A 143,281-nucleotide genomic window follows, 5' to 3' on the forward strand; every position below is an offset into this window, starting at 1 on the left:
GATATATGAACCGCGAAGTAGCGAGGGAACACTGTACATGTGTTCATGTGTTTGTCTCTCCTCAAAGGTTTATTTTACTAAACACTCGACTATCTCAGAGTAAGATCCTGGATTTTATGTTTAGTGTCACATGCACCGTTCCTACATTTATGCCAATACGTTAGTGCTTGTTTATTTTCCTGTAATTGTAATGTATCTGACTACAACTCCAATTTTTATTGACTTTTCTTTTCAGTGTGAATATGTGAAAGACCACCTGAGTAAAAATCACTGATGATCTCGATCACGTTTCCATCACGTGCGTGATCAATGTCAATGTCATGCTCCGCGTCAATGTCGGCTAGTGACCTTGACTTGTTCTCCTGAGCACTTGACATCTGGGAATAAAGGAACGAGAGGCCCCTTATATACAAGTGAAGATATCATCATTAGATTAACAGGCTGCTGCAATGATGTCAGGACTAGAGACTACAAGCAAATAAAAGTCAAAATTTGAAAAAAAAAATGTGTGCTTTAGTGGCTTTGTTTGAAACTGCATATAATGGACTTATTATCACTGATGCTAATGAAATTTGTTCTTCGAAATCCTCCGTTGGGAGGCTATCAGGAGAACCAGTAATTCTTATGACAGTTTTGTCTTTTAAATACTATGTACTCCTTCACCCAGTTGCCGTTGAGAGGAATGCAAAGCTTCGTTATTCTTTATATTATCTTTGTGTCCCTTTCATACTGTGACAGACTCTGGCATTCACCTACACCCCTGGACATTTTCGCGTTCTTTTGACACAAAATAACTCTACTCTTTTGAAGCCCTGTTTATAATTAATTATTTTAACTAATACAAATACACAATAAGTATAAAAAAGGTGTTCCATATTGACTCTGAGCACAACCTAACATTATTTTACTTTTTAACGATAATAAGAGATAAAGTAAATAAGAATACAATCTTTTCATCTATCTGCAGGTTAAAATATCGGAAGGCGCCTATTACTGTAAATGTACAAAAGATAGGAATAGCTCCTAGTGGACCAGTCAACACCAGGATAATGTTATTGAAACTGCTTCTTTGCGAAGCAAGACAAGGAATAATGATACTATCTATCTTCTCTGAGAACTAACACCAAGCTTGGTCTGTGCATGGGTGATCTTTTTATATATCCAATACATACCTAGGAACCCATGCATGTTTAAATAATGTTTGTAAATCATTACACGAGTGAAATCCCCTTATGAGATTGTGTTATGCTAGAAGATCTTTATTATGTACTTCAAACACTTGGGAATAATTCCAGCTTTCTCTCGATAAAGGCTGTGGTCTTTACTCTGAGTCTCTGACCCTTATAAGTCCACTCATGATCTTTGGCTGATAGTTACGGGGTTATCGTCTGTTATCTTTGTTTACATACGTTCACTATACGTTCATTTTTTTGTTCCCTACTGCTGCTTCTTAAGAGGAAATAAGATCATAAAACCTATTTGAATTATTGTGGAAATTTATCAAACCCCTCCGAAATATCTTCACATGACAGTGTCTCGAAAAGATGTCCTCTAGAAATTATGTTGCTATTCATCCTAACCTTTTAATAGTGATGAAGCATTTAGGTAAATTTTTTAATGTGACTTTTTAAAGAGCTATGCTACATGTACTAACATGGCATTGTCAGCCTGTTTCTTTGCTTTAAGTGGCATTGCCAGGCAGCCGGCATTGTAAAAAAGCACGTATCAAAAATTGATGTACCTAACAAATACCTAACAAGAGATCTCTATACATCAAAAAAAAAAAAAATAAAAATAAAATAACGATATATAACAGCATTTAATAAGTACTACATCCATAATATGATCTACCTCATACGACAGTTAGGAACTAAGCACGAGGAGATCTAATGAACCAGCTTCTTTGATTACGTCAGTCTAATATCAGGACAAGACATACAACCGCGAATGCATTCTTGAAGTGGTTAATAGTGAAAGGGAAGTAATCTATAACTAAACAATTTCTAAAGACTCAGTAGTTGCCTCCCTTATTTATTTATTTACTTACGCACAAAGCGATGTGTTTTATAATTCTACCTGTGCGCATAGTAACCGGCGTTTACTTAATGTGTGCACAATATATTGGAAAACATATTTCTTCCGAAGCTAGTCTGTCATGTCTAGATGTAGGTAGCATACCAGGACAAAGATCATTTTCCGGAAGATTACCTGGAATTCGGGAAGTAATCATCCTTTGTTGATGATGATGATGATGATGTAGTTTTATAGCGCGCCAGTATCCGCATCACAAAGATGCGCTCAATGCGCGGTGATCCCAGCAGCCACCAAACTGCAGGTCAAATGAAAACTTCAAAGTTTAAACAAGTGAGTCTTCAGATTTTTCTTGAAAGATCCAATACAATCAGACTCCTTGGTCAAGAGGGGAAGCGAGTTCCACAAAAGCGGGGCTACATTGGAGAAGGATCTAAAACCCGCAGTCTTCTTGTTAGCATTCCCTGACTGAACACTCGGTCGTTCAAGTCTGAAGTGTGCTGCTGAACGAAGGTTCCGCTGGGGTTGGTAACAGCGAATGAGTTCTTGCAGATAGGCAGGCGCAAGGTCGTGAAGACAGCCATAGGTTAAGGTTAACAATTTATGCTCAATTCGCTTCTCCACAGGAAGCCAATGTAGGTCACGAAGTACAGGAGTAATATGGTCAGTTGTTTTCTTTCCTGCAACTATCCTCGCAGCTGTATTCTGCACTCGCTGTAGCCTCGACAACTCGCTCTTTGAAATCCCCCAGAGGCAGCTGTTGGCATAGTCTAATGTAGAACCGATGAGGGACACAGCAACTGCATTTGCAGTCTTCTTATTAAGACTGGGTCGGAGTCGTCCAAGAGTGCGGATATGGAAATAACATGCCTTGACTACAGAACTGACATGATCAGACATAGTTAGAAGATTGTCAACATAGAGTCCAAGGTTCCGTACGGAGCTGGAGAGAGGAATTCTAGCTTGACCCACTTGGATGGAGTCTAGAGAGACTTTGCTAAGGCTAAGCTTGGAACCACATAGCATCGCCTCTGTCTTCTCATCATTAAGCTTGAGTTTATTCCTCAGCATCCATGACTTGACCTCTAAGCAACAATCTTCTACAGCACAAACTGCCTCACGCACCGACTCACTGTCAGTACTACATGAAAAATAGAGTTCAGTGTCATCTGCAAACATCTTACGGTTCACATTATGCTTCTCAATGAGAGGACCAAGCTGAGATGTGTAAATAGAAAATAGAACCGGGCCCAAAAACAGAGCCCTGCGGGACACCGCACAGCAGTGGAACTGTCACTGAAGAAGCTTGATTGACCATCACCCTTTGTGTGCGATCACTGAGGTAGGAATGGAACCACTGCAAGGCGGAACCACCAATGCCCACCTCCATTTGGAGACGAGTCAGTAGAGTGGAGTGATCAATGACATCGAAGGCCGCACTCAGATCAAGGAGGACCACAAGAGTCACTTTCCCTGCATCCGCACTGCACAGAAGATCGTTCATAAGACGCAGAAGGGCTGTCTCACAGCTGTGCTTGGGTCTATACGCCGACTGGAATTTATCCAATAAGCTGTAGCGGTCCAGGTGGAATGTCAACTGCTGAGCAACGACACGCTCCACAAGTTTCGAAACAAAAGGCAAATTCGAAACAGGTCTATAGTTTTTACACAAGCTAGGGTCCAAGTTGTGCTTCTTTAAGATAGGCTTTTAGATTGTTTAGATTACTTCATCCGTAGCCCACCCAAAAAGACTCTTCCTCGGCGTGTGCAATCGCCAGTTACTAGGCGCTCACAAGTAGAGGTAGCATCAGAAAAACAGGCCCCCCTGTGAGGAAATGAACGAATACATAAGGGAGGCTACTACTCAATCCTTTAAAAAATTTTTCCATTATGAGTTATTTCCCATTAACCGCTAATGAGAAGGACTAGAAGGCGAAGAAGGGGGAAAAGTCAACCGATCAGGCATTTTGTTGTTTGACAGGTTCAGTTGAACAAGTGTCATTTTAAAGTGCGTTGCCAATTACTCATTTGTTTATAAATGCCCTTTGAAATGGTGTTTCTCAGATAGTTGTCTGTGTTGTAGGTTAATAGATATAATTTTTAAAAATATAGGTCAAAATTTCACTTACGAGCATCTGCCGCCACGTCAAGAATGAAACCACAAATGCAAGAGAAATATATGAGTGGGCGCATGTTTATAAAAGATAGTATGCATGTATATACACGCACGTCAGCACGCATGTTTATACAAGCATTCTCCCCCTCATTCTCTATCTTTTACAGATATATAGATATCAGTCGACAGCTGGTCCAGTGCTTCAACTAGCCTTTCCTTTGCTTTCACGGCGTCGACAACCTTCAAAGTACCATTCAAAGACTGTTTTCAGCAAAGAGGTATATTAGACGACATGGATAAACCAAGAAAATTCTGCATCTTGACGTTAGCGAGCAAATGTTCCTGGTGACCCTAACAAGTAGGTGGCTAGGATGTCAGCTTCTAAATGCCCATACGTGTAGATAAAAGATAAAAGATGGATTAGCGGGGTACATCTGTACAAAAAATATATGCCAGCTCTTTCTCTTCTAAAGAAAATAAAATCATATCGACTACTTAGTCGAGTAATTAGTTTTGCGGAAGGCTTTATTGTAATTTACAAGTCACTGAGAGAGGATCTGCCCGCTGTGTAAGAGATCTTCCTACTTGACTATCGTGGTCTGGGTCGGGTTGAACACTGTCTTATGGTTAACAACTTGCATGATGAAATCACGTTAAAACCCAGAAACTTGCACCCATCATAAGAAGAAAAAGAAAGAAAAATTGGTTTGATTTCTTTAACAGCATCTTAAAATTTCCTTAACATCACAACAGGTTACAAAAACCTATGCTGAAGTTTTTACAACGGGTTCATGTACAGGGCTCATATTTTGCGTTTGTCTTTTTCAAACTTACTTTTGGAACGCTGAGATGTGCTTCACAAAAATGTTGCGTTTGTGTAAATTTAAAGACAAAGAAATTAGAAGGTGTTTTGTGACTATAACAAGCTAACATCGTGTATAGACGGGACGGACACACTAAGCGGATTATTTTCTCAACCTCATGTCATCGCCTGCAGCAGCTAAAGGTCGAGTTGATGTTCACTGTAGCAAGCAAATCTTATGTAACATCACACAACCTTTGACATTGCTGTCACATCCTGTTTGTTAAGTTTACCCTGCTATTTAAACACATGTGGTTTGACTAGTGATCTAATCTTATTCACCATTTCAAACAATCATGACAGTTGCTAACAATTCATTGCGTTTAAAACGAGTTATCTTCCTTTACAGTTTTTGTACACGACTTCTTGACTTTCTGTGCCACTTTCAGTAGGAAAGACGCAGAGTCTCTTCAAAGTTCATATTCTCTTTTCCTTCTTTTAATGCAGCAGATTCTTCAAGCTAAGAATAAAAAAAATTCTGTCAAAGAACAAAACAATTATATAACTCCTGAAAAAGCGCTATTTAAACGAATACATGCGTTAGAGAAAAAAACAACCCAGCAATATTCTCAAAAATTCTAATAATAATAAAACTAATAATAGTATAAAAGGAAAGAAAAACATTATGACATAAAGTTTCAAAAATAATATATATATAAATAACATAATATATATATATATAACATTCTGATGTAAATGAAATGACAGAATAAGATTTAATAAAAATATGAATACTTTGTAGATTTCTTTGATAAAGATATTATGCCCGCTCAGACTTACATTTTACCATTTAATAGAAACCCAAGAAAATATCTTATAGAGGCTAATGGTGTGTACAAATGTATTACTAGATAACGAGCAACATAGTGTTACAAATTGTTCCAGAAATTCTGCCATCAGTCTTGCTTCTGACGATGTCCCTGACGTGCTCATCCGTTCTGGTGTTCGTTGATGTCAAGATACTTTCTGTCCACTTCTTGAACTGTGATCATCACCCTACAAAAGGTTTTCGACAGAAAACTAAAACAGACTTTTAAAACACTGCAAAAGATGAACATTTTCTTCATAAACAGGACTCATGTTCAGGGAACATGTTTGTATGACAAGGATTTCATGCAAAGAAAATGCTTTGGGAAATTATTCACTTAACCAAGACACAGAATGAGCTTGATTTCAGTAACTGCAAATAAAAGACTACAAAAAATACGAAGATGCAAATACTGTTTGTAGGTAAACATAGACATGAAAGACTGATTAACAAACATTATTTAAGCATGCATGAGCTCCAAGATATGTATTGGATATATAAAAAGATAACCCACGCAGAGACTAAGCTTGATGTTAGTTCTGAGAGCAGATATATAGTAGCATCATGACTTGTGTAGCTATGCAAAGAAGCAGTTTCAATAACATTATCCTGGTGTTGACTGGTCCACTAGGAGCTATTCCCATCTTTGGTACATTTACAGTAATAGGCGCCTTCAGACATTTTAACCTGCAGATAGATGAAAAAGATTGTATTCTTATTTAATCTGTCTCTTATTATCGTTAAAAAATAAAATATTGCTAGCTGATTAACTTTATAGGTACAGGAATGTAAAAAAGGAGATAAAAAACCACAACAAAAGCATTATGGCACAAAATGTCTCGCTCAGATCTTAGAGTTTACATATGTTGCTATATATATATATTTTAAATCTTACAGCTATCAGTCACTTACCTCTTCAAGAATTCTGTTACTTTTGGTAACTCCAGGAAAAAATCACAAATCCTCCGACGATTACGACTGTTACAAAGTCAAAGATCTGGCGGAAGCTAACACGAGAAATAGCAAAGACTTGAAGGAAGCCCCGAGTGTGTACTAAGATGTCGATGTTTATCAGCTTGTGGCATTTTACTAGGATGTTTGTTTATCAACATGTAATAATCTATTTCCAGCATTTACTAACGTGTTGCGCAGCACTAACTGCTTGCGTACCTTCAGTGATGACCGTAATGCCAACAGTTAGGTTTCCATGGTCGTTGCTAAACTCCAGGTGGTAAAACCCTCTGTCAGCTTGTGTCACACTTATGTTACATGTAACTGAGGCAGGTGAAAGAGGGTTGGCAAAACAAGTTGTATGTATTGGGTTTTTAGCTAAGGGTATTCGGAGCCTCTCAATGGAATTTGGCCTCTGATAGGTCACTGCTGTAACCTGCGGGGTCGGCAATGCTGTCATTTCAATGAGGAGGTTTCTGTTATCGCTTTGCCTATCAATAAACAGGAGCTCTCCTCCAGAACTCTTCCTTTTTGGAGCACCTGGAAAATTTACGTTTTACAATTTTATACATTAGGTATTACACATTACACATTATGTATCTTTACTCTCTTTCGAAAATCAAATGCAGAATTTCCTATGCTCACCTCGGAACTTCGTAACTAATTTTATGAAAGTCTCCTGCAAGATATTCTGCAATCAGTATTTTAGCCACGTTACTAACAAAAACGTCAATTAAAAAATTAAAACAAAATTTTAAAATAGGTTATTAAATATAGACATTTAAATACTTAAAATCTCAAATGGACAATAAAGTGTTGACTAACTCTCATAAAGCAAATGTTAATAGCTCGAAATTCCTGCAAACTTTGTCAAACTCTACAGATTTTACAGACGTGTAATTGTCATTGTAGACAACCCCTACACATACTCACACGTGACAAGCAGCAAGACGGACTGAGTGACATTGTCTACTCCATTGTCCACCTCACACGTGTAGTCACCAGAATCTTCGCACTGAGCTTTGCACATGAAGAAGTTTAACTCTCGGCTTTTCTCGTGAGACTCGATGTCGCCCTCAGCTCGTGACATCAGCTCGTGACGGTTTGACCCCCCGACAAGCCGCATGCGAGGTGCTGGACGTCCACTTGCTACACACGTCATGATGACATTGGAGTTCTCAGACACATTCACAGTCTTGTTGTCTTCGGCATTTAGCTTGAAGCTCAGCACAGATGGCGGGTCTGATATTAGAGCAAAGTATGGTTATTGTGTTTCTTATTTAAGTACAGCTGTTTGTCATCAGGCTACTTCTTGAGCATTTACTACCAGTGCTGTCAAATGTTAAGTATTTAATAGTAAGGTATGTCACCTGTAAAATTCTTGAATTATATTAACTATAATTAATTTTTTTTAAACCATTCTTTTCCTATGGAAATCAGCTGTTGAAAATCTCTAAGATCATGTAAAACAGCATAATAAAATTCTTTAGTAAAACATCAGTAAGAATTTCAAACGAACATGTCACTGTGATAACATAGATGATTACTGTCTTTATTAATTACAATTATTACTCTGTTAGCTTAGCGATGACATATATGTATAAACTGTATTGTAGAATGATGCTAAACTTGTAATTTGATTCAATAGTTAAATGTAAGTACACCATTGACTTCTCAATAAAGTAGTCTATTAAAATTATATATGAATACCCCTTGTTATAGTATTAATATCTTACCCTATACATAGAAGACAATTGCATGACATATTACTTATTCATGAGAAAATATAACTTTACATTGTACAATGAGGGTGAGTTGGTAATCTGATGACAGAGGGAGACGTTGATCATTAGTCACTCGACCAGTTTCTACAAGGCACGTGTATTGACCATCGTCTGCTGTGGGTTCTGCTGCGATAATATTTAACTTTTTGGTGTTACTCCTGGTTTTCCCAAACCATTTAAAAGAAGCAGGAGGTGGGTTGCTCTTGGCTTTGCAGAGAAGTGTAACATTGTGACCCCGGGTCACTACACACACATGTGGTGCCGTCTGTGGACTACACGTGGCGACATCGGAGATGATCGTGATGACCGGTGGGTCTGCAAAATAAATCAAGTACTTTAATATGTATTTCAATTATAAAAATTTTCTCGCTGCTTAGTCTTGTCCTTTTGTAAGAACATTGTTTTGAAAATAATACTAATCAGATTTAAGGCGTCAATTAATTCAAGAAATAATTTTACACATTCAAATAGTTATTTTTTAGCCTGGTGCAAACCTAGGTCTCGTATTCAACAACACTTTGTCCTATAACTCCCATCTTTCTGGCATTTTTATTTTTGCTTACACTTACCTATCAACCGACTTAATAGTAAACATTGTAGCCATAAAGCAAAAGAGGATCATGTCAAAGCAATGGCACTCTTGTCATGTACAAGTTAATTACACGAATATCTACTTCTTGAGTCTAAATAGACATGATATTTTGTCAATCTTGATTACTAATTGTACGTGTGTACATTATTGACTTACAATAAATTTCCAGTAGAAAACTGTCGCTATGACCATGTTGCAGGTCGTTGCCATATTCGACTGAGCAGCGGACATTCTTTCTATGATTCGTTCTCCTCACATTGTCAAAGATCAGGTACTCGCCTACAGGACGACCACCTGCGGTCTCTGGCCAGGTGTAGTTATCTGCACTTTCATCTGCGAGTGCATTCTCACACTTTAAAGTCACATTTGTACCCGCTAACAGTGGGTAAGTCGTAGATGTCACAGTAACAATATACAGAGATACGTTTACTGCAAACAAAAAAGAAAAAATGTTACATATTAATTTTAGACATTTTGTAATATTTATGTCTATAAACTTGTTCATTTAAATATAGATTAGTCACAAAACAAAAAACAAAAAAAATATACATTAAAATTGTTAACTATTTTTTGACCCGTTTTTAAACATATTGCATTGTGAGGAGGATGTCACTAAACACAGATCACGGGGGTTGTCTGTCATCCCCATCTGGTGAAACTATCACAAAGTTCAAATCTTCGATTTAATCAGAGCATAGTGATTCAAAATGTTTGAGAACAATGGTGTGACAAAAGTAAATGTTAGAAGCAGATACAGAATTAAAAGAAAAAAGAATTCATGTCTCGATATGGCAATGGTTATTAAAAGCCAAACTTAAGGACGTCATTACCCACTAAATTAAAATCAATTGCAGTTACATTTGCTGAGAAGTGATATGAATATGGAATGTTGACAGATTGCTTTATTAACGATACACATCCATAGATATTATTAGCATATGATTAAGTTGTGTGAGTACAAATTCACACACAAAAAACCAATAAAAGAGAAAAGATGTAAGAAAACTTTGAGTAGAAAGAGCATAAATGATATTCAGGTATATTGTATGTAAACTTGTTGTTACTGTTACTGCAGACGACGCCCAGCTCCTCTGTATCACACTGTTCCCTAATACCAAGGATTCGGTGATCACATGCGAAGATACTTGTCTCGCTCCCTGAACAGTTCAGGTCAATCATCACGAAGCCTGTTTCTTGCCTTGGACCAAAGGTGGACGCCCGAGTAATTAGTGCTGCGCCTCTGAGAGAACAAAATGAAAATTTCATGAGTTGCTTGTACTTACAGAACATTTATTTTCATGTAAGTACTAAATGTGGACTTTACATTGGTATTAGTGAACTATCTTTTGAGGACATTTCACGCGGACACTCACACACACGCGGCCGGCCGCACACACGTACGCACAGACAAATACAGAATAGCAAGCCTACTAGCAAATACTATGACAAACGGATTAGCACAAAACTTCTGTTCTGTTTGCTAAACATTTTTTTATCACAGTCCGGAGACTTGTGAGTTGTACCTTGAGTTATTAGTTTTTGTCTAAGTGCAAGCAATCATTAAAGTTATTATTTACAAATCTTACTAAAGTATCTTACGATTCAAGCCTCAGTTGACTGCAGATGACGTCAGCAGAGCCTGTGGAGGCTTTGCCACACAAACTACTCGTTCTTCCCCCGACATTGATGTTCACACGACCCATGTCATCCTTGATGCGATGTGTGCCAGCCAGACTAAGGTGGTCATCTTGCGCCATAATAATATCATTTTTGTCATCATCCCATTAGCGATACTTATACTTTTGTAAACTTTTGTAACGCAAATATTGACGTTAGCTAAATGTGAATCATTTAATCATTCAAAAAACTGTCAAACATTTTTAACAAGCAATCTTAAAATAATAACGATTATGTTAAAGGCACATTTTCAATGTTTGCTTAACAATAAAATTATTATTAGACAAAAATCATTGGTGCTCGTTGAAGTAAACTTAAGAATACAAATATTTTTAGCTAGCCATATTTGTATTCAGTGAAGTTTAAAATATTTTTATATGTTTTTAATTCACTCCTTTTGCAGGCAGTAAAACTTCCCAATGAATGTACCTTGGAGTTTTTTGTTTACTGAGGCCACCAAGGGTATAATCGTTTTTTTAATATCTTACAGGGGGCATATTTAAATTTGCACCACACTATCGAACCCTGGTGTGTATTTAATGTCATCCACAAATCGACTTCCAGGTAATCACCTTCTGCAGCCACTTTTATAATGTAAATGAACAGAAGCGAGATATGTACTGGTTACAAACACGTTTCGCAGCTTTGCCCATGAGCGGCTTTAAAAGAGCAGCAAATAGCGAATAATTAAAAATTAAGTGCTTACACATCACTATAGAATCCTCGTTTCCTTGGGAAGGATATGAGGATGACAACAGGTTAGAAACCATTTTGATTTTTTTTAAATATCTTATTTCAGATTAACATGTGTCTCATCTTTGTGGTTAAAATTATACGGCTAATAACTTCTACTTATTTTAGTACTTACAATGTTACGTGTCTCTAGTATCAAATGAAAACAATATTTCTTACCGAGTCTACAAATCACACCAACGTCGTTTCTATGACTACAGTTGTGTTTGAAGACACCGCTGTGGTTACAATTGGCCAGACTTCTTTCTGTCCCCCCACACACGAAGTTGTCAAGCAGAATGTTGGCCTCATCGCCACCAGGACCAAACATGAATGACCCCACAGGGAAAGCTCTGGAGCTGTAAAAGGTTCCTGAGAGTGTTCTTACGAAAAGTCGTTTTAACTTACAAAACTACGTAAATAAATCACTTCTACTTAAAAATATTTTGCTAAACAGACAAAATTTATATAAAATCAAGAGAAAATGCATTTTAATTGTATAACGGACTACCTTCAAGCAAGCATACAACAGACTATTGAAAGCATGTGAATTTCAACCTTTATAAATATTGACCAAGTAGTAGACTATTAGTAGACTATACAAGTAGTAGACTATACTGATCTGCGAGTGAATTTTCTCCGAGTGTGGTGCCTGCAGGCGGTGGTTGTGGCTATGTGGTCTTATTTTACTTTATCAACATTTATTTTTGTCTGTGCTCCAGTACTCAGTCCGCTGCGTTTCTACGTCATAGTACATTGTCGTCACTGCTGACATCACCGCGTGACGGAGTAAAGACCGAACTATAACACTGAACCACTTCATGCTGAGCTTTTGAACTGTGTATATCCAACACCAGGTTACTGGCAATTGTTGCCCTTTCCGTCCATCCGACCATAATTACTATAATTAATAACCACCGTATGCGTCACAGATACGTCCCCGGAGGATCATTACCTTATCGAGGTCGAGGGGCTAATGTGTGTCTATGTCCCTGAGAGCTATACGTACGGACAGGGTCACCCAAGCCGGGCAGGTCAAAGGGTAGATACCAGACGAAATATGATCTCTGATCCTCCAGGTTGGGGGTTGGGCACAGGGCTAACAACCCTGTCCCGTAAAAAACACTCTTGTTACGGAAACAGTGACGAAGAAAACCACCACCAATTTGTGCGATGGGCTCCCAGAGGTATCGCAAGATCCTTGTATGACTGTCAGTAGCGAAAGCCGAAAGGAAACTACTGGCACGAAGATGGAAGTCTTGAGCGCCAAATGCAAGACCAGAATAGGCTTCTGGAATGTGCGCACCATGTATGAAACAGGCAAGTTAGCACAAGTTACAGCCGAGATGAGGCGTTACAACTTGCACATCCTCGGAGTAAGTGAAAGCAGATGGACAGGTTCTGGAAGAGTAAAGACCCAGACCGGAGAGACAGTGCTGTATTCTGGCAGAGAGGAAAACCAACACCATGAGGGAGTAGCCATAATCCTGAGGAAAGGAACGGATAAGTGCCTAATAGAGTGGAAGCCGATCAACAGCAGATTGATTACAGCCAGAGTGAGAGGGAGGCATGGCAACATGACCTTGATCCAGTGCTACGCACCAACCAACGATGGCGATGATGAGGCGAAGGACAACTTTTACGATCAATTGCAAGCAGAAGTAAGTGCAGCACCCCATCATGACCTGTTGATTGTGATGGGCGAAATGAATGCCAAAGTTGGGAACGACAACACCCATGTAGAGAGAACTATGGCAGACATGTTGTGGCTGCATGAACGAGAACGGAGAGAGACTAGTGGAGCTATGCACTATGTACAACCTGGTGATTGGAGGACACTATTCCCTCACCGTAACGTCCACAAGCTAACATGGTGCTCACCCAATGGTAGGGACAGTAACCAGATCGACCACCTAATGATCAACGGCTCCTGGAGACGTTCCCTGCTCGACGTCAGGGTAAGAGGAGGAGATGTTGGAAGTGACCATCACCTTGTTGTAGCAAACATAAAAATGAAACTGCGAAGTACAGGACGCAAGTCAGCAGCACACAGACGCTTTGATGTGGAAAGATTGCAGGACCCCAAGCTGAAAAATGCCTTCACTCTTCAAGTAAAAAACAGGTTTCAGGCACTTTCAGACATGACAGACAATTGCGAGGCAGACGCAGAAAGCATAAACCAGAGATGGGACCTTGTGAGAACAGTGTATCAGAAAAGCAGCGAGACTAGTCTTGGACTGAGAGGAACTAAGAAGAAGGAATGGATAACACCAGAGACGTGGAAGGCGATAGAGGAAAGAAGAGACCTTAAAAAGAAGGTGGCTAGCACCAGATCTGAAAGAATGCAAGAGAAGTTCAAATTACAGTACAGAGAGATGAACCGGAAAGTGAAGCGCTCGGCGAGATCAGACAAGCGTGCCTACTTGAACAACCTAGCAAGTGAGGCCGAAGAAGCAGCAAGAAAAGGAGAACAAGGAAAGCTGTACAAGATCACCAAGACGATTAGCAGCAAATTCCACAGCACCAACAATGCCCCAGTCAAGGACAAGGGAGGGAAGCTGCTAACGACAGAGAGAGAACAAGAAGCACGCTGGGCTGAACACTTCAGAGAGATCCTGAACAGACCACCACCTTCCGAAGAAGCCGACATACAAGAAGCCATTGAGGACCTAGACGTTAACATCGCCCCACCAGAGAAGCAGGAAATCATCACAGCAATTCAGTCCTTGAAGAACAGAAAGGCACCAGGTCAGGACAATCTGAATGCTGAATTATTCAAGGCGGACACAGAACTGGCAGCCAATATCCTGCAACCCCTATTTACCGCAGTATGGGAAGGGAAGCAAGTCCCAGATGACTGGACCAGAGGAGTGATCGTCAAAATCCCAAAGAAAGGATCCCTTAGCGACTGCAACAACTGGCGAGGAATAACTCTCCTGTCCATCCCGAGCAAGATCATGACAAAGATCATCATCCAACGAATCTCAGAGGCAGTAGACACACAACTTAGAGAAGAACAGGCTGGTTTTCTTAGAGGAAGAGGATGCACCGACCAGATATTCGCACTACGCAACATCATAGAACAATGCACAGAGTGGCAGAGCAGCTCTATATTAACTTCGTAGATTTCCAGAAGCTTTGACAGCATCCCATAGAGAGAGCCTTTGGCGCATCCTGAGAGCATACGGAATACCAATGGAAATTGTACTGCTGATCAAAAGCTTCTATGCGAACTTTTCATGCTGTGTTGGAAACAGTGACATCTACTTTGAGGTCGGACCGGAGTGAGACAGGCTGCGTGATGTCTTCCCTGCTCTTTAACCTTGTCATTGACTGGGTAACGCGCCATACAACGGAAGATGAACCAAGGGCATACGATGGACACTCTCACGAACTTAGAAGACCTAGACTTTGCCGACGACCTGGCCCTGCTGTCACACACCACCGGCACATGCAGGAGAAGACGACTCGCCTGCACACTTTTGCGCAGCAGGTCGGACTGCACATCAGCCGGACAAAGACAGAAGTGATGACCCTGAACACCACCAATACAACACCGATCAGCATAGAGGGAGAAGACCTGCCGATGGTTGAAAGCTTCACCACTTGGGCAGCGTGGTCACGCAAGATGAGGAGCAGCCGTGACATCCAGAGCAGACTGAGCAAAAGCCAGGGCATCTTTGTAGCCTACGCAACATCTGTAAGTCGACACAGTACAGCATCAATACCAAGCTGAGACTTACCAGAGTCTGTCATGTCCACTCTACTGTATGGCTCGGAGTGCTGGCGAATGACTGACAGCGACCTCAACAAACTGTCAGTCTTCCACACCAAATGCCTGCGAAGAATCCTGGGCATCTTCTGGCCAAGAACAATCTCCAACGAAGAACTACTTGCCCAGTGTGGGCAGGAGAATATGGCCACCATCCTGTTGAAGAAGCGAAGGCGCTGGATTGGTCACGTCCTCCGAGGCGGGAGCAACTCCATCATAAAAACTGCCTTACACTGGACGCCAGAAGGAAAACGCAAGCGAGGCCGGCCCAAGATCACCTGGCGCCGAACTGTGGAGGCAGACATGAAGACCCTAAACCTCAGCTGGGGTACTGTGGGGAGTCTAGCCCAGGACAGGCAAAAGTGAAGGACCTTTGTCGCTGCCCTACGTGCCGACCGGAATAACGGGCAATAATCTAATCTAATCTAAAAGTAGTAGACTGATAGTATTGTAATTACACACCTGTCGAAAGTAAGCATTTTGCAGGCCACTTGCGCCTCTTTTACTCCAAAACCACTGTCACACACTGTGCTCCATGTTTGTTTAAAAAAAATCTCTAGACGTCCTGCTCTGTCTCCTCCATTAGCTTGTCGTACACTCCAGTCCGGCGTCACTCTTGTGTCCTTTCTAGTTCCCTTGTCTTCAAACAATATGAGAAAAAAAATGAATTTAAACAAAAAATCTTTTTGCGCCAAAGTTCAACCTTAAGTTTTAATATCGTGCAGAACTAGGGAATTATACAAGAAATCTCAATCTGTTTTTTCTCTTGGGTTTGGTTTTGTGTGGTTAAATCAAAGGGTATAAAGTGTACTTTTATTTGTAAACAAATTAAAGGAATGAAAAGTTTTGCGTACATGACAGAAGTAAAAAACTTGCATAACAGTAGTAAAAGGTTTAATTTTTATACTAAAGATAAAATCTTAAGAGGTATTAAAATATTTGCATATGGACTTAGAGTATTATCGTGTGAAATGTGCTCAATGTAGAGTAGTTGTGTACAACATTGTAGCGCATTATTTGCGGTATAGAAGCCACACTATACATGAAGTGCTGTGTCCATTAAACAAAACCAATAAAAAAGACGAAGTTTACTTTGTTTTCTGTTGTAAAGCTCTACAGCACTTTAAAGTAAGATTATTATAAAAAATGGCAAATAAATCCAAACAAATTTAAGATGAGTTTGTTATTGGCCTCATCAAATGAATTTTTTTTTTTAATTTTGGCATTGTATTTGTTTCAATTCAGAAAGTCTACAGTAGAAGATTAATGCATGTAGCTAAGTAATTTTTGTAGGGCACTGTTTGCAATTGTAGCTTTCATATCCATATATTAATGATGTAATATTGTTTTATCTTTATTTGCTCCCCATTTTAAAGGGATAGTGAGAGCTATATAAACGATTCAATTCAGTATGTCTAAATCAAGTTGACGGTAATAAACTCACCCCCATCATCACGGTATATTGCCCAGGAAAATTTTCACATCAAAACTCTTGCACAGACCTGGGCAAAGGCCGGCCCGCGGGCCGCATCCGGCCCGCCTCCTGTCTCTGACCAGCCCGCCTACTTACCCGCCCGCCAGTACATATATTATAATATACAGTATTGGGTAAAATTGAGTTAACTATATTAGTCCGGCCCTCTAAAACCATCCCAATTTCTCATGCGGCCCCTTGGGAAAATTAATTCTTGCACGCTGTTGATTATACAGCGGTTTACATGTTTTGTGCATGTATGGTAGTATACGCAGTAACATTTAAGATATTTTAAAGCATCAAGATTTGGTATTGACAAGAACTTTATATGGAGGCGCTAAGAGAGGAGTGGGAAAAGTTTTCTTTTTATGTGCGAGTCTCAAGATTCTAAACTATGTGGCGAGCAGGTAAAGTGAATCTGTTTAAATTCGTTCACAATAAAAGTTTTAAACCAACCTTTCCTTTGAAAGCAGCCGCCCTCGCTGCTCTCTAACGACTACATAAGACATTTCAGCTGCGTTATTTATTATATTTTACTTTGTCTGACTTATATATTATTATGGACTGCTATTTTCTGACGCTAATGTACATGATAGATTGAATTCAAATCAGAAGGTGGAATAAAAAATATGAGAACAAGTCCACTTCACATTTTGGCAGACGGACCGGCCCAAAAACGTTTGCGGGCCGTAGTTTGCCCACCCAGCACTAAGGTGATGAAAAGACAAAAGCTGGTGACAACTGGTGCTTTCACAAAATGTGCAGCTCATGTTTTTAAGCAAATAAGACTATTTAGATTATGGTAAAGCCCTGATAATATAAATGAGCCCATATACAGTCCTGACGTCTGTCTCGTCTTCTGTCTGTACTTGCTTATGTTTAGAGACTTGTATCAGGAAGGAAAGATGGATGAGAGTGGTACCCAAAAATAATCCCAGGCGATAATATTTCGTACTGAGCACTGCAAAGGGATTTAAAATGTTACATTTTTGTAGTCTTTTTATAACTTGTTTACATGTGACCCATGCAGCTATGATTTATAGCATGCAAAGTGCATTTGCTGTTTGAACTTACCATATCGAGAACTGCCGCAGTTAAAGCGACACGCGTCTGCAAGAGATATTGTACAGTATGTATTTAATTACCATTTTCTATATCAGCAAACAAGGGCTATTGCCGCGTACACGTCTCATAAAGACAACTTTGTAAATTCATTCTTATCACAGTCTTGCTATTTCAGTCACTCACACACTCATTTACGGTAACACTCTTTCTCTTTCCTTTTCTGACAAGGTAAAAGCAGTCATCATTCTTGCAGACAAGAGTCACGGTCAAAGAGAGTTATGGAGGGTCTGAGATACACAACAATGGCACCCTGATCACACGGACTTAAAGCCACTACACTATTAAACACATTTCATATCACACATTAACTACACTTGCAAACCATTTTTTCTAAGAATAAATCTCATATAAGTTGGACCTGTCTTTAATTGTTTTTGAAAGAACATTCTCTAGATGGAAATAGGAAAGAGTAAGTCCAGACCAATTGGATCCTGTGTCGAAATCGTGGTATTTATAATTGCTTAAATCAAAAATGCAAAAAGTTGTAAGCTTTTTGTAAGTATTACTATACAAGTTAAAATTGCTACTCACAAAACACTACAGATGCCTATACATGTTATTTGCATATCAAGTTCAACTGTAACTTACTAAAACGAAATGAAAAGCCCGCCTCGATGGACATGAGATGGAAAAACAATATACAAGCGGCTGCTTTCTGGAGATACACCATCGTTTATTATTCCTAGATGCGAATCAACTGCTGTCATAAAACAATAGGTATATATAAATACTATAAAACTTTCTTGATCTTGACAGCCAACGTTTGCTGTAATTACTACACAACTGACTGTTCCCTATACACAGCCAGCTCCTAAGCTCTGGACCAGGAAGCACTTTAGCTCCTAAGCCACGTGACTCACTGGTGAATTTACCTACATGTACTCTCTGCGTTACTCATGTCATCCAAAGTAAGCTCGGTAAGTTAAGAAGAGGGAGTGAATGCTCTCAGGATCACGTGGTTAAAGGGATAGTGTTGGATGTAAAGAGCAAAGTACGGAATCCAGAAACTTAATGTTTAAGTGTCAGAATGCACGTGCTTATTGACACTTATTTGTGAACTTGAAAGGAAATGTTTTCCCTAAACCTGCACTAAAATATTTGGTGGACAAGTTACTTGCATGTGTCTTGGACAACAAAAATCACCTTGCTCCGTTTCACTCAGCTGTAGTTTTCCACAATTTTCTAACACTTGTACAATACCAACCTGCATGGCACTACTGTTCTTGGAGTCACAACAATCCGTTTTCTCGTAGTCAGGGCTTGTAACGAACGAGGCAGGGAGGAGGATGGCCTAACTCACCCGATGGGAAATGGGGGTCACTTCAGCTGGCTCGCTCACCCAATTCTCAGACGTCAGCAACATCGGGGGGCCCTCCATGTGGCAAGAAACTTTATTTGTGACGAGATAAGTGGCGAGTGTGCATCACGTGAAGTAGTGTGCTGTGTGTGTTAGTTTGATTAGTGTTAGATAATTAGTGGCTTATATTTCAGTCCTATTGTGGAAAAAAGGAATCTTTCTCTTAAACTATTTCTCTTACTAACGGTCGCCTAATTATAATAAATTACAGGATTCAAAATTTCCACAATTTTTTTTGGCCTAATCACTATCACGCAAAAACCATGAGTCCTGCAGCATTACTAGTACAGCAATCAAGGACCACTTTTAATTCATTTAAACGATAAGTACAGCAAAAACAGTTGATAAAGTAAAAATACCTTCCAGATCTTTAACGTCTTAGCACACACCTGGCAAAGGCCGGCCCGCGGGCAGCATCCGGCCCTCCTCCTGTCTCTGACCGGCCCGCCCGCTGGCCGGCCCGCCAGTATATATACTTTATATAAGGTATTGGGTAAAACTGAGTTGTGTTGACAATGGGCAGAAAATGAATGTGCATTGAATGTTTTCTTCTGCTCAATTCTGCCTTGTCATATAGATATGTTGCAATTTCTAGCATATTTTGTTGGTTCTGTGACCTTTTTGATGAATGCTTCACTAAGCACGCAGAAGAGCAGGGTGGTCTGTCAACAAATTCACCTTGACTGTTCACAGATTCAACAGATTTATTAAAAATAACGTTAAATGAATTGCTAACTAAGATACTAATAGTATTAACAAAAATAAAAAACATATGAAGATGGCCTTTCCATGGGTTTCAGCACTGAAAGGTCGCAAACACACACACACACAGAAAAGCTCCTGCGGCGTATAAGCCTCGCTCTTAGCGATTTGGGTATGGTAGTTCGATCAGTCACAACACCATATTTAATACCGTATTATACCGAGGTTAAGGCCATTAGAAAAAATACCGGCATGAAGACGTAAAGGTATGGACCACCACGCCATTGTCTTGATTGGATTTATTGCTGCTCAGTAAAATCCTGCTCACATGAGGCCTCTTAAAAATTGGTTTAAACAGGAAAATTGAAGTCTTGAAATTAGCAACGGGTTTACAGTCAGGACATTATTTAAGAAACAAATTCAGGAAGACGGCCTGTAATAGCCAGAGGAAGGCAAGACTATCTGGCGGCGGGACCTCAGCGCATGTGAACGTCGTGTAGGATATACCTGTCGCCCACGTGACCAGTGAATGTATCGCGGTGGAGATGAAAATGCATTTAACATTGTACATTGTACAAACGGTGCGTACAATGCCCACAGTCTATCGCTGATGTTTATTATTAATCCATGATTATGTCTGGGTGTGATTTAGTTTGTGAGATCCGGCTCAAAGATTGACAACAAATTTTAACTATGAATTTCACTATCAACATCCCCTCAGGAGCAAGGGAGTGGTTCTGACTTCCGACTACGAGAGCAGGATGAGTGTCGACATCAGCCATCAAGCATTAGTGTAGTTGCAACATTTTATCATTGATCAATTTTTTATTTTCTTATTATTAAACAATACATACACAAAAAATAATATGACACCACATAAGACAACTTGCACGAATAAATCAACAAACACATTTCTGGCAATGTACACAAATCTTTTCTCAACCTCATCATACCCTACCCTATGAAAGGAGCAGCTGAAAATAGAAACAGAGTTGAAACTTACACAAATATAGATAAGTTTCAACACACGACAATAAATAACACATAATGCATAATTAAAAGAAGGTATTTAATTGTGCACTTGTATTTCAAAAGATTGAAATGTTATGCTCTGTAAGAAAAAAAGAGCAAAAAAGAAATAAAATATATTAAATGCGTTGGTTTTGTGCAAAATATGAAATGTATTTTTTAGACTTAAATAAAATCATTAAAAAAATTATGTACTTATTGACTGCATTCACTTCATTAGAGACCTACACTCATGGTGAACTTCTCTTATTTCTTTTTACTGAGAAAAGTTACAAATATAAAACCATAGCTAGTATTTGCATATGTTAAAATGTCTTTAAAATGTTTTGCATTGTAATTTTATAAGTGGGTAGAGAGGGAAACATGAGTACAAACCCCTTATTTCCCCCCCCCCCCCCATAAAAAAAAATACCCAGAGATCTGCGGAATGGTTTAATTTACAGATGAGATGGTTTTCCCAGACTAATGTCAGTAAACACAACTTTACAGAAACTCCACAGGAACACGTTATTTCGTTACTCTAGCGCCCCCTTTCTTCTCTCCTTCATCTTTTACCCGAACACAAGCAAATATTTACAGACATTAAAGTACTCATATACATGTAGTGTTGGGTGTAAAGGTCTAAGTAGAATCCCCTGTCCAAATGTATCCCCTGTCCAGTCCATGGCAACGAAAACAAACGCTGTTTTGCAGGGCTAAGAATACCGGTCTTCAAATTAACGGACGTACCCTGAACCGTAGATAACGGTCCTCTCTTACGTAAGCGGTCGTGATTCTCAGGGGAAGCAGAAAAAAGGAAAAAGGAAGAAAAGAAAGAATAAGAAATAAAAAAGAGGAAGAAACAAGAAACAAGAAAGAAGGAAGAAGGAAATAAAAAGAAAAAGAAAAAAAGAACAAGAAGAACAAAAGAAGAACATTAAGAACAAGAAAAACACGACAAATAGCCAGAAAAGAACAAGAAGAAAAGAACGAAAAAGAAAATGAAAATTAATACGAAGAAGGCCTGAAGAAGAACTTGAAGGAAACAAAAAAAGAAGAAAAAGAAGAGGAGGAGGAAGAGGAAGTAGAAGAGGACGAAAAAAAGGAAGAAGAAGAAATGCAAAAAAAAAAAGAACAAGAATAGAAAAAAAAAGAAGAAAAAGAAGAACAATTAAGGAGAACGTGAAGAAGAACAAAAGGAAGAAAATGAGAAAGAAAAAAAGAACAGGAACAAGAATATAAACAATAAGAACAACAAAAATAATAATACCAATAAAAAGAAGAATAATAAGAAGAAAAAAAATACCCCCCCCCCAAAAAAAAAAATAACAACAACAAGAAGGGAAATACGAATAAAAACACGAAAAAGAACACGAGGAATAACAAGAAGAACATGAAGAAGAACAAGAAGAACACGAAGAACATGAAGAGGAACAAAAAGAAGAACACGATGACGAACTCGAACAAGAATAAGAGGAAGAATATAAAGACGAAAATGAAGAAAAACATGAAGCAGAAACAGAAGAAGAAGAAGAAGAAGAAGAAGAAGAAGAAGAGGAACCACCACCACCACCACCACCGCCACCACCACCACCACTACCACCGCTGCCGTAATGTGAACGTCGTGTAGGGCATAACTGTCGCCCACGTGACCAGAGGATGTATCGCCGTGGACAAGAAAACGCATTTAACATTGTACATTGTACTTCACTCGAACGGCTCGTAACATGCCCACAATATTTTGCTGATATTTATTATTAATCCATGATTATGTCTGGGTGTGACTGAGTTTGTGAGATCCGGCACGAAGAATTCCAACAAATGTTTACTACGAATTTCACTATCAACATCCCACCACTAGCAAGGGAGTGGTTCTTACATCCGACTACGAGAGCAGGATGAGTGTCGACATCAGCCATCAAACATTAGTGTAGTTGCAACATTTTATGCTTTACCATCATCGTTGTCGTCGTCGCATAGAGACTATTAACGGTTTTCTTTGTATTCACAATTACAAGCATCTAATTTAAAAGTACATGATTATCTGGCAAAGTTGATTTTCGTTACAACGGGTTCTGTTTGTTATCGCAGTCACAGCAAGAAATTCTGTCACCCTGATAACTTTAATAACAAGAGGATAGCCAACAGTGCTACCTTGTACACAGCATGATCATACGTTAAAAGTTTAGAGACAGTTAACCGATTTTTACTTTTGTCAATGTAAAAGTGAAGACATTTGGTCTGAGAAGATAAACTAATGTTGAGGAATTTAAACTTGGAAATCATACAGTTATAGTCATAATCCTCAATGTATTCCAACTGTTTATCGCTGGCCAAGAAAAAGTCACTGCTACGTCTGTCAAAAGCAGGTTGCATGTGGGTTTCCAAAAACAAATGTCTTTTGTTTCTTTCTCCGAACAGATGCAAATCATCATAGAAAATGTATGCCATCTTCGACAGACACTTGCTGCTGAGTGAAAGAGTGAAATTGCTCTTAGTTTCTTAGCTGGTCATTTAATATTTCTGAACTCATGGTGTAGGGTGGGTGTTAGTTCTTTGTAAGTGATGTAACAATGATGCTACTCTTTATGCCATTCTTTGAGAAGCCACATCAACTAGAATCAAGTAAAGTTTGAAAGAATTCTTTAAAAGTCTTTTGGGGCAACTCAGCTAACTTAGGTTTAACACTTTCTTCTTTTTCTTCATAGAAAAATTTAAAACAGTCTTCATCAATACATAATATTTAATTAAACTAAATAAATGAGAATCATACAGAATGTTTTTTTATTTCTGCATTTAAGCTTAGTATGAATAATGCAGTCTTATTCTTCTGATATAATCAGTTAAACTAAATGAAAATGATGTATGATGTAATTTTCTGTTCAATATGTGCTGTTAAACATCTAAGCTAACCCTGAGTCTGATATATTCAGTTGAGTGTATTTTTTGCTACTTCTCGAGGAGCGTAGGGCCGCAACAGCACCTCGCCAGCGGACCTGGTATAGGGCAGCCCCCCTTCAGCTGAACCCAGGTGGTTCTCATGTCCTTTGCTTTGCTCTCTACTGTTCTTTTCCAACTTTACTTGGGTCTCCCAACTCTCCTCTTCCCTGAGGGTTTCAATCAAGGGCCTGATAACGCTGCTGGTGTCAGCTGGTTTGCGCAGGGTGTGTCCTGTCAGGCCCTTTTTTAGCTTTTTGATGTCTTGACGAGAGGCATTCTGGTTGGTTCTTTTCCACAGGCTTGCTGTTGGAGATCTTTTATTCCTAGAATATATCGTAGGCATAGGTCTGGAGCCTGTTGTTGATGTTGTTTGTAACTCTCCAGTTTTCAGAACCATACCATACAGTAGGACCGCCTTCACATTGGTATTGAAGATGCGAGTCTTACTGCGGAAAGATAATGGTCGGGAGTTCCAGATGAGACTTAGACTGTTGAAAGCATGCTGGACCTTGTTTTTTCAGCTTTTGATGTAATTGCTCGCCACACCGGCTTTGTTCACAATGCTACCCAGATACAGAAGTTTATTTTCTCCTTAAAGTTGGATTAAGAATGAATACTTGTTTTTTTATTCTTATTACTTTTGTCTTATTTCTGTTGCCTTTTTTAGCCAGACGTCTCTGCTTCCTCTGATAGCTTACTCAGTTTGGTTTGGTTTGTGCGTGATGCTGTCGGTGAGGTAAGAGTCTAATATCATCTGGAAATGTCAGGTGCTCTAGCTGTTTGGTGAAGTATACTAGATACTGGTGTTGTCTTGCTGATAATCCAGTGTGAGCTTCTATAACAGCAAGTAATGGCCTTGATTGCAAAGATAATAATATGTGTTTTAAATAAAGGTGTGTGTAAAAATATCATCTAACAAAGAAATATAAGGATTTCTTTACTTTGAAATAGTAGGTAAATAGAAAGGTCCAAATAAACTCGCCACAGTGATGCTATGGTTGGGTTCTTAGCTTTCTTATTTGCTCAGCTTTTTTCCTTTGTTGAAATCACATTACAACAGATTAAGAGGCTGATTCTATAAGGATCTTTTAACAATTTTAAAGAGACATGATCTTCGTAACTGCTCGTTATCACCTCTGCACTTCTTTCGTGATCCCATGCTTATGTTAATGAGCTAATTAGCTGGTTTGTAAAAGCCTTCGATATTATATTACACGATGCACCATGGATGGATAGCACATGGCAGTCACTAAAACCCTAATCAGATTAGGTTTTAATTCTCCCTTCCCGAAGAAAAACAGTTACAATGTATGAGTCAAGTATAATATTGCACTTATCAGTGATGTGGCCATAGAGAGAAAGAAGCAAAATGTCCAGCAAGCTACACAGTGGCGGTCTCTTTATTGCTTTGTATGTGCACGTATACATGTATCATATGAATTTATGAACTTATTATCAGGAAACGTTAATCCTCTTCACGATTGAGGGTTTTGTTATCATTAAACATTATAATTTTATTTATTCACAAAGATTTGCTGCAGATCCATAATATCACTTATGAAGAGGAAAAATATAAACAGACATTTGAAAAAACAAACCATTGTAATAAGGCCTTTAATATATCCGCTTACATCTTTATGCCAGAGCATTAAGATAATAACAGCATAGATTAATTTGTAATTATTCTCGCTAATTATAGCATGTTTTTAAGCTGTTGCTAGGCGGGATTTGGGGACCTGTCTGCGTGCAACGAGAAAAGCGAGGACAGTTGACACAACATTTACTTCGTGTTCCATGTGACAAGCCGAAGTAAGAGACCCAAACATAATGAGAGATAGGCAAACACAAATAATCAACAAGAGCAAGCTTGTCCATATCGATTTAAAATCTTTGTGAAATTTTCTGTTTACTTTTTTTAGACTTATTAGCAGTAAAAGAATTTATCTCACAAAGTTTAAACAGTGTGATAAAGTAGCGATTGTGGGGGTTTAAATAAGATTTGGTAAAATCGCTTGTGGTCAAACAGATCGAGACTCAGGATGTTACTTTTTCTAAGTGTTTGACTATGCAAGTACAAACCAGCGGTAGAAATCTTTTATGGATTCACATGCTTTGTCTGTCCACATTAAAAAAAAACGAACATCCCTTTTCGGTTCTTTTAACTCTTTTGTTTTTAAAAATGGATGGCTGTGGGTGATAATTAGGGGTTTGGTCATACCTATCCTTCTTTAAATTTTTCCTTTAAATTAAACAAATCAATCACAGTTTACCGTTTTCCAAGATTTATTAATAATCTTTGAAAGTCAAATACTTTTTTTAAGATTACGAATGGCAGGACGAGTTCCATCAGACTCAACCATTTACACTTTTCCCGCCATTTCGTGGCGTCGTCTGATAACAGTTACTGCAGCGTTGACATATGAACTGTGGTCTTTGAGTGTTTTGTCAGTGTAAGAAACTTTGTTAATATTCATCGCCGAAAACATAATAATGTGCAGGATCGTCAGTGTCTGGGGATTAAAAGTCTAGGGGATGAAGTGTCGGGGATGAAGTGTCGGGGATGAAGTGTCTGGGGATTAAGTGACTGGACACCCTATAGCTGGACTAGTTAAGAGAATGATTAAAATATCATATTATTATAGCTTTTACAACCTGAAATCGCCATTGATGTTCGAAGTGCTTGAATTTTACTTACAGAGAAGTTTTTTTGGCACGAATTTTCTGTCATACAAATAAGACTTTTTTGGTTCGCACCAATATTTCCAATTTCTTAAATATTTGTCTTTAATTGATTCTGCTCACTAAAGTAAAAAAAAAATCACTGTAAAAATTTTATCAATGTGACATTTGATTTGTATTCATTTTCCTTGTGTTTTACTACATTCTCTCTTCGTGCGCTATTGACATTCTCGGTGTTTGTCTTTCTCGGCTTGATTACTGCAGCTCTTTCCTCGTAGGCTAATTCTCATACCTCCTTCACACACACACACCCAAAAAATGCAAATCTTCGCTGCATGTCTGGTACTTAGAGCTGGTAAATGGAACCGTATCACTCTTCGTTTTTCGAATAGGCTACTCTCACATCCAGTAAAAAGTGCACGTGCTGTGTTTTAATTTAATTTTTGACTGTGCTGTTTTTATACAAATTTTATAAATTGGTATCGAAACACGCAAGAAAATTCAGAGTCAAAGATGTCAACGTTTTACCAAAAGTTTATTACACGATTATATGATTAACTGAAACATGTTGAGGTAGTAGTGCAGGGGAGACAATCACCAGTAGGAGAGAACTTTACAGATGTTATTTCCAGGTCCAAGTCCACTGAAGAGCAGAGAGCAGAACAACAGGGTAGCAGTGTTGTGTATCGGCAGTTTCCTGTGTAATGTTTAACAAGTCAAATTATTTTATATTGAAATGGGGATAATTAAAGGTAACAGTCCTTGAAAAAGCATTTTTTCAAAGCAATTTTTTTAGAAGTCTCTATTTGTGGGTGGGAAGAATTGTGTGTATGAGAGCCTCTCTCTGTGTGTGACTCTGTAAGTTAAGTAAGAACAGTTTTTTTGGTCGAAAAAATAAGCGTGATGTAGACTAAAGTGTGCTAAAGCTGACACGTACACGTGTTCAGTCAGTTATAGAACATTCCTCAATGTGTTTTATACACTTTTTGAATAAATTAGTAAATAAAAAGACTTTTCAACCGTTGTCCTTAGTGATTAATTAATTAAAGTGATTATTTCAAGAATGTAGGGAAAGAAACATTTAGTAACTGGATGTCTGTTAATATGTAATTGTTGCTGGCAATACAAAGCCTTTTTTTAAATTTCGTGTGGTCTGGTAAGATTGTCAAACATCTTGAGATATCTATCAGGCCAACCACCTGCATCTTCTGGACATGTAGTGGGATGCCGAATGACCTGGCTGTAACCTCTGGCATTTCAGACTGACATCATGCTGCTCCCATTTGAATGTCATCTGCTTCTTTGCTTGTCAGTGAGATATTTGGAAGAGATGGTGTGCTGAAACAGGATACTGTTATCAATTTGTGCACTGTAATTGATATATAAACTACGAAACAAAAGGTATTCATTTAGTGACTGACATTCTATGCTACAGCAGGACTTATTTGTGCAGTATTCCTTCTCTAAATAAAAAAAGAAGTGTTGGCGTAATTAATAAGTAAATAAGTTTACGTAATAAATAAGTAATAAACAAAGACTAAACCATGATTTGCAAGGGGCTGCTCACGTGCTTGTTGATCTCCATATTATTGGCTGGATGGATATGAGATCAAAGAGCTGAGCTGCCACCTAGCACTGACTGGATCATAAGAACGAGGTTATGCAAGTGATCTTTGACCCATTCTCACCTGAATGTAGGAATAAGCTGTATTTCCAAAGAACACACTGATAGGATTTCAATTACCTCACAAGATACAAGGTATTACAATGTATCAGCTCAATCAGGCTATTCCTTACAAAAATCTACTTTGAAACACATACAAAATACTAGTTACAAATCTTTTTCTTACAAACACACACACACACACAGTCTTAAAGACACACGTTCTAACCTGTTTGAACAAATCTTTGCCTAACAATGCAGGTCATGTGCATGGACCGCGTGTCAGATAAATTTACATTTATTAGATACTGCCATACGCATTCATATTTGCAGATAAGTTAAAATATCATGCAAAAAGGAAAATAAGAGACTGTATAAGGATCAAGAAAGAATTTTTAAAAAATATAATATATCAGTTTCATAAAGACTCTTTGAATGTGTAATTTTTAAACACTTACCTGTTACTGGTTTTTCTTCTGGCGGATAGTAAAATAGCGTTGAGAATTAATGAAAAACGGAAAGTTGCATTGCTGACGGCAACAAAACGCAAAACATTTGGCAACTGTTGTGTACATGTGTCAGGGTCAAAGTGTTACTTGCTTATTTGTGTAGACAGAGGAAAACGTGTTTGTAATGATATTATACAACTGAGTTTAAAAAAGAGTTTTGCATTAGCTTCTGGACAATGAGAGTAAATGTCAACCTTGAACACTGAGGGTGAGGTGGTAAGATGAGGTCAGCGGAAGTCTGTCGTCATCATCAGCGGTTTCAGTGACGACGGTACAGGTGTACACACCGCTGTGTGTCACGTGGTCTGCCGCTAGGATCCGTAACTCCCCAGTCGTGCTGTTCACTCTTCCTGACCACGTGATGGACGCGGGGGGAGGGTTACTGTCAGCCTCACACCACAGGGTCACGTTGTGTCCAGGGTTTAACTCAGAAAGACTTGACAAGGGCTGTTGTTCCCCGGTGTTATTAGTCCATGTTATTGTAATCAACGGCTTATCTGTAAATTAAAAAGTATGTAAGTAGCTGCTTACGTCGTAATTAGCAACATGTAATGGGAAATAGTCGGAGGAAGAAATAGAGCACATAACTTAGTAATAATAGCTTAATAAGTTTTAAAAATTGTTTCTTCGACCTAAATTTGTTTTTTTATAAAAGTATTTTTACTAGGTATCAAGTTAGAAATTTTTTTGTTGTTATTTTCTTATACAGTATGGCTGTATTTAATAGGATCAATGTGTTTCCATGTTTTGTGGAGTTCCATTGAATAACAAATAAAACAATATGCAAATAAAAATATAAAAACACTTTTTTTCTTTTTTCGGCTTTTTCTGTTTCATTTTATGTGACATTTTAGCTACTTTGTGAACAGTTTTTTCAAGGTAAATAACTTTATGTTTAAGTTAATCATTATTGGAGACTCTACAACAAGGATCACGCCCTGTCGGTAAGAAGACAACACTTGAGGTGCCATCAGAGGGTACTCACAGTAAACGTTTAACACAAGAATGCCACTCTGTAGATGTTCACTAAGATCAAAGGCACCGTCAGGATTAGAGGCTTGACAAAGTACTTGACGCCCATTGTAGTCTCTCGTCAGATTATCGTAGAACAGACGATTTCCTTGAGAACGACCATCACCTTTGCCTGACCATATGTATTCAAGTACCCGAATGTACTTTCGTGGTTTTACACACATTAGAACTTCCTTTGTTCCTTCCATAAAAGGGTACTTTTCGGCCTCCGAAACTATATAAAGTCTGTAATCTGTGACAACACACAATCCAGAAGCAGAAAATTTCCATTCTTAGGTACTGCTAACATTTTAATAATAAATGAATGTGTAATAAAAGACTATATATTTATGAAGAAACCGTAAAAATAACGTTTCAAAATTATTTATCAGGAAATGGTGTCTTTTGAATGAAAAAAAAAATGAAATGATGTTCCATTTGATTACGATTAACTGTAAACAAAGATAATGAAACAAGAAACAAGTTTTATTTTAATTGTAAAGCTACATTTTTACCATCAAACATGGGCTGAAAGCTCTCTAAACTAACAATAAATTATATTAGAAGATTGACAAGCACAAAACCAGACATATAATACCCTTCACTTGAAAACAAACACACACACACACACAGAATATAGGGCGCATACGTATAAGGCATAACACACGGACGGAAAAAAACTCTACGGGACCTTAGATGGTTTCAAGATAAGCAGTTACTAGCGGTGAGTTTTACTTTTATACTATGTGAATACAAATAATTAGGCTGGAAGGTTTCTTGAGCTTATGGGTGATAGGATTAATAAAATCTCATCATGTATACATTTACTATATGGGGCGGTAAAATAAATTGTAAAGAAAGTTTACACAAACTAGAATTTAACAAAAGTAACAAAATTTTACCTTTGCTGCAGACCACGCCAACGTCATCGGCATAACAGTCCTCCGTACTTTTATTCCGGCCACACTCAAAAAGACTGTTCTCATTACCATTACAAAAAAACCCAGCTTCAAGTAAAGGGCTTTTCTTTGCTCCAAACACCCAACCGTCTACCAGTGCTGCACCATTTCTAGTTGGGAAAGGTTATATTAACATAAACAGCTTTCAACTGTCAATGGGTTTTGCATAATATCTAAAATGAGATATAAAATTAATAGAAAGAGGTTTTTAGCAATAGCTTAGGTGAGTTTTTTAAATAATAAAATAATAATAATAAAATCACTAATATTAATAGTATATGTTACACTTTATCCTATATTTAATAAATATATATATAATAAAATAATGATCGTAAAATAACTAATCTTAAAAGTACATGTTACACTCTATGGTATATATATATAGTATCGTTGACAACTGCTTCAATTGGTTGTTTCGTTTGCGCCAAAACGAGAAAAAAAGTATCTTACGAAGTTAAATTGAGTTGTCTGCAGATGACTGCGGCAGTTTTCTCGTTGTTTACACACACTGTGCTAAAATGTTTACTTCCAATCTTCACTTCTACACGCCCCATGTTACTGTCTGTACGGTGAGGTCCTGTCAGTCGTAGACCTGTAACAATGAGGTGAAAGGTCATCACGTCCATGTCACCTGCTGCGTTGTTTTCTTCCTCGTCACACGTCTCGTGTAAGTCAGATAACAAATGTAATATTTTGAGATCTGCCATATTGTTAAACAAAATTAGGACCTTTATGATTATTTTATTTTTAGTTTTGATATATCAGTTCTTAAAACCATATTTTCAATTTCAAGAGCTTTGTCTTTGGATTTGGGAAATCAGATGTTCAAAGATTTGTGAGAGGTATACTGGAACATTGTAATAGGTCATGTTCTGAGAATGCGACCCTCTTTCTTGATATAGATAAAAACTGCTAAAGCAGGGACGCTTCCCTTCCCCACAGTCTATGGTTAATCCTCGTACGATTAGTATTCAATCTGAAGATAAAACATTCTTAATTCTTTAATTTATGTAAATCCTTTTATAGCTAAATTCTGTCTTTAGTATATATGTATATTAAAGACGCGTGGACACACAATGTTAAATGATAAAACAAGTCTGTGGACAATATAACAAATTCAAAATAAAAATATTTTTACTTACTAAAGGTTTTGATGTCACAGAGGAGACCGACATCAAAGCAGTGGATTTTGTGAAGTTTTCCAAACTCGCATTGTTCAAGATTGGTTTCCATTCCTTTACAATTTATATACGCAAATCGAAATTCTGAGCCCGCTCCAAATCTGACAGACCTAACAGCTGTTTGCCCAGTGCTGTCAGAAGACGGATGGTACATAAAATATCAGTCATAACTACACCGTATGTAGGTAAATAAAAAAAATACACTAGGGAGATTAAAATATTATCTATACCACCACCCTACTTTTTTTGTTTCTCGTTGTAATCATGTTGAAAGGAGGTAGGAGAAACATAATCTGCAAAATATTTTAACTTACTAGTCACTCGTACACAAGCAGAAGTTTAAAAAAATACATGAAATGTTTTTTTTAATAATTTAAAAATAATAATGCAGTGCATTCTTGATTGACTTGGTTGCATTGGATCGTGTGTTAACAAATAATGGGTCACTGACCTGTTAAATCCCAGCATCCTGCAGGCCAGCTCAATTTCGTTCTGCTCAAATCTTTCCGGACACACGGTAGTCCATTCTCCATTTACTGATATTTGAAGAAGCCCTGCTTCTGGCGTCCCGCCATATAAACGAGCTGTCATTGGTGTCGCTAACACAAATATGCTAATGTTATTGTAATTTGTAGTTGCTCACTTTTGCTATAATATTTCATGTAGATGGTTTCTTCGTTTACATCCTTTGATAACAATTTTGTTTCATTGGTGTCAATAAACGTATGAGGCTTTTGTTCATAAAATTAATAATTTTAGTCAAAATATCTACAGACAGATCATTTACTCAGTTACCTCTCACTACGACACAGTAATGTATGGACACCACCTGCTGGTTAATATCAAAGCTTCTGCGCTACCTACAAAGCGTGTTTTCAGAATAATGTGTTGTAGACATTAACAATATTTGCATAGTGTAAAAAAGCGTCAGGCTATACTAGCGAGTTCTTGTCTACACTAGTCATGTTGCATGCAGTTACTCACCTGTACTTGGTACTACGGGGCTATTTGAACAAAACTGAAGACTTCCCAACGTTTTTAAAGGTTTACTTACATCTGTTGTGCACAGTTAAATATTTTCTTTGAATCTGCTTTTCTATTGTATTTCAGCCTTATCCGCTGTGTTATAGTCCTTGTTGCTGATACAGTGTTAGACACGACTAACCATTTGATTTTCTTTCCCACTCTTTACAAGTACTTGTCTTCGAATAGTCGAGGAGTAAGAGTGCAAAAAAAGAACAACAATCACAAAACAAGATGTAAAGGACTATTTCTTGTTCTTACTGATATTACAGATGATACCAACGCCCTTTTCATGGTCACAGCTACGGGAATAAAAAAATTTGATCTTGCACTGCGCCAGACTGGATTCTGTTCCCTGACATTTCACATCTTCGAAGAGAATGGGACCTGCACCTGGACCGTATTTGACTGAACTGATGGCTAAAGCTCCAGTGCTGTTAGTAAACATAATTATACGACACACAAGAGTATTGTCATAATTCACATGTGATAAGATTGCATGCACAGACATACTTAAACATACACGTTTAATTTTTTAAAAATTAAATAAAAAAATCTATTAACCTACAATACAGACAGAACAATAAAGTTCATTTTTGAAATATTCATTTTAAGACATATAGGTTTTGTTTTCTTTTAGTAAAATCAAATCAAAGATCAAAACTAAACGGGTAAGAGAATTCGCAAGTAAGGAAGTAGGGAAAAGTGCATAACTTACAAAACAATATTAACACAAGATAAAGTGCAAAACAAACATACATTTATTAGAATATAAATTAAAATTTAAATATTACTTCTTCTTATTTTTGGTTGATTGAGTACAAATCCATGTTGATTTGAGCAACTCGCATTAAACTTCAACATAGTGCTTGATCGACTGAACCTTTGCCTTCTTTCAAATATAACAAAATACCTGATTGCTTGACTTGTTTTAGCTCTTAAGGGGAAGTGATTCATAGTGGAACAAATTCCTTAAGGATTCAGTAGTTTCCTCCCTTATATATTCATTTAAGCACAGACCGATGTGTTTTATGTTGCAACCCCTACTAGTGAGCTCCTAGTACCAGGCGTTACTTCTCAGGGAGGAAGAGAAAGTACTTTGAGGTTACTGAATTGAAAAAAATATATTACAAATAAAGAGTTAACTATGCGATATGGAGGACGTGAAGGCGACAACCAGCAAACGGATTTCAGTTATTTTTTGTCAAAAAATAAAACAAAGTCACAGACCTGTTAAATCCCAACATTCTACATGCCACTTCAGCTTCTCTTTTTTCAAATCCAACGCCACACACTGTGCCCCATTCTCCGTCGAAAAGTATTTCCAAACGCCCTGCCTCTGATGTCCCATCTGCCAGACGCGCTGCCAACTGCTCATCTGACACTTTTTAAGGATAAAAAAGGATTTTGCAAAATCTGACAATTATAGTGATTTGTCAAAACTGCAAAAAAGATTCATTTTCCTTAAAAAGCCCAACTGCAATAATGCGACATAATTTAAAGTATGTTGATGGACAGTTGCAAGTTGTTGATATAAGTCTGGCTTCTCGATCAGGAACTGTTGAGACAGGTAAAGGAACTGTTGATATCTAAAATGTGGACAGAACACTAGTCACTTACACTATTTTGTCAAACTGTAATACGATGTGAATTCCACGTTTTTTGCATTTACCATTGTTGCATAACTTGGTAATTAATGTAAGCAATAACCGGCAGCAATTTTAATTATTTCTCTCACTGTTATAAATTTTAGTTGTATAATAAACATGTTGGCAGACATTAAATAGGACAATAAGAAGAAGAACAATGGTTTAAAAGAAATAATGTTTCGTTCTTACTAATGTTACAGATGACACCAACGTCGTTCTCGTGGTCGCAGTTGCTAGAATACAGTTGGATCCCGCACTGTGCGAGACTAGATTCTGTTCCCTTACACCTCATGTGCTGTAGAAGAACAGGACCTGTACCTGGACCGTACTTGACTGTGTCAACAACTGCTGCTCCAGTGCTGTGGGTTAATAGGATTGCACATATAAGAGTATTCGCAAGTTTTTGTGATAAACTCTTCTTACTTTCAAATACGTAAATTGTTAGAACATACTTAGGATTATATGGTTATGTATTTAAATATTTTATAAGACAAGAATTTAGAAGCCAGGTGGCTTAAAACTAGAAAAATATTATTCTTGACCGCCAGCAAGTAAATCTTAGTCTTTTGGCGTAGAAGCACTGTTGTTGCCTTGTGATCCTTAAGTCATCATATTGTCATCTCAGATGAAGTATTTTCAAATGGTGACTATAAACTTTAATGGTTAAACTCGAAACGATTGGCTTATCTCTATGATCTCTCCTTTGATAGTAAGATATTACATAGGGTCTTTTCTTTCTAAGGAAACTTTTGTCAATATTTCACACCAAAGTTTCAAACGAACAGCAATTTCTTCAAAGATGCAGATCACGTTAGTTCTCACTCTACACTCTGTGCATTGTATTATTTTTTTAAAACAACACTAGACTGCTCACCTGTTAAATCCTAGCATCCTACAGGCTACCTGAGCCTCCTCATTTTGAAATCCGATTCCACTACAAACTGTTCCCCATTCTCCATTGAAGAATATCTCCAGACGTCCTGCCGCCGACGTCCCGTTGACTACACGTGCTCGCATCTGTTCAACTGACAGGTTTACAGCACTGATGTTTTATGGAAATGGTAAGCTTGAAAGTTATGTCCATAATATCAGGAAAATCAGTAACAAATAGTTATATCTTATCAGTAACAAAAGTCCAAGTACTAACTTCCATATTTTGTGGTGACTGGATAATTAATATTTACATAATCACATTTTTTCATAACCAATCTTAGGGACATGTAAACTTTGCTAAAGGGATTGCTTACAAAATAGCATTTCAGAATTGTCCACAATAGATCGCAATCGCGCACAAAACAGTCATATGTAGCTTACGTCCCTCCTTGGACATCCCACCAAGAAGACTTGGTATCATAAGATCAGTTTAACATTGGAAATGTTAAAATTTGTAGAAAACAAAAAAATCTTACTCACCAATCATCTTTTGATAGAACAATTGTTTAACAATATCAAGTTGAAGGAAAAAAACCATAACATCGCTAACATGTCCAATCAAAAGATCTATACTTACCTTTACTAAAATTCCCGGCACACAAACAAATAGGTTGTATTCCTCAATATTTTATCAGTTATCTACATATGCCAAAGCTCGTCAACCTTATGATCTTTAAGACCTGTCTGTGGTCTTTATTTTCTGAGTCATGTAGGTTACACAATAAACGCTTACTGTGCCTATCAGATGCTAATTTTTTTCTCAAAATGCCAGGTGCAAAAGGAAGTAAATGAAAATTTCATTCAGAGATCGTTGTAGCGCTGAGTCTGCTACAAATAAATAACTAACCATGCTATGGTAAGGAATGACAAAACGAAATTTGATTTCTGTCATTCTTTGCAATGGTCTGGGGGAGGTCTGACTATTTTCACATGTAAGTCAAAATGCAAGGATTCTGATCGACTTACTTTGGAATGTATTTGGTGTTTGTGATGATTTAACTAATCAAATAGATTTTTTCTTAACTTGAGTTCCAGTATAAAAGTTTTAGAAGTTATTGACCTATTCACTGCTGAACTAACCACATGGAAAAGAAACAGGTTTCAAACACCTGTATTAATGAATTTTATTGGATAATGAGTCAAAATCCTCCACAATTTTGGATAAAAGGTGTGTTGGTCCCGATTTCGCTATAGCAATTTCAGTTGATGGCGACTCTAAAGCTTGCAAGTTAAACCTATAAACTTCAACTCGACAAGAACATAAGAAGTTAGTCAGCTACTTGAGTTGTACGCCGAACCCACTATGGCTTTATCAAGGTGAGATATATTAATGATGCATTAAATTTTGGAAATTTCCAGCTGACTAGAATGTTATGCCGAAAAAACATGACAACTGAAAAAATAGTACCTGCATCTTTCTCTGATCACAAAAATCTTTATTCATTCTCAAACACCCAAACGTTTCTCGACGTTTTACCTAATAAAACATTTTATTACACTGTTGTTGTTTTATAAGCTAAAGTTTCTCATTTTTGCAACAGTTCTAACTGACCAGCAAATTGTTACAAAACATTGTCTTAGGTTGCTTGTCATTCTGATTTTCTATCTCACAAATAACACGGGCTTACACAAGACATCAAAGAATGTAGTCTCTAAAAACAAATGTTTTCTCATTCTTACTGATTTTGCAGATAATGCCTACATCCTGTAAGTGATCACAACGGTTGTTGTAAAAACCTGGATGGCTGCACTGCTCTAAGCTGGATTCTGTTCCACGACACATCAAGTCAGAGAGGAGGATGTCACCTGATCCTTGTCCGTATTTTGAGGACTTGGCAGTTGTTGCATTTGTTGCAGTGCTGTTTGCATGTAAGGGATATAAATCAGCAGAAAGTAAAACACATTAAACCAATAAGCTTGCAATATACAAATAAAAACTACATGGTATTTGACTTTTGCTGTTAGTATCATGTTCTTAACCGCATAAAGCATATTCTTTAGGAGTTAGAGTGCGCTTCACACATTATTATTATTATTATTATTATTATTATTATTATTATTATTATTATTATTATTATTATTATTATTATTATTATTATTATTATTATTATTATTATTATTATTATTATTATTATTATTATTATTGAGATATCTGAATATATTTTGAGTGTTCATGGATAAGAAATAATTTTTGTGCATAATATTATCTCCCTTAAATTTTTTTTATTTGTACGTAAGTCTGTATCGGTGACAAACCTGTGAAATCCTAGCATCCTGCAGGCAACCTGCGCATCGGTTTGGATAAATCCTTTGTCACACACTGTGCCCCATTCACCGTTAAAGAAAAGTTCCAGACGTCCCGCCTCAGAAGTTCCACCAACCAGCCTTGCTCTTATCGGTTCTTTTAACAATTACATTATAAAATCATTTATTATACATGTAGTGATCTTTCCCTGTGAATAATATGTACTGTGTAATGGACGGTCAACATATACCTACCCTGTTCTGTGAGAGAAATTTTTTGCACAAGTAGCCAACGTAGCGCGAGGATGAGAGAAAAAAAAACCCTCAAAAATAGGGTAAAGGTCGCATACCTTTGCTTATCTTGTTAAATTCTTTCATTCATATATGTCAAACAAAAACAGTTATAATTACACACAAGCACCATTACACAATCACACACACACACACGGAAGCTGTCTCATTTACATTATTCTTTTATTTTGTGTTCCATTTCCGCAATTTACTATTTACCTTGATTTGAGTACAGGGTTGTTTTTTTTTGTTTTTTGTGTTGTTTTTTTTTACATCTGTTGAGTTACTTTTATAAACCTCAGCTCAGAGATGTATTTGCATAGCGTCTTCCACTACGTCGTAGATAAAACCATTTAGCAAGTATTGTGTTAATTGAGCTAATAATAATTATAATCATAACAAAAATAATTGATATGAAAATAAATTGTTTACTAAGCCGTTAATTAGGTAAGAACACAAAAATAATTTATTGTCAACAACCTTCATTTCCCAATGAATGTTTTTTTCACACAACTAAAACATCCACACTTGTGTTGTTATCTCTGGGTTGTATCTGATGTCTTCGCGATAATAACCAAACACATTGCAGTCTACATCTTTGTAATCTACTAACTATAATCTTTAGTCATTGTGAAACACCATATCTTCTCTTTAGGTTTCTCTATGACAATCTTTTACATATTCATAATATAATTACTCCACGTTTGTAATTCTTGCAGTGTATTTGCGCAAAATATGGTTTTGTTATTGTATCATTCACAGCGTTCATTTGATTTTGTAAGTAAGCACAAAACGTGCTAAAGCTAAACAGTAAATGTGAATGTCCATAACTATCGACAATGAAATTTAAAAAAAATCCTCTTCTTACGGATGTTGCAGACGATGCCGACATCTTGTGAGTGATCACAGTAGTGGTAATAAAACCCAGTATGACTACACTGCTCCAAGCTGGTTTCCGATCCACGACACATCAAGTTAGAAAGGAAAATTTCACCTGATCCTTGTCCGTATTTTGAGGTTATAGCTGTCGCTGTCATTGCAGTACTGATTGCAAACGAGTGACAGAAACTCAACAATAAACAAAAGTAATAAAAAAATAATATATTAGCAAGCAATCTGCAACTATAAGATATTTTGCTTTGAGTCTTTGCTGTTAGAATTATAAAAGACTAAATGAAATTTTGAACATTTGTACTTGGACGAGGTAATTTTGAATTTGTGTTTTTGCTACATTTGTTGGTTACACGAAAATCAAAAAAGATGCCATACCTGTTAAATCCCAGCATCCTGCAGGCAACGATCGCATCTTCTCGATCAAATTCGTCATTGCACACTGTACCCCATTCTCCGTTAACAAACAGCTCTAGTCTTCCAGCCTCCGAAGTTCCATTAGCCAGCCTTGCGATTACTGGATCTTTTGACAATAGCACCACATAACTGTGTTTTGCAATTTGAAAATACATTATAAATATTTTTAACAGTAATACATATTCTTTATTTTTAGTTACTTAGACAATCTAATACCTTTACTATGTAAGTGGATGGTCATCATATTGCTATTTTTGTCCGTAAGACACTTTTTGTAAACAGAGCTACCGTATTGGCATATCGTACTTTTAGTCCATAATCTAAGTTATTAAATGAAATTTTAATGTATTTCTGATTATATTTTTATAAATTGATGTATTTTATCCTTACGTTTTATTTAGCTTTGTATTAGGACTATAAAAGTAATCTTCCTTTCATGCATTCCCATATTCATTTTATATTTTTTTCTACTGATGATAATATTTACTGTTTTGTCGCATTTTGTTACAGACGTGTTTTTACGACTGTGCTATTATCTTCATAAAAAGAAATCCTATTTTAACTATGTCACTACAAAGTTTTTTTCATTTCATTTTAGTTAAAAATCTTCTACTCCTAATTGTAATAATTAGAAGTAAACACAGTAATACAAATAAATTGTTTTACCTTCGGCAGAGGATACATTAAAATTATATTTCCTGTGCTAACTACATGCGTTTGATTACATTTTTTTTCAATTATTTACAGTGTTTTAAAAAAACTCTCGTACTTAAAGTTTACACTTTATTTGAAAAAAGTTAGGAAAGAAAATATAGATTTACACAAAGAACAACAGTTTTTTTCCAAGAACAAACACATTCATATTCGTGCTTTTAATTTCTTGCCTGTACAAAACGTCTTTCAGATAAAAGCAAGAAGTAGTCGATACCTTAAGAACTACATCTTTCTCTGATTACAATAATATTTAGTGATCGTCGAGCAACTAATCTTTTATCTAAATTTTTGTATAACACAGTTTTATCTTAACAGTTCTTGTCTGATTAGCAATTTAAACTCAGGTTTATAATTCTTTTTACAGTTCTAACTGATTTGCACACACAGTTATTAGATCATTTAAAGTAATCATCTGAATATGTGCTTAAGAACTAGCGGATGAAAACAACAGAGAGAAAACTGTGTTATGAGCTCTTCATATTTATACTAAAAAAAATCTAAAATTAATTTTTTAATTCTTACTGGCGTTGCAGATGATGCCGACATCCTGTGAGTGTTCGCACTGGTTGTTATAAAAGAGTGCATTGTTGCATTGCTCTAATCTGGTTTCAGTTCCATTACATTTCAAATCAGCGAGTAGAATGGCACCCGTTCCTTCTCTGTACTTAAATGAGCTTACAGCTGTTGCTGTTTTTTCAGAGCTGTTTGCATACACAGGCGACAGAAAATAACCAATAAGTAGAAATAAACATGTTAAAACATTCAATATGCTAACAAAGATTTCACAAACTGTCAGTCACACGTCGCTTAAGTTTTGTTGTTAAATATATTATATATTTTGTTGAGTTGTACGATAATCTTAATAGACGACAAACCTGTTAAATCCCATCATCCTGCAGGCAACCAGTGCATCTTCTTGTCCAAATCCTTTGTCACACACTGTGCCCCACTGACCGTTGACGAATAACTCTAGACGTCCCCCCGCATCCGAAGTCCCATCAACCAACTTTGCGATTATCGGAGCTTTCAACATTTGAAAAAACATTCCAGTTGTAATTTGTAACTAAATTCGAGAATTTATTTGATGTGATTGTACATTCAATGTTTTAGATCCACGGAATTAATTTTCCTAGTTCTTCTGTGGTTTTATCAACAGTTATATCGTTTCTACAGGTACAGACAATATATTAGAGACTGATTGCTTACCCATCTGGCAGCATAAGGGTACAGCCTACCGGATGTAATCAATGGCGCTACCTTATCCATGTGGTGTACACGACACACGTTTTATGTGTGACTTACCAAAGGTTCTTTTAGTCTACTTGTTCAAGTAGTTCCATGTGCCTAATGCACTGCCTGTCTCCCTTCCAACCAATACAGGCATTGCTTAAACAGTTCCTTGCTTAATAAATTCTCTATTTCACTTATTAGCTAATTTGATATTTGGTTTTCTACAAAACGATGTGCGAGATTCAGAAAAAAATTCAAAAGAACTCAAAACCCTTTTTTAATCAGGCAATCTAATTTATATGATACGTGTATATCGAAGATAATCGATAAATTGTATTTCCGAAAGCTTGAATAATAATTTAGATAAAACTTTCAATAGAATAGTATTTTCCCTTCACTTTGAGGGCGGCAGATCTCCGTAAAGAAGGAATGTTCTATTCCGGTTCAACTTTCTTGCAAAAAAAAGAGAGAACAATTATCGATCGAAATCCGTAGAATTACTTTCAATAACAGGTGGTCAAACGTGTCAATACATTTTAAAAATATAATAAATGTATAATAATACATTATATAAAATACCTGAGTACATAATGAATAGACATAATAATAAAAAACTAATCCAACTAGAGCTGTTTAATCATTGCTGGTGCACATACCGCTGTTGCAGATGACGCCGACATCCTCCGAGTGATAACAGCTGTGTATGTAAAATCCTGAATGGTTACACTGAGCCAGGCTGGTTTCATCTCCCTGACACTCCACCTTATCGAACAGAATGAGACCCGAGCCTTCGCCATACTTGTAAGACCCCACAGGGATCGCTGTTGTGCTGTTGGACATCAGAAACACAGGAGGATGCAGACTTATAATAAACAGATTGGCTTTTGAAAGTCCTGCAACCCATTTGTGCATGTCTTTCAAATGTAGAAACATGAAAACTGTCACTCATATCCAGTTTGATGATTATTTTTAAGATGTTTATCCTGCATGTTAAATGTTAATTGTGTCTGTGATACGTTTATTTCTTCTCACAATACCACGTGGGGAAGGAGATGAACCATGAATGTAATCTAAGGCACTTGTAGCGGCAACATTAAAGCAAAAGTTTCACTTATTTATGCTCTGTTGATCATGTTTTGAGAAAACAGAATTTTGAATTCAGAAGTTAATCTCTGTAATAATCAGGACTGGTGTGAACGTTTGCAAATGTAAGTAAACCGGTGATGCTTCGTTGTGATTAATGTACTTTGGTACGGTAGCGGTAGACATTTGTGGTTGTTGTTGTATTTTACTACAGTCCGTTTTGGGGGCATAAATGACAAGTTTGTACTAGCAAATACCTTAGCTACTCCATTGGGTGGTAGTGCATGGCTGTTCTTATTCAGTGAAGCGATGTCTGTTAGACTACATACCTGTTGAATCCTAGCATCCTGCAGGCTACCAAGACCTCTTCCTGTCCAAATCCATCGTCACACACTGTGCTCCAAGCTCCATCATAAAATATCTCAAGAAGACCTGCTGCTGCTGTGCCACCGACTACACGAGCTGACATCTGAGCTGCAATTAAACAAATTATGTGTTTCATTCTTTTTTATTTTATAACATAGTATTTAGAATTTTCAAAAAAAATTTCAATGTGAAATTGGTATGATTCTACTATTCTTTTGTAAATGAGGTGAGGAGACATAGAATTATCTATATTATTTCTAAAATAAGCATGTGTAAATATTTCTTACATGTTTATTTAGTAATTTTCACAATATTTGAAATATCCAATTCTAACATGTTATGAGTTCATTGGGAAAATGTGGTGGCCTTGTTCCATGGACCTTTTTAACTCATTGGTAACACTCAAAACCACACGACGATAACCTGTAAAATTTGTTCCTAATATAATCATTTTAAGAAATATATTTAATGTTTTAAAATGTAGGATACATAAAAGTATAAAGTAAGTAACAAAATATGGTAATTTTATTGTCTCTTTTTATGTACAGTTAGTACTTTATATGTTTGAATGTGCTAAATTAATAAAAACTCAGTTAATGTGTTTTAAGGTTCTTAGAGTGCTTGCTCTTTATTTGACTGCAGACCAAGAGTCAGGAAGGCAGAGATACTAGTCATGTGGAAGTTAGCTTCCAGCTACCTTAATGCATTAAAGCTGATAAACTGAAATTATCAAGAAGCAAATTTAAATATGGCTAGATAAAGTTATATAAACTGATATTCAAATTGACATATAATATACATATAGCATCGACTTGATTATCGATTGCAAATTGATACAGTCAGACTGGCGTATTATTAATTTCTGAGATTCCATTTTAATAAGTGTATCATTTTCCTGAATATTGTACCTTTTTTTTAGTTGTCGAAAACGACATTGATAATGCTGGTTGCGTTTTTTCTAATTAACATTTATGGGTAAAATGTTGTCCTCATGCTACATCGCATCAAGATATTGATTCAGAAAATATCTCCAGCGCATTGTTTATTTTACAACTTGCATCGTAGCCATATAGTATAAAAGACGCGTTTAGTGTTAAATTATTGTTAGTTTTTGTTTGCATTGCTTATCTATTCCCCTCTACACTTCTCAATGATAGCTTGATTATGACACAGGTCGAATAAAGGTATTCAATTGTCTCCCTTTCATTGTCACAGAAGGTACACGTGTTACTGACCTCTAGCCTCATATGTTCTCCCAAAAAGTTTCGTACCTAGAATTTTGTAAATAATTGCACTTTGTCCTGCCCACTGTTTCTGGTTTCTGGCAAACCCTCAACACTGGCCACGGGAAACGAGGCATGTGAGCGATAGTTAGATGTTTATATGTGTTTCCTTAACTATTAACATTAGACAGGTGGCGTCACTCTGGATGGAATGTTATCACCCAATAACAAATATAAAACAATAATTAAAAGTGATGGAAGAACAATTCAAACTGGTGATAAGATTAAAACGTGAAGAACAAAACCTTTCTTAACTAACTTTAATATCAACACTCATATTTCAAGTAAAAACATTAAGAACAAATAAAGTAAAAATATTTGGAAATTATCACACTCGTCTTATAGGGCTGGTAAGTTTTTTAAGAAAACCCTAACAATGTAGTATATGTAGTATATATACATACATAGGGAGACTTGCCACTATATATATTGGGCTGTTATCTTACAAATCGTATGGCTCCCAAGTGGTAAACGGAGATATGTAAGGGCGTGTGGCAGTGGTCTTGCTTGCATCTTGATCGACAGGGTTGGTAAAAATACTGTAGTCGAAACTTAATTTATTATTTTCTTTCTCGAAATTAAAGGCGTAACTTTTAAAACTTAGATATATATATATAAATAATTTAAGATACAAAAAGATCGAAAAATGATGGAACATATCAGCATGTTAAAAGTAAGTTATCTTACGATGTAACTTTTCATGAGACTATTCCCAATTGACTGTGTGACTGGAGCTGTTTACTCACGAGTGGGCCACGAGCTGAGGTTGCACATGACTCCGACAACTTCTGAGTTTTCACAGTCGTTTATGTAGAGCCCTGGGTGTTGACACTGTGCCAGGCTGGTTTCGTTCCCACACACTCCAGGTCATCGAACAGACTCGGACCAGAGCCTGCTCCGTACTTGGCTGACCCCACGGGAACTGCTATTTGGCTGTCCAACATTAGAAAAGTTAAGAAGATATTTAGAACAGTCGACTAGGCGTATAACATACACGCACGAAAATACATACATGAAATTTTCTCTTTGACACATTTGTTTTTCGATGGTTACGGTCAGACTTCCTGTGTTTTTCGTTTTCATAATAAAATGGTGCATTTTTTATTAGGAGCCTATTTACGTGATGTGTCCTTCGCTAACAAATATTCATGTCACAAAAATTACCACTTTAAACTATTAATCGATAATCATCAGTTAATCCAATTAGTTAAAAAATAAAACAGAAGATGTAAGAAGTTTGTGATTCAGCGTTTAAAGACACATACTGAACGGAAAATCTTTTCTATCACCGTGACTCTAATCCAATTGGGTATTACAATTGCTATTACTTCCCATAACATATCGAAACAAATTATATGCTGCAAGCGAGGCAATGTTTTTTCCAATAAAAAGATAGAAATTAAGTTTGAATAAAATACATTCTTGATAAGTCTCTTAATCAGACAGCTCATCAGGCATCTTTACCCTTCTAGTAAATTCTTTTAAAATATAACACTTAAATTATATGTTTGCCTTGGGAAATCAAATCAAATCAAACTTCATTGTCTGTCTGAGGGATTCCAAGACAGAACTGCTCTCCATTACTACTCAATTATGTTTATATACAAACATAATATGAACATATAATTATACATATCCAGAATATCAGACAGACATAATACTCACACACATTTTAACACACACACACACATACACCTACACCCTCTCATACATAAACGTAAACTTGCGAAGAAGGATGCAGGTAATATCGTAGACCTACGAGTCCTTGTTCCTTTTTTAAGGATGGTGAGGTCGTAGCACGAGGGACCTCTGGTAGACAGTTTTTGCGCACTTCATAGTGCCTGCCCGAGAGCAACAGATAACAGTTGGGATGGAGAGGGTGTGTTTGGTTTGAGGTGATGTTATGTGCCATCTTAATGACTGCATGAAAGTACTAGTCAGAAAGAGGCAGCTGCGATGTACTAGTTTTTTTTTTTGCCCTGTAGATGACTGTACGAGGAGGTGATTATACCAGGCAGCGATGTTAAATATAAGAATGCTCTCAACAATGAAATTGTAAAAAGCCTCCAGCTCCCCAAACTAGACGTTGAAGCTGAGGAATTTCATCGAAAGGTGAAAACTTTTCTGGGCCTACGTACCTGTTGTATCCTACCATCCTGCAGGCAACTAATGCCTCTTGGTGTCCAAACTCATCATCACACACTGTGCTCCAAGTTCTATTGTACAGAATTTCTAGACGTCCTTCGTTTGCTGTGCAGCCAACTAGACGAGCTGACATCTGCTGAGCTGCAATGATACAGTACAAATTAGTATAAAAAATACTAATGCAATAATACAATACTTTTCAAGGGGTTGACGCAATGGTGAACCCCATTACACACTCCATTTATTCTAGTTTCCCGACGAATAGTGCCAGGACTAGTTGGTCATCAGATAGTAACAGTCAATTAATGAATAAAGAAAAAGGCAAAAAGATTGGAAGCAAAAATTGTGCAAATTATATCTGACGTTGACCTGTACACAGCACCACATCATCACCACAGGCCAACAAAACACATTCCTCATATTTCTAGATATGGTTTGCTTTGTTTAGTGAGAGGATGACTTAACGGTTAGCATTTGAGTCAAAAGCAGTGTTGATCCAAATAAACCTGCAACTTCTGTCAATGCAACTGTTGTCGAATTTCTGTTGGAGTGCATGGCAGTAGAATGTGTTTATATATATATAATTAAAATAGTTTGTAAAATAGAAATTAAAGATTTAATATTTTAAATAACTTATTAGCCTGTGGTTTTAACTTTAAATGGGATGTTAGTAGTTTCTAAGGCCTTGCAACAGTGTCATGTTGTGCTATAAAAAGCAAGAAGGACCCAGAAGGTTTCTGTGATGTTATCTTGTTCATCTTTTTGCTTAAAACTTGTAACCGGATACACTGAAATACATGCAGCAGTCATCTTAGTCTTTTTTCTCTTCCTAAACACAATCAACAGAAGAATATATTAAACAAAACGCAAAGCTGTTACTAACGGATTATTTGTAGCAGCACGAGATGCTTTGCTTGTTCTTACACGTGACAGAAGTTGACAAGATCAGTTAAGTATTACTGAAAGATGTTCACACCAATCAAGATTAATACTTCCAAAACATAAATGCAAGGTATTCTACTACAGTAGTATGGCTTCCATACCCATGCTCATACAATGAAAACTAGCAGCTGTTCCATTATAGGTCAAAATTATAGAAGGAATGAAAAAGAGATACAATCTGAAATCATTGTGGTAAACAGATTTTGTTCTAATTTCTGTCCAAAGTGTCTTGCAACCATGACAAACAATTTTGAAAGTTCACCTTGCTTAGCAAATTAGCAAAAAGCATCCCATTGAAATGCGAGTAAACAATATTAAAAATGTCTTTGAAAGCTAGGAAGTAAGTATAGAGCCAGCCATCAAACACTGTCGTCAGCAACTTTTAACAAATGCAAATCGCAACAAAACAGTTCCATTTAATACTAACTAATATCGGGTGCGTATCTTACCCACACTTGGCCCCAGGAGAACACAGACGAGGTAAGCACTGAAAATTCTGTTCATCATGATGCTGTGTGTCGATATTCCAAGATGATTAAGTGTCTAACACAACAATGAACGGCGACCGCAGTGTAGCAGCTTCTTGCAAGTCGACGAGGAAGTAACTCCCAGGGAGCAGTCACACTTGCTAGCAGTCACGTGTGATTACTTGCTGCAAATGTTTTTGTCTTGCAGTATTAAAAACTGAAATTCATATTTTTGTTGTTTAAGGAAGTCAAGTGAGTTTTGAAAAGCATGCTGTATTTGTTTAGTAGTTGATGATCGATTAATAAGATTCAAAGCTAGTGAATAAATAACAGTTTTTCCGGTGACTCTAACAATTAAGTATATGAAAAGATGGGCCTATGTAATGTATTAAAACATCAGGTGTCGTGAATAAGCAATAAAAAAGGACCAAGAATGAGAATGTTATTAGCTTATGAGTTGTAGAATCTAACAAATGAATAAAACGATTGATAAAAGTCTTCTCTTGATATAACACGGAGTACGGGTGCTAGGCGTTTACAATGAGCCGATGCAAGTTTTTATATTTATAATGTTTTAGTCCCATTTGGGTTTTAAAAGAAACACTCTCTTTGAAAATTACCATTGAGTCAAAGATATGTTATATTCACTCTAATGTAGACATTGATTGCTTTATACATTTCTGTTTATGATACTTAATTGCATTATTACGTATAAGAGCATCTTACAGTTCATTTTCTATAAGCACGATCGAGACTGCTCAATGCCCTGTTTAAACTGCAACACTAGTTTTAGTAGTTTTAGTAGATTTAGGAAGTCAACAGGAAGTCAACAGGAAGTCAACAGGAAGTCAACAGGAAGTCTGATTGTGACTCCAGAGAGCCACATTAAATGTGAGACAGGCTTGGAAGTGGGTTCGGACATGACTCCTTTAATGATTTAGCGAGTACTTGTATTTAGGTTGTGTGCTTTATCTCTCCTATCTCTTACTTCCATCTCTGTTTGCAGGGCTGGCTGTGTTGGCATTATAGAGCCACAGTCGCTGGCTCTCGTAGAACACACCCTTCCGCCTGTGTGTGCGTGTTCTTGCAGGGAAGGGGAGGTGTGTATACAGATTGGAAAAAAGTAGTATACTGTACTAAGTTTTAACCAAACTGTAGATAAAAATCATGATAAAATCGACTAGGGCATTACTTGGTATCCGTGCTGTAGGGTGAGTAGTGGTGGCTCCCCGGCGATGTAACACTGGCGATGTAGCGTTGAGAGTTTGCGTTTTTTTGTTTGTTTTTTTTAACAACGACTACTCTGACAAGCTTTAAAAATATTAAACACTGCCTTTCAACCAAATGCTAGAAATAACGAGAAAGACCATGGAAGACTTTGTGCTGTTCTCTTTGATTATCTTTTGACATTAACAGTGTAAACGGATATTATGAAAGCCCTGTGGAAGTTGTATTGTATCGTGAATGCTCATTTGTTTTTCTTTCTAAACACAAACGAGCAGAAATATGTTGCTTGCTCATAGACAGATAGCTGGCTGTCGATCCATCGTTTCCTTTTGCTGACCACAAAACAATCAGAACCACTACTATATCCAACCACATCTTTATTATCATCACTACGTTTGTGACTCTGGAGGGTCTCTGGGTTGCGTGGAATAAATAGAAAGACTTCAAGCCTTCGAGAGGATGTTGCCCTAGACATGCCTCTTAAGTGGACGTCTCTAAGAAGGGAGAAGACCGCGAAAACTGTCTGCTAGCTTGATAAGGTTAAAGGTTAATGTGCTGAAACCAACACCCTTTAACACTTTACAAATCTTTTTAGAAAGGCTGGTTGACACCCCCGCTCTCTAGAAAATGATACACACACGGATGTAGCTTAAAGAGGTTGTGAAGTGTTACTTCCTTTGTGTGAAATTGGATGTGTCATTTTCTTTCTGCAGCAGTTTTTTTTCATGTTATTTGTTGATGATGATGATGATGATGATGATGATGATGATGATGATGATGATGATGATGATGATGATGATGATGATGATGATTAAGTGAGACGAGGTTTGCTGCGCTCCGTTCAGCAGAAGGATTTTGGTGGGGATGAGGTAAAAAATTGACTCAGGTCGGGATATATTTGGTTTTGTACTTAAATATCTGATTAGTCTCCTTAAAAAGTTTTCATCGGTGATGACGGTGCACTAGTTGCTTAATTTGGATATTTCATTAGTTAACTTCTCCATCAACAGACGAAGAAACAAGGAAGGTGTTCTGCAGAAATAATGAGTTCTGTCTGACATGAACTACGTGCGGAAACAATTGAAGTGAATTAATTTCACAGCCACATGATATTTCCTCATTTTGTGGCTTTACTAGTATAATTAGACTTAATGTAGTCAGCAAACCTTATTAACAGACAAACGTCGTCAGGCTAAACAGACTAACATGAAGAAAGCTGCAGCAACCGAGAACATTATCTCTCTCTCACGCTCGCACACACACACACACGCTGTAACATATGCATATCATAACACTTTGTTTTATTTATAACACAAATCCAAGACATGAACTTGTCTGGCGTCAGGGAACGTGCCCCATGTTTTTGTGTTGTTTATTGTTATCCTGTCAAACCTGGCATTGATAAAAAGATTTTGGTGTCACTGCATTCTTTTGTCATTTTACTTTTAACTTTTCCTCTTCACATCCTTCATCGTGGCTTGTTTCTTACTTTGTTGACGCCGCAAGGTAACTGCTACATCTGAAGACAAACAAATTAGAAGGTGTTTGTGACGATAACAAGCTAACATCAAGTATGGACGTGACCAACACACTAAGTGGATTATTGTCTCTGTGTCACGTGATCGCATGCAGCAGCTAAAGGTCGAGTTGATGTTTACTGTATCAAGCAATGTTTATGTAAGATTACACGACCTTTGACATCGCTGTCTAACCCTGGTTGTTACACAGCGCAGTTTAAATTTACCCTGCTATTTAAACACTGTCTTTCTCTCTCTCCCACACAGCATGCAGTCCCAGAGGACGGTACATTTCCACTTAAAAAAATTATGTGAGGAGTATGCGACAAACTCCTGACAAAGGAATTATATCTCTAATGGCAAGTGCTTATTGATGTTTGCTCAGAAAATCATCTCATTTAGACCAGTGTTGTGTGTGGTTAGTGTATGTAAGAATATGTGTACGAGAAGCTTTGTCAAAGCGAAAGAGAGAAACCATTTGGTAATAACATCGACACCTGTGTACGGCGAGTCCAGTGTGTCATCGGTGACATTGTGCCTGAAATTAGTAACGCCTTTGCAAGACGAGAGGGCAGTTGAACTGTGTTTGGCCAGAGAGCACTTGTAGCAGCTAAAATACAGTCGTTCCGTGTTAAAAAGTCAAAGAATTTTTTATCAAAAAGGGACGTAAATCATCGATAACTTCTTTGCAGGAAACAACAGTTTCTGTTCCTTTGTATTTATATTTTTATTGTGCGACCTGCTGTGTGTCACTTATAAGTTTGTTATTGCAAAATGAAGATTTTATTTTTATGTACTTTTTAAAATCGTTCTTCGCTGTTGAAGGAAGAGTTTGTGCTTTTAACTTGTCATACTGCAGTGCACGTAGATCCTCATAAAGTCCAACTACAGAGAGGTGCGTCTCGCTCCGATCACTGACTGTTTTAGGTGAACAACAGAAGAAGCACAACACACAGAGTTGATATCCTTTCACAACGAGGTGGGCTGATGTGTTTAGTAACCCACCTGCAGTAAGTTTTAGACTGCAGAATAAGGCACAAAGTCTAAATTGCGACACTAGAAGTACTAACAACAATATTTTAGGTACACTTCTGTTTCTGTTTGCATGATGCGTCTGTTGAGTATTAACAGCTTTAGTATTTTTTCGTTGCTTACTAAAAAAATTATAGAATCTATTTATACAACTAAATTTTAAATAATCATAGGGTCATGCTAAACAGATTTTTTACGCAGAGCAAAAAAAAAAAATGTTTGTCAGCTTGGTACTAAATACATAATATACTAATATATTAAATAACATTATTTATTGTTGTTAGTATCAATCTGTTAATAATATTATTACGATAGTAGTAATTTCTTAGTTTATGAACTACTACAATTTTGTAGTTTAAATTAATTCCAGTAGATATTTCGCTTCAAGGATATTTACGTGATTATTCCTGTAACAGTCATGTGTCCAGCAATTGTTAAATCTGAAACAAAAGAAAAAAAAATTTTAAACGCCCTTAAGAATGCGGCAAATAGTTTATTAAAGTAAGATTTGCGTGCAATTTTAACAGTTTTAGAATACAAATCAGAAGGAAAAATTACATTTAATTAATTAAATAGAATCTCTGGCTGTCTTGCTATATTGCTCCAATCAAATAGTGCTAACGGCTAAAATAGAAAATTGCCAAAACAAATTGTTATGTAGAGGTTAACACACATTCTAACCACTGTGGGACTCATTGACAGGAATTATATACTAGTTTGTCCTCCCAATGTGACAAATAGAGCTGATTGGTATCACCATTTTTTCATCTTTTTCTACAATAATACAGAAGATTAATAATATAATTTTACCGATTTTTTTCCATGTAACTGGTGTGCTATTAGTTTAACCTATGCTAAGACTACCGCACCATTAAACACAAAAGGGATCCTGGACTTCTAAGCAAACATGAAAGATGCTGTGTGGGGATAACAAGAGTTATGTGTAGCCTAATGTTGATCATCCGATTTCTGTTTAAGACTGAATCACCAGCTCAGATATTATTGTTGTAAATTCCAGGTAGGTATATGTGTTCTTTCATAAGTAAAATTAGCATACTCGTTTGCATACAAGGAGTGAATTATGATTGGTCAGATTTATCAGAGGTTACTGGTCCAAATATTTGTCCTCATGCTCTTTGTCTGGTGGATGTGAAGACAAAGAGTTGTTGCTTAGCAACGACTTGACAAAAATAGTTGAAATGACGTCAGCGACCTTTGACCCGCTTCAACCTCAGTAGGAAACAGATGCATCTTTAAAGAAAACGAAGTTTGATAAGACATTGAAAAAATGACAAGATACAAAGTACACGGACTTAACTGGTTTGATAAAGTAAGAAAAATTATTCAAAAAAAAAGCGTGCAAAAATAAATTTAAAGAAATTGGTAAAATTAAAAAGATTAAATTCTTGATCTCTTTTTTCTATCTCTCTTTTACTCACACGCACAAACGCACAAAATAACAACACAATTATATAGACACAAACTAACTGCTGCTTAAATTATACTTTTTTTCTAGTAGGACATAAGTCTGTCTTAGCAATACAGTTAATTTATGGCATAATAAATACTTATTACTTACTACCATACACATTCAAATCGACAAAGAGTTCCACATATCATGTAAAAGCAACACTCGATTGTATGATTATATCTTAGACAAAAATATCAGATTTAACGAATTTCTTGCAAACTGTGATTTTTAATCGCTTACCTTCTACTCGCCCTTTTGTATGTGTGTCGCAGCAGGTGTACACAACATCCGGGACACGAGTCAAGAAATGATAAGAAGCCGCAACTCGTACTGCTTGTAGTAGCACGCAAATCATGTAACACGTGTTGTGTCAATGTGTCATGGCTAGTGTTACATTCCCATGCCTTCGATAATTGCAATGTATGTTGATTTTGTTTATAAAGATTGTTTGTAAAGTTATTGTAAACTAAGAATAATAGAACTTAATGTTTGCATTAAATATTGAACAAAACAAAACAAAACAAAACAAAACAATGAGAGTAAATGTAAACCTTGAACACTAAGAGTCAGCCGGTAAGATGAGGTCAGCGGAAGTCTGTCGTCATCATCAACGGTTTCAGTGACGACTGTACAGGTGTACACACCGCTGTGTGTCACGTGGTCTGCCGCTATGATCCGTAACTCTCCAGTCGTGCTGTTCACTCTTCCTGACCACGTGATGGACGAGGGGCGAGGGTTGCTGTCAGCCTCACACCACAGGGTCACGTTGTGTCCAGGCTTTAACTCAGAAAGACTTGACAAGGGCTGTTGTTCCCCGGTGTTGTTAGTCCATGTTATTGTAATCAACGGCTTGTCTGTAAATAGCAAAAGATTTAAAGTCATTGCTCACGCCTAACCCTCTTACATGGATTGTGAAATGAACTGGTCTAAAATTAATTCAACGATAAAATAAGCCGAGTTTTAATATGCTTTGTTCAAAGGTTATGTTACCATGGACTGTGTATTATTTTTTTAAAAAAAGTTTAGGTGTGTTTTTTACGTTTTTCACAATTTGTCCTCAAAATGGAGTATTTTATTACTGTGTTTTTTTGGAGTTAAGTGAAGATAAAAAAATAATTAAATTAATTTTAATTATCTTTAGAAAGTATTTATTTCAGATTTTTGTTACCAGATTTTAAATTATTTTAGTTATTCAAAATACTTAAATTGCTTATATTTTAATATTATGTTTTTTAAAGTTACTGACAAGTGGAGACATCTATAGTAATAATTGCGAACGTGGTCACAAAAATCAACAACACCTAAACAGTTATAAAAGTGTACTCACAGTAGACCTTTAGCACATGATTATCACTCCAAATGATATCAGAATCAGAATCCCTCTCACGATAGCGGGTAGAGCACCACACTTGACGTCCATTGTACTCTTTAGTCAGATTGTCAAAGATTAGAAGATCGCTTGAACGACGACCACCAGCTGCGTCTACCCATGTGTACTCACCGTCTCGTTCATACGTTCGTGGTGTCACGCACCTCAGGGCTTTGTTTGCTCCTTCTATAAACGGGTACCTTTCGTCCCGAGAAACTATTAACAGCCGTTTGTCTGCAAAAAAGGGTCATGGACCCTACAAGAATCTAAACAAGCAGGAATAAAGCAACGTTTTCTGTTGATAAATATTATCAACATTTTACTAAGCAATGTATTAATGTATTAAAGAACTGTATTAAAGAAGCGATTGTTCATGAAAAACTGAAAATACTTTTCTTCAAAATCTTACATGTATTACAGCCCTCTATCTTTCACACCTACACACGTACGCACGCGACAAATAGGACTAATAGTGCGTGACATATGGACAGAAGAGTAGAACAATAATTCTTTGTTATATGAATCAAACTTGTTACACAAAGAGTTAAGTAGTCTCTGCTCATATTGAAGCTCAAGTCAGCAACTTTCTGCTATCAAGACAAGTACACTATACTTCACACACCGCTAAAACCTTACCTGGTGTTAAAATAAGTAATTATTAAAAGTGGGTTTCATGTTTCAACTAAGCACAACTGAATGTATGTTGTCAGGTCTCATAAACTTATGATACACAAAATTAATAAAATGTTATCATAATGTTCTTTACTGTATAGGACGAGAAACAAAAATGCCAAGGATGTTTACACAGAACACACATAAACAAATCTCACAAAAATCTTACAAGTGCTGCAATAGACGCCAACATCATTGGAATAACAGCCCTTCACAGTGTTATTCCGCCCACATTCATCCAGGCTGCTCTCTGTTCCCTCACAAGCAAATGTAGCTTGAAGTAAAGGCCTCGTGTCTTGTCCGAACAACAAACCGTCTATCAGTGCAGCATAATTTCTAATTGAAAAATGTCAAACAGCGCTTGTACAATTGTTTTAGTAATCTTCTTTTCTAAGGAACATATAAGTTTAAGTTAATCCAGAATTTAATTAATTGCTTGACTTAAAATGTTTTTATCAAAATAAATAGGTCTTTTGTTAAGTATTAAAGATCTTTTACATTTCACATCAAAATTACTCAAGCTAATGTCTTTTTTAAAGTATTTATTTTCATCTGCTATAAAGACAATACAAGGAAGAAGCTGCAACAAGTTATCCTGTTTTATATTTAGCTCTCTGCAGTCTTAAAGCTGCCTACCCTTCGTTGTAAAGTATTTTTAAAAAACTAAATCAGCGGATTAGTCTTTGTTTTTAAAAAAGTTTCTTCCTGTTGTTTTATTTTCAACAAAAGAAAGATAAACTATCTCACGGTGTTAAATTGAGTTGTCTGCAGATGACTGCGGCAGTTTTCTCGTTGTTTACACACACTGTGCCAGATTGTTTACTTCCAATCTCCACTTCTACACGCCCCATGTTACTGTATGTACGGCGAGGTCCTGTCAGTCGCAGACCTGTAACAATGAGGTGAAAGGTCATCACGTCCATGTCGTCTGCTGCGTAGTTATTTTCTGGTCCCAAACTCAAACAAGAAGAGTTTGAATATTTACAGGTCGTTTTGCTCATCGCTTCTCGTTAGGGTTATATTTCAATATTAGGCACATAATCTTGTAAGAAGATTTTAAAATATAATTTAATTCAGTTTAAAGCAATATTTTACTCTTATGTTTACATTAGTTTTTTTACGAAGTAATTAGTTTTAGTTTCAGTCTATGAAAAGCTTTATGTTTCCCCTAAATTAAAGAATATCAGTCTTTATGCATGTGCAATCTGTGGACTTGTATAAGAAGTCAATTGCAATTATGGTGGAAATGAATTTCTGTGAAAGATATTAACAAAAATCAGTTTTATTAGAATGTAATACTGTTCTTTAAAACAGACATTTAAAAGCATTTTTTCTAGTAAGGGCCAATTACGTGTCCTAAACGATGACACTTTTATTCACTTTTGATACCTGCAGCTGGAGCTTTGGCAGACTTACTTGGCTGAGAAAAGAATAAAAGGAATATTTGAAATTTCCTAATCCAGGGCAATCTTTTGAAACAAAATGTCTTCAAAAGTTCCTTGGAGCATGTACAAAAATCACTCTTAAATATGCATAATTTCAAAGAAAAGATACATAATGAATACATTAAAACTCTATTAAAAAATTAAAGTTGTGTTTACTTTTGAAGTCACAAATAAAACCGACATCCAGGCAGATGCTTTTGTTAAGTTGTCCAATTTCGCATTGTTGAAGATTTGTTTCCATTCCTTGACACTTCATATTCCAAAATTGAAATCTTGAGCCATCGTAAAATAGAGACTTCACAGCTCTTTGCCCAGTGCTGTCAGCAGACAGATAGTACACACACATTTATTTAAAACCTTATCGCATGCAGGTTGAAAGGTTAAGGCACACTACGGTCCTAGCGTTGCGATGTCTTATAACCTCTTTTAAACAAGGGGCCGGCATTTGCTTTACCTCCCCTTAACCACTACGAAATAGGTATCTCCACAGTAAAAAAAAATACAGTGATACAACACAGTTACAACGGTACAATCATTTACAAATAAATATCAAATTAAGTGTATTACAAGTTTTACTTTTTTTCTGTATCAGCTCTTTTAACGGTCATTTCGTGGTTGATTATTATTGTCAGTTACATTTAGTCAGCCATGTCATTCTGAAAGGCTATTTAAACACATGCATACAACACTTACACACTTTTATTGTCATTTGTTCCCTCTTCTAAGGGCAACAACACTTTAATGAATAAACAACAATTAATCAATGACTCTCATATATATATATATTTAATACATGGGTTTTTAATGCTCACCTCTTTTATATACGTTAGCACAAGAAAGTTCTTCTAAGTGCTAAGGTTCTCGATTGAGGTCTTTATTAACAACAACAACAACAACAACAACAACAACAAAATGTATCACGCTATTTTTAAACCTGTTTCTATAAGACAATCATGTCACAAAGCTACCAGTAACATAATAAGTACACTGCAAATTATAACTAAAAATTAGAAACCGTACGCAAAAGCAATCGAAAGTTAAAAGAGGAAGACACATCAAATAAAGCATTACTATTATGTTTTTTACAATATAGCAATAACGATAGACAAAAGTGCTTTTTACCAGTTTTCTAAATAAAAGAATCATACAGTGCATGCATGCTTGACATGTTGCTGTTGGATGGTGTGGGGTTAAAACAATGGGTAACTGACCTGTTGAGTCCAAGCATCCTTAAAGCGACTTCTACTTCGCTCTGTCCAAATTCATCCCCACACACTGTAGTCCATTGTCCGTTGACCGATATTTCTAGACGTCCTGCCTTAGACGTCCCGCCATGTAACCGGGCTGTCATCGGTGTGGCTGTCACAACACAGATGTGGTTATCTTGTTAAATCCTATCTTTTTCGGCTGTCTTTTGCTATTCAATGCATTAAATAGAACATACGCACATGTTATTTCGCTCTCAACATTGTTTGAAGTCAGTGTTAGAGGAAGCTAGATTATTTGTATCCTTTAAATGTGATGAATTTAACTTCCATAGCTTAAATCTTCTTTCTTCTTCTTTGTTGCTTAATGATAGAGTGATCAAAGAATGGTCAGTTTGATATCCTGGGGCACTATACACATCCATAATCAGGGGGAGAAATGTGTTGCAATAAAAACTGAACCACCGTCCTGTGGAAGGGATCCGCGTGGATCGACGGGAGTTATCTGTCTAGATAATGTCCTGTGTTGATGCTTCACCATACACTGACATTGAACAGCAGGCAGACCACAACTCTAAACTATTAGAAGGATAATTTGAAAAAAAGTCAAGCGTAGATACCTCAGAAATGCGTGGACGGACAACCAGAGATAAAACTGAGACAGATGGCGAGAAAGCAAGAACAAAGGAATTATCTACGGAGACAGAGCAAGACCATACAAAAATGGGATAGGTCCCAGGTCAGGAGAGTCGGCCAAGCTGTGGACTAGTTGAGAAGCACCATAGAGCTCCAGCATCACCTGGTGAAAGCGATGGCAAGTCAATGGGAGAGGTGGGGTGCGGGTGCCCCACGCCGCCAACATTGTGGTCCAATTGGAGAGCAGTGCGCTTGAGAAATTCAATGCGCAGATGGCAGCACTCACCGAGTGGCTCATGTTGTGAATCTGATTCCTACAGCTGTATGGCCCACGAATACATCATATCAAGGAACCTGGCGATTCGAGCGCTACACCTGAAAACCAGTGCCAACGCGCAGACCCAGACTAAACCTATAGACCATCCCCGTAAATTAGAGTCCAGCAAGGTGTGTGGTGTGTGGGTTAGGTTAGTCTCTAGATCAGACCTGGGCAAAGGCCGGCCCGCCTCCTGTCTCTGACCGGCCAGCCCGCTGGCCCGCCCGCCAGTATATATACTATATATACAGTATTGGGTAAAACTGAGTTAACTATATTAGTCCGGCCCTCTAAAACCATCCCAATTTCTCATGCGGCCCCTTGGGAAAATTAATTGCCTACCCCTGCTCTAGATTGAAGACCAACTGTGTATACAGTAAAGTATATTTTAATCGTCTATTAGTATGCCATGGATGTAGGTGAAGGTGTAAGTGAATTGATTAATGTTAAGTGTGACGGATAAATTTATCACTAATTATAATGTTTCTTCGAAAATTTGCTGAGTGATTAAAAGTGAATGTAAATTTGTGTTTGATCAGGGTGATGGTGTACTTTTATTAATTGTTGCTGCTTTAAACGAAGAAAAAAAAAACTACATTTCTGTCGTCAACAGTAAAAGACACTACAGAATTATGTATTGTATATTGTTGACGATATGCTCATTTACAAAAGTTTGTAAAGGTAAGATAACAACCTCTCGTGTCATATTTAATTTCTCCTCTGTCGATTAAACTTAAAGAAAAACGTGAAGTCAATGTGTTTGGCTTACATGTCATTGTTTTCTGTTTTATAATAATAATGGTATTACACACTTTAGAACGTACTTGATTTGTAAACTATTTTGTAGAAACAGTAATTTGGAAGTAATAACTCAATTATTGACAACTAGGTAATTAAATTGTTAACAAAGTAAATTACTTACTGGAGTAACAGTAAATGTTTAATTATTACTGGTCTACATACTGATATTGCACATGACGCCGACATCCTCCCAGTGTGTACATTCGTGTCTGTAGAACCCCCAGTGTTTACACTGCGCCAGGCTGGTTTCGTTCCCCACACACCGCAGTTCATCAAACAGAATAGGACCAGAGCCAACTCCGTACTTGACTGACCCCACGGCTACTGGTGTTGTGCTGTCCGACATCAGAAAAAAGAGCAAGAAAATATAGACATTGAAAACATACAGACTTTTGTAACTTAATGAATACATGTGTAAATATATACATATGCACACACACAATCATGCCCGCACATGTAAACAGTTACTTTGCGGAAGAGCTAAGCTTGATGGGTGGCCGGAGTGTTAATATTAAGAAAGTAAAGTGTTTAAAACATACTTGTCAGCCTGAAAAATAGTGCATGGAATAATATAAAAAATATGGCCTAAAAGTCTATAATGCTGGTTTTCAGATCACAGGATGATCATTGAACGTGACACGTGTAGTTAAACTATGCCAACACAAAATCTTCATCTGTGTCTTCTATCACTCTGTGGATAACCCATGGGAAACCAAAGTTTTAAGATTCGAAGGGAAGTATAGTTGCAAATTTTAAACTCAAAGAACTAACAAAATGGAACCAGCACGAGTGAAGCTATTTGGCGTAAACATAGACAACTCTATGTCGGAAAGAATTCACAGATTGATAGTACAATTTGTCTCGTTCGGGTGGCTCGTGCTGCATTGTTCTTCTTATTTGGTGAAACGATTTTCATTGTTAATTGCAAAGAAAGGAAAGAAAATGGGTTAAGGCAAACTCATTTGTTCAGAGTGAATTAAGAAGTTTTGTGTAAATGGATGTGTGACCTCAGTTCTAAAGTAAAAAAAAAAAATCTTCTGAATGAGGTTTAATTCGTATTTAAAGCACCTGAAAAAGATCCTGTAATTTATAATAGCACACGAGTTGCATGTTTTATCCAGGAAGTATTTTGATAACTTCCTTTACCCCTTTTGCGTAGGTTGCATGAATTAATACTGGGTGAAGAATGAACAATCTTAAAATGGACAACTCAGAAGTCCGAGCTATTATAACGTATAACAAAGAAAGAAAAAAAAACCCTTGAAATCGACTAGTTGGTACAGACATGGTACAGACATGGTACAGACATGATACAGACATGGTACAGACATGGTACAGACATGGTACAGACACTCGCTGTGGACTGCTTATCCTATGCAACTGTCAAGGAGTGGGAGGCTAAATTCATGTAGGGTAGGTCTGTCAGGAACGAGGGTTATTCCTGACTGTGTGGTAAGCGCAAATGGACCAGAGTTGTCTCCCTTGGAAGTAGCTACAGTCAGCTAAAAAAGGCCTTGACCTTTCACTGCGAACCAGATACAATTAGCCTGGAATATGACTTCACAAGTCGACTCTTGTTAGCCTTTCTATTACCGGTGCGTCCCAAGAACTAAGAGAAACACAAGCACAGAAAAATGTCTGGCACGCGAAAAGTATCATTCCATACCTGTTAAATCCCAGCATCCTGCAGGCTACCAAGGCCTCTCTCTGTCCAAATACAAAGCCACACACTGTGCCCCAAGTTCCATCGTACAATATCTCTAGACGTCCTGCGTCTGCTGTGCCATTAACTACACGAGCTGACATCTGCTGAGCTGAAACTGAACGAATTAATAATACTGTGAATTAATACATTGAGCTAAGCTATTTATTATTAGTCTAGTTAACAAGTTTTAGACAAAGATAAAGCTGTTGTATTCATTATTTTTAAGTTTACATGTTTTAAGTGCCTTGATACAACCATTAGGAGAGACAAAGTTAATGTTACCATCATATTTATTTTTAACAGCTGGATATGATAGAAAGTTTTCTCTATCATCTATGACGTGTTTAATTCAGAATATATCTTTCTCCACCTATCTCCTACATATGATTAATTTGTCTCCGATAATGATATAGTTATTTCTGAAGTCTGTGTGATGGAATCGCTAAAGCGGGTCAAGATCAAAATGTTGCAGGTGCCTGATGGGGTATGTGGGCGTGTCTGGCACTATTGTGCAGTTAGGTGCAGTGTTTCAAAATCTCTTACAACTCTCTCTCTCGACTCAAGGTACATTTTTGCACTCTGGAAACTTTCCAACATCGTGCCACTCCCGAAAACACCTAGCCCTACTCAACCGAATGATATGCGGCCAATAGCACTAACCTCCCTTGTAATGAAAATTCTCGATAAAATTGTCAAAAATCTCATATTAACATATGTAGAGAGTAGATTGGACCAACTTCAATTTGCTTATAGGCAGGCGTGTGGACGAAGCTAAGTTGTTCATTCTGAACACACTGTATAAACATTTCGATAAGCCCCAGACGGATGCCAGACTACTCTTCACTGATTTTAGTTCTGCGTTCAATAGAGTGCAAGATGGCCTTCTGTCTGATTTTGATCTTTCACATCAACGGGTTCTGTGGATAGTGGACTTTTCGACTTGCAGACAACAGACGGCGTATGTAAATAGTAACTATTCTGATAATGTTGTTACAAACACTTGGTCCCTACAAGGCTGCTATCACCTTTGTTGTTGATCATGTACACTGACAGCTGCAGAAGTACAGAGGTAAACAGCTTGCTCATTAAGTTCTCTGATGACACTGCCTCGTCAGCTCTTTTGCAGGAACAAAAGAAATATAACGGTAATCTCTCAACTAATTTTGTACAGTGGTGCAACGATGTTTTTCTGGAGTTAAATGTAGACAAAACAAAAGAAGTAAATCTGGATTTGAGGATAAACAAAGAGGATTTTGCTGCTCCCAGTGTGATACACTGTAAACCTGTTAAAATTGTTAACTCTTTCAGATATCTGGGAACTTTTTTGATTGACAGCTCAAATAGAATTTAAACACCGAGCACATTGTTAAACGTAGCCAACAAAGAATCTACCTTCTTTGTAAGCTCAATAGTTTTTCCGTTAGTCAAGCAGTCTTAGGCCCTTTCTACAAGTCGTTAATTGAGTCTTTTATCCTTTTCATTTGTATGCTGGTTTCGCAATATCTCTATGATAAGAACAGTCTAAACAGTATTGTCCACATCTGTTCTAAGATAAATTGATGTCGGACAGAGGGATTTAGCTTCTTTTTGTAAACAGTTAGGAAAGTTTCACGCATTTTGTCTATACCTAAACATGTACTATCGAGAGAATTTATATTATTAACCTCAGGTAAACGCTCTTACATGTTTATATGCAAAAGTAACAGACACTTGAAATCGTTTGTGCCATTTGCGGTCCAGCTGCTGAAATTCAGATGAAGTGTCAGTGGTGTGTGTGTGTGTGATGTTGTAGACGCGCACATGATTAATCTTGACGTAAATGTTGTTTGTTTTATAGTACATGTATAGATATTTAAAATATGCTTTCTTTTCAAGTGCTAATGTACATCTTACACCTTGCAGTGAACTTGTTCTATTTTACTTTTACTTTTATTTTTAACTTACTGTAACTAGAGCACCTTCCCTTGGTGAAATTGCCCACTGGGACCAATAAAGTTAATCATTGTCATTGTCATGTTGGACAACAACTGCAGTCGGCCACCGACAGCGACTCACCCAAGGAAGCCCAGACAGACGGCGCTAAGAAGCATGCGGTACAACGATCAACGGCACCGCAGTCACCAAATAACAGCTCTAACAAATGGGAGACAAGCCAGTTGAGGTGCAGGCAGTGTGCACGGCAAGGAAAACTGAGCCACAGTCCGGATCCGCATAGATCGACAGGAGAGCTGATCACCTTTCTTGATGCTTCGACATGCGTTGATATTTGACAGCCCGCCCGCTGGCCCGCCAGCCAGTGTATATACTATATTTACAGTATTGGGTAAAACTGAGTTAACTATATTATTCCGGCCCTCTAAAACCATCCCAATTTCTCATGCGGCCCCTTGGGAAAATTAATTGCCCACCCCTGCTTTAGCAAATAGCTAAGTGATTAAAAGTGAATGTAAATTTGTGAGTGATGCGGGTGACTGTGTAGTTTTATTACTTGTTTTAGCTTCCAACAAAGAAACAAACTATATTTAAGTCTTTAAAAAATATACACTACAGAATATTGTATTGTATAATGTTGACAATATTCTCTTTTAACAAAGTTTGTAAAGGTAAGATATAACAACCCCTTGTTTATATTTAAATTCTCCTTTGTCGAAGAAACCTGAAGAGAAACGTGATGTCAATGTGTTTGTCTTATCTGTTATTGACAGGTTTTTTTTTCGTCATCCATCATCATCATCGTCATCGTCGTCGTCGTCATCGTCATCATCATCATCATCATCATCATTTTAATAATAATAATGCGTATCACACACTTCAAAACGTACTTGATTTTTATACTAATTTGCGCAAACAGTAATTTGATAGAAATAAAGCGATATTTAACAACCCGGTTTTAAAAATTTTAACAAAATAGATAAAATACTTGAGTAACTGTATATTTTTTTAATTATAACTGGTCTACGTACTATTGTTGCACATGACGCCGACATCCCGCGACTGTTGACAGTTGTGTCTGTAGAGCCCCGAGTGTTGACACTGCGCCAGGCTGGTTTCGTTCCCCACACACTGCAGGTCATCAAACAGAATAGAACCAGAGCCTGCTCCGTACTTGACTGACCCCACGGCTACTGCTGTTGTACTGTTTAACATCAGAAACGAAAACAAGGAGATATAGACATTGAAAACATACAGACTCTGGTCACACTGCGGATTCCTAGGCCCTCACCCACGCACAGTCCACTTCCGCATTGCGGGCGTACCAGACCGTCGTGTTTTAAAATTTTTTTGGGCGTTTAGAGCGCTTTTTTTTTTTTTTTAGTAAAGAAATCGCTTAGTTACGATAGCTTGGGCATTTCTGAACACAGTTACTTCCCTTGTGAAGGGAGGTTACTCTGTCTTGACTGAACTATCGTTAATTTTCCAGAGTAACCTTTCTTTTCCCTTGAAAAAAAATGTCGAGACGATATACGAGAAATTCGGAATAGCTCCTCGGATTTTCAGAATTCTGGCATCATTTGTGAATTTCTATGGACAAGAACAATGTGTGTGCATTTCTTTTTGCTTTTCAAAGATCAAAATGTGTTCCTATAAGTCATCTTTGTGTTAGACTTCCTATACGGTGACAACTGGTGTAACCACGTGTAGAAAAAAAAATTCTATTTCATCTACCCGATTCTGTATGGATTACAATAATAAAAGTGGGCTCTCAAGCATGTTTCAGGTACGATTGCTCAAATTTTACACATTTTGATCTATCATTATCAATTTGAATTATTCTTCTAGCTCTTTTGGTTATTTTTTTATAATTTTTTGAAAATCGGTAAAACTCTGTGTACCGTTGTGTCGAACGGCCTGTAGCCTAGCTCGTCCCCATTGAGTTAATAAAGATTAACGTGTGTGAATACATGGGAACAGACACAAAAATTTACATTTATGCCCCTGCATGAAAACAGATAATTTACAGTGGAACTGAGCGTGATGGCCATGTGGAATATCTTAATTCAAAGAAAGTAAAGTGCTCAAATCATACGAGTTATATATAAAGTGACAGACATGCCAGTAAACTATGCAAGCAAATAATCTGCATCTGTGTCTTCTTTAACTCTGTGGGTAACTTGTGAGAAACAAAAGTTTTCCGGTTCCAAATGAAGTATAGTTGCAAAGTTGAAATTTAAAGAAACTGACAAAATGGCACTAGCAGGATTAGAGTATTTAACTTAATTTGACTAAGGTTTCTTCGACGTCTGAGCAAGAGGCAGTTTGACCCACTGGTAGGCAAGATTTTTCTCTTTTCCTAAAATTTTTTTACAAATGACTAAAGGAGATAAAAGAATAATTCAAACTGATAAGGATAGATCAAAATGTGTAGAAGAGAAACAATTTACCTGAAACATGCTTGAGAATTCACTTTAATTGTAATTCATACAGAATCGGGTATATGAAGTGAAGTTTTTACTGGCACGAGTTTACATGTTATCTAACAAAAAGTTTGACTTACAGGAACCACAGTTTAATGTTTGAAAACCAAGAAGACCAACACACATTGTTCTCGTCCTTAGAAATTCACAAATAATGCCAGAATTCTGAAAATCCGAGGAACAAGTCGTACACTTCTCGACCGTATATCCACAAACTAATATCTCTGGACTGCTGGTAGACGATTTTTTTTAGTTAACTGCTAAAACGAGGCATTAGACGACATAGCTTCCGGTTTATTCACATTCTTACGGCTCGCCGAGACTAGCAGCGGATCACTTCGCAAGAGACCAACAGTGAGTCTCGGCATACAGACACCAGTCCATCAATACTCATCTATGGTACATCGTCTGGTCATTTTTCTAATGGAAAAGAACAAATACTCTGGGAAATTAACGATAGTTTCCTTCAAACTGACTTCCCTTCTATTGAAAGGGAAGTAACTGAATTCAGAAATGTCCAAACTATCGTAATTAATCTCTTTTTTTTTACTTATCGTCTAAAACAAATTAAACAACGCATGGGATAAATCTGTCCTTTATGCGCCAGGTGTTTGTAAGCGGGATCGGTTAAAACTCCCCGATACGCCGAATAATAGTTAAAAATTAACTTTATAAAAAAGAATTTTGAAGTATTTTTATTGGTAATTGTTGATTCCTTACCAGTCGAGTTTATTATCGGAAAAAAACACGTTTTTAGCTAGTTTAGAATTTTTATGTTAGAATTCTTAGAATAAAATTAAGACGGTGTTGCAGGAAGAACGAGTGGAAACCGTTAAATCTCCCCCGTAAGTTGGAGGTGGATCTGGGGTTTATGTTACTAGTTCAGCGAAGAACAGGAGGAACACTGGGGTCCCCCGAGCGTAAGGCCGGTAGAGCAGTGACCTACGAAAACCACCTTTGTGGAATATTTGCTTGAAAGAAGTGACATTATAGTCACGTGTTCCTCAAAGTGTAGAACCGAGTGTGGTGTTGATGTTAGTCTCGTGTCTTTTGTGCAAAAGGAAGTGATTGTGGATTAAAGTAACAGTGTGGTGTCCAAGCGTTTAAGTAAGCTTGGATTAGGAAAGGACCACAGTAGAAAAGAAGTATTGAATAAGCTGATTGCATTTTCATTGTTATAATTAACACAATATCAGAAGTTAAATCATTTTATAATTAAAAATTTGGTGAGCATAATACATATGTATGCTTTTTTTACATTCACACATGTTATTTATGCATCCATTTCGTTTTGCTACGTTATCTAGCCAAGTATAAAATGTTTAGACTATAAAACCGGAAATAACATTGAGATATAGAGATATTGTTAATCGTTGAAATCGCTGATTTTTATCCTGGAAATTAAAACACAAAAACTTGATTGAGAGCGTCTAATCGGTATTAAGCTGCAGAGGAATCAAAATAAATGATTACAATTATAGAAGCAATAGGACTAAAGTTAAAACTAGAACCTTAACTAATGCAGGTCGCCATATATCTAGGAAGTTTTTCTTGGTAACTGCGATTCACGAGATAAACATTAGTGTCGTGCCATAACATGTTTAATTTGTCAAAAAGATTAGCTCTTGCTATTCTAGGAGACCTCTTCATATAAGTTTAATTCTCTTCTACCGCCTGGTCTACAGTTTAGTCCCATTCTACTGTCACCGTTACTTTTCAGATAAATAAACTTAGTGCTTCTTGTGCATTTTGTTTTCTTGAAGGCACAAAGGAACTTTAAAAACCTTGTACTCTTACCTAGTCCTTAGCTAATTATAAGGGCTAAACTCTCCTATTAGACAAAGGTTTTCCACTAGAGAAAAATGAAATAATACCTTTTGAAACGTAACGAGTATCATTCCATACCTGTTAAATCCTAGCATCCTGCAGGCTACCAAGGCCTCTGTCTGTCCAAATTTATAGCCACACACTGTGTTCCAAGTTCCATCGTACAATATCTCTAGACGTCCTGCGTCTGCTGTGCCATTAACTATACGAGCTGACATCTGCTGAGCTGAAACTGAACGAATTAATAATACAGTGAATTAATGCAATGCACTAAGCTATTAATTATTATATAGACAAGATTTCACTGTAAATGTTTTTGTTTTAACGCCATGCAGAAGTCTTTTATTCGCTGCGTTTATTCGGGTATCCCCGACAACGGGTAATTGTAGAAGAGCATGTACATGACTGTTTAGTACTAGTATAGTTCCTACCGTCTAGCTCAGTGGTTCTCAAAGTTTTTCGGACCGCGGACCACTTTACTAAAGTAAAAAATATGGCGGACCACCAAGGCATAAAAATCAGTCTGTACTATGAATTTCAAATTTAAATTTAAATTTTGTTTCATTTTAATTCAAAACTAAATGTCCTTTTGTAAAAGTAATATAGTAATAAGTTGACATAAAACTACGTACCTCGTTATTTGTAAATAAAATGTTAATGCGAGGAATGCATCACTATAAACATCACTTTGCTGACAGCCGCGGACCACCTGACCACACTTTGAGAACCACTGCTCTAGCTGACTATTATTTTAGTAGCAGTTTTAATCTTTTGCCGCTGTAACATATTGATTTTCTATTTACTAAATGTGGGCAAAAGCATGTTCCAAGAAAGCTAGTTGATCTCCAGTACAAAGTCCTTAACACATCACTAATGCCTTTTCTAATAAAAAACTCTTCGCAAATCTTTGTGAACTTGTAAAGTTCTAAATGATTAAATAATACTGCAGAGTTAGTTTTTTATATGGAAGCCACGTATTAAAACTACCGGTTGCTTTGATAAATGTCCCTGGTTTTTTCTTAAGTTTCGTGCAAGTAAATACTTATTAAAATTTTTCTGTAGAACTAAAATAAACACGTCATAAACTCGTGGAAGCTCTGTTAAATCCACAAGACACCGACACATCCAATAATCAAAAAGTAAATAAAAGAAAAGGAAAAGTAACAAAACATAGTGGAAACAATGAAATAACAAATAGAAGATTGCCATCGCGCACTGGCAAAACATATTGACGAAAAAATTACTAGCGAGCCTTGGATGTTAAAAAAGAAAATGAAATGTTAAAGGAAACATTTTGATTGACCCTTATGGCTAGATGGAAAACCAGATTGACTATATAACAGTTGATTGAAAGTTGAGAAGGAGTCTCTAAGATGGTCGTGTAAGAAGAGGTGCAGATATTATTTAGACAACCAGCTTCTCGCTTCAGTCTTTAAGATTAAGCTGAAGTTTTTCATTGACAAAGCAGGCAGACCCCACTACAAGTTTAATACTATGTACCTTAAGAAAAAATAAAAGACATTTATAACTGGGAAGTAAAGAATAAGTCTGAAGCCTTTACAGGACTGATAGAAGAATCAGTAAAATAATACTGGTCAGCATCCAAGACCATTTTCAACGCAGCCTAAACATATTTTATAAGGAAGAGGGAAAGGAAGAAAACAGGGAATGGATGACTACACAGACCTAGGCGAAGATTGAATACTGAAAGGCACTGAAACAGAAGCTCAAAAGTATCTAGACTGGCAAGAGAAAGAAGGTCTCAGAGTTGAATATTGAGAAGCCAACCGCCAAGTGAAGAAGTCTGTCAAAAAAACCAAGAGACGTTTTATCCATAAATTGACACAGGAAATAGAGACAGTAGCTATACAGGGCAAAATAAGCGACTATACGAAATAACACGAACTCTGTCAGGCAAGAACATTAACCCAAACGAACCAGTGAAAGAAAAAGACCGGAAAACCGCAACAATTAATGCAGATAATAAAAAAATAAAACCGGTGGATGGAACACTTTGAAGAGATCCTGAATCATTTTCGTCCATTATACTTATCTGACATACCACCAGGAACTAAACAACTTCATGCCAACACCAGCCCTCCCACTAAGATAAAAATCATCAAAGTTAGCAAGGTAGGGCCGTAAGTAATGTGTTAGAAATAAATAGCTTTGGGACGAACATGGGTAACATTAATCAAAAACTAAACTGCATAGCAACTCCTTCACAGCAAACTTTGAATGGATCCAATAATATCAATGTCACTAACTCTTTAAAGGAAAAAAAAATCTTTTTGCAGCTGTCATAAAAGAAGCTGCACTACAAGCAAAGACAAAGTACTTTTTTAGAGGTGACACATTAACGCATCACTCACTATTTTTAATAATCTTTAGGATTTTATTTACAGCAGGTAAACGTTCATCACATTATCATGAATTAAAATAGCATAATAAATAGACAATTAAAAAGAGAAAATATTAAACTGCTTTAAAGATATTTCAGAAAGTTCTTGTAAACATAAGAGGAATTCCTGTAGCACACTACAATAAAAAATTGCAAATAGAAAACAATAAGATATTATTATCCATGGAAATCAGGTTAAGATAATGGGCAAAAGCCAAACACTTGTTAACGTCTAATACATTGGAACCATCAAAATAAGAATGTGAAGAGCAATTGCCTTTTACAGGCCGATACATTTAACACGTGAAGGTTACAATAAAATGGTCTTATTGACAAACTTCTAAATTGTTATTTTATGTGCGGCACTACTTACCCACACTGGGCACCAGGAGAACAGAGATCCAGTAAACACTGACGGCCCTGTACATCATGATGCTGGGTGTCGATATGTTAAAGATGATCGTGTGTCTGACTGACAAGACACTGGACAAACATCGCAGTGCGACAGCTTTTATTCCACGCCGACGAGGAAGTCACTAACGGTGAGCCTTCTCATTGGCTAACGATCACGTGTCTAATTTTGATTGGATGGCTGAGACTCTTCTTTTCTCTTTTGGCGTGTGGGAGGTGCCAAATGTATTAGTGTAAGCAAGCCTTGTGTATTGTGTATACCATATCATTTTAGGTATTCATGTTTTTTAAAGCTAGTCCATAAGCAATATTTCAGATCTATCGGATATATACGTATATCAGAAAATTCTGACGAAGAAACCTTTCTCTTGACAAAACAAAGAACCACAAAATGGTCCATAAAAAAAGGATCAAAAAAAATAAATAAATAAATAAACAGACGTTGAACCTATAATTGTATTGTCTATGTTAATTCTTTAACCAGGTAATTTAAACGTTAATTAGGTCAAATGCTCAAAGACAGTAACCGTTTTCGTGTCAACAGTGTATCGCCTGCTTACCTTAAGAACAAGTAAAAATAAGGAAGACATAAGTATCAAGGTGTAGAGAACTAGTGTTACTCCCCTATATTGTACATCTTACTTGTTTACATTACAGTGATCTCACTTTTTTACTTTATAAACTCATTCATTTAATCCTTTCTTTTCCGTCAGTCACGTGAGGTGACAACAAGGGATGTCCATCTGCTGCTGTTCCCCTGGGGCTTTCGTAAGTGAGAAACCTCTACCATTGAGATCCCTGTAGACTATTTACCTGTAGGTTTCTTTGGGCATCTCTCTAGCCCAGCTATGTCCACCACTTAATTCTTCTGCGGGATTGAGTCTTGAGCACGTGACTTGACTTCTGTATCTACTCTTAATGTTAATGGTTTCTGTCAGCTTGTTATTGTACATGACATGGCAGTCAAAATTTTTGTGAAGTGTCTTTCTCCGGTATTGTACTGTATATCTGTGTGTGTAATTTTGCGCGGGTAAAGAAGTCGTGTGGTGAGAGTGAGAAAAATGTCTTTAATACCAGCTCGTAACAATTTGAAACTGATATAGAATAAAATGGCTGAGTACTCGGTGATTGTGTGTAGGACGGGGTCTACAGCACGAGACGAGGTCACAGAGACACGGGAAAATGCTTCTTCCATTCCATGAACTGTCAGATCGCGAAAATTTTATTTACGGAAAGCGTTTTAACAATTGTACATCAAGTAGAGGAGAATCATCCGTCGATCTGCACAAAGCCAGATTAAATTGTTTACACTTTGCTTTATTCTTTTTAACATGTTTCTTTTCCATTGTATTTTTTTTATGTCAGTTAACTGGTTTTCTTTGTTACAGGTTATTGTTTTCTTAGACATATAAATATTCTGAATGACAGACTAGTTCCGAAGAAAAAAAAAACAACATCCAAGTTGTGAAGAATGTACGATGATAGACCTAAGTATTTACAAAGTTGTTACATCCTAAATCTTTCTTCACTTCTAACAAATTTCGTTACAAAGAACTGTAAATGTATATTGTGTGCCTCTCCTTAATACCCTTGTGTCGGTGACTGTTCATGAGCAAAGACTGCAGACAACCTTCCGTGACGCTGACCTTAGTTAACAACAGTGTTGACCTTCCCTTGTGACATCAGTGTCCAGTCGCTCTGTCGATATTCGAGATCAGAAGAATAAACCTATTTTTACTTTGAAAGTGGTTTTTTTTTATTAAGCACATATCTACAGTTTTCAAATGATATATAAAATAGTCAGAAGGGCAGATAATTCTTTAGAGCTGTTGTCTGACTTGTTAGACGAAAAAGTGAACACGGATGTCGATAAAACATCGCGGGGCCTAGAGATGAAAAGATCAAAACCAAGCAAAATGAAGATGTTTGTGCACTTAGTCAAGATGAAAGGTGCCTTTCGGAAGTCAACACTCATCAGTACTTCACAAGAGAGGACCAAGAGATGCGACAACAGATGTAGTGAAGTGTCTCTAAGATATTAATTCCTACAGAAATTATGTGTGTGTGTGTGTGTGCGCGTGCTTTTTCTCAAATTGTGCGGTTTGTTGTCTAAAGGAGAAATGTCAAACACACGGCCCGGAAGTGCACAGACATTTCAGCCTCACATAGTAAAAATTCTCATTAAAACGAGGTGTCGAGCCTCAAGTTAAAGCTGAAAATAGTCGCAAATAAATGTTTGTTTTTAAAAGTGGTCATCTTTGTAGAAAATATTTGTTGGTGTTGCATACAATTCTGTTGCCATTTCGAAACTATTTCTTTCTTTTGCGAAACTACTTTATAACCTTTCATTCATGAATGTGGTTAGCTGCTAAACCTTTTTACGAACATTGTATGTTTTTAACTTGAACAAACAGAGATATTTTGCGAAAAAAATTTATTAAATCACTTTAATTATTTGTAGTGTGTGGCGTTTGACAGCACAAACGTGACCCATGTGACCCATGTGACCCAGCTTGATGTGCTTCTCTAGAAAGTTCTTTGTCTGTATGTCTTAGCCAGCAAACACAGATGTTGGTGACCTTCATCAAGATGAGTTCTGGCGATCGGAAAGAAACACTCATCCGTTCTTAACAACTGGAGATGCGAACACAGATGTAGCGCGAACGTGGAGTGGAGTGGCTGGCTCCGTGAAAAATTGATAGTGCAATGTGTGTATGTGTGTGTGTTTGTATGCGTGTGTGTGCGTGTTTTCTTTCTTGAATGTTTATTCTGTTGCTTAGAGCGTTCTCTATCTGCATGTTTTGAGTAAAAAAATGTATGGCACGCATCAACAATAAGCCATGAACAAATAATATTAAGTGTTGATGTGTATCTGTAATGATAAAAATACTCACCACTATGTCTGTTTTAATAAATGCTATCTGAAAGTTCTTATGTTAATTAATCTGTTCTCTGTTAGTACAGGGTAGAGGACAAAGATTCCATAGGACAATTTTAAATAACATTTACTGAATTTTTTACTTTTAGTTGGGTGAGCTATTAGAATTTTTTACATTGTATTCTTGTGCACATCAGACCTTGGAATCAGCACATACATAAATGTGACCCTCCACGACGAAATGAGTCTTAAGTCGGAAATTATAGATTTGCCAAATTGCATATTTTTTAAAAAGTACAGAGTCTGAACTTTCTTTTGATACAAAAAGTGTTCTTCTTGTCTTAAAATTGACTGAGTTATAAACGTTTGAAGTGTGAAAGAACAGTGGCGGCCATTTTGATAAAATCAGGTTCAAAGATTAGCGTCGAGATAGCCGACCAGGTTTGTTTACTCCTAAATCTTTCGATCGGGTAGTATTTGAATCATTCTTTAATGAAGTAAGACATACAGACTTTAGGTTTTCTGACAAGGTATAACACAAGGAGGTTATGACAGAGAAACAGTATCTAAAAAGCGTTTGAATTTCTTCATTTTTCTGCAGGAATCGGTACGGATCGCAGTAGGGTACCTCAATTAAAACCTATTTTGAGTCAATTCCGTGACAAATATAGACTTTCTTATACAATAAGGACATTGTCAGAACTTGGTAGAAGTAAGACAGCATTCAATTTTAAATGATGACAAACGTGTGTTAATTTTATCTGAAATTTGTTTTAATGGTTAACTGTACTGAACAGCTTGTGTCAGCCTTAAACTATTTGTGACTTGGACTCTCTGATGGCAGACACATGGCAGGACCTGTAAATTCAAGCAAAAAAAAATGTTTGTGACCTTGATCAAGATAAACGCTGGCTGTCGGAAAACAACACTCATGAGTACTTGACAACAAGAGAAGACCTAGAGATGTGAACACAGATGTACTGAAGTGTTTTTTCCTCTGGCATAAATTAGAAGTGCAATTGTCTGTCTGTGTGTGTGTGTGTGCACGCTCGCGCGTTTGCCTTTCAGAACAATTCAGAAAAAAAACATTTTAAGATTCTGAATAAAGTCAGCAACGGTTTTAAACTGTTTTATTGAAAAAAGGACTGAGTGCATGGCACGTAAGACTTCTTCTTTGTTTGTTTGTTTTGGTTTTTTTTTTTGTTTCTCGGGGAAGGGGCGTGGGGCTGTCTACATCAAAGTGTGCAGCTGCAGATGTAGTTAAAAGCCTGTAGTAGCATTGAAGCTTTATATTATATACGATACTGACAATAGTTAAATGGATCTTTTATCGTGAAAGTGAGATTTCTATATTTTTCTGATGACGATAAAGGTTATCATAATCAGCTTCGTCGTCGCCGCCGTTTTCACTGTCATCGTCATATCATTATCAGCCATACATCGCGTTCTCTCAATTTTCTATGTTAAAGAACTTGCTTAACCCTGTTTTAAAAAGATAATAATTGTCCGATATTCTTTTTCTGTAGAAAATTTCTTGATAAGTATAGAACTGTCTTCATTAAATTACAAGAAAGAAAATTTGAATAATAAGTATCGTTTTTTAATTTTTTGCTTTTTTGTGTAAATCCACTCATACATTTTTCATTGTTAATGTCATATCGTCACAATCAAAAGACTTTATCATATCACTAAATATTAAAAGATTTATTGATTTTAATGACAATTAGAAGAGTCTAATTACGATATCTGACATTTAACTAATAGATGATATGCACTTGGTCACAAGGTGTTATTGTCATTTGAGCAAAAGTTATCCAAGTCCACCAGATGTTTAACGTTCCCATGCTCAGGTTGTTTTCGAGATGAAATCCACCCTGACCCGGGTAATGGCAGCTCAGGAAGATGACCTCCTGCGCGTGACTTTTGTTGTCTCCACGAATCTGTAGCCTACAGGCACGAGCCTCATCATGTCCATGTAAGAGACGAACAGTTCATGTTGGCCGACCTCGAAAGATTTTCTGTCATCAACTTTTGTCTCTCGCTTTTCTGAAAAGATCCAATCGACAAAAAACCAACAACAAAAACAAAAAAAAAAACAACAACAACAAAAAAAAAACAAACAAAAAAAACAAAACAAAAAACAAAACAACAAAAAAAACCACGCAAACACTAATGGATTCTTGACTATCTAAGTAAACATGAAAGATGCTGTGTGGGGATCACAAGAGTCATGTGTAGTCTAATGTTACCTTAAGTAGCTGGTCATGACTTGGACGATGTCGTTTCCAATCATATAAGGCTGGCAATCAGAGATACATTAGTGAATTTCAAAAAGAGGAGAGGGTTCTAGTGTCAATTATTCGATTTCTGTTTAAGATTGCATCGTTGGCTTAAAAATTATTGTTGTGAACTCCAGGTAGTTATGTGTGTTCTTTAATAAATACAAAATATAACAGATTCTTTTGCTGACAAGGAGTGAATGATAATTTGTCAGATTTATTAGAGGTTACTGATCCGAATATTTGTCTCCATGCTCTTTATTAAATGGATATAAAGACAAAGAGTTGTTGCCTAGAAACGGCTTGACCCAAAACGTTGGATTGACGCCAGTGACCTTTGACCGACTCCCACGCCAGTGGGAAAACGCTGCATCTTCAAAGAGCAAAACGTTTGACAGGAGAGTGAGAAAATGACAATATTCGAAGTATACGGATTCAAATGGGCTTTTCAAGCACAAAACATTAACTCGAAACACCTGCAAAAATAAATTGGAAGAAATTGTTTGAATTGAAAAGATTAAAATATTCATCTGTTTTTCTCTCTTTTGCTCTCTCTGTCTCTCTCTCTCTCACATACACACACAAATAAACAACAACATCATATAGACACAAACTAACTGCTGCTTTAAAAAGATGTTTGTAGTACGACAGAACTCTGCCTTCCATTGCAGTAAATGTATGGCATTATGAACATTTATTACTTACTACTATACACATTAAAACCGACAGAGAGGTCAACATATGTAAAACAACACTCGATTGTATGGCGGTCAGAAAAGATCTTGGACAAAACTATCAGTTTTACAAATGTCTTGCAAACTGTGATTTCAAATCGCTTACCTGTTACTCGTCCTTCTGTTGGTGTGTCGCAGCAGGTGTACAATAACATCGGGCACATGACTCGAGAAATAATAAAAAGCAGCAACTCGTACTGCTGGTAGTAGCACGCAAATCACGTGACACGTCTTGTGTCAATGTGTAATGTTTAGTGTTGCATCATCATGTCTTTTAATAATGCAGTGTATGTGGAGTTTGTTTGTAAAGTTTGCTTGTCAAGTTATTGTACAACTGAGAAAAATATAACTTAATGCTTTCACTAAATATTAGAATAAACAACGAAAGTAAATGTAAACCTTGAACACTGAGGTTGAACCTGGCAGATGAGGTCAGCGGAAGTCTGTCGTCATCATCAACGGTGTGAGTGACGACGGTACAGGTGTACACACCGCTGTGTGTCACGTGGTCTGCCGCTAGGATCCGTAACTCCCCAGTCGTGCTGTTCACTCTTCCTGACCACGTGATGGACGCGGGGCGAGGGTTGCTGTCAGCTTTACACCACAGGGTCACGTTGTGTCCAGGCTTTAACTCAGAAAGACTTGACAAGGGCTGTTGTTCCCCGGTGTTATCAGTCCATGTTATTGTAATCAACGGCTTATCTGTAAATTGCAAAACGTTTAACGTCGTTGCTCACGCCTTAGTCTGTAACATGGATTTTAAATAGCTAGGTCTTAAATTATCTCAACCAATTGAAATAAGAGGAGTTTTGATATCCTTCATTCAATGGTTTTCTTGCCATGTACTGTGTATTACAGAAAAAAACCCACGTTTAAATATTTTTAAAATTTTTTTTACGTTTTTCACAGTTTGTTCTGAAAAAAGACGATTTTGTTCCTGTGTTTTGTGAAGTTAAGTGAAGATAAAAAAATCTAAAATTTATCTTAATTATCTTTTGAAGGTAATGCTGTTTTATGGAAGTATTTATTTAAGATTTTTGACACAAGATTTAAATTATTTATTTAGTTACTCAAAATACTTTTAATTGCTTACAAGATGTGATTATTTTTTTTAAAGTTAATGACAAGTGGAGAATGCTATAGTAATAGTTGCGAACGTGGTCACACACACACAAAACCTATAAGCAGTTATAAAACGTGTACTTACAGTAAACCTTTAGCTTATGAAAATCACTCATTATGGTATATGCAGAATTAGAATCCCGTTCACGACAGCTGGTGCTGCAGCCTACTTGACGTCCATTGTACTCTTTAGTCAGATTGTAAAAGCTCTGAAATTCCAGACAAGGATGACCACCAGCTGTGTCTCCCCATGTGTACTCAGCGACCCGTTGATACTTTCGTGGTGTCACGCACCTCAGAGCTTTGTTTGCACCTTCTATAAATGGGTACCTTTCGTCCCGAGAAACTATTAAAAGACGTTCATCTGCAAAAAAAGGTCATGGAACCTACAATGAACTAACAAGCAACAACAAAGCATTGTTTTTTACAGAAATATTATCAACATTTTACTAAGCGAATGCCCCTGTGGGACCCCGGGGTATGCTTGCCTAGCAAGCATTGCAAGAATAGGGTCCCTGCCATCCAGCCAGGCATGTCGTAAGAGGCGACTAAGGTGGACACCTCACCTAGAGGTAAAATAGGTTGTGGTAGGGCTAACAACCCCACCATGTAAAAAAAAGCATGTTACAGAAACCAAAACCAGAGAATCGTCATAGATGGCGAAGTAATGAAGCACACCAGGAGGACTGGACTAATGACGGACGACAGCCAAACCCGAAAGGAGCTGGCGCCCCGACAGTGGATTTACTGAAGCCGAGGCATAAGTTGAGGTTGGGGTGCTGGAACGTCCAGACCTTGTACCAGACTGGCAGGATGCTCCAATTAGTCAAGGAGTTTGACAACTACAACTTGGACATCCTGGGATCAGTGAGGTCAGATGGACGGCACAGGAAAGAGGAGACTAGCGTCAGACATACCATCTTTTCTCAGAAGATCAGACGCTCAGCACTCTGAAGGAGTAGCTCTACTCCTCAACAAGAAAACGGAAAAGGCACTGCTGAATGGAAGCCTTATGGACCCAGCTTTTGAGAGCAAGATTCCATTCCAAGTACACCAAGCTGACAGTGCTAGCTTGCTATGCACCAACAAATGACTCTGAGCAGAAGACAAGGATGCTTTTTACGATCAGCTCCAAGCAGCTCAGAGAGCGTTCCAGCCCATGACATGTTGCTCAATCATCGCGATCTCAATGCAAGGTGGAAGTGAAAACTGCAGGAGATGTCATGGGCAAGCATGGAATTGGAACCATCAACGACAACGGAGAGAGACTGGCAGACTTTTGTGAAGAAAACAACCTATTGATTGTGGCAACACTCTTCCCACACAAAGACATGCCACAAGGCAACATGGACATCACCAGATGGGAGCACAAAGAACAGATGGACCATTCATCATCAACCGAAAATGGAGAGCTCACTTCAAGATGTTAGAGCCTACAGAGGAGCAGACATTGCCAGTGACCACACTCTTGTGATAGCCACAGTTTCTCTGAAGCTGCGTCGATCACGAGGAAAACAGGCACGCCAGCGGAGAGTGGACTCTGGCAAACTGAAAAATCCAGCCACTGAAAGGGCCTTTGCTATAGAAGTAAAGAACAGGTTCCAGGCACTAGGAGAGCAACAAGAGATGACCTTAGACGACTTCAATCGAGTCTTACAGGAATCAGGAGAGAAAATACTGGGCTTCCAACGAAAAAGAAAAACAGTGGATCAGAGAAGAGACATGCGAAGAAGATAGAAGAGAGAAGTCAGCCAAACAAAGAATCAACAACACCAGATCTGATCCCCTGAAGGGAACAACACAGACAAAGATATGCAAAACTGAACAAAGAGGTGAAGAGGATGACAAGAACCGACAAAAGATACCACATAGAGAAACTGGCAGATGAAGCAGAAAATGCAGCAAGTAAAAAATGACCTGAAGACACTGTACAAGATAAACAAACAGCTAAACAACGGTTTAAGAACAGTGATGGCCAGTGAAAGACGTGAACGGTAATGTCGTCGAGGGGAGAGGCAGGAAAACTACAGCGCTGGAGGGAGCATTTGAGTCAGTTCTGAACAGACCAGATCCCCTCAGCTTGCAGACATCCAGCCAGCAGCTATAGACCTTGACATCTGCAGAGACCCACCAAGCCTGAAGAAGTGACAGCAGCAGTCAAGACAATGAAGAGCTGCAAAGCACCAGGCAGATGGACTAACACAGCAGAGATGCTGAAAGCAGACGTGAATGTACAGCTCCCAAGCTGACTGAAATTTCAGCAAATTTGGGAATAAGGGCAGCTCCCTGTTGCATGGAAGACAGGGCTCATCTTCAAGTTACCCAAGAAAGGAGATCTTGGAGACTGCAATAATTGGAGGGGCATAACACTTCTTTCTCTCACCAGCAAGGTCTTCAGCAAGATTGTTTTGTCAAGACTGACGGCAACTCTTGAGAAAGACCTCCGACCACAGCAAGCAGGATTTCGCCCTGGGCGATCCTGCTCCGAACACATCTTCATTCTGCGACAGATTCTGGAGCAGAGCAACGAGTGGAACACACCGCTGTACATCAATTTCATCGACCTGGAGAAGGCTTTTGACAGCATCCACCTCGAGTCCTTATGGAAGATCCTGAGGCATTACGGAGTCCCTGCAAAACTTGTTCAGATCGTTGCAATGCTGTACAGTGATTTCAAATCCCAGGTTGTCTGTGACACAGAGCTCACAGACCCCTTCAACGTCAGTACTGGGTGAAGCAGGGCTGCATTCTGTCGCCGTTCCTCTTCATCCTGCCATGGACTGGATCATTAAAGACTTCCACCGACAGCGAGAGGAGAGGGCTCAGATGGACCATGACTATGACAGCAACAACAGCACTGGAAGACTTGGACTTTGCTGATGACATTGCCTGCTGTCACACCGCCAACCAAGACATACAGGAAAAAACAAAGGCCTTCTCAGAAACAGCTGGAAACCTTGGCTTGAAGGTCAGCACAAAAAAGACTAACAGTATGAGAGTGAACGCCAGAGTCCAAGACAGCATCAAAATAAATGGAGAAGAGTTTGAGGAAGTTGACAGTTTCTCCTATCTTGGTCCAAAATGTCAAACACTGGGATGCGGAGGTGGAGATTCGAGCCGACTGGCGAAAGCCAGCCAGGCCTTCGCGTCACTCAGGAGCACATGGAAGCAAAAAACATCAGCCAGAAGATCAAGCTGAGAATCTTCAAGTCAAATGTGATCAGCACCCTCCTTTACGGATCAGAATCTTGGAAGATGACCAAACCATCAGTAACAAGCTGACGTCTTCCAAAACAGATGCCTCAGGTGCATACTTAACATCTTTTGGCAAACACCATCACCAACGAAGAACTCCACCGAAGAACTGAAACCGAGTCCATCACCACGCAGGTTCAACGAAGGCGTTGGCGATGGATTGGACATGTGCTCCGCCAGCAGACAGCAGACCTTTCCAGAGTCGCCCTACGATGGACTCCAGACGGCGAAGAAAACGAGCCGCCCAAAGGAAACTTGGAGAAGAACAGTGGAAAGGGAGATGAAGGGAAAGGGCTGGACATGGGGTCACCTAGAGCGGGTTTCAGCCGATCGACATCGGTGGCGGACTCTGGTTGAGGCCTTGTGTGAAACCTGATTCACGAAGAGGAATAGATAGATAGATAGATAGACTAAGCGAATGAATGTATGAAAGAAAAGATTGTTCATGAAAAACTGAAAATACTTTTATTCAAAAGTATTTCATAGGATAGAAGACAACAGAATTATTTTTATCACATGGTTCGTTAGGCGCGAAACTTTAACGATAAATAATGATTTATTTCATGATGTGGAACAAAGTGTCCATTAACAAGAATCAAACAAATTGCCTTTTCGCTTTAAAAGCTCTTTGCACTAACAATTAATTATAAATGTATTTAGACCCGTATGAAACAAGGCATCACATACACCACCCTATCTTTTACACCGACACACGCACGCACGCGAAAATAGAGGACTTAACATATGGACAGAGGAGTAGAAAAATTTTTCTTTGTTATATGAATCAAACTTGTTACACAGTAAATTCTGCAGTCTCTGCTCGCATCAAACCGAGTCAGCAACTGTCTGTTATAAAGACAAGTATACTATACACACAGCTACAGATAGCTTTAACTGGTGTTAAAATAAGTAGCTTATTAAAAGCGTGTTTTATGTTTAAACTAAGCACAAATCAATGTGTAGGTTGGAACGTCTCGTAAACGTATGAAACACAAAATTAATAAAATCTTATAATAATGTTCTTTACTGTATAGCACAAAACACAATTCAGAAAATCTCACAAAAACTTACATTTGCTGCAATAGACGCCACAATCATTAGAATAACAGTCCTGTGCAATGTTATCCAGCACACATTCATCCAGGCTTCTCTCTGTTCCCTTACAAACAAATGAAGCTTCAAGTAAAGGTTTCTTGTCTTGTCCGAACAACCAACCATCTATCAGTGCAGCTTTGTCTCTGTTTGAAAAAAGGTCAAACAGTGTCCGTCTTCTTTTCTTTGAAACATAAGTTTAAATGAATCCAGTATTAATTTATCTGCTTAACATAAATTGTTTCTATGTGAATGTATATGTGTGTGCTATCAAAATAAATAGGTCTGTTGTTAAGTATTGAAGACCTTTTACATTTCACATCGCAAGTACACAAGTTAATGTATTTTAAAGTATTTTTGTTCATATTGTATGGAGATAATACCATGAAGTAGCTGTTATCTGGTTACATACTTATCTCTCTGCAGTCCTGTAGCATCCTCCCTTCGTTGTAAAGTTTTTAAAAACTAAATCAGCGGATTAATCTTTGTGTCTAAAAGTTTCTTCCCATTGTTTTATTTTTGACAAAAGAAAGATAAAGTATCTCACGGGCTTAAATTGAGTTGTCTGCAGATGACTGCGGCAGTTTTCTCGTTGTTTACACACACTGTGCTAAATTGTTTACTTCCAATCTCCACTTCTACACGCCCCATGTTACTGTCTGTACGGCGAGGTCCTGTCAGTCGCAGACCTGTAACAATGAGGTGAAAGGTCATCACGTGAATGTCGTCTGCTGTGTAGTTGTTTGCTGGTCACTAACTCAAATAACAAGTGTTTAAATACTATTGGGTTGTGTTTCTCCTCGCTTCTCGTAAAGGCTTTATTTAATATTACGCACATGATCTTGTCAGAAAAGTATAAAACATAATTTAATTCAGTTTAAAGCAATGTTTTACTCTTATGTTTACATTAGTTCTCTTAAGATGTAATTAGTTTTAGTACCAGTATATTAAAAGCTTTATTTTTCTCCTAAATTAAAGAATATTAGTGTTTATACATGTGGAATCGGCGGACTTGTATAATAAGTTATTTGTATCTATCGTGCAAATAAATTACTGTGACAGATTGTAACGGAAAGTCGTGTTATGAGAATGTAATTCTGTTCTTTAAAACTGATATTTAAAGGCTTTTTATTTAGTAAGCGCTAAAAAATTCTTCTAAATGATGACATGTATATTCACTTTTTATATGTGCAGCTGAAGCTTTGGAAGACCTGCTTGACGTAGAAAAAAAAGCAAAATGATATTTTATATTTGCTTGATACCTTGGCACTCTTTTGAAAAAAATGTGTTCTGAAGTTCTTAAGAGCCAGTACAAAAATCACCCTTACATTAATAGGTTTAAACCTGTTGTGACAAACACTATATAAAAATAAAAGTCTGTTCATTATTAACAATATTAGAGATGTAACCATCCCTAGTAGCTTTTCAGTCATATTTTAGCCACTTAAGGTCAACAAGAAACACAAAGTCATCTTTACAAACCGCCAGTGGCTTATGCTCAATCAACTCGATCCTCTATTTACTATCGTGTAAACAGTGACACCATTCAAGAATCCTCAGCAAACAATTTTTAACTTATTAACTCTTCTTCAAAGTGGAAAAGAATTACTTTTCCCTCCTAAAGCTTCCCCTCTCTTCTTCCTTTTCCCCTTACCATTTGTGTACAAATGCTCGATTAATTTTGTTTGAAAGTGTGCTATAATAATTATCTCGGTATTCGCATGTTTAGCACTTTGTTATCCGCATTACCTTAAATGTAAATCTTATGTGTTTTAGCTTTTTTTTTACTGTAAATATATGCATACTTTCAGAGAAAAGATTCCACAATGGAGACATTCAAACTCTCTGAGAAATTAAAAGTTTTGTTTACTTACTAAAGCTTTTGAACTCATAAATGATACCGACATCCAGGCAGCTGCTTTTGTTAAGTTGTCCAATCTCGCATTGTTGAAGATTTGTTTCCATTCCTTGACATTTTATATACCCAAATTGAAATCGTGAGCCATCGTTTGATAGAATATATTTCACAGCTGCTTGTCTAGTGCTGTTAACAGATAGTACACATACATGTTTTAAGAACCTTACCACATGCAGGTTAAAGGGTTAAGGTGCACTACGTTCCTAGCTGTGCGAGGTGTTATAATCTCTACAAATCGTGTGGCCACAATTTGCTTATACCTCCCCTTAGAGGCTTAACCACTAAGAAATCTGTCTATCCCCAGTAAGAAATACAGTGGTACAAGAGCACTTGACCAGAATCCGTCTTGAAATGTAATGTCGAGTGAAAATGCAACAGAACTTAAACGGTACAAGCATTTACAAATAAATATTAAATGAAAAGTGTATTACTAGTTTTACCTTCTTTGCTGTATAAGATGTTAAATGGTCTTTTAGTGTTTGATTATTATTGTCAGTTATATCTAAACAGCCATGTCAGTCTAAAAGGCTAATTTAGACACATGAATACCACTCTTACACAACTTTATTGTCATCTGTTCTCTCTTCTAAGGGCTACAACCCTTAAATAAATAAACAACAGATAATCAATCACGCTCATACTTAGATATAAATTCTTTCTTTAAATTCATCTGTTAATAATGTTCACCTCCTTCATGTTCTCTTAGGTGCTAAGGTTTTTGACTAAAATAAGTATGTACATATGCGGTTTTGGAAGCGTTTTATTTTTACAGGGTGGGTTTGCTAGCCCAACGCTCAACCCTCCTCCTTAATCCGGTGTTCGGACCGGCAGGTTACCCGAGTGGTCTCCAGGCGGAGTTAAGTATGAACATATAGGCAAGTGAAATTAACGGTACTGCAAAATTATCACCAGTACAGGTCTACTTTGTTTGAATACCAATTTAAAGGGATTTTCAAGGCTTGTGTTAAGGCTGTGGAGACGGTCAAACGTTTCAAAAATATATTTAGTTACAATCACAGAGCACGAGAGAAACACAGGAGAAATGAAGGATTCGTTTCTCACTTAATTACCACTTATTAGCACTATTTCCGTTGCCGATTTTTATAAGAATCGAAAAAATCCAGTGAAATCGACCCTTGTGTCCTTCCGCCGAGTAACCACGATAGCTTCCCGAGATGATCAAGCAGATGAGTCTTATTGTGATGTCAGAGTCTTGTTGTGACGTCAGTCTCTGACAGGAAGTGTCTGTGGTCATTGAGAAGATTTGACGTCGTCTGTTTATTGTATGACGCACTCTGTGTGTAAGGCTTGTAAGTCTCTGTCTGTCGGAAACTGATGAAAAGAAAATTTTGAATCTTTTCCCATCTTTTCGTGGCAATCGGGTGCAGCACATTCTCGAGGCATGGTTCTCACTATGGAAACCACACGTCATAGGGTCACGTGACGGAGAACGAGACTTCGTGGAAGCAAAAAAAGAGTCCCGTGTAATTTCTGTTATTAAACACAACATTCCACTAAAAACTTTCAACGTTTTCTGCATAAACACACATATAAATAGACGACATTCAAATTTATCATACTCTTTACGTGATTCTAAGCAGTTTTATTTTGCCTTTAGAATCCTTTTAAGCAGTTTGCGTTTTTTTACATATCGGTAAATATCAGCGATATAAAACTAAATCACCCTCAAAAACCCATCCCTTAATAATGTTCCCTTTACTATTACGCCTGCGATCAATCAGCACCGCAAACAGTGTACTATGTGACACTAAAAGTGTACTACGTAACAACAACAGTGTAGTACGTCACACTAACAGTGTACTGCGTCACGTTGGTTCACCATTCACAACATTGACAGCCGTCAACAACTATTACAACGACAGGTCGGGTTCTTTGGAGGTTGACAGTCTGCATTTCTCGTGCTAATGTAACAGTTTTTTTAGAACCAGGAGAAATGCAGACTGTCAGTGTCTGAATCATCCTAACTGCTGCTCTCTCGATATTATTGGTGTTGACTGCAGGCGATGTTGTGAATGGTGTACCAAAGTGACGTAGTAAACTGTTAGCGTGACGTAGTACACTGTTACGGCGCTTGGTGGTCGCAGGATCAAACTGAGTACTTTGCTAGCGGATAATTAATTGACGGATCGGTTTTGGAAGCTGAAATTACAGGTTTAGTTTCTGTCACCGATATCTACCGATATCTGCAAAAAAGCAAACCATAAAGGTTGGTCTTTAAAATTGACAAACAAAGTGACGCTCTGTTCTTTGCTTCGTGTTTGTGTATCATGGGTAATTGTGGTGTCCCATGCAGATATTTTAAGGTGGTCAAGTTGCTGACAACCCCAAAAGATTTTGAATAAAGTGATTGGTCGAGGACAAATATATTCAAAATATTCAAAATATTCAAACAAGGACAACTTTAAATGCCGAGATCACACTGTACGCCATTAAGCCATTCAATGTAAAGACCTTAGCACCACATCAAGACCAACACAGCCGTCGTCTTCCACTCTGCTTTCCTTTAAATCATATTATAGAATATTTTACTGGGAACAAGCCTAGAACACATTTATTATAACTGAACTTATGTAGACTGTAGAAACGTATGTTTTGTCAATAACACCAAGAACCGTAAAGAAAGCACTCACAAGGAATAATAGACTAATAAACATATAGAAGCACTACGTTCTGAACAATATCCATTACATTGGCAGAAGATTTTAGCCACTTTTAAAGACATATTGCTGAACAAATTGTTTTGAAAAGAAAATGCTACACACAGTTAGATAGCGTTTTGATGTTGATTTTTCATATACCCAAATAGAGATCTTAAAAGAAGTCGTCGGTCAAATTTTTTTTTTCAAAATAAGAAGAAGGGCCTTGGAAACAAAATAAACTTCGTCAAATTTATTGTACTTGTAGTAGACGTACATATTCTTGAGCACACACACACAGCAAGTTCCTTGTATTTCGACAGGTGAAAAGCAGTCAATCCTATATCATGTCTGTAGACTCTGTGTTTCCACAGATTGCAAGCTTCCCTTGTTTCTACCAGAGATCGCTAAAACTCCAGCTTGTAACTGCCAGTTTGTACTTTTCTTGTGCATTATTATTTTTTCTTTGCACAACAGTAGCGAAAAAAAGCTCTTACGCATCGCCTCAAATCAGTTTTTCAGAGTATAAATAAGCGGCTATTGTGAAATTCAAAATTCGATCTATGATTTTCTCACAGTTTGCTATTTTAACTTTAAATCTGACATTTATATTAATGGAAATACAAAATAGCAAATTATAAGACGTATCTAAAAGGTTTGATATACTCATTTTACATTTCATTTTAAGTCTAATGAGGTAATAAAACATACATTGGGTTGTTTAAAAACGTTTTTTAGGCTTTAAGAACAACAAAAAACAACAACAAGATGTATCTCGTAATTTGTAAAATTGTTCCTTTAAGAAAATCAAGCCACAAAGGTACGAACAACATAGCAAGCACACATAAATAAAAAAGAAAAAAAACCCAGCAACGTATGCAAAGGCAATCAAAAGTTAAAAGAGAAAGACAGATCAAATAGTGCATTACTATTTTAAAAATAAATTAATGATAAAAGACACAAGTGTTGTTGACCAGTTTTCTAAATAAAAATTCATAGAATGCATGCATGCTTGACATCTTGCTGTTGGATGATGCGCTGTTAAAACTATGGGTCACTGACCTGTTAAATCCCAGCATCCTGCAGGCCACCTCTACTTCGTTCTGTCCAAATCCTTCCCCACACACTGTAGTCCATTCTCCGTTGACCGATATTTCTAGACGTCCTGCCTTAGATGTCCCGCCATACAACCGGGCTGTCATTGGTGTGGCTGTCACAACACAGATGTGGTTATTTTGTTAAATCCTGTCTTTTTTGTTGTCTTTTGCGATTGACTGCATTAGACACACCATGACACACCATGTGCAGACAGTATTCCACTCCTAGCTTTGTTTTAATTAAGGGTGTGGAAGATTAAGCCGATCTCAACAACTACTGGTACAGTTAACGAAAAGCAATACAAAATAGAGTTAGAATTCTCCAGTGAGTTCCCACTCATAGTTGATGCGACCTTAGCCAGACCAAAGGACATGACAGGTGAGGTAGTAGACATTATGTGCAACATCCACGACATGCGTCATCGCTAATGTTGACGTGGACTGTCAATACATGAAAGGCAAGCTAAAAGCTGCATGTTACATGTCCTCACTTCACCCGGTCATATTGGGTTATATTATAATATTGGTGTGACCTGATCCACGTGCACACCACACAGTGGCGGGGTCTTCTACCCCTGACCAAAGTGCGACCGCCAACACAGGCGTAGACCCAGTCTAACCCCTATAAACCATCCCCGCAAATTACAGTTCACCAAAGTAAAGATTGGGGAATGGGAGAGGTTAGTCTCTATATTAGCGGTTCTCAAACGGTGGGGCCGGGGGCGACGTGCTTACAAGGGGGGCGCGAAGGTGGTCATTTTTTTTTATAGTTTATTATACCGGTATCAGTGGAATTAGCTTACATTGTAGAACCGAGTGGTGAGGGGGATGTTGGTGTTAGAGCAGCTTTCTTTGTTTTAGTGTTGCAGTCTAGTAGTGTACTTAGTTATATCGTTATATCTGTGGAGGTTATTGTTCGAACGGTTCCGAGGACTATCCATTTCCCGTCTGCTGCGTACGTAATGGCCGGCCTTGAACTGTCCCGCCAGTGGCCAATGGACCCAGAGGCGGCGCTAGGAATGCGTGGGGTCTGGGGTAGACCATCCGCGCGGGGCGGGGTAATGGAGTACGTGTATCAATATTCCTGTTGATGTAATGCCGGAAGCACTGATTTATATACAATTAGGCGAATTTGACCTTGAAGAAGTCTGATTTTAAAGAGCCCCTCTCAGCATTTTTCCATTTAACACAGAATATATTTTATGTTGACAAACTCATAAAGATGACCTCAGGGCTGAAGCGCGGGGCCCCTTCGAGAGCGGGGCCTGGGGCGGCCGCCCCATTTGCCACCCCCAAAAGCCGTTGCTGACTGGACCTATTGTCCCACCCAAGTTAGCTAATTAGGGACCCACCTGACTCATGGAAGGCCATGACTAGACAGTGCGGGGTGTGGGCTGAAGGCGTACCTTTAGCACTCACGCATATACACACACGGTCATCACACGCGTACACATGCACACGCATATGCATGCACCTTCACACACGTCCGTCGCCGCGTATGTACATACGCACGCACACACATATACACACGCTCTCAAAAACAGTCACACTCCATATGTGGACACACACGGCTAAGAAGTCTGGCCTTTGACCCCAGGTGTGGAGGAGGGGTAGTTGAAGGAAAGGTCGAGGCTACGTTACGTAACCAGGCCGTGGGAACAGAGGACAGACAGTTTCCTGAACGTTCCGCTTGGACGAGATAAAGACAGCAGTTTTAGTCCAAATTTTGGAGGCGACGTGCACGTGTTTGTTCTGGTGAAGATAGCCATGGATAAATGTGTGATGCGAAAAGGAAATGATTGCGGTGGTTTTTTTGAAATGAAAACGGGAAGAAACGAGCGATGTGCAAGTTTTGGGTGCTGGAGCCGATGAAAAACCAGAAAGGCCTTCTACCAAAGGTTTTAATCTTCTGTTAGTATGCTACATGTAGGTGTAGGTGTATTGATTGATGTTATGAGTGGCGTTTAAATTTAGCATTAACTATAATGTTCATCCAATAATTTGCCAAGTGATTTAAATTGAATGTAAATGTGTGTGATAAGGGTGACTGCGGTTTTTTTTATTACTTGTTGGTACTTCCAAAGAAAAAACAACAACTAAACTTCTGTCGTTAACAGTGATAGAGACTAAAGATTATTGTATTGTATCCTGTTGACGACATTCTCCATTACCAAAGTTTGTAAATGTAAGATAGAAAAACTCCTTGTGTCATATTTAAATCTCTTCTGTAGATGAAACTAAGATAGAAATATGACCTGAATTTGTTTGGCTTACCTTTTATTGGTTGTTTCCTATCTGTTAATAATAATAAACAGAAAAATAATGATGATGATGATAATGATGATGATGATGATGATGATGATGATGATGATATTCACAATAATACGTATTGCACACTTTAGAACGCACTTGCTTTCTACACTAATTTGTACAAACACTAATTTGAAAGTAATAAAGTGATCATTATTAACTCGGTAATTAAAGTTTTAATTAAACAATAAAATACTGGAATAACTGTAATTGTTTAATTATTAGTTGTCTACGTACTGATGTTGCACATGACGCCGACATCCCGCCAGTGTTCACAGTCGTGTCTGTAGAGCCCCCAGTGTCTACACTGCGCAAGGCTGGTTTCGTTCCCCACACACCGCAGGTCACTGAACAGAATAGGACCAGAGCCTGCTCCGTACTTGGCTGACCCCACAGCTACTGCTGTTGTGCTGTCCGACATCAAAAACGAAAATAAGAGGATATAGACATTGAAAACATACAGACGTTTGAATATTATCGAAGAATAACATGTGTAAATACATATGCACACTTGCACACACTTATACCCGCACATGCAAACAGAAACTTTGAGGAGGTGCTGAGCGTGATAAGCTGCCGGAATATTAATTATTAAGAAAGTAAAGTGTTTAAAATGTAATATTTAGCCTTAAAATACTGCATGGAATATGAACTATAGGACTACAGTTTTATAATGCTGGTTTTCAAAACACTGGATATTGACTAAAAGTGACAGACATTAGTAAACTATTCCAACTAGTAATCTGCATCTGTGTCCTCTATAACTTTGTGGGTAGTCTGTAGGAGACAAACTTTATCAGGTTCCAAATGAAGTATAGGTGAAAAGTTTAAACCTAAAGGAACTAACACGATGGCACCAGCAGGAGTGGAGCCTGCAGCTTAATTTGACTAAAGATGAACAACTCTGTCTCCGAACGAATTCACAGATTTAAAGCTTAATTTGTCTCGATTCGGTGGGTCGTGCCACATGGTTGTTCTTATTTGGTGAAGTGACTTGCATTGTTATTTTTAAAAAATGAAAAAAAAGGGTGAAGGCAAAATAAAAAATTTGTTGACAGTGTATTATGAAGTTTTGTGTAAATTGTTTAGTGCGACATCAATTCAAAAGCAATAATTAACATCTTGTGAAAAAGGGTTAAATGCGTATTTTATACACCTGAAGAAAAGCCTTTATTTAAAAGTAGCACACAAGTTAGAAGTTTAACCAGGGAGAGTATTTTTCAAATTCCTTTTACCCTTTTTTGCGGAGGGTTGCATAAGCGAATACTGGGATCATGCGGCCTTTCACCAAACTCATTGTAAGTACAAGGCTGCCTGACTCAACTGATTTCTGGCTCTGACACCGCTCGTGTCCCTTTGCCAACTACATTTCGAGTACATCACCTGTAAAGACACTGTTATGAAGTCTACTACACGATGGAAGAAACTCTCCTTCTTTTGTCATTTCGAAGCACAGAGCTTTAGTGATGTGGCAGTGGTGTAGGAACCAAAGGTACAACAACCCCTCCCACCTAAAATGTTGAGCTTTGTTTTGTCGTTCACTGTCAGCATAGAGTCTACCTTACCCTCCACTCTTAAATTCTTGCATTTTCCTACTTGCACGGTTATTACTCAAACTTCTCGCACTCCCTTAATCTCTTTGACTATTCTTTTCAAAGCTACTTCTTGCAAAACTATTCAAAAACTGCAACAGATTTCTGCTTGAAGTTGTGTGCACGTGAGGCTAATACAAATATGAAGGGTAGTACTACAAATCTGAAAATGGACAAATCAGTCTGAGCTGTCTTAAGTATCTGCAAAAAAAAAAGCAATGACACCCAAGGAAATCCACGAGGACACGGTACAGTCACTTCCTGTGGACTCCCCATCCTATGCAACTGTGACTGTGAAGTAAGCGCGAATAGACCAGGGTTGTCTCCACTGGACGTTGGCTAGAATGAGTGTGTAGTTTGTGAGTATGAGTCAGCATGAGACTGAAGGGTTTTCTCTGTGAATTGTGTGGCAGCATTCTAAGAGACCTTCAGTAATTCTAGAAATGTTTCTTGCTAACTGTGATTCAAGAGATAAACATTAGTGTTGTACATAATATGTTCAGATTGTTAGAGACAATATCTAGCTATTATATGAAAGGTTTTTAAGTACGTGATCTTCTCTTCTACCGCCTGGTGTACAGTCTAGTCTCGTCCTACTCCTATTGTTACTTTTAAAAAACTTCTAAAGAAAAGATTTTTTTTAGGCACGGATTATCTTCAAAAATCTTGTACTCTCGTTTATTCCCTAACTTATAACAGGGATACATTTCTTCTTTTAATCAAAAGTGTTTCTCTGGAGGAAAAAAGAGATAATAGCTTTTAAATCATAATGGGTAACACTGCATACCTGTTAAATCCTAGCATCCTGCAGGCTACCAAGGCCTCTTCCGTTCCAAACCTATAGTCACACACTGTGTCCAAGTTCATCGTACAATATCTCTAGACGTCTGCGTCTGCTGTGCCATTAACTACACGAGCTGGATCTGCTGAGCTGTAACTGAACGAAATAATAATACAGTGAATTAATGCAAAACCTAAACAATTTATTATTATCAGAGAGATTTAATTGTGATGTTTTTCCTTTTAACGCAATGAAAATCCTTTAATTCGCTGCATTTATTCTGGTATCCCCGAGAACGGTTAGTAAACTAGATTAGCAAGTAGCTGACTGTTTAGTACTAGTATAGTTTAGTAGACAGTTTTATCTCCTTTCGCTGTGACTTAATAATTTCCTATCTTTCAAAACTGGTCATAACACGTACCAGATTTTTTTTTTTTTGGGGGGTGGGGGTTATGTTAAAATAATAAAACACTTATTCGAAACACTTTCCAAAGTTATAAGTATGACGTTTTTCTAAATACTACAGGGGGATTTTCTAGTTAAAAGATTACTTAAAAGCAACATATAAAAACTGCAGGTTACTCGAAAAAAGTTATCTTTTTTGTAACGTGAAATCAAATACTATATTTTACATAAAAAAAATCAAAGAAACATGTCGAAAGAAGGTAAGCTATGTTTAATTTACTCCTAAACACTATATTTGGCTTCAAGGATTATTTTCCTTAAAAATAATTAAAACTAGATACGCTACACGCACATGCGTAGGACCGCTTTTCATACGCACAAATTTGTTTCTAGTCCCTTTTAAAAAAACACACATTAATACAATGAATTTAAATAAGTCTCAATGAATAATTAAATGATCAAGTCTTTATATTATTATATCGGGAGTGAATTCTTTTAGAAGGGTAAACAGAAGCCCAATTTGGTGTTAGGCAGTAGTTCTTAGCCTTTTTTGAGGTACCGAACCCACACGTTTCATATGCACAGTCACCGAACCTTCTTTAGTGTCATCACGAATTGCGGTTGTGTCTTGACCTCCGTGGCTGAGGCTCCGCCAAACTCTGAGACCGACTCACCGAACCCTAGGGTTCGATAGAACCGGTTAAGAACCACTGCTATAAGGCCAACACATTATTCAGCCTGTGAAAACAAATCTGAATGCGTCCTATGCCAAATATATAAATAAGTGGTAAGTTATTTACATTTTCTTTGCTGTTAAAAGTCTCTTTGTGCGAGTTCTGTTTGTTGTCAAAATGCAAACGAAATCAGTTATGTTTACACAGGTGACAAATGAGCGCCTGTAACAAAAACATTTTACCACAAAGCATTTAAACCAGGGGAGATCATTCACCTCATCTTCATGTACATGTTGTTTAAAACATTATTATCTCTCTCAGATACATAACACAAAACGCATCACAATATACCTATACATTACAAAAGCTATATTTTACAACAAAGAAACATAAAAGAAACATATGCACATAGATTAATATTCATTTAAGAATAGATTCATATTCCAAATCTTGCAATGTCAAATTTTACACAACATAAAACAATGTATGTTATCTTTTCATGTCTCGCACAAATCAAGCATCTTCATAAAAAGCTCATTTGATTCATATCAAGACATACGTAGTTTTTAGGTTACATAAGGTCATTTATATATATATAGAAAGAGTCAGTATTTAGTCTAGTTCACAAGTTTTAAATATGGCAACCAGTGTTAGCAAACTTTTCTTCCCATATTTCTAAACAAACATTACATTTTGCAAGTGTATTCTGTGTTTCAATAATTGGATAAAGGGTTTCACTGAGGATGACTTTTTTAAAGTAAACAAAAATATATATATGCCTTTGCGAGCAGTAAAAATAAATCAAGTACACCATCTTTCTCAAAGTTATTACTGCATCCAAACGGAGACAAATGTTCACTGATAGTTATCTGAGCATTTTGTACATTTGTCTAATATACGTTTGTAAGTTTTTCCAAAATCATCACATATTTCCATTTCAAAATATAAGATAGAAACTTTCTTTTTCATCTCTAAAAGGACAACAGACGTTATCATTTTCTATTCTCTTGTAGAATAATATTACTTTTGTACTCAGAGTTCTTGTAGCACTCTGATTGAAGCCATTTATATCTTTTATTATTATTGAATAATAAAAAATAAATAAAATAATGGAGTAGCTGTAAATGTTTATTATAATATAAGTCGACATACTGATGTGCACAAGACGCCGACATCCTGCGTGTGGTCACAGATGCGTGTAGAACCCCCAGTGTAGACACTGCGCCAGGCTGGTTTCGTGCCCCTCACACCGCAGGTAAGTGAACAGAATAGGACCGAGCCTGCTCCGTACTTGACTGTCCGACGGCTACTGCTGTTGTGCTGTCCGATATCAGAAACGAAACCAAGAAGATATAGAATTCAAAGAACAGAATTTTAAAACTTAATAAAGGTTACGTGTGTAATTTATGAACACACAAACACACACACACTCATACCCGCACGTTGCCGTAGAGCTGATCGTGATGGGCGGCCGGGATGTCAATTTCAAGAAAGTAAAGTTGTTCAATACATACTAGTCTTAAAGTGACAGAAATGTGAGTAAACTATGTAAGCAATTAATATACATCTTTATTTCTTTCACTCTGTGGTAGTGTGTGGGAACCAAAGTTTTCGGGTCCATTGAAGTATAATTGCAAATATAAACACAATGGAATATAAAGAAGCAGCAGACGGAGAGGGACTGCAGCTTAATTTGACTAAAACATGGACAACTTTTAGTCCAAAAGAATTTACAGATTGATAGCTGTTTTAAGTTGTGTGCACATGAGGCCATATATAGGTGAAGGTAGTGCGACAGTCGAAAGTAGGTATTGAATAGTGATAGCATTTTCATTGTTATAATAATGGGCACAATAAGAGTTAAATAATTTTAAAATAAAATGTTTGTGTCATCATATATGTGTATGCCTTATTTGCATGCACACATGTTATTTACCCATCTATTTCGTTTGCTTTGTTATGTTATGTATCAAATATTAAATTTATTGAATATAAACAAAGTAATGCATTGAGATATAGACATATTGTTATCGTGACTTTCTCTGGGAATTAAAAAAATCTTGATCGAGTCGAGTATAGGTATTAAATCTGCGGAGGAATGATGGATAAAGTTGCACTTATAGAATCAATAGAACTAGGTGAACTTAACTGAAGCAGGGTCGCCGTAATTCTAGAGAGCTTTTTCTTGGTAACTATGATTCAAGAAAAAAATTAGTGTCCCGTGCCATACATGTTTAGATTGTTAAAGAGAGGATAATCTAGCCAGTCTAGGAGACTCTTTTATATCAGATGTACTTCTCTTCTTCAGCCTGGTTACGTCTAGTTCCATTCTACTGTCTCAGTTACTTTTTAAATCATATAACTTAGTGCTTCTAGAGTATTTTGGTTTCTTGAAGGCAGAAAGAAACCTTAAAACCTTGTACTTTTACTTAGTTTTTAACTAATTATAAGGGCAAACCCTCCTATCAAACATAAGTTTCTAGTGGAAAATGAGATAATACTTTCATACTTTAGGAGTATATTCATCCTGTTAAATCCCAGCATCTGCAGGCTACCAAGCCTCTCTCTGTCCAAATTCATCTCACACACTGTGTTCCAAGTTCCATCGTACAATATTCTCTAGACGTCCTCCATCTGATGTGCCATTAACTACACGAGCTTGCATCTGCTGGGCTGAAACTGAATGCATTAATAATACACAAAACTAATAATGCGCTAATCTGTTTATTATTTTAAAGACAAATTGGATTGTTTTTGTTTTTGTTTTTAACGCAATGGCGAAGTCTCTTAGTCACTAGGTTTATCCAGTATCCGACAACGGGTAATAGTAGATGAACATGTACATGACTGTTTAGTACTAGTATAGTTCCTATCCTCTGGCTGACTAATTTTTTAGTAGCAGTTTTATCTTTTGCCGCAGTAACATATTCATTTTTTATTACTAAATGTGGGGCAAGCATGTCCAAGAAAGCTAGTTGATGTCTAGTACAAAGTCCTTATTACACCACTAATCCCTTTTTAAAATGTCTAAACAAAAAACAAAAAAGCCCGATCTCATTAGGAAATCTTTGTAAACTTATGAAAATCTAATTATTATATTGTAACTCATAGTCAACTGGAAAAGATACATATTTAACCAACAAGTGGCTGTAATAAAATGTCCTTGTTTTTCTCTTCGTTTTTATTGCAAAAAGTAAAGGATTGAAGAGTTTCGGGTAGAACAAAAAGAAAGAGTCATAAACTGAGAAAGTTCTGTTAAATCCATGAGACAGTTCGCCGACACATCCGTGATGTCCAGTCAAGACTTGGTCTGTCAGAATTGACATTTTAAAAATCGCAGTTTTTCTCAGTAGGAAGGCCACCCAAAAGGACCAAGAGCAACACCAGTAGTTGTCGAAGTTCATTTCTCGGAAAGACAAAGTGTTTCAACAAAGAAGTAGTCTCAAGGAGTCAGGCATATATGAACTGACTAAATCATATTCTCCTTTAACAATAGTTGTAGAGGTAAGATATAACAACCTCTTGTGTAATATTTAAATTCTCCTCTGTCAATGAAACTTAAATAGAATCTTGACGCAAATGTGCTTGGCTTATCTTTTTTTGACTGTTTTCTGTCTATTAATAATATAACAACTATAATAACAACAATAGCAACAACATTAACAAGAACAGCAATAATAATAACGATGATAATAATAATAGTGATGCGTATTATACACTTTTGAATGTACTTGATTTTTAAACTAGTCTGTGCAAACAGTAATTTTCTCTAGTAATGAAGCATTTGTTAACAACTTCGTCATTAAAGTTTTAATAAAGTAGATCAAATACTTGAGTAACTGTAACTGTTTTATTATATCTGGTCTACGTACTGATGTTGCACATGACGCCGACATCCTCTGAGTGATCACAGTTGTGTAAGTACAGCCCCAAGTGTTGACACTGCGCCAGGCTGGTTTCGTTCCCCACACACCGCAGGTAACTGAACAGAATAGGACCAGAGCCTGCTCCGTACTTGGCTGACCCCACGGCTACTGCTGTTGTACTGTCGGACATCAAAAACGAAAACAAGAAGATATAGAAATTCAAAAAAAGATACAGACTTTTTAAACTTAATGAAGATTAACGTGTGTAATTACATATGCACACACACACACACACAGATTGAAATGTGACGTGTTTAAAACTCAGGACTGTCATTGTTGGTGGTTTTTTTTTTGGTGTTTTGCTTTGGGATGTTTTCGTTCTCTAATATGATAAATTTTCTGTCAAGCCTTTCACGAAAACCTATTCATTGCCGAGAGAAATCATATTATCAAGCACTATTTGTTTGACATGATCGATTATGTTAAAATCTAGGTGGTACAAATTTTGTATGCATTTTGTTTTTTATTTTGTTTATACTGCAATGTTGCCCTCTCCTAATGCAACCCTCTATGCTTAGCATGTGTGTAGACACTTTATAAATGCAATAAACTCTTCCATCGGGAGGAGCTAGATGTGTGTGTACTAAATAGTCACTTGTTAAATAATGCGTCATCTGGGTTATCGGTTTAATGATGTAAAGCATTTAATACAATTTTTGACTGAACAAAACCATATTTGTAAATCTTTGCATTTCAAGATTCTTCATTTGTCTTTGCATTCAGGCCACTTTAATGTGCAAACCTCTGGCATTCACTTTTTGTGTGATAACTCTCCATAAAATCTCTTTTTTAGGTTGAATGACAGTAACGCCTGTGCACAAGGGTGGGCGGCAGGATTTTTTATAGGGGGTTGTGGGGTGGAACTCTGGTTTCCTCAATCCCTCCCTTGCCTACTTATAAAATTACAATGCAAAACAGTTTAGAGACATTTTGACATATGCAATGATTAGCTATTATTTTATTTTTGTAACTCTTTTCATGAAAAAATGATAAGAGAAGTTCACCTTGAGTATAGATTTCTGTAGAAGTGAATACAGTAAATAAGTACATAATTCCTTATTTATAGCATTCTAAAAAGAAGTGTAGAAATTACATTAGAGACATTGCACGTTAACAAAGCATTGAATGCATTTTAATTCCTATTTTACTTATATTTTCTTACAGCACTTGACAGTACAGTCACTTAAATACAAGTGCACAATTAACTTATTTATAACAAGAACCCAACCTGATAAGCTAGTAGGTTAGTAGTGGGCCCCAGTGGGTTAGTAGTGGGCCTCTACACACATGCTAAACATAGAGATTGGCATTAGGAGAGGGCAACATTGTATGTGTTGAAAACTATTTTATACATTTACTGAATATGGTGATTCAAACACACAAAATATAATGTCATTGACAAATGACAGGCATTTTTAATACTAAAGGTAATTAAATCTGCTAAGTTACAAAGCAAGTGCTTAGTTACCAAACAAAGTGGTACATCGTAAAAGAATGCATGGCTTGATAAAAAAAAAATTCCAAGTTTCCTACATCTAGAACCATACACTTTGCACACACACCCTTCACTTACTATTTAACAGTTGAAATGAAAAAAAAAAAGCTTTTGTGTGTGAGTATATACATATAGTCCTTCTGCATTTTAGCATAGCATAAGGATTGCATAAATTAATAAAACAAGTTCTCCTGCAGAGACATGTTCAGATATTGAGTAAATGCCAATTTCCTGACAAGTTACTAATTGCAACAAAAACCCAAATTCCTCTGCTTGACACCAATGATCTTATAACTAGCATTGGCAATGGTGTTCAAACTATTCCTATCATGGACAGACAAGCACAGCACATGGCATTTTTAACCAGTGCTTGTATTTGTGGGCATTTGATTTTATAACCTTTTACTTTAAGAATTATTGAAGAAATATTTTGTGTAATCTAGCACTACTTGGTTTATTCCTTACATCTTCCTCCGTGCACTTAGTTCATGTTTTTCAGAGTGTCATCAGTTTGTGAAGCTTCTGATTTAAGAATCTTTGTTTTTTTAACCCTTTTAAGGATATTGAAATATTCAAAATATACATATATTTACACACATTACTGTATATCTTATATGCAATCTCATTATAAGGGCAAAACCCTCCTAACAAACAAAAGTTTTACAGCAGAGAAAAATGAGATAGAAGCTTTTCAAACGTAAGGAGTATCATCCCATACCCGTTAAATCCTAGCATCCTGCAGGCTACCAAGGCCTCTTCCTGTCCAAATCCATCGTCACACACTGTGCCCCAAGTTCCATCGTACAATATCTCTAGACGTCCTGCGTCTGCTGTGCCACCGACAACACGAGCTGACATCTGCTGGGCTAAAACTAAATGAATTAATAATAAACTAAACTAATATAATGCGCTAAGCTGTTTATTATTATAAAGACAAGATTTGACTGTAAATGTTTTTGTTTTAACGCAATGGCGAAGTCTCTTAGTCGCTGCGTCTATTCGGGTATCCCAGACAACGGGTAATAGTAGATGAGCATGTGCATTACTGTTTAACCAAGTACATGTATAGTTCCTACCCTTTAGCTGACTATTCAGTAAAAGGTTTAATCTTTTCCCGCAATAACATATTCATTTTTTATTTACTAAATGTTTGACAAAGCATGTTCCAAGAAACCTAGTTGATCTCTCGCACAATGTCCTTATCACACCACTAATTCCTTTTTAAAAATTTTAATATTTAAATAAAACAAAAGCAAAAAAGTTATTTGGAAATTTTAATGAACTTATGAAGTTCTAAATTATTAAATATTACTTCATAGTTAATTTTCTTTTTATTCGAGCATTGAACTGGAAGCCACATATTAAAACTACCGGTTGGTCTAATAAATGTCCCTGCTTTTCTGTAGATGTTCTGTAGAACAAAAATAAACATGTCATAAACTCAAGAAAGCTCTACTAAATCCAGGAGACACTGACATATCCAATAATAAGGAAATATAGCAAATGAAAAACTTACAAAACATAATATATGTCACGGACTAGTCCGTGCCTCCAGTGTTTCTTCGCCTGAGTATGGTAGAAGGAGGTGGAGGGGAGCAGGGTGGAGTAGCCCGCCCTGTGTGTCGCCCCTCTGCCATGTAATTGCCAACAGTGTAAGAGAGGACGGATGGAAGGTTGAGAACGTGATTGTCCTGTTATAGTTGGAAATCGTGGGTCTCCGGACACCACATGTATTTCGGGCACCACGTGAGTTGTGGACCTCGTGAGCGAGGCATGAAGTGCTCACCCCGAGTGTGGTGTGACAGGAGTATATATAGACGAGAGTTGAAAGCCTGAGGGGGGCGATCTTTGGATTAACATAAGTAGTTTATTCAATGGGCCATTGCCCTTTTTGAAGGGGGAGTAACATCAAAATAATACAATATTTCATACATCAGTACATGGTTGCGAAAAGAAGGAAAATACATTCATAATTGCTTATTTGCCTTCAATTGTAGATTTTCTAAACTGGAAGGCATGGAGGAGAAACAATGCCAGATTTTAACAACTTTTTCATTTGATGAGGCTAGTAGCAAACTCATTTTAAATTATTTGGACTAGTATACCATTTTTTATGTAAGTATCTTATTCTAAAATGATGTAGGGCTTCACAACACAAAACAAAATGAACTTCATCTTCCTCACTTAATTACATAATGGACATAAAAGGTCAAGTGGATTATATCTTCTATATCTAAAATAATGAACAGCAATATTAGATACACCCATCCGAAATTTAGCAAGAATTGTCAACAAATAATAATCAAGGTCTAATTGTAAATATTTCTTGACAGCTCCTGAAATCCCATAAGTAGCATAAAAGGAAATCTCTCTCACTACTAGTGATATGGTCCTCCCACTCTTGCCATCTACACAAACTTGTCGTTCTTTAAATTTATTTATAAACATTCTTTCACATTGTACCCCTTGATTTAACCACACAAAACCAAACCCCAATGAAAAAACTTTCTTTTAATATTAGATACCCAGTTAGATTTTCCTTTTGTATCTAAATCAAATAACATTTTGTAGATTTTACGGGGCAGTTTTCATCGTTCATTCTGACTAATTTCAGCCAATATCGAACACATTTATTAACTGAGTTTATTGTAATTGGGTGTCTATGCAGTTCACCATACACTAAATCATTTGGGGTTCGGCCATCTAGCCCTAGGAAGAGTTTTAAGGCAAAAAGGTGGACTTCTTCACAATAATGAGTGCCTTGTCTAATCCCCATAGTTCTGCACCATACTGCAAGATAGGTTGAACTTGGGCGTCAAAAAGTTTCAAAAAATACATCTACACTTGTGTTATTATATGATCTAAGGGTTTTCATTATTAAAGTAAGCCCTTTTTTCCTCTGTTTGCCAAATCTTGACATGCAGCCGAGAAGCTAAGCTTAGTAGTGAACAACAATCCAAGATATTTGTATACATTAACAACAGGCATTACAGTGCTGTTATAGTCCAACGTTCTCTAGTTCCTAAAAACCCTCCTTTGCGAAAGACTACAATGTTACTTTTATCTAGATTCACATTTAGGTCCAAGGTAGATGCAGCTATACTTAAGTTATTTAACTGGTTTTGCAGCCCAATCACTGTTTCAGTATCAAGACAACATCATCTGCAAATAGTAATATAAACATTCTAAGTAATCTAGAGATAAGGAGGCTCCATGCTTTCCGTTCTGGATTATCTTGATTGCCATTTCGTTGATAAAGATAGAGAATAATACAGGACTACACACATCCCCTTGCTTTACCCCCTTTGTACAGTTTATGTAGTCAGTTAGCTGTGCTCCACAGCTGATTCTTACTTTTACATTATTATACATGGCTTTAATAGATTTAAACAGCTTACTTGGGATCCCGTTTTTTAACAAAACGTGCCATAGTAAATGTCTGTTAACTGAGTCGAACGCTTTTTCAAAGTCAATAAATGCTACGTATAACTTACGATTGAGAGCAAACTGTTTTTGAATCAAACCCAATAGAGTAAACATATGATCCACAGTTGAGTATCCTTCCTAAAACCTGCTTGGTATTCCCCACAACCTGTTTTTCATTCCATCCACTCATGTAGTCTGTTGTTAATTATGAAACCATACACTTTGCTAGCTACATCACAAATGGAAATACCCCTATTAGTTGTTAGGGTTACTCCTATCTCCTTTTTTAAATAAAGTTATCATTATTGACTCTGTCCATTTTTCTGGAAACACCCTTGTTAAATAATTCGTTGAAAAATTTATGGAAAAAAATCAACTACAATAGAGCATGAATGTTTTAAGTTCACAATTATCATATCTGGGCCGGCAGCTTTATTATTCTTAATTCTTCGTAGAGCATGCAATACTTCTTCTTTTGAAATTGGTCGGTCAAAAATGTTGTCGTTAACTTCTGGTGTATCATTATTAGAGCAGCAATGTCTTTCTCAAGTAGTTTTTTGAAGTGTTGATACCAGGTATCAAGGGAAATCTTGTTGTTGTAATTACTACGCTTTGCAGACATATTATGTAGTGTGGTCCAAAACATTTGTTGGTGGTTTTTATGGCAGACTTTAACTTTTGTATTATTGATTCATTAAATAACTTCTTTTTTCTTTTCGATAAGTTCTTATATTCTCTTCTTCTTTTACAATATGTATGTCTGTCATCCTCATGAAGTGTTTTCTAAATGTTTTAAGGCTTTCCATACTAACTGTCTTTCTTTTTTACATTCATGATCAAACCAATTGTCTGTTTCTCTTTTTTACAAATATTGATACATTTCTCCATACACTTAGCATTTTCCTTAATACAGCCATTAAATAGGTCTAGAGCCCCATTTATGTCTGTGTCTATCAATTGGATTGCCTGATTTAAACTATATATAGTCTCTTCTTTATTCATATTAGTTATAAATTTAGAGGCATTATTATTATCCCAGGCAAAGAATGTTTTTAGTGTATGTTTCTTTTTTGTTACTTCACATGACTTCCCTGTCAGTTCCCTATCTGTCATATTTAACTGCAAATTTACAGGCATATGATCAGAATCAAATCTCTGTTTAACAAACAATGAGATAGCTTCATTATGAGTGTAAAATAGTTCTTTTGACATTAAAAAGTAATCATTAACACTATGTCCTGAAATCAGCAATGTAGGTGTAGCAACCATCACGGTCGCCATGACATACACCATTCAAAAATATAAAGCTCAAAAGAGGCACATAGATTAAGTAAAAGCTTCCCATACTGATTGACCACTGGGTCATGTGAAGTCTATCTGACTTGACAGAATGGCTATCAGGTACAAGTAACTCTGTGACAAAGTCAGCATCAGTAGAATCATTATTGTTCAAGCACCCAGTCCGACCATTCAAATCTCCAGCTATAATGACATACATATCCCCATTTTTTTTGCATACACTCCACCAGCATTCTTCAATAATGGAAAAAAACCATTGATAATACCAAAGTATGAGGTAAAAAGGAGAGCCTTCAGTGGTTACATATGCACATATATAGATAATATCTTTATCAAGATTAATAAGATTTTGTTAATTCGAAAAACAATCAAATTATGAAAATTTGTGTCTATTTTTGTAATATATGGTATCAGTTATTGTTAATTAGACATAACAGACCTCCCGAACGACGACCTTGGTTATTAAATTTAATAGCCGGTTGTAGAAACAGTGATAATTTGAAAATATGTAGAAGTAAAGTTTTCCATAAATGTTTCTACAAGGCAAATAAGGTCAATGCCATTATGAAGGATAGGAAATCGTTGTTCGTTAGTTTACCTTGCAGTCCACATACATTCCAATGTAGAAAAGAAAGTTTATTGTGTATGCCAGCACTTGAATCATCACCACTGCTTCCATTTCCACAATCAAGATGTAACTCTCTCTTTGTTTTGTCTAGCTTCGTTGGGGTTAATGTCCTTAGAAGCGGAATGATTTTCAGGGCGGCCAGAATCCTATCTTTGTTCAGTAAGGGCACCGTCTGTATCAGCATAGAATTTCTTCCCATCAATATATAGGTGATCAAAAACTATTTTCACCCTCTTTCCTTCACTTCTCGCTTTCTTCATGTGTGGGACCAGTAGTTTCCTCATTTCACGCACCCGCGATGAAAAGTCTTCTCCAATAAAAATTTTTGATCCTTTTAATTTGTACTTGGCTTTCATGACCTTTACTCTGTCTTTGTAAAATGTAAATCTGGCGATGATGGGTGCGTCGTTCCTGTTGTTCAGTCTATGTACCCGATCAAACTCTATTGTGTCTGGAATTTCAAGTTCGTGTTTCAAAAAAGAACTCACGCTGGCTTCACAGTCGTCTGTCGTTTCGTTGGCTTTCTTAGGAAAGCCGAAGAACAAAAGATTATTTCTCTTTGTTCTACTTTCTAAATCGTCAATTTTCCTGTCCGCCTCGTTTAGCTTTTTCTGTAGACAATCGGTTTCTGCTTTGAGTTGTTGGAGCTCGCGCTGAATCACAAGATTTTCCTGCCGCAGTTCTTTCATTTGCGCTTCGAGGGTCGAGCTTGAGTCTTTTAGCTTTTGACATCATCCTTGACTTCATCGAATTTTGCGTTCATATTCACCAGCATTGACATAACATCCGACAAGGTCGGCTCTGCACTGTGCTGAGTCTCAGTGTGTACTGCACCACTATCTGCCCTGTCTGCACTTACACTTCTTGCACTGACAGTAGCTAGTCTTGTTTTGTCTCATATTGTCTTTACCAGTGGGACCAGGGTTTGGCTCCACATCTCCACATAACATTTAATAAACGAGAGCAACAGACCGATCACCGCAGCGTCTGTTCGGGACTTCAACGTAAGCATGGCGACCCGCACAGACAGTTTTAGTTTTACTCTCTTCAGCATAAAGCTGACGAATATTGGTGTAAAAGATCCACAAACTCTTCGAAAAACAAGATTGTCTGAAGGCATACTTGTAGCACACTTTACTCACTATGAATCTGGTCAAATTGCAATACAACAAGTAGAAATAACTGTCGAAGAAGGAGAGCACTCAAAAACACCTTTGGATTAACACAGACGGTGTGTAAACGTGAAGAATCTGTTTTGGAAGTTGCTAGCGGGAGCAAGGTGTGTCGTGAGACAAGAAACGAGTGGGACCAGAGAGTCTCGCTGCAGTCTCCAAGAAGCTCTGCGATTGTCTGCGGAGAAGCGAACTCTACTGCTGTGTGCGGGGAGTGAGGCGCCGGGCTCGAGACGGCTAGAGGTTGGACAGCCGGAGTCGGTGCGACGACGACGGCGACACCTGCAACTGGAATGATGGTGGCCCGAGTAGAGGAACCCCCCCACCATCCCAAACAGCTAGAGAAGGCCTGTCTTCAGCAACTCTACAGCTGAGTGCGAGGAGCGAGGAGGACAAGAGCCGCCGAGAGGAAGTCAGCAGAGACCTGACTACAGAGAAGCAGGTGCCGAAGGACTGAGGCACCATCGTCACCCACGTGGAGGGGACCGTGAGTCATTCATACTCCTTTGAAGAATGATCAGGGTAAGAGCCCATGTTTGAACTGTTTAAGAAGACAGAGACAGAGTGAGAAGCGAACTGGTAGAGCGGGACATTTGTAGTAAGTAGCGGTGCATATGCACCCTTACTCCTTGATTTGTGTTGCCGAATATTTGTGCACGTGGACCTTTCGTGCGATTTGAAAGGTGCTCTTTAAGACGTATCCTCACCAGTGCCTTGTTATTGACAGATTGTCGTAGCTACCAGTGGATTTAAGTTAACAATAGTGGAAACTGCTGTTCTCCTGTGTATGCTTATTTATGTTTTTTATGTGTATTATTAAAAGAAACGTCCCAACCTGGAAGTGATCTCGTGTTTTTCGTAAAAGAATGCGCAAGTCCGACGTCAGGTCGTGACAATATAAACGATGAAATAACAAATAGAAGATTGCCATCGCGTTTTGGCAAAACAGATTGACGATAAAATTACTACCAAACGAACTTTTCGATGTTAAAAAAGAAGAAAATTTAATGTTAAAGGCAACAGTTAAGTCTCTTGAAAAGCAAACAGTTGAATTGAAAAAGGAAATTTTGCGATTAACAAGTCGCTCCGGATAGTATTAAAAGGAAAAAAAAATTATAGGGCAATATTTTTGGAGAGTCTGTAAGAATCTAAGGAGTATCTGCCGACCACAGAAATAAAGCAGCAGAGGACTGCGAGAGGAAAGTACTTCATGATGTCCAGTCAATACTTGGTCTGTCGGGCATTGACATTCATAAAATCTCAGTATTGAACCTAGTAGAAAAGTCACCAAAAGAGACCAAGAGCAAGACCAGTAAAAGTGAAGTTCATTTCTCGGAAAGACAAAGTGTTTCAAGCAAGAAGTATTTTCAAGGAGTCAGGCATGTCTATCAAAACAAGCACTGACTAAATCGCTTATAGCGGAACTAATCCGTCCTAAACGCATGGCGACCAATCCCTCTCAAATGAGACACATAAGATTTGTGCAGCATGCATTGCAAAAAGAATGAAAACAAGTTTCATTTCTTCGTGGTAGAAACCTTTGGGATAAAATTAGACTGGTATATGAGCTGGCTGAACATTTAAGTGTAAATAAACAGCCCAGTTTACTAATATACCTTGACTTTAAATAAACCTTTGATAGTAAAAGTTGTACTTTTATACTTGATGTTCTACAGTACTTTAGCTGCAGCTTCCTTTTCTGTAAAATAGATCACCACCTTTTATACAAATTTAAATTAATTGTTTCAGTGAATAGCACATTATCAACATGGTTCAGAATAAGAAGAGGATGCAAGCAGGGTGACCTATATCACCATTTTTGTATATTTACTACTACATTCAAGCTATAATGATCAGGGGAAAATATAACACAAATATAGAAATCTAAAATACTGAAATTATAGTAGTACATTATGTGTAGATGATACAGAACTAACCTAGGAAGAAGACAGACTGTTTTATGAAAAAAACTCTGAGAATAAAAGAGTAATTTTGAAAGATATTCAGATTAGTGTAAAGCACAAAAAAATCAGGGTTAAGGTTAGGGTTATATTGGGCAATATTGCAGTGGAGTGAAACAAATTCACCCATTAATTTTCTACCACATTTAAAGATGCATTGATATCCAGAAACATTAAACAATTTCGGCAGTTTTGTTAAAAATAATCTAACAGACTAAAGAAATAAGTAGCATTGAAATCTCGCTGAAATTAGAAGCCTGTACCAAAAATGAATTAAGAGACAGTTAACTCCATTAATGAGAAAAGCAATAATCAAGTTTGGCTACTGCTACATAACCCTTCAGAATATATTGTAAATTGCATAGAGAAAGCATCTGTAGGTTTGTTTTGAATGGTGAAAATGATAACACTAACAGAAAAATATCCTTTAAAAATATTTATGCTGGGATCTTTGGCATACATGATGTAAGAATTTATATAAACTATTTATCTTTTGTGGCTGCGAAAAAAAGAAAACCATCCACAGATAGGAAAAAATTAATGTCTAGATTCCAAATATTATATTACTTACACAAACTTGGCCCTCAAGTTTGCCTGTTTTCTAAATGCAAAAGGCTTTTGTTCAGATGGTTTAAAAGCATACATGATATTTAGAGAGAGTATAGTGTGTTTAAAACATGAATAAATTTTGTTAGAGCCTATCTTTTGCAATAACAGAATTAAGATTGTGAATAAGCGAATTATATATATGTAGGAGATAGGTGAAGTGAGATATATGTGCAATTTAACACTTAATGGATGAAAGATAAATCTGGTTATCACATAGATCTGTTAAAATATGATGTTAACATAAATGTTGTGTCTTTTAAGGGTTTCATAAAAGCTTTAACGACATATATAAATTTAAATAGAATAAATATAACAGAGTTACAATCTTTTCCATATTACACACGCAAAACTCTTAGAATAATTAAATCAATATAGAAAGGAGCAAGACTATACTATAGAATGATATCTAACACACGTATACCAAATTGTTGTTTGAAATGAGATGAAAGGGTAAACAGAAATGTTGATTGGCATGACAGATTTAAAACAATCGCTAATATGGAAGATAATACATTAAATAGCATAAAATCAGAGTGATACATAAATTATGGGGACAACAGTAATTTATTCCACAAGGGATTAGAAGATGATGCCTTCAGCCTTTGCAGAGAAAATATTCAGAATATAGTTTAGAATTGTAAATGTGTTAACGATTTTTGGAGAAACTTACAAAACCGTACCTGAGACAAAAACACAAATACTATAACGATAACTGTCAGTGAACATCTTGTCCTATTTGTTCGCATTAATAACTTTGAGAAAGATGTTATACTTGATTTAATTTCACTGCTCACAAAAGCATATTGTGCAGATTTTAAAAAGCCTCCCCCAGCTAAAATCCTTTATTCAAATGATAACGCATAGAAATACAAATCAAAAACACATATTTAGAAATAAATTAAGAAACGTGTGCTGAACTTTGGATACCATACAAACAAATTGTTATCTAGGTAAACACTGATTTTTGCTTCATGTTTATATTTATATATAATTTTTTATGATTATTTAAGGATAAAAAGATCAGCATTATCCATTGCTATGTATCAACAAATAAAGCAAATGAAGAGGGAACAGAAGGTTTTTACAGTTCCTTGCAGTCTCTGCTTGACAGCACACCAAGAAGAGATCTCAAGATCATTATAGAAGACCTAAATGCGAAAGGGGGAAATGATAACACCAACAGGGAACTCATCGCTGGAAGACATGGCGTTGGTAACTTTAATGAACGCAGGGAGCTCTTCACAGATATCTGAATTTTCAATGGCCATGTCATATGTGGCACTGCGTTTCCACACAAAGATATGAACAAGATAACTTTGACTAGCCCTTATGGCCAGACGGTAAACCAGATTGACCATATAACAGTTAATTGAAAGCGGAGAAGGAGTCTCCAAGATGGTGTAGTAAGAAGAGGTGGAGATATTGTTTTAGACAACCAGCTTCTCGCGATTAAGATTTGATATTAAGCTGAAGTTTTTCATTGAACAAGCGGGCAGACTCCACTACAAATTTAATACTAAGTACTTCAAGAAAAACAAAACAAAAAACAAAACACATTTATAACTGTGAAGTAAGGAATAAGTATGAAGCCTTTTGAGGACTGACAGAAGTATCAGTTAAATTACGCTGGTCAACAACCAAGATCATTTCAAACACAGCCTGAACGTATGTTCTATTGAAGAGGGAAAAAAAAAGAAATTGATGACTACACAGAGATAGGGGAAGATTGAATCATGAAAGACACTGAAAAAGAAGCTCAACAATGTCTAGGCTGGCAAGAGAAGGAAGGTCTCAGCTGAATATTGGAAAGCCAACCGACAGGTGAAAAGGTCTATAAGAGAGGACCAGAGACTCTTTATCCATAAACTGACAGAGAAAGTAGACGTAGCTGCTATACAGGGAAATATGAAGCTACTATACGAAATAACATGAACTCTGTCAGGTAAGAACATTAACCCAAACAAGCCGGTGAAAGACAAAGAACACAAAACTACAATTAATACAGATAACAATTTAAAAATATGCCGGTGGATGGAACATTTTGAAGAGATCCCGAATCGTTTACGTCCTTCATCCTTATCTGACATACCACCAGTAACTAAACAACTTCATGCCACCACCAGCCCTCCCACTAAGATAAAAATCATCAAAGTTATCAAGGGAGGGCCGTAAGTAATGTGTTAGAAATAAATGACTTGGGGACCAACATGGGTAGTTGTAATCAAAAACTAGACTGCAAAAGAACTCGTTCACAGGAAACTATGATCGGATCAAATAATATCTATATTACCAACTCTTTAAAAATTCTTTTTGCAGCTGTCATAAAAGAGGCTGCACTACAAGCAAAGACAAAGTACTTTTTAGAGGTGACACCTAAACGCATCACTCACTATTTCTAATATCCTGTAGGATTTTATTCACAGCAGGAAAACGTTCATCAAATTATCCCGAATTCAAATCGCATAATAAATAGACAAAAGAGAAAATACGAAACTCTTTACAGAAACTTCAGAAAGTTCTTGTAAACATAAGAGGAATGCATGTAGCACACAAGAATGAAACATTGCAAATAGAAAACAATTAGCAATTATTATCCACGGAAATCAGGTTAAGAGAACTGGCAAAAAGCAACCACTTGTTAACGTCTAATGCACAAGCAACATCAAAATAGGAATGCGAAGAGCCACTGCCTTTGACAGTTCGAAACATTTAACACGTTAAGGTTACAATAAATGGTCTTATTGACAAACAACTAATCCATTATCTATGTGCGGCACTACTTACCCACACTGGGCACCAGGAGAACAGAGATCCAGTAAACACTGACGGCCCTGTACATCATGATGCTGGGTGTCGATATGTTAAAGCTGATCGTGTGTCTGACTGACAAGACACTGGACAAATGTCGCAATGCGACAGCTTTTATTCCACGTCGACAAGGAAGTAGCTAACGGTGAGCTTTTTTTCATTGGCTAACGATCACGTGCCATATTTTGATTGGATGGCTGTGAGTCTCTTCTTTCCTCGTTTGGCGCGTGCGAGGTGAAAAAATGTATTAGTGTAAGCAAGCCTTTTGTGTTTTGTATATCATATATGTTTTGTGGTGACAGGTATTTATGTTTTCTAAAGCTAGTCCATAAGCAGTTATAAATCTCTCGCATATATGTGTATTTCAGAAAATACTGATGGAGAAACCTATCTTTTGACAAAACAAAGAATCACATAAGTCGTACATCGTTTCATCAGTTCATTTGCCTAAACACATTAATCGTTCTACTGTCAACAGTGTATTGATTGTACACCTTAATAACAAGTAAAAATACTGAAGACATAAGTATAAAGTTGTACAGAGCTAACGTTACTCTACTATAAGGTTTGTCTTACTTCCTTGCATTACAGTGATCTCACTCATAAACATTATAAACTCATTCATGTAATCCTTTATTTTCCGTCAGGCACGTGACGCGACAACAAGATTCTCCATCTGCTGCTGTTTCCCGGGGGCTGTCCTTGAAATCCTTCGAGACGATTTGCCTCCAGGTTTTAGGGGGCCTAACTCCGCCAAGGACGGTCCCAAGCCCGGCTGAAAAAGGAGGAGGGTTGGGCGTGGGGCTAGCACCCCCACCCCGTAAAACAAACCCTTGCTACAAAAACATCGACAACAGCAAAACAATGGCCAACAGTCCTGGAAGAGGAAGGGCCTCCACCTAGAGGGAGTATGACGTGTTGCGGTGAAAGCCGATCTTCGGAAGCTACAACACCGACCACCCTTCTATCGACCAGGAAAACACTTTCCATGGGCACGTGGAACGTGCGAACTATGTTCGAGGCAGGAAAGGCAGCCCAGATAGCAGCAGAAATGCGGAACTGCAAACTGTCACTCCTCGGACTTTGTGAAACTAGGTGGACGCAGTCAGGACAACAGCGATTGGCAACAGGCGAGCTGATCCTCTTCTCGGGGCATGAGGAAGATGGCGCACCACACACAGAGGGCGTAGCGTTCATGCTGGAGAAGGAAGCACAGAAGGCGCTTATTGGCTGGGAGGCAAGAGGTCCCCGATTCATCACAGCGTCCTTCTCTACAAAGAAGAAGAGACTAAAGATGAATGTGATCCTATGCTATGCCCCAACCAACGACAGCAGTGAAGACGCCAAGGAGCACTTCTACGACGAATTGCAGAGCATCCTGAACAGACTGAGTGACAGAGACATCAATATCCTCATGGGAGACTTCAATGCTAAGATTGGAGCAGACAATACAGGATATGAAGAAGTGATGGGGAAGCACGGTCTAGGAGACATGAACGACAACGGGGAGCTGTTTGCTGACATCTGTGCCATGAACAACTACGTGATTGGTGGAAGCGTGTTCCCACACAAGAAGATCCACCGAGCAACATGGGTTTCACCAGACCATGTGACAGAGAACCAAATAGACCACATATGCATCGCAAAAAAGTTCAGAAGATCGTTGATGGATGTCAGGGTCAAGAGAGGAGCAGATGTGGCGTCCGACCACCACCTTGTGACAGCAAAGCTTAAACTAAAGCTGAAGAAGAACTGGACAGACCACGAAAGAAGAAAAGCAAGATACAACGTGAACTACCTGAAAGACCCCAAGGTGAAAGAAGAATACAAGACAGCAGTCCACAACAGATTTCAAGCACTCCAAGAACTACTTGACGAAGAGACACCCCCAAATATCGAGACCCAGTGGAACAACATCAGAGAGTCTTTCAATACAGCATGCGAGAAGTCCTTGGAAGAAGGAAACCAAAACAGAAAGAATGGATCACACCAGAAACACAGAAGAAGATCCTCGAAAGAAAGAGAAAGAAAACTGAAATCAACAACAGTAGAACTAGATCAAAGAAGGCAATAGCGCAGAAAGAGTATAGCACAGCGAATGCCGAAGTGAAGCGGAGCATCAAACAAGACAAGAGGAACCACATAGAGGAGCTAGCAACAGAAGCAGAAGAGGCAGCAGCAAGTAGGAACATGAAGAGACTGTACGATACGACCAAAAAGCTGGCAGGAAAGATTAGACATTCAGAGCGACCAGTCAAGGACGGAAGCGGCAACACACTGATTGGAACAGACCAGCAGCTGAACAGATGGGCCGAACACTTTGAGGAACTGCTCAACCGACCACCACCAGTAAATCCACCAGACATCGAAGAAGCAGCGAGAGACCTACCGATCAACTGCAACAAACCAACCAAAACCGAGATCAGAAGAGCCATAACACAACTGAAGAATAGTAAAGCCCCAGGATCAGACGAGATACCAGCAGAGGCACTGAAAGCCGATCCTGACCTATCCGCCAATATGTTGCACAGACTGTTCGAGAAGGTTTGGAAAGAGGAACAGGTCCCGGCAGACTGGAAAGAAGGACATCTCATAAAGATCCCCAAGAAGGGGGACCTCAGCCGATGCGAGAACTACAGAGGCATCACTCTTTTGTCCGTGCCTGGCAAGGTCTTCAACAGAGTCATACTGGAGAGACTGAAGGGCCCAGTGGACCAGATACTTCGAGAGCAGCAGGCGGGCTTCAGACAAGACCGATCGTGCACAGACCAGATAGCAACACTGCGGATCATCGTAGAACAGTCTATAGAGTGGAACTCGCCTCTCTACGTCAATTTCGTGGACTACAAGAAGGCATTCGACAGTGTGGACCGAGAGACGCTGTGGAAACTGCTAAGACACTATGGCATCCCGAGGAAGATCGTCAACCTGATCCGCAACTCATATGAGGGAATGACGTGCCGAGTAGTGCATGAAGGACAGCTAACAAGAAGCTTCGAGGTGAGGACAGGGGTCAGGCAAGGCTGCCTGCTTTCACCGTTGCTGTTCCTGATCGCAATCGACTGGGTGATGAAGCAAGCCACCAATGAAAGGCGAAATGGAATCCAGTGGACTCTGTGGAACCAACTAGACGACCTTGACTTTGCAGACGATCTGGCACTCCTGTCCCACAGCCACCGACAGATGCAAGAAAAGACATCAGAGATCCAGTCAGCCTCGGCACAAGTGGGGCTACACATCCATAAGGGCAAGACCAAGATCCTGAAGGTCAACACTGACTGTGAAGAGCCAATCAGGTTGGATGGGGAGCCGCTAGAAGAAGTCGACACCTTTACCTACCTCGGGAGTGTGGTGGACAAAGAGGGAGGGACAGACGCGGATGTAAAGACAAGAATTAACAAGGCAAGAGGCGCTTTCATAAAGCTTGGAAGGGTCTGGAACTCCGGGAGCATAGGCTACACGACAAAGATCCGTCTCTTCAACTCCAACGTCAAGTCAGTCCTGCTATACGGAGCAGAGACGTGGAGGACGACCAAGGGCACAACGAAGAAGATCCAAACGTTTGTGAACCAGTGCCTGCGCAGAATCCTCAGAATTCACTGGCCAGAGAAAATAAGCAATACCGACCTGTGGCAGAGACGAAACAGCAGCCTATAGAGGAGGAAATCCTGCGGAGAAGATGGGGTTGGCTAGGGCACACCCTACGGAAACCAACATCCAACGTCACAAGACAGTCGCTGACATGGAACCCCCAGGGAAAAAGAAAGCGAGGAAGGCCGAGAAACACCTGGAGACGGGACCTCGCCGCAGACACCAAGCTCACCGGATTTGGATGGGGTCAGCTGGTGACGGTAGCCCAGGACAGGAGGCGTTGGAGGGCGGTCGTCGATGGCCTATGCACCAGGAGGGGCGAAGGGCATAACTCAGCGGTTCTCAACCTTTTACATGTGACGACCCCCCTGACGAACACCGGTACGTCCGCGACCCCCCTTAGCCAGCTAGGTCGGTGGAAGAGCGGGGGGGGGGGGGGGCCTTAGCTAACCTCGAGCGCAGCGTCGAGGAAATTAATGCAATTCAACAACGGAAGAACAAAGTTCGTATCTGCAAGAAGTATAACTGTTAATGAAATTTTACTAAAGCAAATTCTGTGGTGCTAATAAATATTATTTTATTGGACACTCACTATGATTAATGAGAAGGTTGAGCTGCTTGCTGTTGCATTGAGAAGCGAACCTGTGTGCGATGTTCGTACCCACTGCTATTCGCAGCTCAGCCTCTGCGTCCACACGATTTCTGTATTTCGACTTCAGTGCTGCCAATGCTGAAAATCCTTGCTCACACATATATGAAGTTGAAAATGGCAGCAGAACTTTCATTGCTTTCTCAGAAAGTAGAGGATATTCACCGTTGACGCTAATCCAGAATGTTGGCACTGGTGTTGTTTGTTCAGGGATTGGTCACCCGAAAGGTCGATGAGCTGCTCTTCTTCTTGCGTGGACAACCCGCTTGTGCTAGGATCAGCCAGAAATGGATTACGAATCCAATCGTATTTAGTCACATCAATTTCAGCGAAATAATGCTGAAACCTTTCTTGCAGTCCGTTTAGATGGGCAATAATTACATTCTTCACCTGATCAAGATTCAAGTTGTCAGCCTTGCACTTACACAAGCACGGAAACATATCAAAAATATTTTCTTGGCGTATCTTTTGCGTCCACAACGAAATTTTTCGGACGAAAGCATTCATCTTGTCAGTTGTTTGTAATATGGTGGTGTCCTTCCCTTGTCTGGTCATCGCCTTCTGTCAGGGACCTATAGAGTACTAGGCCTGAGCACGTGGGATGAAAGGGTGTGAATGATCACACAAGACGGTCAAAAATGATCTTTCGCTAATAGTGACAGGGTTATTATTTGTTGTTCCCTAGGACTTGTTTTTGAGCATTGTCTCTTAGTCCTATTATGATGGCAGTCTTGCTTAGGTATTTTCCAGGTCTTAGAGACTATGGAATAATGGTCCTCGTCGGGATAGTCTAGATCCTTCTGAGTCCACTGGCCCCGTCGACTAACCCGCGTGACACAGCACATGAACCAATAAACGGCGAACGAATCAGAATCAGTGACAGTATGACCCCCTTCTTGACTTTTGTATCTACTCCTAACGCTATTGGGTTCTGTCAGCTTGTTGTTGTAGATGACTTGGTAGTTTAAACTTTTGTGAAGTGTCTTTCTCCGGCAAACATTTGTACTCTATGTGTGTGTGTTTTCGGATAAAGAAGACTTGTGGTGAAATAGTGAGAGGAATGTCTTTAATACCTAATATTGTTAAACTGATATAAAAAAATGGCTGAGCTCTCAGTGGTGTTGTGTATGACGCCAGTTAGTGTCAAGGCTGTGGGTCTACAGCACGAGACGAGGTCACTGACTCTACTGATGCCGTCCCACGAGCTCCCTGCTGCACACAGAGACAGGGAAAATGCTTCTTCCATTCCATGAACTGTCAAGCACTTACGAAAGCGTTTTAACAATTGTACATCAAGTAGAGGAGAATCATCCGTCGATCTACACAAAGCGAGAATAAATTGTTTACACTTTGCTTTATTCTTTTTAACCGGTTTCTTTTCCATTGTAGTTTTCATGTCAGTTAACCTTTTTTCTTTGTTATAGGTTATTATTTTCTTAGACATATAAATGTTTTGAATGAAAGACTAGTTCCGAAGAAAAAAACACAACATCCAAGTGTGCAACACTGTACGACGATAGACCTAAGTATTTACAAAGTTGTACATCCCTAATCTTTTCTTCTCTTCCTACAAATTTCGTTACAGAGAACTGTATATGTATATTGTGTGCCTCTCCTTAATACTCTTGTGTCTCTGATTGTCCATGAGCAAAGACTGCAGAAAACCTTCCTTGACGCTGACCTTAGCAACAGTATCGACCTTCCCTTGTGACATCAGTGTCCAGTCGCGCTGTCCATATTAGAGATCAGAAGAATAAACTTTTTTTTTATTTTGAAAGTTTTGTTTCTTTAAGCACATATCTACAGTTTTCAAATGGTACATAAAATAGTCAGAAGGACAGACAATACTTAAGAGCTGTTGTCTGACTTGTTAGAGACAAAAGTGAAAACGGATGTAGTAGATACAATAACAAGATTGTGAGGACTCGGGGCAGCATCTCAAACCAAGAACTTTTATTTAGGTCCTCCGGCTTTCACAGTCATCCTTTCTTGTACATAATAAAAGAGTTGATAAAACATCTCCACACTGTGATCGAAACAATTTTTTGTCAGATTAATTTTTGTTTCTGAAATACAACAAGAATCGTTAAAACTTTACTGTAAAAAGTGTGTTTTTATGACAATCCTATTTAGCAAATTTATTAATGTAATGTTTGTGTAATCCTAATTTTGCTTTTGACTCTCTAGTTGTAGAAACATCGCAGGGCCTAGAGATCAAAACCAAGCAAAATGAAGATGTTTGTGCACTTAGTCAAGATGAACGCTGCCTTTCGGAAGTCAACACTCATCAGTACTTTACAACAAGAGAGGAGCAAGAGATGACACAACAGATGTAGTGAAGTTTCTCTAAGATGTAAATTTCTACAGCAATTATGTGTGTGTGTGTGCGCGCGCGCGTGCTATTTCTCAAATTGTGCGGTTTGTTGTCTAAAGCAGAAATGTCAAACACACGGCCAGGAAGTGCACAGACATTTCAGACTAAGTAAAAATTCTCATTCGAACGAGGTGTCGATCCTCAAGACAAAACGCTGAAAAAAGTTGCAAATAAATGTTTGTTTCTAAAAGTGGTTATTTTTGTAGAATATATTTGTTGGTGTTCATTATAATTCTATGTTTCCATTTCAAAATTCTTTTTATTTTCTTTTGTGAAACTACTTTATTACCTTGTATTCATTTAGCTGCTAAACCTGTTTTACGGACATTGTATGTTTTTAACTTTAACAAACAGACATATTTTTCAATAACATTTTATTTAGTAACTTTTATTATTTGTAGTGTGTGGCGTTTGACAGCACAAACGTGACCCATGTGACCCTCAGCTTGATGTGCCTTCTCTAGAAAGTTCTTTGTCTGCATGTCTTAGCCAACAAACACAGATGTTGGTGAACTTCATGAAGATGAGTGCTGGCGATCGGAAAGAAACACTCATCAGTTCTGAACAACTGGAGATGCGAACACAGATGTGGCGCGAACATGGAGTGGAGTGGAGTGGCTGGCTCCGTGACCTACAAACGTTTATGTGCTTTTAGTGCTTTGATATGAAACTGAAATTTTATAGATTGTTTTTCATGCAAATGTTATCTCCAAAACGTTTGTGATGTTTAACAATTTATAGTAGAACTTCTTTACAGTTGCAATGCTAAATACTTTTAGGCCTTAAGTGCATTTAGTTACACAGTTATAAACAGATCCTTCACCTTATCCCAGACACAGTTTTAAAGCAACCCTTGTTTTAAATAGATAAGAGGATTAAGGATGACTGCGTTCATAAAACGACTCTCATGTAAAATCAACAAAGCGGAAACTGTTTATAAATCGGGTGATGAACTACATTTTTGACATAGTCTGAAATGTTCTAATTATTTAATAAGAGGTTATATGCCATAATTAAAGTGTGTAAGCGTATTTCTGTGTGGGTCAATATTTTACACAAACACAGTTTTGCGAACATCGGGTAGTCGCGGCTTCTGAAAGTTCTTATGTTAATAAGTCTGTTCTCTGTCAGTCCAGTAAAGGACAAAGATTCCATAGGACAATTTTAAATAGCATTTCCTATTTTTTTAACTTTTAGTTGGGTGAGCTAATATAATCTTTTACATTGTGTTCATGTACACCTACGAGCTTGGAATCAGCACATACATAAATGTGACCCTCCACGACGAAATGAGTCTTAAGTCAATTGCATATTTTTGAAAAAGTACAGAGTCTGAACTTTCTTTTGATACAAAAAGTGTTCTTCTTGTCTTAAAATTGATTGAGTTATAAACGTTTGAATTGTGAAAGTTCGGTAACGGCCATTTTGAGAAAATCGTGTTAAAAGATTAGCGTCGAGATGGCCGACCAGGTTTGTTTACTCCTAAATCTTTCGATCGGTTAATATTTGAATCATTCTTTAATGAAGTAAGACATACAGACTCTGGGCTTTCTGACAAGGTATAACACAAGGAGGTTATGACAGAGAAACATTATCTAAAAAGCGTTTGAATTTCATTTTTCTGCAAGAGTCGGTACGGATCGCAGTAGGGTACTTCAAATAAAACATATTTTAAGTCATTTCCGTGACAATAAAAGGATCTCTTATAAAATAAGGACATTGTCAGAACTTGGTATAAATAAGACAACATTCAATTTTAAATGATGACAAACGTGTGTTAATTTTATCTGAAATTTGTTTTAATGGTTAACTGTACTGAACAGCTTGTGTCAGCCTTAAACTATTTGTGACTTGGACTCTCTGATGGCAGACACATCGCAGGACCTGTAAATTCAAGCAAAAAAAATGTTTGTGACCTTGATCAAGATAAACGCTGGCTGTCGGAAGACAACACTCATCAGTACTTGACAACAAGAGAAGACCTAGAGATGTGAACACAGATGCAATGAAGTGTTTTTTCCTCTGGCATAAATTAGAAGTGCAATTGTCTGTCTGTGTGTGTGTGTGCGCGCGCGCGTTAGCCTTTCAAAACAATTGTTCATAAAAAACATTTTAAGATGCCGAATAAATTCAGCAACGGTTTAAAACTGTTTTATTGAAAAAAGGATTTAGTGCATGGCATGTAAGACTTCTTTGTTTTTTGTTTTTTGTTTTTTGTTTTTTGTTTTTTGGGCCGTGGGGCTGGCGACATAAAAGTGTGCAGCTGAAGATGAAGCGAAAGGCCTGTAGTAGCATTTAAACTTTATATTATACACGATACTGACAATAGTTAAATAGATCTTTTATCGTGAAAGTGAGATTTCTATATTTTTGACGACGATAAAGGTTATCATCATCAGCTTCGTCGTCGCCGCCGTTTTCACTGTCATCGTCATATCATTATCAGCCATACATCGTGTTCTCTCAATTTGTCTATGTTAAAGAACTTGCTTACCCCTGTTTTAATAAGATAATAATTGTCCGATATTCGTTTTCTATACAAAAATTTCCTGTTAAGTATACAACAGTCTTTATTAAATTACAAGAAGGAAAAGTTGAATAATAAATATCGTTTTTTAAGTTTTGCCTCTTTGTTTAAATCCACTCAAACATTTGCCACTGTTAATATCATATCGTCACAATTAAAAGACTTTATCATATCACTAAATATTGAAAGATTTATTGATTTAATGACAATTAGAAGAGTCTAATTACGATATCTGACATTTAACTAATAGATGATATACACTTGTTCACAAGGTGTTATTGTCATTTAGCAAAAAATATCCAAATTCAGCAGATGTTTTATGTTCCGGGCTCAGGTTGTTTCCGAGATGAAATCCACCCTGACCCGGGTAATGGCAGCTCAGGAAGATGACATCTTGCGCGTGACTCATGTTGTCTACAGGCACGAGCCTCGTCACGTCCATGTAAGAGACGAACAGTTCATGGTGGTAGACCTCGACAGATTTTCTGTCATCAACTTTTGTCTCTCTCTTTTCTGACAAGATCCATTCGAAATTCTCGGCAATTTTTATGTCAAAGGTACCCTTACTGCTTTTGTTGTGCACCTTATTGCTGCTGGATGCCTGAATATAATCAACTGTCTATGAAGCTTTCACAACTGTATTTTTTGGAACATTTCAATATCATAAGCATACGTACGCACACAAAGACAAAAACATACACTACTAAACTCATAAACTCACACATAAATCTATAAACATCAGATCGATTTTTTTTATCATACAAACAATTATTTAGAAGCACATAATACCGAAAACATACAGAAAAATGTAAGCATGGGACTTAAGTCCTTTACAGGAGACCCAGTATTGTTGCCACTCTGTGCTGTAGGGAAGGTGCAGGGTCACAACTCTCCATTGCCCTAAAGATGTGGACCTGATTACTTGAAGATGGTAAGAGAAAGTGAATGCCCCATAAAGCGTCTGCGATCTCGTTTGTGATACAATATTTGCTTAGATATTGCAGACAAAATCATTTAATGAGACACTTTTAGGAACATTTAGCTTACAACACTAGCAGACTTTATGTTTGTGTTTTACCTGGCGCGTTACATGGATCCTCGCACAATAAAATTTAAACCATGATAAAAAAAAAACAGGTTCATTGATGATAACACAACCGCAATAACATTTCAACTCGTTAAATGTTTTACGAGATAAAAAATATTGGATATTTACAGAGAAAGAAACAGAGGGGTGTGTGTATATAGATATACATTTTATAAGCTTTTAGCAATAAATTACAGTGGAACCTCGGTTAGCGAACGCCTCGGATAGCGAATTTTTCGGTTAACGAACAAAAATTTCGTTAAAAATTTGTCTCGGATAGCGAACAAAATTTCAGATAACGAACAAAAATTTTGTTAAAAATTTGTCTCGGATAGCGAACAAAATTTCTGATAACGAACAGCCACGTGAACCACACGTGACCGACCAGCATGTCATCATTCGCGCTCGAGACACAGTTACGATCGGTCGTTCCTTATCTATGCCCATCCTTCTTATTTAGTGATTGTTGGGCTTTATTTTAATAAGATAATCTTCAATCATGGCTCCAAAGAAGATTAAGAGCAATTAATAGTAGTGAGGTAATGACAAGGAAGCGGCCAACAGTTGAATTGAAAAAGAAAATGATTTCAAAGTATGAAGGTGGCATGTGTCTGTCGGATATGTGATGTGTTACCGAAGAGTTTTACAAAAAAGGCAGAAGGAACAGACACTGGACAAGTTTTTACCTTCAACTTCAACTACAGAAAAGCGAAGTCACCCCGATTTTATACTGTCACGTGTGCTCATGGAGGGGTAATCCAAGTAGTAATTCTAACCCTTCCTCCCCACACCTCCATCCACCCACGCCGTCAAAACGGCAAGTTTTCTGATGTTTAAATGCTTTCGTTAATGTTTCTATGTTTATTTAACTCCATTTATTTTGTTTCATAACTGTTCTTATTAAACAAATACCTACATAGCCTTTAACTTTCAAATATTAGCGAGTCAACAGGGGCTGGGAACCAATTAAATCTATTTCCTTTATTTCTTATGGAAAAAATTGTTTCGGATAACGAACATTTCGGATAACGAACAACTTTCCAGAACGGATTAAGTTCGTTAACCGAGGTTCCACTGTATTACTATAACAAAACTGTATCAGATTGCTGTTTACATTCTTCTCACAGTTTCACGTCATGAAAAGATCAAAACATTCGCGACACTTTTGGGGATGGTTGTCATATGATAACTAGTATAGGGCAATAGTGTTGGTGTCTCACTTCTGCTCCCTCCACGAAACAGGCGGACGCGCTGGTAAGCAGACTGTCAGAAGGTTGAATGGGTAACTGTAGGGTGTGTTTGCGGGAGGTATGTCGAGACGAGTAGCCGGCCTTTGGCGGCACTGGACCATCGGGTGGACAAAGGGCCAGGAAGTCTCACCACTGTTTATCTCCCCTGGAATCAGCAAGCCCGTGACCACGGACCGCTTACATCATGACGGACATAGATCAAAGTCAGATTGGAATGCGGGATGGTAGTTGTCGATGCAGGGGATCTCTCAGAGGAAGGGAGAGCATCAATCAGCCTACGCCCGTTAACTATAGAAGTCCGCGACGCACCTGAAGCAGGACAACAGCGCTGGACACAGGGTGAATGGGAAGCCAGACTGGACGGCGCCGGAGTCGCCGATCGCGTTGCTATTGTAAGGAGGGGTGTAGTTTGGGGCTGGAATAAGCCATAGAGACCACCTGTCTATCATGCGCTAGCTACGTATGATTGGTTGTAGCTAGGAAGCAGAATGGTTGAAGGTAAGACTGAAGTATGTCTGACCAATCGCGAGAGCGGATGACCCTCGCAGACGAGGATTTAGTAGAGTGATCGGTCAAGACTCGTGGTCTTTCGCACTGGTGCTCGAAGTGGAAGGTTGTAGCCGGAATCTGTACAAGGCTGTTCAGATTCTCTGCTGTGAGTTTGTCTGGGAATCGTGACAACTCCAGCACAACCGACTCAGAGGTGTGGAAGACCCGCTCTGTCGCAGAGTGTACGACGCTTCATCTACAGCATCTGTTTGGTCGCAAACAGTAGAGTGAGGCTGGTAGATAAGTGTTGGTCCTGTTAGGCGCTGTTAAGCTTGAGACAGCAGTCCGGCCTAAGGGACGTGAGACAGACACGTGGTGGCACGCGGTGGTGCCAGAGTCTCAGCGACTGCGAGGGAGTCAGCTACGACCGACGGAGCATCATCAACGGATTCTCGGACGTCAGCATCGGAGGGGCCCCTCAAGTGGCGAGTGGTGTGTGCAGTGTGTAGTTTGATTAAGATTAGTTGAGTCGTGGCTCATTAGATATCTGGACTAGAAGAAGGAGAACAATTAGAATAACGGGACACCTTAGATAACGACCATATGGTTATATTTGAAATTGTATCATTTGCCATAATTTGTATAATCTCTCGATGATTAATAACCTTTTCATACACTAAATTGCCTTGAGTTGTTCATTGGGGTTATGCGTGCTGGGGGCTCGAGATAATTAAAAGTGTTAATTGATAAGCAATTTAGTGTGAGAGCACGCGGTAAATGTCGACGTGATTTGGTAGAGGAATCGAGAGTGTCATAGACCGAAGGACGGAAACACAACCTGTACCATCTCCACGGGCTCTTCCCCGGGAGTTTTGCGACAAAGTGCAAGGTGACATTTAAAAAAGGTATCTAGTACTAACACATTATAAGAGACTAGAACATCGATTGTGAGAAAAATTAGAGACTTTGACAATGTTCAATGCAGACCTTGGTATTTCATGCAGTTTGTTTTAATTTCGAAGTGTATGATTACAAAAATTTAAAACTGTTTCTTATACTTTGCATTAATGTTCCAAAATTTTAGTCTGTTCAGAAAGCAATGTGGTTGTCTTGTTGCTTTTACCAGAATGAACAAGACCTACACAAATGTTTTGTAATCGCCGAGCCACTGTTCCACTGTCAGTGAGAAAGCAGACGACAAATTTTGAGCATGGATATCAGTGGATACCCAATTAAGCAGGGACAGACAGTGGGGGAGGGTGTGATCACGTGTCAACTTGCTTGCAAAGTCAAGCGCGGCTGTCATTACCACACACCTACCACCTACATCGTCTTTGCTCATTGTCCTTAGCAGAATGACACACACACAGTCGATGGCTCGCGCGTTTTCTCCACTCGTTCTCCTCTCTCTCTCTCGCTCTCGCGTGTGCACGCACTCTCTTTCTCGAATGGGCACATTAAACGTTCTCTCTCTCTCTCGCATGCGCATGTACACACATATACTACCCCTCTTTCTCTTGAATGTGCACGCACACACATAGAAATAAATAAATAATAAACAAGAGATAAAGAATGATGTGCAGTATTAAGCAAATAACGGAAATTGCCTCCTTAATTGTTTGTGCATTATAAGTTTGTTTTTTTTTTTAAATCTATTACTTTAATTTTATTCTACATGTACAACATAAAAAAGTTAAGGTATTCTTTCGCTCTCTTTCTCTTAACTCGTTCTCTATTCTCTCTCTCGCGAACGCATATATCTGTGCACACGCACACACTCTGTCATTTGCCATTAACAATATTAAAAATGAAGTTAATAACTTCCAAATTTGGTGTAGTCAAATTAAACTCCGATGTTGAATGGATCCCTACTCGACCCTTCAACTTATAATAAGGATGTGCGTGTAGACCATGAAAATTACAAAACGTCTGCTTGTACAGTGATCATCATGAAATCATAGTGGGACACAAAATAAACTAACTGGTAAAATTCACTGAGCCAGACCAACAGTCAGTGTGATCTGTAATTAAAGATTGTTATAATTAGTTCTTTGTGTAAATCGTGTAAAATAAAATAAAAAAATGTCATGCAGTATTTTAAGAGAATAGAAAATATGTGATTGTTACGTTTTGTGGAGGGTGCGTTACGTATGTATGCGAACGTTTATAACACACACTGTCGGTACAGAAGTCCGCCGAACAGACGATCGTTGAGTTATGTCCATGTCGGAGAATTGTCGTCACGGCTGTCGCAGATGTTTCTTCGAACTGTTGATTGACGAGTTCTATCCGAGGCCACTTCGGTAGAGGATATGACGGTTGGGCACCACCCTTGGGTAGGTGTCGTGATGCAGTGGAGGGTCTGTCCTCGTACACAGGTTTCCACTGCACGACTCGGAAGTATTCACTTCAATGTCTCATCCCGACTACCTGACCGTCACATCAAGAGACCAATGTCCTGAGGTCTTCACCTCAAGCTCACTTTTTCTTCTCCCCTCTTCTGGTATCTTTTCCCGCCTAACTTCTAGTTTTTCGTCACCAATCGTCCTACGTCACAACCACCATTAGATGACGTAGAAAAAAATCCGCGCGAAAATTGCGTCAGCATTCGCGCGTCTTTGAATCAAGACTAACCCAACTAGAACAACAACAACAACAACAACAACAACAACAACAACAACAACAAACAACAACAACAACAACATCAAAAACTCCTTGAATCGACAATCGTTACAGTGATCACATGTGATTGTGAGAAAAATGACAGACTTTGACAAAGTTCATTGCATAGCTTTGGATTTCATACATTTTGTTTTAATTTCAAAGTGTATAAGTACAAAAATGAAATCCTTTCTTATGCTTTACATTAATTTTCCAAAATTTTAGTCTGTTCACAAAGTTTTTGTAATCGCGGCGCCACTGTTCCACTGTTAGTGAGAAAGCAGACACAAAATTTCCAGCATGACTAAATAAGTTCATTTCTGAGGCTTCAACTTCGAAGCTAATTATTAATAGTACCCAAGTACGAGAGAGAGAGAGAGAGAGATTGTCTGTGTGTGTGCTTTGCCCTTAAGTTTTAAACTTCTTGACAATAGTTCATTTGAATCCATTTACCTTATCAGAATGACACCAAAACATTTCTCAAAAATAGTGAGTGTAAAAATATTGTCCTTTACATTCGTAGAGAGAAAATTTCCATTCATATATTTAGAAGTGCAAGGTGATTGTATTGATAACCTTTGTGACTTTAATGACTAAAACTTGGGTCAAATTGAATTTCTATGAGCGAGAACACTCCTTTTTTGTGTCTGTAAGTCTGTAGTTAACAGACAGGGCCTCTGAAACGGAGAAACGTGTAAAGGTCAGATAGAGTTGAGAAGTAATGGACATGTATTAAACTATCCGTGACACCTATATAAAACATATAAAATGAAGGCGAAAGTTTAAGAAATACACATTCCTTCATCGTTTATATTATCGGACGTGCACAATGGTTGATGATGAGAACAACTGCTGGAATAGCATGACATAAAAGTATAGAATAAAAAGCAAAGGAACATATATATTGAGAATTAAAGCTGACGTGTGCAGTATTTTCGGCACCATCTGTTTTAGCCACATCATAGTGTCTTCGCCTCTCGATGCACTAACAAATATAATGCAAGTTAATTTTCATGTGATACGAGCTCTGAGCACTGATGCCACCGTCTTTTTTACTACTGCAATTATTGTCGATGCTGCCGCACGTATAAAATAATGTGAAAATGATATATGAAAAGTATGTTTTTATATGGCAAATAATCTTTTTAATTTTCCCTCTACTGTATACACAAACCATTTGTGCGATTTTGTTCTCAAATGCAATAGAAATATTGATAAAGTCTAATGGCCGAAAATATAATTATCCAAAAGACTAGAAAAAGATAAATAATTAGTGCAACGAAATGTTTTGTTTGTTTTATATTTCTAGAGCGAACGATGTTATCCTCTATGTTAGAAGGGGAACGTCTGAAGCTATGAACTTGAACACTAAATGGAACGATATGGAAAGATGGACTTTTTGCATAGTTGTTGCTGTTTTTATTTCTCTAGGGGCGGATTGGAAGATTACGACTTATACATCGGACATACAAGACGCGGGAGCATACTCAGATATATATATATATTACTCTTCATGGAAGTCACGGATCTTCCGCAGAAATAGAATTAGTAAATGATGTCGACAACTTTGAGAGTGATATGATTGATACATTCTTTGTTACAACGGACGACATTGGTGAAGTGTGCTCAGTGTCCATCAGGACTGACGCTAGTTATGCTGCTCCTGCCTGGCACATCGATTCGGTAAAATATAACTTTAAAATCCATTCTATGCAGTAAATGCTAATAAAAAGCTGAATTGTTGTGCTTGTGTCAAATACTCGCTACATGGCTGTCACCGTAACAGCAAGGGGAAGACAGGTAGGAGAGGGGGAGTTCGGTGCAGATTGAGGAAATTTGACCTTAACGACAGGCGTAGATCTCCACCGCTGCCTTCTGTTCTTCTCTCAACTGCTCAGTCCATGCGCAACAAAGTTGATGAGCTCAAGCCACTTGTCAGATGCGTGTGGAAGTTTAGGGAGACGTGTCTCCTTGCTTTTACAGACACTTGGCTGGGTGAGGCTGACCACAACAATGATTTATTCATCAGCGGGTTCGGTTATCCAATCCGTATGGACAGATCTCTCAGTATCACCAAGAATCAATATCAACAAGGCCCCCGGTCCAGATGGCATCTGTGGACCTACCCTCCGTTACTGTGCCGAACAGCTTAGTGGAGTTCTCCAACATCTATTCCAGCTCTCTCTGGACTCTGACCGTATCCCCGATATTTGGAAACATTGTGCCTGTCCCAAAAACCACTAGGCCCAGTCAACCCAATGATTTCAGACCAGTTGCTCTTACGTCACATCATGAAAACGCTGGAAAAAATTGTCAGGGGTGAAGTTATGACTGCTGTTGATAAATGTCTTGACCCACTGCAGTTTGCCTATAGAGCTGGGAGAGGTGTAGATGATGCTAAGCTGTTCCTGCTGAATACTCTGTACAAACATCTGGAGAAACCTAGAGCTCATGCACGGCTTCCCTTTGCTGATTTCTCCTTTGCTTTTAACACTGTGCAACCTCACTTATTAGCAGAGAGCCTAGTCTCAGATTTCCATTTGTCCCATCAATGAACTCTCTGGATCCTGGACTTCTTAACCAACAGGCAGCAGAGAGTTTTCGTTAATGGTACTCTCTCCGACATTATTGTTACCTGTACAGGCTCCCCTCAAGGCTGCTGCTTGTCCCCACTATTGTTCATAATATATACTAATAGCTGTAGAACCACTGTTGATGGAAGCTTTCTTACAACACACGTTCACGGTGGCGCTCTTCCTGCTTTGTACGCTGGTGTGATGAACATTTTCTTGACTTGAATGTCTCCAAGACAAAGGAAATGATCTTTGACTTTAGGCTGAACAGACCTGTTGTGGTTAATAGCACTATCCATGGTGATGCCATTGAGATAGTCAACACTTATAAATATTTAGGTACTATCTTTGATGATAAACTTAAATGGGATGTGAACACTGACATGATCCTCAGGCGGAGCCAGCAACGCTTATACCTGCTACAGAAGCTTCGGTCTTTCTCTGTCAGCCAGTCATTCTCACTCGGTTCTATCAGTCCTTCATTGAGAGTCTCATCACCTTTTCTTTCACATCTTGGTTTCACAACCTCTTCGTTAAGATCTGTTCCAAAATCACCGGAACCAAGCAGAGGGATTTAGCACTCTTAAATAAGCAGCAAATCCTTAGGACGGCATCTCGTATCCAAACTATTCCTGGTCACGTGTTGGCGAGTGGGTTCTCACTTCTGCGATCTGGTCGCAGATACACTGTACCGGTATGTCTAACGAACTGTTACCGAAACTCGTTCATTCCACGTGCCATCCACTTTTTTAATTCCACTCGCTGTGATGATGTGTCAGCCTGAGGTGACCCTGTGCGCGGTGCCCACTGAGCCTCCTGTTGCTGTGTTGCTATATGAGTGGGTGTGTGTGCACACGTATGTCGCCAGAATCAGTTCCCTTTAATCTCTTACATACTCTTCCTTCTAGTGTGCTGGCGTGTCATCATACCTGTAATTGCCCTTGCTGATTAATAAAGTTGTATTGTATTGTATGAAAGCTGTTACAACAAACATTTTGGCAAATCCTTCAAAAATTATATGATGCAATTCTTGTATATGATTGTATATTTATATTCCTTCAAGGCTTATATTTTAGTCTTTTTTTAAAAGAAATTAAAAGTTATCGATGGCTGACATTGTCATTAGCAAAATGACACGAAAACATTTCTCAAAAACATTGAGTGTAAAAATATTGTCCTTGACATTCGTAGAAAGAAAATTTCCACTCATATATTTAGAAGTGCAAGGTGATTGCATTGATAACCTTTTGTGACGTGGAACATCATTATTTTTAATGACTAAAACTTGGGTCTAACTGAATTTATATGAGCGAGAACACTCCTTTTTTGTGTCTGTAAGTCTGTAGTTAACAGACAGGGCCTCTGAAACGGAGAAACGTGTAAAGGTCAGATAGAGTTGAGAAGTAATGGACATGTATTAAACTATCCGTGACACCTATATAAAACATATAAAAAGAAGGAGAAAGTTCAAGAAGTACATATTCCTTCATCGTTTATATTATCGTACGTGCACAATGGTTGATGATGAGAACAACTGCTGGAAACGCATGACATAAAAGTGTAGAATAAAAAGCAAAGGAACATATATTTTAAGATCTGAAGCTGACGTGTGCAGTATTGTTGGCACCATCTGTTTTAGCCACATCATACTGTCTTCGCCTCTCGATGCACTAACAAATATAATGCAAGTTAATTTTCATGTGATACGAGCTTTGGGCACTGATGCCATCGTCGTTTTTACTACTGCAATTATTTTCGATGCCGCAGCATTGAGAAAATAATGTGAAAATGACTCATGAAGAGTATGTTTTTATATGGCAAATAATCTTTTAGATTTTCCTTTTACTTTATACACAAACCCTCTGTGCGATTTTGTTCTCCAATGCAATAGAAATATTGATGAAGTCACATGATCGAAAGTAAAATTTGTTAACAGATTACCTTATAGAGCCTTGACTGTTTCTTTTACTTTTGTGACTACAGCACCTCCCCGTGTTCTAATTACCCATCGGCACAAGTAAAAATGTTCCTTGTCAGTGTCATTGTCATCGATATCAAGGCCTCGCTCAAGCAGGAAGGAGACCATAATCACATGATCTTTCTTTTTGTATCCCATCATCATTTTGTATATAAAACTCCTCCGATAGCTTAGGCTGCTCATGTCAGTTTAAGAAGTACATTTATGTCGTTCTTTTGAAAACTCACCATTTAAAAGACCGTAAACAGTTTTGAAAGACGTTTCGACCCTTAATATGTGTGATTAAAACAATTTTAAGCATCATTGTATTAAACACCTTAAACAATTCTCATTCACTTAAGGTATGTTGGTAAACAATGTTTATTTTGAAGATGACAAACGTTTCTCATCGTCACTCACATCTTCTTGTCATCCTTGGTCTCTCAGGCAAATAACATTATTGCTAAATCACAGCTGACACTTTCTGACTTGTACCTTTATGCAGTCAGAAAGATGGCACACAACATCATTTTGGACCCAACGCACCCTCTCCCTCCCAACTTCCAGCTGTTGCCCTCAGGCAGGCGCTGTAAAGTGCCACGTGTACGGAAAGTTGCCTACCAGAGGTCCTTCGTGCCATCAGCCATCGCCATCCTAAATAAAGGCACAAGGACTCAGGAGCATGAAGAGGGTGTTGACATCCACTATCAGCCATTACCTTGTTGAATGTGTTTTCCCTTTTGAACATACAACAATGTAACTTTAGTCCTGACTGTGTGCGTTAGATGTCTGTATGAGTATGTATGCCTATCACAAACCTGCTGAATTTTTTTTATGTAATTAGGAAGGGGATAGGGAGAAGTTACTGGAAGGGGGAGGTTGGGAGAAACCCATTACCGCGGCTGTCAGTGTCAACAGCTCCGACGTGTCGCGCCACACAGGGATGGCCGGCCGGTCTTTGTTTAATTAAGTAGAGGTTGATAGGCTTTTGTTGGAACAAAAGAAAGAGTGTGGTAGTGTTTTGGATGTTTGTGGTGATTGGTTTTATTTCTTGACTGGGAGCGGGGAGAAGGAACAGTCTCTTTTGTGTTGTGTCCGTAGCGGACGGTTTTTGTTTTGTAGCAAGTCTTGAACGGACTTGGTGTTGTAGTCTGGGTACAAACCCTGACCTTGACAAGAGGAAGGATGGGGGGTGGCAGCTGGAGGAGAGGAAGAGAGGGGTAGGGTTCGGTGCTGGGCTGAGGTTCGATTGGTACGTCGCGTTCGTTACCAACTGTTGAGAGCGGTTGAGAGTGTGCATACGGTGACGTCAGGGTCTGTCCGGTCCCGAAAAGAAGAGAACTGTGAAGGCCCTCCAAGCAACTGACGCTCGACGACAGCGCCGCTGGTCAGGGCTACACAAGGGCCGCGTGCACTGTCCCTTGATCCCCCTCATCCGCACGCACACACCCACCGACAGGCCAGCACAGTACGGGAAACACAGCACGAACTACAACACGTGACATACATGTTATGCCTTACAATCTTGATAAACCTTTAAAAAAACAGGCAGGATGCAGCATCGGCTTACTGGTTACTTCTACAAACTAATTCTGTATTTTACTTGCATAGAATATACATAAAATTTATTTACAAAATAATTCTGTCACTTGCTTTTTTTACTGACAAAATGAGTGTGCGTCTCTATTAACTATGACCACTAAAATTCCTCTACTTTCAGAAAGAACAGATTTGATTCAACTCTCAGCCTGCAAGAGCGGTGGGTATTTGATCGGGCCCAATAGGGAAGTCAGACGAACAGGAGGGAAACGTGTAATGTGATCCTCAACTGACGACAGTTGAGACAGGGCATGACCTCCGGTCGGTGATGCTGACGCGTACATCGAGCTTTTCTCTTCAGCCGAGCTCGACGTCGCAGGCACGTGATCATCTCGCATCCCTCCACCCTCTGTTTCCCTCCCCATCTGTTGCCCCTTCCCTCGTGTAGCTGCGACAAATCAAGCGACAGGGTTAGAGGTTAAGATACCGACGGCGCCATACTGTTTGTCTTTAGTGTGAAGATGCGCTGCTCCCGTCAGACTTCGTCAGAAGCCGACCTTCTCCTCAATCAGCGCATCATCTTGTACTTCGAGCGCCTGCACTTTCCACTGCTCGAAGGTGACCTCTTGGGGCGATGTAGGTAAAAGTCCTGTGAATGTTTTTAATCCCGGGAGAGGAACGGGCGGTTGTAATTGCACATGTATAAGTCTCGTTGCTTTTTTTCTAGAATTAACATGTAAGCCGATGCTTCATCCTGCGTGTTTGTTAAATGGTTTATCAAGATCGTAAAGCATGGCATATGTGTCGCGTGTCGGCGATTGTGTTGTAGTCCGTGCTGTGCTTCCCGTACTGTGCCGGCCTGTCGGTGGGTGTGTGCGCGCGGTTAAGGGGGTTCAAGGGACACTTCACGCGGCCCTTGTGTAATCGTATTCGTCTCGCGGGCCCAAGAGCCCTAACTCGAAGTGCTGCCGTCGCGCGTCAGTTCGAGGGCCTTCACAGGTCTCTTCTTTAAGGGAACGGACTATAATCCCCCCTCCCTTAGACTCTTCTTCCCCACCCCTTCTTCTTTACCGTTTTTCGTTTCGACCGCGAGAGGTTCTTGGCGCGTTTTTCTACGGTTTCCGAAGAGTCTTCATCCAGCAACGGACAGTGCCGGACGTGGTGGACGGTGCGGTACAGTGTTCTGGAGGCCGGCGCTGGTCTCTCCATGTCTTAGGCTTCTCCGTATTCTACCTGTGCCTCGTATTCCTCGTGTTCTACATGTTCTGCATGTTCTACATATCCTACATTTTCGACTTATTCTTCTTGACGATTTTTTTCTTCGTTCTTGTCGCTTCATCTTCTTCCGAGCTACTTTCGGTCAACCGTCCACCCTGCTCCCTCTTGACCTCGTCGACGTGTGAACTCGGGACCCCGCTGCGCGAGTGTGCGGCCAGCCTTGTGTGGAGCAGCTAGGGTTGGGACATGACGAGCAGCTTACCCACGTCTCATACCTGGACAAGAGAAAGGAGGAGGAGGGGGCCGGCTGGAAAAGAGGCATAAAAAGGGGCAGGGTTCGTTGCAGGGGCGGCCCAGCGGCCCGGTGGCGCAACGGCTAGCGCCTGTCACCAATACAGTGACGGTTGGCTGCCTAGAGTTCATTTCTCGTCTCGGGCACGCTGTTCTTTCTCTGCACGTGGTATCTGTTTACAGGGCTGGCTGCTATGTCGAGATATAGCCTCAGTTGCTAGCACGGCGTAAGACACCAGTCCCACCCCCCCCATAGTGCGAAATCGCCGCAAGGTGGAAGCACTTTGCTACTAAACAACAACAACGACGCAGGGGCGGGACGCAGGACTAGTGGGCGGGCTGCCGCCCGTGGACACTATCAATCTTCTTTTCTAATCTTATCTAACGGGCTGTGTGTACACCTCGCCAAACTAAATGTTTTTCAAGTTACGATTAACGTCTGTTACAAGAAACATTTTGGCAAATCCTTCAAAAATAATATGATGTAGTTCTTGTATATGATTGTATATTTATATTCCTTCCAGGGTTATATTTTAGTCTTTTTCAAAAGGAATCAAAAGTTATCGATGGCTGACATTGTCCTTAGCAGAATAACACCAAAACATTTCTCATAAATGGTGAGTGTAAAAATATTGCCCTTCATATTCGTAGAGAGATAATTCTCATGTGATAACTAGTATATGGATGGTAGTTGTCGCTGCAGGGGATCTCTCAGAGAAGGGGAGAACATCGGTTACCCTACACCCGTTTATTATAGAAGTCCGAGGCACACCTAAAACAGGATAACAGTGCCATCTGTTATTCCACCCGTTGGACACAGGTAGTGAATAGGAAGTCAGACGGGTTGGCGCCGTAGTCGCAGATTGCATTACTAGTGAGAGAAGGTAAAGAGGGGTTATAGTGTGGGCTGGAATAAGGCAAAATGACCACCTGTCCATCACGTGCTAGCTAAGTGTGATTCGATAGTCGAAGTGAGTCTGTGGTATGGTTGACCAATCACGAGAGAGAAAAACCCGTGCAGATGAGAATTTAAAATCACGAGCGTGGAAGGATCGACGTCTTTCGTGCCGGGTTCTCGGTGAGATAAGTGGCAAGTATATGTGTTGTGTGTATTAGCTAAGCTAATTAGTGGCTCACGTTACCTCGGCTAGAAATAGATAACGGGACACCCTAGATAACGGCCATATTTTGAGATTGCATCATTTTGTAAATTGTTCAAAATACTCTCGGTCATTAATAACGTACTTAAATTCACTAAATTACCTTGCGTTGTTTTTTGGGAGGTACGCTGGGGGCTATTGAGTCAAATAAAGGGTAATTAGTAATTTAGTGTAAGTGTGCGCGTACACGTTTATGTCGGCGCGAGTTGGAAGAGAGGTGTTGACAGCTTGAACACCCCAAAGCAGCGGGAATCGCAACCTCTGACCACCTTCGTGTGCTCATTCCCCGGAGTTCACGACAAAAATTTAAACTCATATATTTACAAGTCAAAAGTGATTATATTGATAAGCTTTTGTGATGTGCAACATCATTATTTTTAATGACTCAACCTGGGGTCTAATTTAATTTATATGAGCGAGAACATTCCTTTTTTTTGTGTCTGTAAGTCTGTAGTTAACAGACAGGGCCTATGAAACGGAGAAACGTGTAAAGGTCAGATAGAGTTGAGAAATAATTGACATGTATTAAACTATCCGTGACACCTAGATGTTTTGAAAGTCAAACAATATTAAAAGATAATTGGATTTCAGCAGGATATTGATTGCGCAAATGAAGAAAATGTATACGAAAGAAAAAAGCGGGAATTTGGAGTGCAAATGCTGTTTGCCTAGATGTAAAATTACTAAGAGTATGAAATAAAAAGAGAAGGAGAAAGTAATAGAAGAATACATTCGTTCATCGTTTATATTATCGTACGTGCACAACGGTTGATGATGAGATCAACTGCTGGAAATGCATGACATAAAAGTATAGAATAAAAAGAAAAGGAACATATATTTTGAGATCTTAAGCTGACGTGTGCAGAATTTTTGGCACCATCTGTTTTAGCCACATCATATTGTCTTCGCCTCTCGTTGCCCTCACAAGCATAATACAAGTTAATTTTCATGCGATACGAGCTCTGGGCACTGATTCCACCTTCTTTTTTACTACTGCAATTATTTTCGCTGCTGCCGCACTCAGGCCGTAATGTGAAAATGATCCGGGATAAGTAATCTTTTATGGCAAATAATCTTTTCAATTTTATTTCTACCACGTACACAAACCATCTGCGTGATTTTGTTAAGAAAAAGCTTAGATGTAAGTGCATAAATATATGTTAATTTATTTCTTTAGGGAAACATGGCTTGAAAGGTGTGCATGTGTTATGCATGCAAAAAGTTTTACTGAAGAGACACATGTGAACACATTCAAACATGCCCATTACTTTCTGCTCTTTGTGTTTGTGCAAAATATAATATATTAATTTATTAACATGTAAGACACTAACTTAAAAAAAAACATAAGGCAGTTATTATAATTTTCTCTTCCTTCATGTGGACATAATATTCAAATATAATGTAAAAATATTGTTTCCAAAACTTATGACTCCAATATAATTTAGTATGATATACCTTGATGTTTTTTTAAAAGGCAAGGAAGGCGTGTTTTCAGCACACTGTTGCATCTTCAATTCTTTCTTGAGTTTATCCCCTGACTAAACAAGGATGTACTTCATAAGCTCGGTACAGCTTTGACTCGGTCAAAATCCTTGTGTCATGACTATTTCGAGAATACTTAACAACACAGTTAATTATATTTATGCAACTATCACAAACTAGCTGTTTATTTATTGAATGATAACCTTTTTTATTTACAAATTCACTTTCGTGCTCAGACGGTCCCTGTATTTTTACATGGGTGTCATTTACGCACCCAAACACGCTTGGAAATCGAGCGATTGCGTAAAATTATGATTTCTGCTTTTTTTTCATCCATCTGGCTAGGTATTTGATTTACTTAGACGATTTGTAAAGAGCCTTAGAAACACGGTGAATTGTTCGAGAAACTGTCGACCTATGCGTGTTGATCGTATCTCCTGCAACTGTTTGAAAACATCCCGAAGAATAGAATCGAAAACGTGACTCCGAAGGCTCGCTTTCGCCGTATTTTGTTAAAGTTCACGATAACGATTAACAAGTTTAAGGTCCATTTTGTAAAAGTACATAATTTTCATCTACCAAAAATAAGTTTTACATCATCGTCCTACGTTTCTTCTATAAAATTTATAAACAAAACCGAGTTGCTGTGGACGCTCGTAAGTTAGTCACTTGCTAGTCGGCAGCTACGCCAACCCCCTGGTAACTAGGACGACCTCTTCACAGTCTTTCTTGGAGACTGTGCCGACAAATCATGAGTCCAATGTTGCAGGCATGGCTTCTCCCTCCATTGACTACCGTCGTCCTAGTTACGTTGTGTCGAGCTTACTTACGTCACTTCATACATGACGTAAAAGAATGAGAGCTGACGCGCCTCTGCTCTTCCCTGACCACAAGGAGAATTAAAAATAAAAATGAATCTAATTAGATTCACCTGAATCGCGAATCGTTACATTATTCATCCTTGTCGCTTCATCTCCTTTCGAGCTAGTGTCCGCCATTGTGTCAACCGTCCATCCTGCACCCTCACCACCTCGTCGGAGTGTGAACTCGTGACCCCGCTGCGCGAGCGTGCGGCTTGCCTCGCGTGTAGTAGCTAGGGTTGCGACCGGTGAGCAGGGGACACGTGACCAGCGGCCTACCCACGTCTCATACCTGGACAAGAGGAAGGATGGGGGCAGCTGGAGGAGAGGGGGTGATTTGGTGTTTTACCCCGAGAAAAGATCGAAGGCTACATCACGGCAAGGCAGCCAGCCCTGTTAAACAGATACCACGTGCAGAGAACGAACAGAGTGTCCTAGACGAGAAATGAAATCAGGACAGACAACCTTCGCTGTGTTGGTGACAGGCGCTAACCGTTGCGCCACCGGGCCTCTCGAGCTAGGGGAGAGGAAGAGCGTGTGAACTCGTGACCCCGCTGCGCGAGTGTTCGGCCAGCTGAGCTTAGCATTTGATTTCGGTAAATAAGTGCAATTACGAGGCAAGAGATACGATTAAACAAATTGATTATTTATGTAGCAGGGTTAGATGCGATTCTTCCCCCAGTCTCTCCACAACACCAAACACAACACTGTCGTGGGTTCTAGATGGTTTTAATCCGACGCCAGTCGATATTTCTGGCAGTGGCGAAACTATATACCTTACACTAGCGCTCTTGGTCGGATGGGCTCCTACCTCTGCGCTGTCTGCTCACAGACTGTCCACTCGCCTCTTCCCACGGCCTGCTCTTCCCACGGCCTTTACGCTCCACTCCCCCAAACACATCCGCGCACCTACACCCTGTCGCTAGTCGACCCCCTCCGCTCTCCTTCGGTCACAGGGTCGTCACCCGGCCACTGACCACCTACCCCACTCGCCACTCTGTACCTTCACTGTGTGCGTGCGATCTTCCATCCTACTTCTATCCGATGTCGCACCCTACCATATACACCCCCTCGAGGAGAAATGTTGTCCTCGACATTTAAAACTAGAACCCTTATTTCCAATATATAACATGCTATCACCATATATACATCACAGGTAAACTTAAAACATATATGTACAAATTTTTGCTGCGGTCACGTTTTGTTCATAACAGTGGCCAGACGGCCGCAATGAGCGTGGTCACCACAGTCTCGGGCAGTCTTTCTGAAGATAACTTGCTCAGCAGCATTTTCAGTTTGTCACACTTCAAGCTATAATCGTCTAGTGTTTGCTGCCGGCGAAGTATAAAGTCTTCACTCCTCATCCACGTCGGTTGCTGACGTGGCCTTGTCGACGCTCGAGGGGCGTGGCGTGGTGACGGGGTTGGGGTAGCCACCGTACGTTGCGTAGCCCCCTCCTCATCTCTCCTTCCATCCTGCACACCTGGCACTTCACTGTCGTTGTCGGCAGGCAGTGGAGGCAGCGTGGCGACTTCTGGATCTGGGGCAGGGACATGACTGGGTGGTTCCGCCTCATTGTCGTCCCATACTGGCTCTTCTTGGTCACTGTCATCCCTCGCCAGCGGCTGCCCTCTTGACCTGGTGGTTGGCGGCCGCGTATGCAAGACCACAGAGCTAGACGTGTCACTGTCGCTCTCATTTTCACCGGCGGATGACTCTGCCCTAAGCGTGTTGTCCTTTCTGAACGGGCGGCGTAGTTTTCGTTGCCCCCGATAAACCGAGTGATCCCTCGCCCCTTCTGGTTGATGCGCATCCTGTAATAATCCGCCCACTGGAAGTAACATGTTGCGGTGAAGAGTCCGTTTTCTTCCTGAGCCGTCCTCTCTCCGTACAACGTACACGGGTATGGCGCTGTTAGGGTGGCTCAGCACACTGTACACCTCGTTCTCCCAGCGGTCCGCCAGTTTGTGTTTGCCGTCAAAGGCAACAGCTTTCACCAGCACACGGTCTCCCACTTCTATAGTGGCTGCCCTTGCCTTGGAATCGTAGCCACTTTTCTGTCGCTCGCTTGCCTTGTTGGAGGCTGCAGCTGCCAGATGGAAAGACTCTGTCAGTCGTTTCTTCAGACTGTCGACATACTTAGTGAGGGGTTCCCTCCCTTGATCGTTGCTATCGACGCCAAATAAAAGATCGACAGGGAGACGCGGGTCACGGCCAAACATCAAGGAATAAGGGGAGAAGCCGGTCGACTCGTGGCGAGTGCAGTTGTATGCGTGCACGAGACTGGCCACGTGACTTTTCCAGTTTTCTTTCTGTCGCGGCTCCAGCGTCCCAAGCATGTCCAGCAACGTGCGATTGAATCTTTCGCACATTCCATTCCCCATGGGGTGGTAGGGGGTGGTGCGCGATTTACTGCACCCGATGATCTGGCACAGCTCCCTTATGATGCGGCTCTCAAAGTTGGCTCCCTGGTCAGAATGTAGTCGCTTTGGCACCCCGTAATGGACGATGAAATTATTAACGAGGGCGTCGGCTGTTGTTTTTGCCGTCATGTTCCGAGTCGGGATGGCTTGGGCTAGGCGCGTGAAATGGTCTGTGATGACTAGAATATGTTGGTATCCTCCTTTGGATGTTTCGAGGGACAGATAATCCATACACACCAGCTCCAATGGCTCAGTAGTAACTATGGAGACGAGCGGTGCTCGCTCGGTGCCCAGTGTTTTCCGGCGCACACAGCGGGGACATTTCTTGATCCAGTCCTCCACGTCGGCTGTCATGCCAGGCCAGAAGAAGCGATCTCTGATAAGACTGAGGGTCCTATCTCGGCCAGGATGTCCGGCGTCGTTGTGGAGGCACTCCAGGACAGTGCGTATGTATCGCGATGGTACTACCAGCTGTTCTTTCTCTTGCTCACCGACCGTTACTCGCCGGTGCAGCACACCCCTTTTCATCGTTAGCTTATTGAATTCTTGTTGCAAAGCACGATGGGGGCCATTCGGTTGCCGTTCTTGGCGAGGTCCTTTTCTTTGCTCCATCGCCGTTATCCACTCACTCAGCACCGGGTCTTGCAACTGAGCTTGTCTGATGTCACTGCATGATAGCGCGCGCAAACCCTGCCCTGCAGCGAAGCTTTCTTCCACTACAGTGGCGGAGCATGCTATGCATTCTGCATACGCGGGTGTTTGCAACGAGCCGCATATTGCCTGTACCGATTCCTTGCCAATGTAGCCGCCGGGGCTCTGTGAATGCTGGCCTTCTACAGCAGGCAGTCTCGACAGTGCGTCTGCGTCTGCGTTGCTCTTTCCTGGCCGGTACGTGATGTCAAAATCATATGATGCCAACGATGCCAGCCACCGGTGACCGGTGGCATCTAGCCTTGCTGAGGTCAGCACGTAGGTCATGGGGTTGTTGTCAGTCAGCACAGAGAAACTGTGACCATAAAGGTAGTCGTGGAATTTCTCTGTGACAGCCCACTTGAGAGCGAGAAATTCTAGCTTGTGCGCCGGGTAGTTCCGCTCCGAGCGGCTCAGTCCCCTGCTGGCAAAACACACCACCCGTTTCTGATTGTCTTGCACCTGGTACAGCACTGCTCCCAACCCGTGAATGCTGGCATCAGTGTGCAGTTCAAACGACTGAGCGTAGTCTGGAAATGCCAGCACTGGAGGTGACGACAAGCAGTCCTTCAGTTTCCTGAACGCCTCTTCTTCTCTTGTGCCCCATACCCATTGGACGGATTTATTGGCTTTTGCACCTTTACCTCCCTTCTTTTTCCCTTTCAGCACGTCCGGCAGCAAATCGGTGAGGGGCTTGGCGATTGCCGAAAACCGTCTCACGAAACGCCTATAGTAACCTGCGAATCCCAGAAACTGTCGTACCTCCTCAGGTGTCCTGGGCACTGGCCAGTTTTTCACCTTCTCACATTTTTCAGGATCCGTCTCGACTCCAGCCGCTGACACGATATGTCCCACATATTTCACTCGATCCTGCGCGAATGTGCACTTCTTGGGGTTCAATTTCAACCCACAGTCCCGTAGTCTGTCTAGCACTCTCTCAACTCTTTCCAGATGCTCATCAAACGTACTGGAAAACACAATGATGTCATCGAGAAACACCAGGCATATGTGAAGATGTAGGTCCCCCAAACACTCTTCCATGAGGCGTTGATATGTGGCCGGTGCATTTGCCAGCCCCATCGCCATGCGATTGTACTCGTAAAATCCGAGAGGCGCAACTGAGAATGCTGTTCGCTCTTTGTGCTCTTCGGTTATCTCTACTTGATGGTAACCGCTCTTTAAGTCGAGGACAGTGAAATACTTGGACCCCGCTAGGGCGTCGAGCAATTCCTCTATCCTCGGCAGCGCGTATGAGTCTTTGATTGTCCGTGCATTGAGCTGTCTATAGTCCACACATTGCCGTAGGCTACCGTCTTTCTTTCTAACCCAGACAACATTCGATGACCAGGGGGAATGTGATGGTCTAATAATCCCACTGTCCAGCAGCTGTTGTAGATGTTCTCTCACCTGTTCGTACATGCCGGGTGGGATTCGGCGATGCCGTTCTTTGAATGGCGTATCATTCGTCAGCTGTATCTCATGTTTGACCCGTGTAACATGACCAACATCCGTTTCGCCGGTTGAGAAACTCTCGGGGCGGCCGCTAATTAGGTCTCTAATGCGTGCTTGCTGCTCTACCGTCAGATGTGGCGAGATGGTCACCGAGTCTACACAGCTTGGTGCCGCCTCAGTCATACACACGGCACTTCCACATTGAACCCTGGTGACTGGCAGAAGTTCGCCTATCACCGTGCGTGATGGTATCACCACTGTTTTTGTTGTTGCGTTAGCAACGTGCACATCAACCACGCCCATATTCTTACTGTTATAGTTGACCAGGCTCGGTGTGATGTTCAGCAGTTGATCCCAGTCGCTTTTCAGTGCCGACTGGAGCATGGCACAGGTAGGCGCGTAATCCAACGCTTGATCCACGGCACACTGGATGACAACGGCACTGTTCGGCTTGATGGTGGTTGGCTGCAAACACCGCACGTATGCCAGTCTGTTGTGACTCCTGCGCAGCGCTCTTTCACGCATTGCTAGGCAACGGAATGAGCGATGCCACAGCGGTTGCAGCTGTGCGTTCTGCAGGAACTGGGGCCCATGCTTGTCTTGTACCCGGTGCATAAGCTGCTCCAGGATGTTTGTACCTAGCAGTACGGGAACGCTGTTGCTGTACCTGTTTGAGGGGACCACAAGCAGTAGGCAAGTGAGGCTGTCAGCCCCGCCCCCTGCTCCCTCCACTCGCAGTTCCGCTTCAATGTACCCTTCGTACGGGAGCAGCTGGCCATCCGCACACTCGATATGTAACACTTCCTGCAGCGGGTGGACAGCCAGGTGTGCCAGTTTCTGGCGATGGAATGTGTCCGTCACCGTCGATACAGTTGCCCCCGTATCCAGTAACGCCTTCGTGGCCACACCTTCGACCCAGACATCGACACACGTGCTCTGTCCTATTAGTCTGTTTTTATACGAGGGGCTCAGTGCTGGCGCTGGCGAGCGTTGACCTGCAGGTTGCCCCTTTCTGCAGGCCAGTTGTCGTTTAAAGGCTTGCGCAGATGGTCGATGCGCACCCGACACCCCACTTGTATATGGCCCTTGCCACCACACCTGAAGCACGTGGGCCCGTCGTCGTCGTAGCGGGGGCGTGGTGGCCGCTGGTCTGGCGCTCTGCCCGCCGCAGGTTCGTTGCCTGGACCTTGTTGCAGTTGGCGCCGCAACGACTGCACCTCGGCCGACAGCTTCTTTACCTCTGCACACCAGTCTTCGGCCGGGATGGATTGTGCAGCGTTGAGAACCGCTTGCTTTCCAGCGCCTGTCTTCTGTGCTGGTCCCTCGGCCTCCTGCTCTGCCTGCCGTAAGCCACGAAATAGAGCGTCCACGTCTGTCTCCATTTCGAACTTGTATGCAGTTCGGTCTTTTAGGGGTTGCCGTAGTCCTCCCCACAGTCTGCGGCGCAGCGTCTCGTTGTATGCGCGTCTTTCGATCAGGTGCGCATTCAGGGCTTGTGTCAGGATGTCTTCTATGCGACACCGCCACTGCGTGACATTCTCCCCGGCCTGCTGGCGCGCAGTGTAGAAGGACCCGAGTAGGTCTTGGTCACACACCACGAGACCAAAAATACTGTCAAATTTCTGCAACAGCTCGTTCAATGTCGCGTGCGGGCCCAGACGCATGGCCACTCTGGCCGCCTCGCCTCTCAAAGAACGGCGGACAGCTTCCAACACAACAGCGTCTGTATACCTTCCCCGCAAACACATCAGTTCATACCTCCACAGGTCCATCGCTGTGTCGTTCTTGCCCCCGGAAAATGGCGACAGTCGCGGTGGCTGTGGTCCGCTGGCAATCAGCGGCGCAGTCTCCACTCCATCCCTTGTCGCAGCGTATCCTGCCGCCCATTGCTGTAGGTCGGCAGCGGTGTCTGCTGTTGGCTTCACTTCCAAATTCCTGAAGGCCTCCAACGCTCGTTTCTCCTCTTCTGTCAATTCCATAGTCTCTGGCGGCACTAAGCTGACTTGATTTGTTCAGTTTCGCCCAGTGCCCCACATTGGGCGCCAAAAATGTAGCAGGGTTAGATGCGATTCTTCCCCCAGTCTCTCCACAACACCAAACACAACACTGTCGTGGGTTCTAGATGGTTTTAATCCGACGCCAGTCGATATTTCTGGCAGTGGCGAAACTATATACCTTACACTAGCGCTCTTGGTCGGATGGGCTCCTACCTCTGCGCTGTCTGCTCACAGACTGTCCACTCGCCTCTTCCACGCCTGCTCTTCCCACGGCCTTTACGCTCCACTCCCCCCAACACATCCGCGCACTACACCCTGTCGCTAGTCGACCCCCTCCCGCTCTCCTTCGGTCACAGGGTCGTCACCCGGCCACTGACCACCTACCCCACTCGCCACTCTGTACCTTCACTGTGTGCGTGCGATCTTCCATCCTACTTCTATCCGATGTCGCACCCTACCATATTTACGTCAACAAGCATGTGGTTAAACAGTTTAAACTATTTACAGCATATCTACAAGACAGTGTCATGTTGCTATCGGATGTATTGTGTTTGAGGGCATCAGACCTGCCGGTTACAAGTGAAACATTTCACAAAAAGCACTACAATAGTTATATACGATCATAAATTATTCGTGACTACCCATTGTTACAAAGTACAGTTGTTTAATGGCATCTTTCACTAAATAACCATAACCCTACTTCAGAGATCGGCGGTGTTTCACTTGGAGATGGACGCACAGGAAAAAAAGTCCGCGCGCAGGTGACAGCGAAGACTGCACCCTGACCCTGTACCTCTGACCCTGTACCTTGACTTGTCGCAGCTACACGCGG

The 143,281-nt window shown here is 38.8% G+C and overlaps 5 protein-coding genes across 12 annotated transcripts; all 5 read right to left on the reverse strand.

Moving 5' to 3' along the window:
* Positions 1–5,777: 5,777 nt before the first annotated feature.
* On the reverse strand, positions 5,778–18,666 carry LOC112567801. The gene is made up of 10 exons (XM_025244646.1): positions 18,513–18,666; positions 17,874–17,909; positions 15,788–15,965; positions 11,734–11,912; positions 10,744–10,891; positions 10,209–10,384; positions 9,301–9,573; positions 8,565–8,867; positions 7,702–8,010; positions 5,778–7,308 (listed from the first exon to the last, which is right to left on the reverse strand). The coding sequence occupies exons 1-10, from the start codon at positions 18,592–18,594 to the stop codon at positions 6,938–6,940; spliced, it is 2,055 nt and encodes a 684-aa protein (XP_025100431.1). The 5' UTR covers positions 18,595–18,666; the 3' UTR covers positions 5,778–6,937.
* Positions 18,667–27,133: 8,467 nt separating this feature from the next.
* On the reverse strand, positions 27,134–47,730 carry LOC112567798 (deleted in malignant brain tumors 1 protein-like). Of its 4 annotated transcripts, none has more exons than XM_025244638.1 (23): positions 47,594–47,730; positions 46,196–46,343; positions 44,804–44,990; positions 42,738–42,882; positions 41,982–42,154; positions 40,971–41,118; positions 40,618–40,796; positions 39,343–39,487; positions 38,942–39,117; positions 37,795–37,939; positions 37,219–37,397; positions 35,480–35,630; positions 34,795–34,964; positions 34,187–34,340; positions 33,218–33,390; positions 32,385–32,532; positions 31,895–32,064; positions 31,203–31,344; positions 30,696–30,862; positions 29,768–30,046; positions 28,977–29,279; positions 27,810–27,948; positions 27,134–27,307 (listed from the first exon to the last, which is right to left on the reverse strand). In XM_025244638.1, exons 3-22 carry the CDS (start codon positions 44,829–44,831, stop codon positions 27,920–27,922), a joined length of 3,204 nt encoding a protein of 1,067 aa, XP_025100423.1. In that variant the 5' UTR covers positions 44,832–44,990; positions 46,196–46,343; positions 47,594–47,730; the 3' UTR covers positions 27,134–27,307; positions 27,810–27,919. The 4 variants fall into 4 exon arrangements, with proteins under 4 accessions (XP_025100423.1, XP_025100422.1, XP_025100424.1 ...); XM_025244637.1 differs by lacking the exon at positions 27,134–27,307 and adding an exon at positions 28,178–28,249 and having other exon boundaries at positions 27,809–27,948; XM_025244639.1 differs by lacking the exon at positions 27,134–27,307 and having other exon boundaries at positions 27,815–28,249; positions 42,738–42,877.
* A 4,584-nt stretch (positions 47,731–52,314) lies between these two features.
* Positions 52,315–70,191, reverse strand: LOC112567802 (deleted in malignant brain tumors 1 protein-like). 4 transcript variants are annotated; one of them, XM_025244648.1, is made up of 11 exons: positions 70,024–70,191; positions 67,328–67,475; positions 63,971–64,143; positions 60,969–61,122; positions 59,465–59,637; positions 57,556–57,703; positions 56,501–56,661; positions 55,647–55,788; positions 55,069–55,235; positions 54,186–54,461; positions 52,315–53,712 (listed from the first exon to the last, which is right to left on the reverse strand). In XM_025244648.1, exons 1-11 carry the CDS (start codon positions 70,079–70,081, stop codon positions 53,315–53,317), a joined length of 1,998 nt encoding a protein of 665 aa, XP_025100433.1. In that variant the 5' UTR covers positions 70,082–70,191; the 3' UTR covers positions 52,315–53,314. The 4 variants fall into 4 exon arrangements, with proteins under 4 accessions (XP_025100433.1, XP_025100432.1, XP_025100435.1 ...); XM_025244647.1 differs by having other exon boundaries at positions 67,328–67,481; XM_025244650.1 differs by lacking the exons at positions 63,971–64,143; positions 67,328–67,475 and having other exon boundaries at positions 60,969–61,116.
* Positions 70,192–73,719: 3,528 nt separating this feature from the next.
* LOC112567805 (neurotrypsin-like) lies at positions 73,720–91,908 on the reverse strand. Of its 2 annotated transcripts, XM_025244655.1 has the most exons (9): positions 91,783–91,908; positions 89,641–89,813; positions 87,059–87,206; positions 83,296–83,465; positions 81,969–82,110; positions 81,401–81,567; positions 77,160–77,438; positions 76,352–76,654; positions 73,720–73,797 (listed from the first exon to the last, which is right to left on the reverse strand). In XM_025244655.1, the coding sequence occupies exons 1-9, from the start codon at positions 91,860–91,862 to the stop codon at positions 73,754–73,756; spliced, it is 1,506 nt and encodes a 501-aa protein (XP_025100440.1). In that variant the 5' UTR covers positions 91,863–91,908; the 3' UTR covers positions 73,720–73,753. The 2 variants fall into 2 exon arrangements, with proteins under 2 accessions (XP_025100440.1, XP_025100439.1); XM_025244654.1 differs by lacking the exon at positions 73,720–73,797 and having other exon boundaries at positions 75,087–76,654.
* Positions 91,909–95,388: 3,480 nt separating this feature from the next.
* On the reverse strand, positions 95,389–110,293 carry LOC112567806 (galectin-3-binding protein A-like). The gene is made up of 4 exons (XM_025244656.1): positions 110,156–110,293; positions 98,995–99,148; positions 96,728–96,900; positions 95,389–95,534 (listed from the first exon to the last, which is right to left on the reverse strand). The coding sequence occupies exons 1-4, from the start codon at positions 110,211–110,213 to the stop codon at positions 95,437–95,439; spliced, it is 483 nt and encodes a 160-aa protein (XP_025100441.1). The 5' UTR covers positions 110,214–110,293; the 3' UTR covers positions 95,389–95,436.
* Between the last annotated feature and the right edge of the window lie 32,988 nt (positions 110,294–143,281).

Source organism: Pomacea canaliculata, linkage group LG7, assembly GCF_003073045.1.
Source record: "Pomacea canaliculata isolate SZHN2017 linkage group LG7, ASM307304v1, whole genome shotgun sequence".
NCBI classification, from domain to species: domain Eukaryota; kingdom Metazoa; phylum Mollusca; class Gastropoda; order Architaenioglossa; family Ampullariidae; genus Pomacea; species Pomacea canaliculata.

Excerpts from the sequence above, each read along its gene's own strand:
- LOC112567801 (XM_025244646.1), bottom strand. The coding sequence starts at position 18,594 with ATGGTGTATCTCCAGAAAGCAGCCGCTTGTATATTGTTTTTCCATCTC. Across the intron at positions 15,966-17,873 it reads CTGCGGCAGTTCTCGATATG|ACAAGGGAACTAGAAAGGAC; the intron begins GTAAGTTCAAAC and ends TATTGTTTGAAG. Across the intron at positions 8,011-8,564 it reads ACTCACCCTCATTGTACAAT|ACCCGCCATCTGTGCTGAGC; the intron begins GTAAAGTTATAT and ends CTCTAATATCAG.
- LOC112567798 (XM_025244637.1), bottom strand. The coding sequence starts at position 44,831 with ATGTGCAACCTCAGCTCGTGGCCCACTC. Across the intron at positions 42,155-42,737 it reads AGGATGCTAGGATTCAACAG|CACAACAGCGATCCCTGTGG; the intron begins GTATGTAGTCTA and ends GATGTCCAACAG. Across the intron at positions 37,940-38,941 it reads CGGCATCGTCTGCAACATCC|AACCGATAAGAGCAAGGCTG; the intron begins GTAAGAAGAGGA and ends AATTGTTAAAAG.
- LOC112567802 (XM_025244647.1), bottom strand. The coding sequence starts at position 70,081 with ATGATGTACAGGGCCGTCAGTGTTTACTGGATCTCTGTTCTCCTGGTG. Across the intron at positions 61,123-63,970 it reads CGGCGTCATGTGCAACAATA|TTTCAGCTCAGCAGATGTCA; the intron begins GTACGTAGACCA and ends TAATTCGTTCAG. Across the intron at positions 55,789-56,500 it reads TTTTATTTGTGACTTCAAAA|GTCTGCGACTGACAGGACCT; the intron begins GTAAACACAACT and ends TCATTGTTACAG.
- LOC112567805 (XM_025244654.1), bottom strand. The coding sequence starts at position 91,862 with ATGAACTTGGACACAGTGTGTGACTATAGGTTTGGAACGGAAGAGGCC. Across the intron at positions 87,207-89,640 it reads CGGCGTCATGTGCAACATCA|CCACACCAATGACAGCCCGG; the intron begins GTACGTAGACAA and ends GTGTTGTGACAG. Across the intron at positions 81,568-81,968 it reads AGACAACTCAATTTAAGCCC|AGACAAAGCTGCACTGATAG; the intron begins GTGAGATACTTT and ends TTTTTCAAACAG.
- LOC112567806 (XM_025244656.1), bottom strand. The coding sequence starts at position 110,213 with ATGATGTACAGGGCCGTCAGTGTTTACTGGATCTCTGTTCTCCTGGTG. Across the intron at positions 96,901-98,994 it reads AGGATGCTAGGATTTAACGG|TACAACAGCAGTAGCCGTGG; the intron begins GTATGGGATGAT and ends GATGTCCGACAG. Across the intron at positions 95,535-96,727 it reads CGGCGTCATGTGCAACATCA|TTTCAGCCCAGCAGATGCAA; the intron begins GTACGTAGACCA and ends TAATGCATTCAG.